Consider the following 139,361-nt stretch of genomic DNA (forward strand, 5'->3'; position numbering starts at 1 on the left):
AGGCACATAACTTGGCATATTCTATTCACCCAGGGTCCACCAAAATGTATTTGGATTTAAAACAAAAGTATTGGTGGAATGGAATGAAGTCGGACATTGCCCAGTTCGTGGCCCATTGCAACACATGTCAAAGGATCAAAGCTGAGCATCAGAAGCCAGCAGGATTACTACAACTCCTACCTATCCCAGTTTGGAAATGGGACGAGATAGGAATGGATTTTGTGGTAGGATTGCCCAAGACCCAGAAAAGTTATGATTCCATTTGGGTAATAGTGGACCGGCTCACCAAAGTCGCTCACTTCCTACCCTTACGGACCAACTATGGAGGAGAAAAGTTAGCCCAGCTCTATGTGAATAGCATAGTAAAGTTGCATGGCGTGCCCAGCAAAATCGTTTCAGATAGAAGGACCCAATTTACCTCTAAGTTTTAGAAAAACCTGCATAAAGCCATGGGCACAAAGTTAGATTTTAGTTCGGCCTATCACCCGCAGACTGATGGACAGACTGAAAGGGTAAACCAAATTATGGAGGATATGTTAAGGGCATGTGTCCTTACCTATGGTAAAGATTGGGAGCAGAGTTTGCCCTATGCGGAGTTCTCATACAACAACAGTTATCAGGCAAGCCTAGGTGGCTGAGAAAGTGTTGGGCCCCTTCGATGTGGTCAGAAGTAGGGGAACATACTTTAACCAGACCAGCTCTCATAAAAGAGGCAGAAGACCGTGTGGCTGAGATTAGAGAGAAGCTAAAAGCAGCTCAATCATGGCAGAAGAGTTATCCAGACAAGCAAAGAAGAGAATTATGTTTTGAGGGTGGAGATTTTGTATACCTTAAGGTCTCTCCGATTCGAGGAACTCGAAGGTTTCAAGTCCAAGGAAAATTAGCCCCTCAGTATATTGGACCTTACCAAGTAGTTAAAAGAGTTGGAGCGGTAGCCTACCGTATTCAACTGCCCGAGGAAATGTCAGATATACATCCGGTATTTCATGTGTCTCAGCTCAGAAAGTGCTTGAGGGTACCTGAAGAAGAAATAGTATCAGTGGAAATAATCGACCTGCAAAAGGATCTTCGGTATCAAGAAGTGCCTGTCAAAATCTTAGACACTGTCACAAAAAGAACAAGGAACTCAGAGGTACGGATTTGCAGAGTGCAATGGAGCAGACACGGAGTAGAAGAAGCTACATGGGAACGCGAAGATGCTCTGAAAAAGAAGTTTCCCCATCTCTTTAAGAACTAGCCGAATCTCGAGGACGAGATTCATTTTAAGTGGGGTAAGATTGTAACATCCCAAAAATCACCAAAATAAATCACTCGCTAAAAATAATTTTCAAAACCATTTTCGTCGTTGAGCTCAAATCATCTCTAAAAATCTTTTTTTCGTCTAAGCACCCAGTGTCCCGACATCTTTTCCGGCGATCCCGCCGTCCCGACACCAGTACCAATCACTGTCCCGTCTTTCCTCTTCCCCGGTCCCCGCACAGCACAACGCCCGAATCAATTAGCGTCCCCCCTAGTTCCCGCATCCTCTCGTTCCGCGTGCACGTCGTCGACCACCCGACCGCCGCGCGTGGCCGACCGCCGCCGCGTCTCTCTCTTTATCCCTCTCCCCTCTTTTTCTTTTCCCCTTACTCTTTTTCTTTTCTCTCCCTTCTCCTTCTCCTTTTTCCTTCCCTGCCCACGCGCAGCACGCCAGCCACCGCCCTCAACCGCCCTCGTTCACGCACACATCACCACCAGCGACACGCCGACCCCACGATGCGACCTCGCTGCAGCCTTGCTCGCCGGCCTGCCCGCCCTCGTCCTCGTGCTACGGCAAGTGGGCACGGCCACAGCACAGCCATTGAAGGTGAGCGTTGGCACAGCACGCCACCAAGCAACACACTCGCCGGCCATTCCCACTTGCGCTGCCCTGCTTGTCGCCCCGCCCCGTCCTGCTGCGCGACCGTACCCCCTTGGCCACCTCGTCGCTCGTGCCACGCCAGCTAGCCACGGCGGACCCGAGCCCGCGCCCCGCCATTAGTCGCCGCACCTCCCCTAGCCGCGCCTCCCCCACTACGCGCAACCGCCCACCCATCACATCGCCTGCGCGCCGTCACCTCTGTGCGCCACTGCGCCGCTCCGCGACGCCGGAGCCGCCCCCACCGCCATTAATCACCTGCCAAGCTTGCCGGCCACCGGTCACCGCGCGCGCCCCTCCCCGTGCTCGCTCGGCCTATAAATACGGCCTCCGCGATGCCCTCAAGCTCAGCAACCACGGCCGCCACCGCGCGCCCCTCTCCCCTGCCCCCTAGCGCCGCCACCATGGCCACCAGGGCCGGCCGCCGCCCACTGCAGTGGCGCCGCCGCCTCAGGCTGCCTCCGCCCGAGGTGAGAGCACAGGTAGGACCCCCTCCACCTCCTCGAGCTTGTCAGCCGCCATTAGCCCGCCTCCCTAGCGCCACAGCGCCGCCGTCACGCACGCCAGAGCCGCCCACCGCCGGCCCCCGTGGGCGCGCCTCCTCACTCCACCCCAGCCCGAGGTAGTAGGGGCAAACGACTCCCCTCATCCCCCTCTCTCTTTTGCCCCATCCCCCGGCCGCCGCCGTGCCCTAGACCCCTGTCCATTTTTAGAGTGGCCCAAACATTTTCCAAAATTATAATCAAGTCCTTCCACCCTCAGAACTATTTACAAATAGGCCCTCGGATTCCTATATAGCCCCTAAACCCCTCTTCGGCCTATCATTTCATGCGCCAAAAAACCTCTGTTTGCCCCGAAACTTTACCATGCCATTTCTAACATAATTCTGGTCATACCATCAGAAAACCACCCAAAAATATTGCTCCCATCCCCATATCTTAATTTCTTCCGATTCGAGCTCAACGATAAAACCTTTATTTCTTTTTCTTTATTGTGTTTGTTTGTGTGCGCCGTAGATCACGATGTGAACGAGGGAGAACCCGTCGACGAGCAGTACCGCGAGCAAGAGTCTGAGGACCAGTACCGCGACCCCGAACCCGAAGGACAGTACCTCGATCAGGACTTCCCGGAAGGATTTGCGAACGACAAGTCCAATTCCATCCTTTGACCTGCATATTTACCCCAGTTTTTCAAACACAACCTATCAGCCTATTTTACAAAATTGCATATGATTTACTGATGAAACCCTTTGGATAGCCACCCCTTGATTGATATGACTATTCCTTTATGACCTAGGTTAATCTCTAAATATGATTCGTTCTATTTAGATATTAATCACTGCTAGAAATGCTTAGGACTTGGTTACTCTACTACACTTCAAAAATGATTACAATGAGTTTTTCAAAAGGAAAATATGTGAGTGTGTACAAAGGGAAAGATGGGATATTTGAGAAATTAAAGAAAAGAATGTTAAGATGGGATGGATGAATGGCATTCCCTGTGTGGATTGTCATATGTTGGAGGCTCGTACCGATGTGGTTGAGCAAGAAGGTTGGGAGATATCCATCTTGTCACAATTAAGGATCGAGTTGATGTGTCATCTTGCCTAACTCAACTATCGTGCATACCACTCGACCGTTGTGTGTGGCAACGACTTAGCATAAACCCCACTAGTTAGTCTGATATCCATCAGGAGAGCTGAGAGCAACGGGTGATCAAGGAGAAGGGATAAGGTCATGGTGACTTATGCCCCGGTTAAACCTTAGTGATAGGTCAATGGCCCCTTGGTGGAGTCCGTGCTGGCTATTCAAGTCTAGCTAAGGTGGGTAATGGCTTTGTTGGGATCTGCACCGACACTAAGGTGATCGTGCTGTGGTACCCCACTTGTGGGTTAAGTTGTACACCTCTGCAGAGTTTAAAATCTATTCGAATAGCCGCGCCCATGGTACTGAGCGAGTTACGGTTTGGTCACATGACTAGCTTCTGGGATGGATGGATTCCATGGTTTGAGTTGTTTTTGGAAGGTGTCCGGCAATTGTGCCGTGAGCTACTACGGATGAGGAGTCCTGTAGCATTTAAAATTTGGATCCTTTGTGTAGGATCAACCCCACTCATTACTCGGTTACTGAATAATTGCTTTGAGAAAACCTTTTTTCTAAAATAAACCCTTGCATGTGTAAAACTTGGCTTTATTACAAATTAAAACTTAGCCTTATCCTTGATTTATCCTGTGCATATCTGTGTTATCCCCCTCCATGGGTGGGGTTGGACTTGTTGAGTACTTTTGTACTCACCCGATATATATCTGTGGTTTTCTTCAGAGGAAGATCTGGACTTCGTTGTTGAAGACGTCGAGTAGAAGTTGCGTCCGCACCCAACTTTGCCTGTGGTGTTAGCCCTCTGCAAGATGCTTCTGCTAGCGTGTTACTCTGAGCCCGAGCTGGATCCCGTATGGGTTGTGCTTTGGTGTATCACCGTAGCTGTTTTATTACTGATTATCATTTGTATCGAGTGTCCGCCTCCTCGGAGGTTTGTACGGTGATGTACCATCTGATGTAATAAATGTGTATCAGTCTCCTAGGACTCATATTTGTATCACATTTAAGTCACCTCTTATGAGGGGACACTTAAGCATCCAACCCGTTCGTTTCTCTTTCGAACAGGGAATTTCATGTGGAATTCTAGCGTCGATCAAGGACACCTACCCTCCAGGAAGTTGAGACCCTTCTTAGACAAGGTGCGGGAAATGGAAAGCCTGATTTTATTTCTTGGTACAAACAAAAGGTAATGTCTATGTCGTGGCTCTTTCGTAGTATGAAATTACAAGTTGCTCGTACGTGTAAATAATTTGGCCTGCTTGAACTTGCAGACCCAAACTGATGCCTTAGTGAGTGCCAAGTTGCGTCAGGTTGCCAATGATTGTGCCTATAGGGTCAAGTCATTTGGAGCTTATGACGTGAATGGATATCGCTTTCACACAACAAGGCACGAGCAGAGTCGGCCGAACAGAAGGACCACAAATTCCGGAGCGTTTACGCCAGGAGACGATGGCCTCGAGTACTATGGAAGAATCAAAGAAATATACGAACTCACATTTCATGGGTCGAAACCTCTGAAACCTGTCATATTCAAATGCCATTGGTTTGATCCTCATGCTGTGAGACGGACTCCGAATCTTGGGCTAGCTAAAGTTCAACAAGCGTCCGTGTACCCAGGAGACGATGTCTATATTGTGGCTCAACAAGCCACGCAAGTTTATTATCTCTCATACCCGTGCCAAACCGACAATCGTCTCAAGAGTTGGGATGTTGTGTACAAGGTATCACCACACGGTAAATTACCTGTCTCGAACAATGAAGATTGCAACATAGACCCAAACACATATGCCGATGAGTTCTTTCAAGAAGATGGGCTAGAAGGGACTTTTCAGATAGACTTAACCGAAGCGATGGGAATGGAATTGGACAATGAAAGAATTGATAACGACGATACTGGAGATGAGGTTCACAATGTCAAGGACTTAGAATTACTAGAGCGATTACACTTAGGCTATGACAGTGATGATGATAGCGTTCCTCCTATGGAGATTGACGGTGATTATATCGACACACGTGATAGCGATGATGAGACATATGATCCGGCTAATCCGGATCATGATGACTATTTTTAATACATGTAAGAACTGTACTAATTAATTTTTTGTACTATTTTTGTTCATTTTAGTTATTGTACTTACTTTATATAATAGGCGTACTACTTTTTAATAACATCTACTGATTGAGTTACTCATTTTAATTTCAGGAGATTGATCGAAGATGGCGGGGCGCAGCGGAGGTCTGATGAGGTCACTCGCAGACCTAATGGGCGGCAGATCTACCGGGACAGGTGAGTCCTCCGAGAGGACTCGACGGACAGGCAGGAGAAGTCAGAGGAGTGGAGCGGGTTCGTCGACGCGCGAGGCCGCTGAGGGCTCCGGCACGGCTGCAGGGAGGAGGGCTGGGAGGAGGAGCAGGAGAGGGGCTCCTCCGGAGGAGGAGGAGGAGCAGCAGGAGGAAGAGGATGAGGAGGAGGAGCAGGAGGCGGGTGCTGAGGAGGAGGAGGCAGCCGAGGAGGAGGAGGATGTGGGCGTACCTGCCGTTTAGCAGCGAGGCCCCTCGAGGCTCCCGGATCGTCCGATACCTCTACAGCACCGACCGGTCCTCCGACCTGACGGAAAAAGATAAGTAAGTTTAGATGATTTCAATACGTTTCCTTTTGATATATTCAAAATCACAATTGACACTAATATTATCTCTCAATAACTTGCGCAGGAACTTTGTGATAGTTGTTCCAGGTGTTGCTCACAACCGCATGGCCAATGGCATCCTGGGACTGCTCTGCAAGCGACACTACCCAGGCGCCATGGATATTGCTGGGGTACGTCAGCCGGCCTCTTTGTGGGAGTACTACATCGCCGCACCGGATGCACCTGATACGGAAGGCGGAGCATTCGACAACAAGGCGCACCGGGTGTTGAGCGAACTATGGGTAAGTCTTCATGGCACTACATTTACGAATACATCATATTCATTGCACATTTTTGAAATAATGACTTTGTTCAGTTTTTGTGCAGAATTTCTACAGATGCGAGGAGGGAATGATGCCAGGGGGATGCAGGTGGCTACCAAAGCATGTTACAAGCTGGTGGCGGATATGCTTTACGAGGTGCGCATCCAGGCCGTCATCGACTACAAGGCTAAGATCGAAAAAGTGAGGATCTACAAAGGACCTGCGAGAGACATCAAACTCACCCGGGAACAGTACTTGCGGGTAAATACTCAACTATGCTCAATTTGTTCTTCTTACATGTCATAACTTGATGATGTGCAGGTGCCTCTGTGGTGGATTGCCAATGATTATCCGTGCTGGGAAATGATAGTGGACCGGTGGTACTCACAAGAATGGCTGGAGATGCACGAGGCTGCCCGGCAGTGGCGTTTGATGATGCCAGGTGCATCGTACCATCAGGGCAACCGTAACCTCAAGGCGTACGCGGCTAGATATGTATGTGAATTAATTTCTTTATTATAATGCTCAATTCTGCATAATTTCTAATCATCTTCCTTTTTTCGCAGTCGGCGACACATGGTGGTGTGCCTTGCACCTAAGTCCAGGCATACTGTTTGGCCCACAAAGGGAAGGCGACGTCCGATGTCACCTTCAACCCGCAGGATCCGCCCGAAGCGTACAGCAACGCAAGCATCCACAGCCGCCTCAGTGGGTACACCTCGATGGCACAAGAAGTTCATGGGCCCGAGTTTGATCCGATCATTGAGTCCATTGATGGAGAAGTCATCATGAGGGTGGGAGGAGGCAAGAAGCATGGACGGTACTGGTTTGGCGACAGATGAGTCGACACGGAGACTACTCCCACTCTCTCGCAGATTCGAGCTAGGAGTACCAGCTCAAGCCCGGCCATACACCCACGGCCAGACACTACACAAACTCAGATTGAGGCTGTCAAGGTTATTTCTGTTTCATCCGTCATTCCTCCATTTTTACATACGTTTGCTTTGAATTCTCACCCTGCGATCAAATCCTTTAGACCCAAATGGAAGCAGCCTTTCAAGCACGACAGGAGGCGGCAGAGGAGAGGTGGCGGGCCGAGCAGGACGAGATGCAGCAAAAATTGGATCAAGCTCTAACATTTATGCAAAGCCTGGGCTCGGCGATGGGTATTTCGCCTCCACAATTCCCTCTGGCCCCACTTGCTCCTCGGGCAGAAACTCCTCCTATTGTAAGTGGCTTTGACTCCTATCGAGTTTCATTCATCTTAGTGACTTAGCATTAATCTAGAATGACTTAGAAATAATGCCTTATGATACATCTACAATGACTTATAACTTAGGCTAATGCTTGTAGTTTGATTCTTATGTAACTCAATTCTTATGTCTAAGTTTGAATGCCAGTAACTCAATTCTTATGTATCATATGCAATATATATATTCGCTTATGTGCAGAATCAGTCGGCGGCATCCAATGATGGGCCAGTAAATCCAGACTTCTCGCCTCTGGTGCAACAGCCTTAGCAGCCTCAGCAATTTGTGTGGCCACTGCCTCAATGTGTGGCTTGGATTCAGCAGCAGCAGCAGCACCCACCACCACCACCGCAGCAAGGTTGGTCGCAGACGCCTACATGGCCGCCGCTGCCGATGTGGCCGCAACACCCGCCGCCGCCGCCGGCCCCGTGAGTTGTATGGACTTCATTTCGAGAGACATATATGCTACCTTTGCAGTTGAACTTGTATGGACTTTGCCATATCTATTTGTATGAACTTATATGGACAGACTTGACTAGAACTTGTGGTTGTTGATGAACGAAACAAGATTTTATTGTGATATATCAAATGCATGCGATGCTTCGTTGGATACATGAAATGCTTATTGTATATATATGAAATGCTTGTATGAAATGCTTGGAGTACCATATACATAATCAACAAACAAACAAAATTGAATCTGGAACCTTTGCCGTGTGCAAAAACTATGGCACACGGCAAAGGAACCAATCTTTGCCGTGTGCAAAAGCCAAGGCACACGGCAAAGTTCTGGCCACGTCATCATTCCTGGGCAGCGAATTTTTTTTGCCGTGGGCCGAGATTTGCACACGGCAAAGCCTTTGCCGTGTACCCGATATATAACACACGGCAAAGGCCGGCTTTGCCGACGCCTGGTTGACGTGTGGGCTTTGCCGTTGCGGCACACGGCAAAAAAATTGCCGTGTGTATACTGCCCTTTGCCGTGTGCTTTGGCACATGGCAAACGCCTGGTTTCCCGCAGTGAATCTTCCTATACTGCATAAAGTTGACCACAAACATCTGCTCTAAGCACATTGTTACCTCAATTCTATTGTCTTGATGAAACTTTTTTGGTGATATTAGTATGTATATTTGGTTTCCAGCCAAATTTCAAAATTTTCTGAGAAATGGAATGACACTTGAACTTGCTAGCTAGCAAGGAGATAGGAGAGAGATAACTCTTGGTACTTTTAAAATGAATGACACTGTTATCGGCACTTTAAAATCGATAAGCAAATGGGAATTTTATGTGCGTGTCCGAAAAAAATGGTTTCCAGTCCCTGTGTGTTTATTGGTGGATTAGGGACCTAATAAAGGGATAGGAATGTTTCCTCCATACGCAGGATCGGATGAGCTCGTCCCTCCAAAACGATCGAGCGACCGGGCCCTGCTAGTGCTAGCTGCTGCATGCTCTGCTTCAACCTCCAACAGGCGACTACCCGCTGTTGAGGCGAGGCGAGCAGGGGAGCCGCGTGCTGCCGCTTATTTCGGCGGCCGGGCTGAGCACATTTTCTAACGGTGTCAGAATCAGATCTGGCCTATGTGATCGAGAAGCATGCTGTGGAGTTCCTGGGAATAGAAAAAGAGGCAGTAGTAGTTCCTAATAAGCCGGTGCAGAGATGGAGGAAACCAATGAATGAAAAAATGAAAATTAACTCGGATGGAGCTTTCACAGCTGATACGGGCGAAGGTGGATGGGGATACGTGATCAGAGATGGGGATGGCATGGTTCTCTATGCTGGCGCGGGTAACCTGATGAGACTGACTGAAGCTACCCAAGCTGAAGTGAGAGCCTGTCTGGAAGGGGCGAAAGCGGCTGCTGCTCTTGGAATGGGAAATGTGATTCTGGAGACGGATTCCCTAGTGCTGGCGCAGGCAATGGAAAATAATGGGTACAGGCTATCCAGCTTTGGGAGCGATATTCTCGAGTTGAAGAACTTCATCAGGGAAAATTTTAATTCATGTGCTGTGGCCTATGTGCCAAGATCTTGTAATAAAGTGGCTCATTCTCTCGCTACTTTGGGTTGTATGTGTTCTCCGGAGGTCGACCTTGCATGGAATGGCTCTCCTAGTTGTATCGTCGATTTGGTGGCTAGCGACATCACTGAGCCGATAAGTTAATGGAAAGTTATTTTCCCTGCAAAAAAAAAGAATCATCCTCCATTCCATCCCTCTTAATTAATGCAAATATGTACGTACTCTCAACCAAACATAACATGAATCTGGAGCACCTAGCAATGCAAACAGGATATCGAAGCACTTGCATCTTTATATATGTATATTGTTGTTTTTTGCTAAATCAATTAATTAACGGATAATTGAACCCATGTCATTACAAGCTTGGAACTTTTGAGTTATTGCAATTCATGCATTCAGAACGAAGCCATTACAATTCGTTCAAATTCTGAAATATGTCATTTTCTACTTATTCGATGATCTCATACTCACGTGCAGGCATCTGTATTACTATATATATATATACCAAAATACCACTGCTATAATCCTTTCTCTTCACTCACTGACACCCAGCCTCACATGTTATCCCCTTCCTCCATCCTTTCTTCTCCTCTCCTCTGCTCTTCATTTGGAGACCATATCTGTGGGCGCTGATTGTTTCCATCCCCGAAGCACTGCTTGTTGGCCGCCACTCGCCGCAGCCGTCTCTGCTGTCTCTGTTGTGCATGCCTGTTGGGCGCATCGCACGAGGACCTCCGCCTCCACACGCAGCAACTGTCGCACGCTGGGTGGCACGTTCTTTGACCGCAACACTCACTACTACAGAATAGGCCTTTGTTCCAGGCCATTTGTCCCGGCAGCCTTTGGGCCCGGGACAATAGGTGGCTTTTGTCCCGGGTCCAACGGCTAGCCGGGCCAGCGGGGGGGACAGGGGCCTTTTGTCCCTGTTGGAGACACCAACCGGGACAAAAGGGGGGCCTTTTGTCCCGGTTGGTGGATCCAACCGGGACAAAAGGCCCGCGTACCCTTTTGTCCCGGTTGGAACCACCAACCGGAACAAAAGGCCCCCATTTTGTCCCGGTTGGTGTCTCCAACCGGGACAAAAGGCCTTGGCCCCCCTTATCCCCTTCCCTCTCCCCTTATCCCCTTCCCTCTCCCCTTATCTTGTTGTTCTCGGCTCGGGAGAGAGGAGTTCTTGCTCATTTATTCACCACATTTGTGAAGATCTTTGATTCCCCGTCCATCCATCGGCGCTAAAGGTTTGGGGCTTATTTTTCTCTTCTTCCTTGGCTTGTATAGCTCATTTCATGCTTTAAAAATAGAGAAAATGTGTAGCTAGCTCATTTCTTGGACATTTAGCTAGATTGCATATGTAGGTGTGATTTTCTTTTAGATTTAGATGAGTATGTAGATAGTAGAAATTTTTAGAATGAGTGTAGACACTTCATGTGATGTACTTGTATACATGACCATATTGTGGATAGTTGATTTTTGTATTCGTGAATGAATTAATGAAATGAGTATATTAGAATTTTTTGTATTATGACTGGATTATTCTGACACTCTAGTGATCGATGTATTTATTCAGGCTCACATTGAAACAATCTAGAAGCTAAAAAAATCATTATTTCGAAACAAGTATGCGTCGTTAATCTCCATCCAACGGTGATGGCACAACCTTTCGGGAATACACGATGCACTATAAGCACGTCGCGAATCGGTTGGTCGCATCACCAGCACTTCCGATTGATAAGAAGACAGCATTTGACGCAGTCAGCATGGCCGTTGTTGTACTGAGAGCATATCAACGAGCATGCTGCCTGTGCCAAGTGCTGTGCCTATTAATCGTAAATGTTGGTGCTGCGACTGGCCGATTGGTGACATCCTTGTACCGCACCGTGTCCCCCCGAAAGGCAGTGTCATCACCGCAGGGTTGAGGTTACTAACATATACATTTTCATAAATAAAGGTTTATTTTTCTTCTAGAGGGTTTCTGGATATTGAAAAGAGTGTACTCCTGGAACTGAAGGGTGTCAATATAATTAGAAGTTATAGAGAATTCTTTCAATTAATTAGAGATTTCTTGAGGATTAATGATATATTTCGTCTTTTTTATATGATTTCATTGTTATTTGCAAGAGTTATTAATCTGATCATTGTAATTGTAATAGTAAATAATTTTTGCATTGTAATGGTAAGAATTTATATTTTTGTGGAAAATAAAGGTATTTTTTAGTAAAATATGGCTTCAGCAGCTGGAGAGAGTGGCGCCGGTGGGGGTGATCGTTGTCCTTCTGGAGAGAAGGGCACAACTCGAGTAGGTCGTCGATCCAAAAAACCTAGTGTTTTTCATAGGGCAGCGCTCCGTTATTTGGAAAAAGAATATAGAGAATGCATGGCAAGGGGCGAGGAACCTCCGTTTGATTTTGAGGATTTATTGCGGTGTTACGGTTCATCACAACCAAACTCGGAGGTTTCAGCTCCGCCATCTTCTTCTGCACCAGCAAGAAATCAGTTAGAGCATTCTGCGTTCCAACGCAAGGACGGTTGAAAACCTATGTGTTGTTGACCGAATTTTTAAATTTCATGTATAGTACTCCTTTGTTAAGTTCTGTAATGGATTAAGTACTCCTTTTAATTAATCAAGATGTATGATGGATATTGCATATATTTTAATTATTCATGTTATGTTACATTTAGTTTAATTAAGGTTTGATATATTTTATTTATTCGATGCGTGTAAAGAATTCAAATCGATTTATTTAAAATGCAGATGGACCGGCAATGGATGTACAATGCTGACCGACGTTCGAAAGAATTCATTGATGGCCTGCATTATTTTTTGTCTGTGGCTGAGGCAAACAAGCAGAATGGTTTTATGTGCTGCCCGTGTGTTCATTGCAACAATAACAAGGATTACTCATCTTCAAGAATCCTACACAGCCACATTTTCGCAAATGGTTTCATGGAGAAGTATGTTTGTTGGACGAAGCACGGAGAACAGGGGTTACCATGGAAGACAATGAAGAAGAAGATTTTGACGACCACTTTCCCGGGAATGCTGGAATCAGTGCATTCAATGACGATATTCCCATGGAAGAGCCCGAAGTACAGAAAATGATCCCAGCGACGATCTGGGGCAGGCATTGCACAATGTGCAGGCAGACTGTGAGAGTGAAACGGAGAGGTTGAAGTTCCAGAAGTTGTTAGAGGACCACCGTAAGTTGTTGTACCCAGATTGTCAAAATGGATTGAAGAAACTTGGCACCACCTTGGAGTTGCTGCAATGGAAGGCGACAAATGGTGTATCCGACAAGGGGTTTGGTGAATTACTCAAACTTGTTAAAAAAATGCTTCCTAAGGACAATGAATTGCCTGCCACAACGTATGAAGCCAAACAACTTGTTTGCCCTTTAGGACTGGAAGTGCAAAAGATACATGCATGCCCCGACGACTGCATTCTCTACTGAGGCGAGTACGAGAATTTGGATGCATATCCCGTATGCAGTGCATTGCGTTACAAGATTAGAAAAGATGATCCTGGAGATGTCGAGGGGGAGCCTCCCCGGAAGAGAGTTCCTGCGAAGGTCATGTGGTATTCGCCTATAATACCACGTTTGAAGCGTCTGTTTAGAAATAAAGATAATGCTAAGTTGATGCGATGGCACAAAGAGGAACGCAAGAAAGACTCGATGTTGAGACACCCCACTGATGGGTCGCAGTGGAGAAAACTAGATAGAACGTACCCTGAATTTGATTTGGATACGAGAAACATAAGGTTCGGTTTGAGTACGGATGGCATGAATCCTTTTGGTGAGATAAACAGTGGTCATAGCACTTGGCCTGTGACTCTTTGTCTGTACAATCTTCCACCATGGCTCTGCATGAAACGAAAGTTCATCATGATGCCAATGCTTATCCCGGGTCCAAAGCAGCCCGGAAATGACATTGATGTGTACCTAAGACCATTGGTCGAAGAACTCTTATTACTCTGGGGCGATGAAGGTGTACGGATGTGGGATGAATACAAACAGGAAAACTTCAACCTACGAGCATTGCTGTTCGTAACGATCAATGACTGGCCTGCTCTTAGTAACTTGTCAGGACATTCGAACAAGGGATACAAAGCATGCACACACTGTTTAGATGATACCGATAATATATGGTTGACTCACTGTAAGAAGGTTGTATACATGGGTCATCGTCGGTTTCTTCCCATCAGGCATGCGGTACGAAAGAAGGGCAAGCATTTCAAAGGCCCAGCGGACCACCTAACAAAACCGATGCACCGTAGTGGTAAAGACGTCTTCAACATGGTAAAAGATCTAGAAGTTATTTTTGGAAAGGGATCTGGTAGCCAACCTGTTCCGAACGAAAACGGAATGGCACCCATGTGGAAGAAGAAATCTATATTTTGGGAGCTACCATATTGGGAAGTCTTAGATGTTCGTCATGCAATTGATGTGATGCACCTCACGAAGAATTTTTGCGTCAACCTGATAGCATTCTTGGGAGTGTACGGAAAGGCAAAAGATACAGTAGAAGCACGTCAAGAATTGCAACGTATGGAAGAACGAGATGCCTTACATCCACAACAGCGAGATAATTGACGACAATACTTAAGTCCTGCCAGCTATACTCTTAGCAAGGAAGAGAAAGAAACCATGTTTGACTGCTTGAGCAGTATAAAGGTTCCATCTGGATACTCATCCAATATAAAAGGAATCTTAAATTTGGCAGAGAAGAAATTTACAAATCTCAAGTCCCATGACTGCCATGTGCTTATGACCGAACTTCTTCCGGTTGTGCTGCGGGGGATTCTGTCTGATAACATCCGGTTAACCATCGTGAAGATATGTGCATTCCTCAACACAGTTTCTCAGAAGATAATTGACCCGGAGAATTTGATAAAGCTGCAAAACGATGTGGTGCAATGTCTTGTTGGCTTTGAGCTGATATTTCCACCATCTTTCTTCAACATCATGACACATCTTCTAGTGCACCTTGTCAAAGAGATTAATATCCTCGGACCAGTATTTCTACACAACATGTTCCCATTCGAAAGGTTCATGGGGGTAATCAAGAAATGTGTTCGTAATAGAGCTCGTCCAGAAGGAAGCATCGCCAGTGCCTACGGAACTGAGGAGGTCATTGACTTTTGTGTTGACTTTATTGATGACCTTAAACCGATTGGAGTCCCTGAATCGCGTTATGAGGGGAGACTAACTGGAAAGGGTACATTAGGAAAGAAATCTTATGTCTGCACAGATGATTTCTCATTCAAGAAAGCGCATTATACGGTTCTTCAACAATCATCCTTGGTTGACCCATATATCGAGGAACACAAGAAAATTTTTCTCTCCAATTTCCCGAAAAAGTCTGAGGCATGCATTACACATGAGCACATGAACACTTTCTGCAGCTGGTTGCGGAAGCATCTAATGCATAACATGGATATAAGTGAACAACTGTTCTTATTGGCTAGGGGATCATCTTGGAATATCTTAACATACCAAGGGTACGAGATAAATGGAAACACATTTTATACGATAGCCCAAGATAAAAAGAGTACCAACCAAAACAGCGGTGTTCGTATGGATGCCACGGACAATAATGGAAAAAAGACACATATTACGGCTACATTGAAGAGATATGGGAGCTGGATTACGGTCCCAATTTCAAGGTGCCTCTATTTCGTTGCCAATGGGTTAAGCTATCTGGAGGAGGGGTAACAAAAGATGAGTATGGGATGACAATAGTTGATCTCAACAATCTTGGGTATACAGACGAGCCATTTGTCTTAGCCCAGGATGTCGCTCAGGTTTTCTACATTAAGGACATGTCCAGCAAGCCAAAGAAGGGGATAAACAAGTAAAAGGATGAGCCTAAGCGACACATAATTCTATCAGGAAAGAGAAACATCGTTGGAGTGGAGGACAAGACAGACTTGTTAGAAGAATATAATAATTTTATTGTCATTCCACCTTTCGAAGTAAATGCTGATCCATGCATCCTGCTAGCCAATGATGATGCTCCATACTTGCGCCGTGATCATAATCAATGGACATTTGTGAAGAGAAAGTCTGTTACCGCTAATCCTTCATGTACTTTAATCATTTTATATTATTGTATAAAAACATAATCGCAATTCGAATACTTTTATTATATATGTACTGTACAATTATACTTTATGTGTTATATATATTATTTTATATATTTTTCACTTAATTACCAGACTCAATTATAATTTTCATTCAATAATGGATTACTCAACTACTTTTATTTATTTCATGAAATTACATTCACATTAACACACTATACTCTCTCACTAAAACACACAATCTCACTAACACAAACTATCTCTCAAACTCACACACTACTCATTAATATCATGAAATTGCTTAATTTTATCTAAAATTCACTTTTTAAACGTTAATATCGTGATAGAATCCACTTTCTGTCGAAAAGCAACAGTTTGAAAAATTTTGTTCACCTAATATATTTTTGCATGGTCAAAATAACAAATATGATTTTAAAAAAGTTAGATATTTCATTGACCCAATCACTTGAATGAAAATTAATTATTTTTGTTGCGTGTATCAAGTTTATATAGCGATAAGAAATTTTGTTCCATAATTTTCGGAATCATAATTTTATTAACTGAATTAACAAATGAAAGCCAATTTTAAAAGAGAAGTAAAAACAAACAAAAACAAACATAAGATTAGGCGGGAACGAGGGAAAACGGGCCCCTTTTGTCCCGGGTGGTAGATCCACCCGGGACTAAAGGTGGGCCGCGGGCTGGGAATTTCCCGGCCCGCCCAAAAACACCTTTTGTCCCGGTTGAAGCCACGACCCGGGACAAAATGGCATTTTAGTCCCGGGTGGTGGCTTCACCCGGGACAAAAAGGCCCCCCATATATTTCCTTCCTCCTTCGCCCTTCCCAAACACTTGGTCGTTTCATCTGCGCCTGGTGCCGCTGCCGTCCCCTGCTCCCCCCACCGCGCGAGCCCAACGTCCCCGAGCACCGCCGCCGTCGTCGTCGCCGCCCAGAGTGCCGTTGTACCTACGAGCGCCGCCGCCGTCGACGTCCGCCATCCCGGCCCGGACCCCGCCGCGCGAGCCCAACATCCCCGAGCGCCGCCGACCTCACGCCGCCGCCCAGAGCCCGGCCGCGTCCTCCGGCTCTCCCCGCCGTCGCCTGTGCGCGCCCTCGCCGTACGTGCGCCACGCGCCGCCCTGGCCCTGCCACTGCAGCGCCCAGCCGGCGCCGCCGGCCGGCGCCGCCGCCCTAACCCCCTTATGTGTTTAGAAATTAGTTTAAATATGGATTATTTGTTTAAATTTGAAAATATGGACTATTTGTTTAGAAATTATGTTGTAAAATATAGATTATTTGTTAATTTGTTTAATTTTGATGACAAATAGGGTGTTAATTACTTTTGAAATTATATTGTTTAGAGTTCATGTTATTTAGAGTGAAATCATAATTTGTTGTTTAGAGTGAAATCATAATTTGTTGTGTAAATAAAGGTATATTTACAAATTTTTAAATATATGAATGTGTATGTATGTATGTATGTATGTATGTATGTATGTATGTATGTATGTATGTATGTATGTATGTATGTATGTATGTATGTATGTATGTATGTATGTATGTATGTATGTGCAAAGTGAGTTTAAATTTCTTTTAAATATTTAATGTATATTTCTTGAATTACTTAGAGAATATTTCTTGACTTCATCCATCGATCGTTACTTAGTGAAAAAACCGTCTAGAATATTTCATATATAGATGATTTCAAGTTTATTTCTTGAATTACTTAGAGAATATTACTCGACCTCGTCCATCGATCGGTACTTAGTGAAAAAACCATCTAGAATATTTCACAGTCGATACTTAGTGAAATTATAGATAGAATATTTCGTGTATATTTTTTGAATTACTTAGAGAATATTTCTCGACCTCATCCATCGATCAGTACTTAGTGAAATTATCGATAGAATATTTCTTTTATATTTCTTGAATTACTTAGAGAATATTTCTCGACCTCATCCATCGATCGGTACTTAGTGAAAAAAAACGTCTAGAATATTTCATATATAGAATATTTCAAGTCTATTTCTTGAATTACTTAGAGAATATTACTCGACCTCGTCCATCGATCGGTACTTAGTCAAATGCTCGCAAATATGTGGATTATTTAGATAATTTTTTAAGGGTTTTATTTGTATTCATATTTTAGTTACGATGGACCCGCGACACACAGACGCGGAAGACGAACAGTTCCTATTGAATATGATTGGCGAAGGTCAAGGAGATGTCCCTGAACAAGCTGATGATGGCAGCAATACCGACATATATTTGAATATGTCCGATGATGGAATTGAGCCACCATCTATTCAGGATGACGCTGCTGCTGAACAAAGTGCTAATGTACATATCATAACTATACTTATTTGTAGTGACAATCATATTTTCATCTGAATCTATATGAATACTATGAATTTTTTTTATAGCCGTCTGGATCATCATCGCAGCAGAAAAAGACGAAGCGAGGCCCAACAAAAAAACTGGAAGGGCGGTTCATTATAACGGAAGTTGGTCCAGATGGCGAACCGATCGCTCCAGAAGCTGCCGCCAAAAAATTCATAAGACAATCCGGATGTATTGTCAGGGACCACATCCCGATCAGCTTCAGGCTCCGGAAAGCTTCCAATCCAAGCGAGGAACGGGATGCGGTACCCGAAAGAGAAAAAAAATGGTGCTGGCGGGAGCTTAAGAAAAACTTCACGGTTCCAGCTGAATCCGAAGAGATATGCAAGCGCTGGACCCTGAGTAAGATGGCCGAACAGCTGCGATCATTCAAGAAAATTTTGACGAAGAAATATATCAAGACCGGGACCACACCCGTATTTACCGGTGAGCTCGAAAAGCTCAGGGGTCATTGGGATGCATTTGTGGAATACAAGTCTTCAGAGCTTGGGCTTGAGAAGGTGCAGAAGGCCAAAGATAACGCCTCGAAGAAAGTGTACCATCACACTCTAGGCCAAGGAGGCTACAAGCTTGCAGTACCCAAATGGGAGAAGATGGAGCAGGATCTGCTTGACAGAGGCATCCAACCTGCGACCATGAACTGGCCTGAAAGGTTAAGGACCTGGTTTTATGGTCACGGGGGAAACTTAGACCCATTGACTGGTGACTGCATCTCTAGGCCAAACATCCAGCGAGCAGCCCAGAGACTACAGGAGGCCATACAAGCAGCGGCCGAGGGAACATTCCAGCCGGATAGAGAGAGGGACGAGCTGACTTACGCCCTTGGGAATCCAGAGCATCCGGGCCGCACAAGAGGCAAAGGCGTGATTCCGTGGAAGTATGGGTTCAGGGATTACATTGAATCATATAGAAGCCGGCAAAGAAGAAAGAATGATGAGCGGGAGCACATGAGAAGGCTAGAGGAAAGGCTCATGTCACACGATCAAACACTAGAGGAAGAGGTTCAACGCCAAGTGGCCATAGCAATGAGCCAGCAACAGCAAGCCCAAACGGTGCCTCCAGAGCCTAATGTCGCAGCCGATCACCTGTCTCAGCGGAAAAGCAGCTGCGCTTCCACAGACGTCGCCGTCGCCGAGCCAACGGGGATCCAGGCCGCAGTTGAAGCGTCGGCCCCGCAGCGATTTCCAGTGGATGAGATCACCCAGCGGACACCTTGTGACCTGCAGACTGCCGTTAAGAACTTAATGTTCACTGTTGCGTACGGTACCGCCATGCCAACCCAACCAGGCGATGTGTACCACGGGCAGCAAATTCCGCCTAGATACACAAGAGTTGGCGTGGAGCAGGTGTGCCAGGGTTGGGAGACGCTCGAGCTTGATATTCCTGGAGGCGATGGGGAGAGGACACTAGCAGAAGCCATTCATGGCTACATCCTATGGGATAAGCGCTACATTGTCCTAAAGTCGGATGATCAAACACCAAGACCGGCATCTCAGCATGCCTCTCCAAGACCGGCATCTTCGCAAAACTCCCCAAGGGCAGCACTGTCTCGGCAAGGTTCACCGGCACATTCTCCATCACCATCATCTCATGCGCCGATAAACACTCAAGCGTCACCGTCGCCTCCATGGTCACCCCCTCCGCCGCCGGCAAAGAAGCAGAAATGGCCGCCGGCAAAGAAGGTAGCTGCACCGGCTAAGGAGCCTCCAAAGAAGAAGGAAAAGGAGAAGAAAACCAAGGAGACTCCTATTAAACCCTGGGACGTGAGCCTTGAAGAATGCGATCGGATAACTCAAGAAAGAGTTAAATAGCACTTCAAGCCGAAGCCGGAGTCGGAGCCCGAGAAAGTAATAAATCTGATAGATTTGAATTTTTTTAAGGGAATGTGCGAAGCAAATAAGAGAAAATTCATTCCGAGAGACCCCCCTTCAGACTACGAACGCACAATTATCAAAACTACTGAGAAAAAGAAGAGACAATCAAAGTCGTCGTCGTCCGACGTTCCACAGCTCGGAGCCCAAAAGAAACAATCAATAGAGCCTCTCGTAGTGGGACAGACGACGCAAAAACAAGACTTTGTTACATTTTTGAAAGAATCAAACCTGACGGCGGCTCAGATTGCAGGGGGAGAAGATATTCCAAAGGCCGATGTGGTCGTCAAATGGACGTTTGAGATCGGCAAAACTCTTGTACCCCCGAAGTAGTGTCTGTGCTTCCAACGCAAATGTATAAGCTGCACCAGCACTACATGCGTGCGATGGCCGATTGCATCTTCATGCGGGGCGCAAAGATTAAAGATGACAATTTCTTACGGGGGGGCATTATATGGATAAACTAGGAAGAAATTTACCAACTATTCCATCAGGAGGCCCTCAACATCTCTATGGTCGGCTTGTTGGTTCTGTAAGTATTTTACTCTCCTTACGTATTGTTTTGCATGATCTCAACATACTGATCTCTTGATTTATTCGGTATCATGTAGAATGGAGATACATACTTGCAGAAGAAAGGGATACTCTCACCTCGGCTTCATCGACCCAATTACTTGTAATTGGAGGCTTCTACGTGACAATTCCGATGAGATATTCCAAAACTTGTTCAAGTACATAAGCGTTCATCACAACAAGCAAATGATATTGTTTCCTTACAACTTTGCGTGAGTGATTCCTTCCATCTAACTCTTTCTATTCTGTAATCGAATTGTTTAAACCTTAACTACCAAGAACTGCCTCCGTATAATCTTGCAGTGAACACTGGGTCCTAATTGTCATAATTCCCGAGAAGAGCCTACTCGTGGTTATGGACTCATTGAGGAGACCTCCAGAACAATACGAAAATCTTCTTAACATGATGAAAAAGTAATTCTACCACTACTCCGTCGATGACCGATAATTTGAATCACTTTGTTACTTGACTATAATTGTTCTAATCATGCACATGATTTGGAAAGAATTCGCTAAAAATCATCCAGGCAAATTTGACAAGGAATTGAAGATCAAGACAGATTTTCCGGTACGCACTTGGATGATTCGTTGCACGATTCATTAGTTTTATTATATATTCATGTAAATACCTGATAATTTCTTCTCTCTTAAAGTGTATGAGGCAGAAACAAGGCACTGTATTGTGCGCATACTATGTATGCGAGAACATCCATGGTCTGGTAGGTCCTCCAAAGGGCTGGACAGATTGGGAGGAGGAAGTAAGTAAAAAACTTGTTAATATTTGAACTCGTATTTTAATTAGTCGAAATTAATTATCCCCTTTTTCCATAGGTCGGGGAGATGCGCGATAAACTCATACCGGAGGAAAAGATTATGGCGATTCAAGAACAATTCTCCGGATTTATTGTTGAGCAAGTCCTCGATCCAAAAGGCGAATTCTACTATGATGGAATATCTAATATTGACAATCGCAGCAAATATGACAATATACGCGTATATATGTAATTAAGAACGAATATACCTATGTAAATATATATATGTGTGTATGTATTAAATTTCTATTTATGAGTATGTATGTATTAAATTTCCAAAAGGCGAATTCTACTATGTAATTAAGAACGAATATACCTATGCAAATACGATGGAGTATGTATGTATTATATATATAAGCACTCCAATAATATATATGTGTATATATATATATTTATTTATATAATATTGGTCCTAGACATTTTCATATGTAAAGGAATTCACATGTATAGATATGTGTATACATATATATATAAGTGAATTAATTTATATATGAAAACTATCAAGGACAAATATTATATAAGTAACTATATATATATGTATATATTAGTGGAGATCGTACACACTGAATTCCAATACATAAGTTTAATTGAAATGCAAAAGTATAATTGAAATATAAAAAGAATTGTGAAAAGGAAAACATGAAAAAAAAAATCTTTTATCCCGGTTGGTAACACCAACCGGGACAAAAGGGTGCGCCAGCCATGTGGGCGCTGGCAGCACCTTTTGTCCCGGTCGCCAGATCCGGGACAAAAGAGCACCCCTTTTTGTCCCGGACTGGCGTTCCCGGTTGGAAAACCGGGACAACAAGGGTTTTCCAACCGGGACAAATCAATGTTTTTGTAGTAGTGACTGCGGCTACAACAACGAGTCCCTTTGGAAACGGCCGCCGACGGCGGTGCGCGCGCGCGGTTCCCAAAGGCCGGCTGTGCGTCTACTCCGACCTTCCGCTTCTCGGCCAGTGCTTCAGGCCGTGCGGTGGGTATGGATGCAGGTCATCATGAAGGAAACCAGCCGGCCTGTGTGAGTGGTACTACGCCACCGCCAGCGAGGTGATGCAACTGGGTGTCGTGTGCTCGGCAAAGGGCGGAGGAGAGGGTTTGGTGATGCCGGCGCTGCTAGGTGCTTAGGTATCCAGCATGCCGCAATGGCAATGGAGGGATGAGGCGCGGCGGCGCTATGCCTGCTGCTCTTGGGCGCCTCGCTGTGCGCCAGCGCGGGCGCTCTCAACGTCGTTGGGACGCTGCTCATGTCCTTCAAGGCTGCAGTCACAGCAGACTCGCTGGGCACGCTTCCCGGGTGCGGCTACAACGCCGCGGATCCCTGCGCCTTTCAAGGGCTACCCGCAGCCCAATGCCGCGGCGACCTCGACCTCTCCAGAAATGCCTTCAATGGGAGCCTTCCAGCAACGCTGCTCAACGCGATCGATCTCCAACGGGGCTCCTGGATGCCACAACGGCCACACGCGCGGCCTCTAGGAGCTCAACCTCTGGGGCAACATGCTCGTGGGGGTCTCCCCACAGCACTGTGGAGGCTGCCGAACCTGGTTGCCTCGCTGTGCTAGGGTATGTGTTGACCCAATGCACCACTGGTTCCCATCCTCGACACCCCGCTCCTCCACGACACGGCGACTAAGGCTGGTTCCAACGGGGGTCGGTACCGACCCCCGCCGGTCGGTACCGACCCGGCTACCGACTCGCGCCGGTCGGTAAGCGCGGGAACCGAGAGCGCGGGGCGGTAGCGCTACCGACCGGCGTTGGAGCCGCGCGCGGTCGGTACCGGCCGGTCGATACCGACCCGGCCGGTCGGTACCAACCCGGCGTCCGGTCGGCTGCCACATGGCGCTCTGTGATTGGCCAACGGCTACCACGTCAGCTAGCCGTTGCAATTAGCCATTTTTGACCGTTTGAACTCCAAAAAATTCGAAAAAAAAATCCAAAAAATCACAAATTTCGTCCCCAATTTTTATTTCGAATTTTTATGTAATTTCCGAATTTTTAAATTTAATAAAATGAGGTTATTGTGTCCATTTAAATTATAAAAGAATGCGTTCTGAAATGGTTAAGTCTGGAATGGAAAAGCTGACGTGGCTATGGGCTGAGGCTGCAGGCTCACTGATGGAGCGCTGGGGTCGAGTGGGCTGGCGAGAGCTGACGTGGCGCTGATGTGGCTGTGGCTGCGGGCTGGGGCTGCAGACCCACTGTTGGAACCAGCCTAAATGGTCCTTTAGTACGGGGCGTTTTAGTTGGTATTAAATGGTGTGGCATTTGGTACTGACCAAGCTTGATGACCGGTACTAGAGGCGTTCTCTAGCTATGATGAGTCCTCTAAATAAAAGAATAAAAAAGAATAGATTATAGATAAAAGTGTGGACATGCAAGCATGGAGAGGTACTATACACTGATAGATATGCATCTGCACTTGGATCCGAGGGAAGCTTGTCGGTGTGCGAGCCCGTCGTGGTCATGGGCATGGACAACGATGCCTACCCAGCCGTCCACTAGCTTGCAATTTGCATCATCATCATCATCTCCTAATAATTATAGATCTAGTATATATGTGTTGCATTAGAGAGATAGTAATTAATATTACTACGTACATGCATGTATATATATAGTAGATAAGGATTATTAATCTAATTAAGTTACTCAGACACGGTCGCGAAAAAATTAAGTTGCTGCGGAGCACGCATATACGTGTATATATATAATCCGTCGTGATCGATGTGTCCGAGTTTTCTCCATCTCCGTGGTCCTCAATATATAATAATCTGCATCTGCTTGCTAGCCTAGCCAGCCACCATGCCATATATATAGCCATACTAGCTACTAGCTGCTGCATCTCCATCTCCATCTCCATCTCCATCTCCATCTCCATGGATGGGTGTGGATCTCATCATCTGCTACCTCATCTCCATCAACTGCCTGTCTCCCGCGCCCCCCAGTTGCCACTGAAGAAAGCCGCTGATCGGTCGAGCAGCTAGCTAGCTATCTTCGCTTGCTTGCTTCTTGCTTGGATAATTATTAGACACCATCGTCAGTCAGTTCGATCATCGAGATGGCTTTCAAAGGTATTCTCCGATCCGATCCATCCATGGATTAATTAATTGCTAGCTTGCTTGTTCGATCTTGTAGTTCTTATTTATCTAAGCTAGTTATTATCCCTATAGACTATAGTGGACGACGGAGTGATGATGAGAAAAAAAAACGATAGATATGCTCAATCAATATAACTGCTGCTTTAATTTCTGCGTGCTATGTTCTTTTAATTTCCCACCCAGCAGAGTATGCAAGTAATTAAGTAAATAAAAATAAATGCATGGACACTTAGCTTTTTTCTGATTAGTCCAGCAAATTCTTCCTTATCCGATATGTGTGTGTGTGATCGATGTGGACAGCGGTCCCATCCCCATCCCCATCCCCATCTCGGCGCTTGCTCGCTTTGCATCTCTTGTCCTTTTTTGGCAGCTAATATAATATTTACATACCTCTCTCTATATACATAATAAACAATTTGGTCGTCATATTAAATAAATGATAATATTCATCCAGACTAAAAATCTATCTGAAATTCTTTAAACAAATAGTTGATATATATCGCAGGCGGTCAACCTCATGTACTTTCATGGCCCCTATCTGTCGATCCCCTCCAAGTCAACAAGTTAGTGCTCCTATGAAATGGACAAAATATAAACATTAGAATATTTAATTCATGCGGGAATGTTAATTTATTTCTCATGTACTAATTAAGCTTCGTTTTTCTTAATACAAATAACCAGGTATAAATGCCTAAGCCTTTTCTATATATAAAAAAAGATTCCAACGATCTAGTAGACCCTTTGGATCAAACAAATATTTGCCAACAATTCCTTTGAAATTGCTTGGAAACCAGCTATTACAAAGAAATTTAGGAGAAAACATAATATGATATATACGACTTTTCTGTCATGTACGATTCCTTTTCATGTTTAAAGGAGGCCAAAAGTAAAAGTAGCTATATATGACAAAATTAAAAAAAAATGCACACACTACTGAAAGCTGGCCGAATCCAATTCCATGTATTTAATTTTTTCTGATATTGATGTATACACATGATCATTTATCACCATCGTCCCACATGCATGCATCCATTTTCATCTTTATTTACAAGTATATATACCTACTATCCACTCCACCTTTACTTTGTTCTATTTTCTCTGTCACGCTAGTCCAGTGGGTTCACACTGTCAGAGAAATGATTTTGTATTTCTTTTTCTGTCAGCTTCATTTCTAGAAGTTTATGATCCTCCCATCCCATTCTTAGCTTTGAGGTGGAGATAATAGACGGTGCTTTTGTCAAATGCTTCATTGTGTGTATTGTTAAAGTCAATACGATATATATATAAATAAAAATGCAAGCAGCAAGTTACTCCTACTAGTTATGCTGTGAGTGGAGTGATCGAAGTGAGTGATGAAGTGCAGGACTTCCACGCGACTCCCGGGGATCTTTGGAAGTCTTCAATCCAGACGCCGCCCCCACCTCGCGGGAGCCCGTCACCTCCCCGTTCCTCATCGCCGATGAGGAGGTGCAGGAGGACGACAAGGATGCTGCCGTGGGGCGGGCCGCGCAAAGGGCCGCCGAGTGGGGCCTCATCCTCCAGACCGACAAGCACACCGGCCGGCCGCAGGGCGTCACCGCCCGCCCCTCCGGCTCCGGCCACACCAGCGAGAGTGGAAACTCCCTCGACGACAAGGCCGCCGCCGGCATACCTCGGGTGTCGGAGGAGCTCCGCGCCGCGCTCTCCGCGTTCCAGCAGACCTTCGTGGTGTCCGACGCCACCCGCCCCGATCACCCCATCCTCTACGCCAGCGCCGGATTCTTCAATATGACCGGCTACTCCTCCAACGAGGTCGTCGGAAGGAACTGGTGGGTCGCTCCCTGCACTTGTTCGCCTAATTAATATAATATATATGTATATTATTAATTAATTGATTAATATCTGTGCAGCCGCTTCCTCCAGGGCTCCGGCACGGACCCTGCCGAGATCGCCAAGATCAGGCAGGCGCTCTCAGCTGGCTCAAACTACTGCGGCCGTCTTCTCAACTACAAGAAGGACGGCACACCGTTCTGGAATCTCTTGACCATTGCCCCCATCAAGGATGAGGATGGCAGGGTCCTCAAGTTCATTGGGATGCAAGTAGAAGTGAGCAAGTACACGGAAGGGACCAAGGATACGGCTGTGCGCCCCAATGGATTGCCAGAATCACTTATCAAATATGATGGTATGTACTAATTAATTAATACTGCTAGTTAATTTGGCTGTCATTTATTTTCCAAACCAAAGATCAGCAATACAAAGTTACTATCAAACTGAATAATGCAGCAAGACAGAAGGATCAGGCCCGTAGCTCAGTCTCTGAGCTTCTGCTTGCCCTCAAGAATCCTAGATCATTGTCTGAATCAAGAAACAGCACCTTAAAAAGAAAATCACAGGAAGCAGAATGTGTCTTTTCGACTCAAGTTCCTGGCAAGAGAACCTCCGAAAGTGGATCTCGTCGAAGCTCTCTGCAGAAAATCAGTGAAGTACCCGAAGGAGGGAATAAAAGTGGAAAATCTGGCTTGCGTTCATTTATAGGGTACGGTAACAAATAAATCATATATATCATGTAGTCACAGCATTTGCTTTCATATATAATTTCCTTGCTGAGTCCCTGTTCCTTTCATTTAATTTACTGCCACATTTAATTCTTCTATGCAGTTTTCTTGGTATGGGCCATGGAAATGTAGAGAAGAACATGCTGAAACCAAGAAAAGATCTGCTAATTGACAGTGCCGATGAAAGACCCGAAAGCTTTGATGATGATTTCAGGAAGAAAGAAATGAGAAGGGGTATGGACTTGGCTACTACACTTGAACGTATTGAAAAGAATTTTGTCATCACCGATCCAAGGTTACCTGATAATCCAATTGTAAGACAACAAAGAATTAACTCAGATCTCTTCTACCTCTAGCATCTATCCTTTCTTCTTTCTGTTGACATGGATACCAAATTTCCCTCAAACTGCATCCATTGTTTGGTCCTTGTAACAGATATTTGCATCGGATAGCTTTTTGCGATTGACAGAGTATAGCCGTGAAGAAATATTAGGAAGAAACTGCAGGTAAATGATAACCTTTCAACTGCTCTTAAACTAGATATTAGAAAAGAAAATGGAGGCATGTATGCTACCTGCCTGCCCCTTGCAATTTTCATGCACCGTTTAATCATATATAGTTAGGTACAGTGACAAAATCTTCAAACTGAACCGATTTGTTCTTTATGTTGTAGTGGCTAATGAATCGCTTGGCATTTACTTCTCTTGCAGGTTTCTTCAAGGACCTGAAACTGACCGTGGAACAGTAAAGAAAATAAGAGATGCCATAGATAACCAAATAGAGGTCACTGTTCAGCTGATAAATTACACAAAAAGTGGTATGTAAGATCATGATGCAATTTTTTATGACCCAGATATATCGAATGTAGTTAGATCCACTGCTTTACTAATACATGATTAGTAAACTACAAATTTCTGGCATATAGAGGTTGATAATGTGCAAATATCTATTTTCTATGATTGCGAGCTTAATAAAGTTGCATATGGTTGTTTAACACTTGACCAGGTAAAAAATTCTGGAACCTCTTTCACTTGCAACCAATGCGTGATCAAAAGGTACTATAATATGGGTCATGGTAATTATATTGTACTCCAGATATTTGGTTTGCAATGTTTTGCATGTGAATTGAGATGTATCTTACTTGACTGTTGATCAGGGTGATGTTCAGTACTTCATTGGGGTTCAGTTAGATGGAACTGAACGTGTTCGAGATGCTGCTGCAAAAGATGGTGCCATGCTGGTTTGTGCCTACTTTACTAAAAACTAGCATATCTGTGCTCGCTATCTCATCAAGTACCAGGAAAGAAAAGAAGAAGAAAATACCAGATATATGTGTGGCAGCTAATATGTTATCAAAGGAAGCTTTCTGTAGTGCGTGCTTACACTATTTATTAGCATTTAGCAACATCAAACTTTTATTGAATATTTAGCTTTCTTAAACCCTGGTGGTCAACATTGGTAATAGTAGACTCGTGGTATTATGACATCCTAATATAAAATCTCCATAGTTGGCATCCTTTAGGTTAATTCATGTTCTGGTGGCTTCCATCCTTAATTGGCTTGCCTTTTGTTTTAGTTTGAATAAAATAATTTTCACCACTAAATTTTGGGTACCTTAATTTCTAAATTTCATAGATGAAAAATGTCGTACACGTTAACATTCAATTGTTCATTTACCAGGTTAAGAAAACTGCAGACAACATTGATGAGGCTGCAAAGGAACTTCCTGATGCTAATTTGGTCAGATAAATAAATACTCATTTTGTTAATACAACTAAGTATGGTTGGGTACTTCTAACAGAAATTTATGGTCATATTAGAGTCCGGAGGATCTATGGGCTAATCACTCAAAACCAGTCCTACCAAAGCCACATATGAAGGATACTGCATCATGGAGAGCCATCCAAAAAGTATGTTATACGCCTATATGAAATTTCACCAAATAGCTACTACTAGCATGCCATTTGCGAGGCTACTGGATGAAGGGAACAATCATGGAGACACTTGAGAGAGCAACTCGCATATATTCTGCAGTAGAATTTACTAGTCTCTGCAGTATATATAGCTAATCAGGAGGTTATTTGAGACAAGTGCTTATAACATTTTTTAAATCTCCCTGATTGAACATGCAATTTTTTGTAGGTTCTTGAGAATGGTGAAAGCATTGATTTAAAACATTTCAGGCCAGTAAAACCTTTAGGATCTGGTGACACTGGCAGGTAAGTACTTCTTTATTTTGAATGGAAATAGTACTGGATTAATTTACCAATTATAGTTTTAGACAATAAAAATGTGCATTATTTTTGAATCGCAGTGTCCATTTGGTCGAGTTGCTTGGTACAGGTGAATACTTTGCCATGAAAGCTATGGATAAAAGCGTCATGCTTAACCGAAACAAGGTAGGACTTACAAACTTCATGACATATGAAATTTTAGCTATTACCATCTTCAATTGTCTCTTTATATATCTTTATAATACCTCTAGGTCCATAGAGCGACCGTTGAACGACAAATCCTTGATATGTTGGACCACCCATTCCTTCCCACATTATACGCATCATTTCAGGTTTGTTACATAAATAAATATTATTCTAACATGCTATGATGATACTTGACTGGTTAATATTTATTCTCCTTATTTTTATTCTTCTTTTGTTGATGATATTTTGATTAATTTCTAGCATCTCAGTATTGCCATACATATGTCACAGACCAAGACACATATATGTCTTATTACTGACTACTGCTCTGGTGGGGAACTTTTTATGCTCCTTGATAGGCAACCTATGAAGGTTCTAAAGGAAGATGCAGTAAGGTATACATTGACTTGAAACTGTTTCTTTTGCTTAGATGTCATGCATTATTCTCCATTGTTTTATGTGGCTTAAGAAGCTGTTAACCATATAAGCTGTTTGGAGACATGACTTTTAGAACTTGTAAGAAGAAAATATTGAATAAATATATTCTTAATTGTCATAGACATGTTGATCTGGTCCATAATTTGGTGCTTGTTATAGTAGGAGACAAGAAACATTGCTTGATATATTGCTTCACGATTGTTTCAGGTTTTATGCTGCAGAAGTGGTCACAGCACTTGAATACTTGCATTGCCAAGGTAGCCATGCACACCATATTACTTATTCTATACATGACATTCTCTTGGAGTGGTGGTGGATAATAGCATATCTATCAGTATATAGATCAATATTAAATAGCATACTTGAATCCATTTATATCTTGCTTGACCAATATTAATCATTTGGCCACCTCAAATGCATATTTTGGATAAGAATTTAACCATTCGTGAAAGTGGTGGTCTTCCTTAGCCGACAAAAGGGGGAAAAGGAAGTTCCTTGCACTTGTTCATCACACATGTACTAGATTTACCATTTCTAAGTGTCTGTGGCCCCCTCTTCTAATCTATTCCCCCAACAGGTATAATCTACCGGGACTTAAAGCCGGAAAATATTTTACTTCATAGAGATGGGCACATTTCCTTGACGGACTTTGATTTGTCTTGTTTGACATCCTGTCTACCACAGGTAAAATAACTTGAGAGTTGAGGGCTATTATTTCAACTTCTTAATCTTGTTTTTCTTAGTAGAAATTGATAACTAGTCCTGTCGTTTGATATGATAGGTGTTTCTTCCGGAAGATAATGATAGGAAGAAAGGGAGGAAGAAGAGCAGGGGTTCTCCCATATTCTTTGCTGAACCAATGCGAGCATCAAATTCGTTTGTTGGTACAGAGGAGTACATTGCGCCTGTATGTGTATTTCTTTAATTTATCCAACAATTTCTTGTCTATATTTTTCGTGCATGATAGTCAGTCAGCATGGTTTGTTGAATGGATCCTGGTATACATGTTGCAGGAGATCATTACCGGAGCTGGGCATACAAGTGCTGTCGATTGGTGGGCTCTAGGTAGCTAATGTTGTGCCAAACAAAAAAAAACAAAAAAATATGCATTACATGCTATACAATAATGAGTGAGGATTCATGTTTGTTTGTTGGATCAGGAATTCTTCTATACGAGATGTTGTATGGTTACACCCCATTTAGAGGAAAAACAAGACAGAGGACCTTTGCAAATATTCTGCACAAGGACATCAGATTTCCTACGAGTATAGAGGTGAGTATTCAGTAATAAATATTTGATTCCCTTAATTTTTTTTATGGATGGTGTGAGGATGGAATGCAGGTGAGCCTGGCGGCGAGGCAGCTGATGTACCGGCTGCTGCACCGAGACCCTGCAAACAGACTGGGGTCCTACGAGGGCGCTTCGGAGATCAAGCATCACGCCTTCTTCCGCGGCATCAATTGGGCTCTTGTTCGGACCGCCGCACCGCCTAAGCTAGAGGTGGCTGATACAACTGTTGCTGCTAGTCACACGGATATCTTCTAAATTTTAGAAGAAAAATGGTATGATAAAGTTGGCAAAAAGAAATCAATTGATGGTCAACATGGTAATGATTGTTTCAAAAGTGTTGGCATGTCGTCAGAATGTGTGATGCAAATGTAATGTAATGCTAATACTCCAACACCATATGCTAATTTACCATAGTCATCGTAATTAAACGAAATAAACATGCCTTCTCTCTATCTTTTTTTGGTTATTATTCTTTTAGAGGATTTTCATTTTCTTTGGTTAATTAAGATCCACAGGGGAAAACACGGGGGGCTGGGGGCAGCGCGCGTGACTGGGAGCAGTCACGTCGCACAAGCCCCCTCCCACTCCAGATTTTTTTTTGCCTAAATAAGCTCAACAAACAGGCCTACATGTAATCCAATTAAATTTATTTTAGAATAAAATATTTTTTTGTTTTGGAACAATTTTTAATTGTTCCATCAATAAAAAATTTTATTCGGAAAAAAGAAAATTGTTCGGGAACAAAAACTAGTTATTAGGCGTTGTGTGATGGTTTGACTGCCAGTCGCCTGAGCGAGGAGCGCTACTGGGGTCACATTGGTGACCCCCAACAGATTTGTTACCCACTTGTCACATCCGGTTTTAAGGACAAAACCGAATGCATAGCTATATATATGCCAGGATCAAGTTTCATACATATAGAGACATCATAAGTGAATAATCAGTAACAGTATCACGAAAAAGAGAATAAAAACAAATAAAAGACTATCAGAGTTTACAGCTTATCCTGAAAACGAAGACTCCAACTTCACAGGCAATCGACTGGGGGCTGCGTACGCCTAGAACTCAGCAACATCTTCAATAGACTCCACCATAACTTTCTCCTTCTGAGCAGCAGTAAGCAAGGGTGAGTACACTTATGGTTGGTACTCAGCAAGGCCACAAGAAATAACCAGAATGTGATTTATATCCATCTTTAAGTTTATTAATCATGTGAGGGTCCAAGCCGCTCCTGACCGTGACCACGGCTAACCGGTTAGTTTTAACTCTGCAGAGGTTGTACACTTTCACCACAATTCGCGTAAAAGTTCCGAAGAACTTTGAACCCAACCACGCAATGTGCTAGCTAGGCACAATATCACACTTCCGAGGTGTGATTGCATAGGGACGCTACGAGGCATTTACAAAGATTTCCTAACCTATGACAATCCGCTAAGGATTCAAGTCAAAGCGGTCATAACACTGTCCTAATGAGGTGGTACCTTGCCAAAGGACCATTAAACAATACCAATTGCCCCAAGAGGACCGAGCTATATCCCGTCGATGCATCCCCTCTTGCCCTTTCGGTAAGACTGTCACAAGCTAGAGTCTCTAATTAATCAGCCAAGACCAGAGCCATATAGTATTGTGGTTGTACTGTTTTCTTGGGTGGTTCTCCATGTTCCAATTAAATCATCATAATACTCTTGTAAATAAGCATAGACAGAAAGATGGTTAGGGTCACTTGCCTTTCTCCAACAAAAAGTTACTCTTACTGCTCTTCAGCTTTTGCTCACTTGGAAATCTTGATCTTCAATACTTGAAACAGCGATCCTTCTACTCGGAGCAATCACCGGGCAAACATACAAAGCAAACAAGAAGATACATCTAAGAACAATACACCAAAACAAAGAAAGTCTTTAAAAGAACGCACTAAAGGATAGGGTTCGTTGCTATGGTTACGGAGGCGCAAGAAACACAGAAAACGGAGCTAAAACGGCGATTCTATGGGTTAAACGGGGAGTTAAGGATTTAGTCGCGATTAGCCAAAGGGTTAAGGACTAATGGAAAAGATTTGTAAGACACAACAAAGTGTGCTCACAAAGGATAAAAAGGTTATAAAGCTATCGCACACGTCACAAGGATCACGTGAGCGCGAGAATCGCTGAAAACGGAGTTGAAACGTGAAAGATATGGCTAAAACAAGGTTCTAGAGGCTTATTTGTGAAGAAACAGGGCTTCCAGGGGCTAGATCTGAAGAAACCAGGGACTAAAACGAAATTAAACCTAAACTACAGGGGCTAGCTTGAAAAACTACAGGCTAAGGACGGCGGGTTCTATTTTGGAAAAGCTCAGGGGTTAAACCATAAAATAAAGGACTGGTTTGTAAATACTTTTCAACTGCATAGGACGGCGGGTTGATTTTCTAAACCAGGGGCTCTTTTGCAAAACTTCCTCGATTGACCGGTACTGGTTGGGTTGACTTGGGTCGAAACGGATCTAGACCGTTGGATCTAGATCCAAGGGCTGGGGCAAAAGGGGGCGTCAACCGGTGGCTCATAAGTCCGGCGGACGGCGGCGCTTGGCCGGGGGCTCAACGGAGTAGGCGTTCTAGACGCCTCGGGCTCGACTTGGCTCGGTACTTGGATGGGGAGGGAGAGAGCGATGCAGCGAACTCATCTGGGTGCTCGGGGCAGCGAGAAAACACGGCGGAGGGAGCTACGGCGGCGAGGGGCGGAACGGTTGCGCCGGCGAGCAATATTATGCGAGTGAGAGCGGGATAGGGGTGGAGGAAAGGGGGCACGGCGTTGCTCACCCTGCTTCAGAGCTCTGGGGATGCTCAGGCGCCGAGAGAAGGCGGCGGAGCGGCGGATCCGCGTCGAGCCCGAGCTCGGCGGCTCCAATGGCGACGGCGCGGCTAGGGTTTCGCGCAGGCGAGGGCGGCGGCTTGCTAGGGTTGGGGCTCCAGGGGGTGCGGCAGCGCTATTTAAAGGGCCGCGAGGCCGCCTCGGCGTGCGGGTCCGTGGCCGCGGGAGGCGTGCCCAGCACGGATTCGGTTGCCGAATCCCGGTCGAAAATCGAATTGGAGTCCGGTGCGGTTGCGGCTCGCGTGGGATCCGAGTCGGCGCGTGCGAGCGAAGCGGAGCTGCTGGGGGCCTCGGGACCAGCTCGGCACGGGCGGAGGCCCACGGCAGCGGCGGAGCACAGCGCGGGGCCAGGAGCACAGAGCAGAGGCGGGCAAGAGGGGGAGGACGGATCCGACGAGCGGGACCCGCCTGTCGGCCGGGAGAGAGGGGGCGCCGATCTAGGCCGAGAGAGAAAAGTGGGCCGGCGGGAGGGGGAGTTTGGGCCGCGGGAGAAGAAAGAGAAAAGGAGGTGGGCTGGGCCGGCTGGGCTGAAAATGCTTTTCTCTTTTTTTTCTCAAAACCAAACAAACAAATTCAATTCAAATTCAAACACAAAGATTTGAATTCAAATTGAACTTCAAACATTAAAACAAAGCAAGGAGGCTTGAAAGCAACACACAAACAACTTCATTTTATTTTTTTTAGAAATTCAAACAAGTTTTATTTATTTCCTCTAAATTCCCTGCGAACAAAAGAAAATGTTGCAAAATTTTAAAACTATGAGAAAATCGTTGCTTTATTATTTTCTTTTAATCACATCCTGAAATTTGAAAATTTCAGGGTGTGACACCACTACAGATTTTCACTACAGATTTTATGTTGCTGGGCCTAAATTGACCCATAGTCAAATTTGTTGTAAAAACAAATTTATTTTATTTCGGAACAATTTTTAATTGTTCTAGCAATACAAAAAATTTGTTCGGGAAATTTTTTTGTTCTGGAACAAAAAGTAATTATTGGGCCTTGTGTGATGGTTTGACTGCCAGTAGGCCGAGTGACTCCTAATATTTGCGGAAAACACATCTGCATAATTTTTGTGGGCCGTACCGTACTTGCATACTATTATCTTGGGCTGGGCTGGGCTGGCCTTCCCCCATCGTTTTCTTTTCTTTTCTCTTCTCTTTTGGAGGAAGGAAGAGAGAAGCCACGCGAAGCCAAGTTCCAGCGACGTCCCTCCGAGCGAGGAGATAATGGCGCCGCCGTCCCAGTTGCTGCCGCCGACGTTGCAGATTCTCCGGCACCGCTGCCACTTGTCCACTGTTGTCTCGCCGCCGTCCAAGGCCGTGCTCTACGACGAGCACGGTGCCCCCGAGCAGGTGCTGAGGGTGGCGGATGCGCCGCCCGTCCATCTCGGGGACCGCGACGTCTGCGTCCGGATGCTGGCCGCCCCCATCAACCCCTCCGACATCAACCGCATCGAGGGCGTCTACCCCGTGAGGCCCCCGCTCCCCGGCGCCGTCGGGGGGTCCGAGGGGGTGGGCCAGGTCCACGCCCTCGGCCCCGCCGTCACCGCCCCGCTCTCCCCCGGCGATTGGGTCATACCGTCCCCGCCCTCTTTCGGTAATGCTTCGCTTGCTGTGAGTTCCAATCAGCAAGCCACTGAATTTAATTTGGCCGCCTGCCTGCAGGGACATGGCAGACCTACATCGTCAAGCACCAGAGTGTCTGGCAAAGGTCCGCAGCGATGTGCCCATGGAATACGCCGCCACCGCCACCGTCAACCCCTTGACCGCGCTCAGGATGCTCCAAGAATTTGTAAAACTCAATCCTGGTGCTCTTCTCACTCGCTTCATCCATGCTTGCTACTCCAAGCAAGCAGAATACTTACTCGTCATGGCCTTCAATCTCCACTCTCAGGTGATGCCATTGTCCAGAATGGTGCTACCAGCATTGTCGGCCAGTGCGTGATTCAGCTCGCCAAGCTACATGGAATTCACACAATCAACATTATAAGGGACAGGTAACTCGTCTTCTCAAAACATTAGATATCAGGGATTTTGTTGCTGTCTTGGCTTTCTACATGATTGTGGCAGTTTTCTCATGCTTGCCCTCTGAAATTATTAAGTAATCTGTACCTGTATTGATTTAGGCCGGGCTCAGAGGAAGCAAAAGATAAACTCAAACAACTTGGTGCGGATGAGGTGTTCATGGAATCTCAGCTAGACATGAAGAATGTCAAGAGCTTGCTGGTACTGCTTCACTACCTGCTTTATCAAATTACTGATCATCATTGACCTTGTCAGCTAATATAATATTTTGTTTACTTGCCAATTCTTCACAAAAGCCATGCATTGTCTGGTAAAAGTTGAAATTCTTTGCTTGAGACAACTGAGAAGGGACTTTTTGCTCAACTTAGGAAGGTTACAATCTGAGGTTGGCAAATACAGTTTAGATTAGTTCTACTAATGCAGTAATGAACCATGAACTCATTGTTTTTTTTTTCTGCTTGTGCTATTATTGCTTTATACTGGCATACAGCTTCCAGTTTGTTTATCTATAAGAAGTAAGCTTTTTTCAAGTGAACCAATCCATTATCTATTTAACGTTTTATTTTGTGTCATGTTAGGGTGCTTTACCAGAACCTGCATTGGGATTTAACTGCGTTGGAGGAAATGCCGCTTCTCTGCTACTCAAGTTTCTGAGGTAGTGAGGTTGCGTGTTGAATTTGACAAAGTTAGAATGTTTATTTCATGCATAACCATAACCCTTGTTCTTTAGGCAAGGAGGCACCATGGTGACTTATGGTGGAATGTCCAAGCGACCTGTCACTGTTCCTACTTCATATTTCATTTTTAAGGTCAGTACACCAGACCCTGCTTGTGAAATTGTGCTTCCCAGTTTTGCACTATATGATACCGTTATGCCATCTTAAATTTTTTAATGCTAATAGTAAAGCGCCTAGAGTTCATGCAAGCAATGTTTCTGCATCAAAATTGTCACATTTGGATTATGCCCCTATCTCTCATTAGATGAGAATGAAAAGAAACTAGTACTGAATTTTTAGCATGCTAAGACAATGAAACTATTTGATAGATGATTTCCTCCAGGATAGTTGTATTGATTTCCCATTGGTTATATGTAAGCCGCTAAGTTACTTAACATTGTGCAACACTTTGAAAGGATATTTCCCTGCGAGGGTTCTGGCTACAGAGGTGGATGAACTCAGATAAGGCAGAGGATTGCAGAACAATGATAGACTACCTCTTGGGCCTGGTGCACGAAGGCAAACTCAAATATGAGTATGCGATGTGATGTCATTCTACTCTTATTGGATTGCAGTTGATCTTTTTGGCATGCTCTCTCATCTGGAGGATATTGTTGTATGAGGCATGAAGACAGAAATGATGGATCACATTAATTTGCATGCAGGATGGAGCTGATTCCGTTCGGTGAGTTCAGCTTGGCTCTGGAGAAGGCCCTGGGAAAACATGGAAGCCAGCCAAAGCAAGTTATGAGGTTCTGAGACGAAAGATAAGAGGGGCTATAGGGATTATCAAAGTATCCCTCCCATTGATGTGTACATTCTTACAGTTGGTTATGTCCAATGTTTGGCAGAGCGACTTGGGAGTTTTGTGAAGGAAAAAAGGCCGCGCAGTCTTGATGCTAGATTCCTGTCCGAGCGAGTTCATCGATCTTTCATTGCAATGAACTAATGAAGGGGCTAAGTGAGTGAATTACCACGAGATAGCAGTTGTACACATGGGTTGTGCGTTAAGTATTTTTGTTTCTGGAATACGCTATCTGCGTCATTAGTTTGTTTAGGCGGATGGTTAATACGAATTTAATAGAGATTTGTTTCTAATAGTATATCAATCGTTTTTGTGAAACCCATAGTTTGGATAGTGAGGAGAACTAGTTGTTCCCCTATTTGCTAAGGAATCAAGCAGAAGCTCTAGGTGTATGGGCCATTATAGTAGTAATCATATGAAATAAAAATGTTCAGTGTCTAAATCTGCTAAATACTCTCTGTATACATCAGGTAAAAAGTGTCGGTGTCCCGACCTGGGGGCCTGGATCCCAACTAGTAAATGCTGCGTGTTTCCTCGTCCCAGATGATGATGCAAGAGGCAATCACAAGAACGCACGGTTTATTCTGGTTCTGGCCGCGGGGCCGTACATCCAGCAAAAGGGGTGTGCGAGGGCACTGTATTATCTTACACCCGGAGTGCTTGTAGTAGGGGATACAAGCGAGGTGAGAGAGGAAGGGAAGCTCCCAAGTCTCTGCTAGGAGTGGAGTCGGTTGAGATGAGTGCTCGGTAGTGCTGAGAGTTCTCTTGGGAGATAGAAACCAGAGAGAGAGACTAACTAGCCAGCAGCCTAGAGTCCAGTTAGAGCCCAGAGAGGCTTAAAGGGTGTCCGCCTCCTCCTTTTATAGTCACAAGGAGGGGGCGGCGTACATGAGTGTAGGGGCGCGGAAGTCGTCGTTTTCCCCCGAATCGCGGGTACAGTGGTCGAACACTGTAGGAAGTACATTGTGGGAAGGCGGCGCGCGTCGCAGTCGTCCTGGACATTGTCCTTGGTCCTGTGAAGATCGCGCCGGTCGTCCTGCAATGTCCCGCAGGCGGCGTGGTGGTGGTGTGTAGTGGGCCCTGTGGATTAGCGGTAGTAATGGCGCGTGACGGTCCCGGACCCCCTGGTGGGAGTGCGGGCGTGCACACTAGAAGGTCCGGGGGACACGTGGAAGTCCCGGACCCCTTCCCCAGTGGGAGGCGAGTCCGGATGGTCGGCGTCGGTAGAACAGTGATGGGAGCAGTGCCGAGCCCATCTTGTTCCGCGTGCAGGTCCCAAGGCACTGCTACAGCATCCGGGATGGCGGAATGGTGACCGGAGTCAGCGGATGGGGACCCCGGTCACATCCACTGTGGGAGTGGCAGTCTGACGCCGCCCGTCCTTTGAGCCGTGGCGGAGTGGCTGGCCTTTAATGCCTTCGTACGGCGGTCGGTTGGGCGGCGGGGCCGTTTGTCCCTTGTGCCGAGAGACGGCCTCGAGCGAGGCGGAGATAAGTCACCCGCTCGAGGGCGGATCCGCTACCCTCGACCGAGGCGGAGATAAGTCACCTGCTCGAGGGCGGATCCGCTACCCTCGAGCGAGGCGGAGATAAGTCACCTGCTCGAGGGCGGATCCGCTACCCTCGAGCGAGGCGGAGATAAGTCACCTGCTCGAGGGCGGATCCGCTACCCTCGAGCGAGGCGGAGATAAGTCACCTGCTCGAGGGCAGATCCGCTACCCTCGAGCGAGGTGGAGGTGAGTCACCTGCTCGAGGGCGGATCCGCTACCCTCGAGCGAGGCGGAGGTTGTCCGGCGGGCCCGAGAGGGACCCTCGAGCAAGGCGGAGATCGTTCCGCGGGTTCGAGGGGGATGCGAATGGGCCGCACGCTGGGCTTCTTTGAGTCCCTTCCTTTCTTCCGAATGGGAGGCAGGTCGTGGGCCTTTGTGGGCCCAGTTATTTTAACAGGTGTTCTGTGTTTTTGGAGCGATCTTAGTACCCCGATTAGGGTGTCCCTAATTGTGATACCCGACAGTAGCCCCCGAGGCTTTGGTTGAATCAGTGGGTTCGGCCAAAGGGTAATTCGGGGATTTCCCTTTTGACGTGATCAGTCAATGTCGCGCACCCGCCAGACGCGCCTGAGCGCCAGCCCGGCGGATGTGACAACTCACCGGTCGGGGTGGTACGCCCGTGGGAGGAGTGCTTCGAGGCGCGCGCCTCTTTGTTTGTTTGTTTGTTTGTTTGAAGGACAAGACGTGTCCGCGCGCTGAGGGGGGCCAGGGTGATGGTTGCGCCCGCTGCTGGTACTCCCATCGCGCTGTCCCGCACGTAGGGCCTTGGCCCCGGCGTTCCTGGTCGCTTTACGGTGCGCCGTTCGAGGGCATCCGGCCAGAGCCGATGCTGCACCGCTTAGCGTCCAGAGGATCAGCTCCGCTTTATTTTGCTTGGTCATGTCTCGGCGCGGGGACCGAGGACATCCTTTGCTCGTGGAGCGCCGCTTCGTCACGGGCGATACAAGCCTCCGCTTTTTGACAAGCTTGAAGCTTTGTGTTCGGCGCAGCTATAAATAGGGGTCGCGGGGTTCCCCTTCTTCTCCAGCCTCCCATCTCTTTCTTCCAGCATTGCCTAAATCTTGTAATGTTTCCTTTGCCTTTTTGTGACCGGCCCCCAGATGGGGTGGCCTGGCTTTTTTAGGCTTTTGGCGCTAGAAGAATGCTTGCGAGCGGTAGGGGAAGACCGGAGTGGGCGTGCGCTCCATCCCCCAGGCTCAGTGGGATCAGCAGAAGAGCATTGGGCCCGTGGGGTCATGCTTTTGCGATGTCCCCTAGCCTGAAGGGGGATCGAGACGCCTGACTGGGGCGCTGGCGCCAGGTCCGGCGGCTGTTTTTCGCATCATCCCCCCCCCCCCCCGGCGACAAGGTTGCTCTCGGGGAGATGGTGCGGAGGGCGCTGTCCGCCAGCTCAACCCTCCGCGTGGTCTTCGGTGGAGGAGACGCTAGAAGAAGGCTTGCGAGGAGAGCATCCCGCTGGACCCGTGAGGTCTGGGGGCCGCTTCTCGCATCCCTAGCAGCCTCGCTGTTGCGTCAGCTAGGGGCTCGGTGCCTTTCTTCGTCGCGTGCTCCTCCCCAAGACAGGGAAAATTGCCACGTAGGTGGCAACGTGTTTGTATCTTTCGACGGCTTCGCGCCGGTGACCCTTTGTAATCTCTATTTGCATTGAGCAATAAAGTTCCCTTCCTCCTCTGCGGGGAGGATCACTGAGGGTATAGGGGTGTACATAGAGTCACGACCCTCGAATATGTGTGAAGTCACCTTCGCGGGGGCGCGTCAGCGCACCCGCGGGTGTAGCCCCCGAGGCCTTGGAGGAGAGTTTGTGCTCGTCCAAGGGCTATAAACGTTGTCCCGCTGGGTAGCTTTACCGGGATGGCCGTCCATCATCTTTTTCAGCCGGCATCGGCACTTTTTCAGCCGGCATCGGCACTCTCAGTGCTGGTACAGCGACCCGGCATTCAGCTTAGCCGTTAGGGGAATGTACGCTAATAGCAGTGGGTTCGGTTTACACGTGGAGCTTCATAAGTGACGGTTGTCGATTTATTCGAGGGTGTGGTTTTGAACCATGGTGTGCGAGGAGCCCCCGAGCCTAGGCCCGTGTGAAGGCGTTCAGGGGAAACCCTCGACTTCGACTACGACCCTCGTCGCCCTTCCGCAGGGAGGAGGGGTGAAGCGCACCATGCTACCCATGCCCGGGCCGCGAGCTATGGCTGCTTCAGTGAGCTATTAGCGTGTTGTTCAAGCGGACGTCCGTGCCCCGTTCGATAGGGGTCGGCTCGTGGTCCATAGACACGTCCTATAAAGCGCTCGCGAGGGTTCGTTAGGCGGGGCTCGGACCCATTCGATAGGGTCCGAGGGCTCGATGCTCTCCCTCGATGGGATCCCCCTTCTAGGCACCCTCGACTGGCCTTGAACACTGCGTAGGATGTCTCGAACTTCGCGTTCGAGGGTAGCTTGTACGGCACATCCCTACAGTCCCTGACTCTGGTGATCTGGGGCGCCTGTCGAACCCTCTGAAGGGCCAGGCTTCGACCCCCTGATCAGTAAGGCCTCGAAATGTGATTCCTTCGAGGGTGAAGAGACCCTACGAAGGAATATTCCGTCATGATCTGAAAACGTCGCAGAGCCGTGAGCCACACGCGTGCGGGTCTTCCGCCGGTAGCGGGCGACGTGGGCGCGCCTTTTCAGGCGTCCGCCTCGGGCAGACGAAGCGGCGTGGGCGGCGGCTGACGGATGGGATAGCACAACAGTCGCGCCGCGCCCGCCGGTTACCGTGCCGCATTTATTGTTGCGTGCGCGCGTGGGAGACTCCGCGGTCGTGGGGCCCATCCGTCAGCGATAGCAAAATTTACCGCATTCAATGCGGTAGATTTGGGACATGGCTGCGGATGCGCCCGTCATGGTGAATAAATATGAAGAGAAAGGGGAGGTTCCGGGTTCACCTGGCCATTTGCCTTCATTCTGCTTCGCCTTCTCCGCCTCCCCTGCATCCTGAGCCCGCAGCCAAGAGCGGAAGGAAGAAGAGAAAGGAGAAAGAGAGAGAGAGAGAGAGAGAGAGAGATATAGAGAGAGAGAGAGAAGGGAGAAAAAAGCACCTTAGCCATCCAGAGCTTTCGCTCCCACATTCCCCTTCGAATTGAAGACATGTCGGACATCCAGGAGCCCTTTCCGTGGGGGAAGTCCTCCGCCACCGTGGCGGTCCTGGAGCAACTGGTCGCCGACCGGCTGCTGCCACGGAACCCAGACTTGGGGGCGCCGGCATGGATTTCCCCGCACCCGGACGAGACCGAGCCGAAGCCCCCGCAAGGCTACGTCGTGAGCTTCGTGCGCCTCCACGAGCGAGGCTTCGGCGTTCCCGTCAGCAGGTTCATGCGGGCCTTATGCGACTACTACGAGGTGGAGCTGCACAATTTCAGCCCCAATTCCATCTCGCAGGCGGCGGTCTTCGTCGCCGTCTGCGAGGGGTACCTCGGCATCGAGGCCCACTGGGACCTCTGGGTCCATCTGTTCCGCGGTGAACTCTTCGTCGAGAACGCGCGGAACCAGCCGAGGCGGTACGCGCGCGCCGGTGGCCTGACGCTCCACGTCCGCCCGACCCGGAGGAACCTTTACATCTCGAGCAAGATGACGACGAACAACGCCGGGTGGAGCCGAGGGTGGTTCTACCTTCGGAACCACAAGGACGTGCTTCCGGCGTTCACTAACAAAGTTCTCCGGGAGCGACCGCCGAAGTGGGACTGGGGGGTGTCGCCCCCAGCGCAACAGGCCAAGCTCGAGGGCCTCACCGACGCGCTGGTACGTCTGGCGAAGAAGGGGCTGACGGCAGCGGCCGTCATCGTGAACTTCCACTGGCAGATGGTTATCCCTCTCATGGAAAGGGCCCTGCCGATTTTCGAGCTCACCCCCGGGAGCAAGGTTGAAGGCTCGAGGATGTCGAGCAAGCTTCTCTCCCACACCAACGCCACCCGGAGGGCGAAGTACGCGGTGGCAGAGTTCCCCCAAAATCCTGCAGATCTTTGGAGGATCAAGATGCGCCCCGAGCCGGGGTATATTTCCCTGGTAAGTTTTGGCTTCGAACTCGTCGTGCGTCGTGTAGTTCCCCTTTCCTGACCCTATCTCCGGTGTGTTTTACAGGGGTTGAGGTGCGGCACCTCAAGGCCCCCGGTCCCAGAACAGTGCCTGATCAATCGCCTCCACGCGGAGAAGATGAAGGGGCGGAAGGACGCGGCGGAGACAAAGGCCGAGAGAAAAAGGAAGAGGAAGGCGAGGCACGACAAGGCGTGCAAGCTCGCTCGCGCGGAGGGGAAGCCGCAACCCGCCACACCCGAGTCCTCGGAGGAGGACGAGGAGGAGGCCTCGGACGCCGAGGACCACGCTCCGAGGAGGGACGGGGAGGGCGCGAGCCCCCCACCGTTCTACCTGTGGGACGAAGAAGAGGGAGCGACCGTGGCGCCAGAGGAGCCGGGGACTGTAACGGGATCATCGGCGAATCCCTCCCTCGAGGGTGCGGCGCGGGAGTCATCCCCGCCGGCGGCCGTCGAGGAGACGCCCGCGCCCCAGGTGCTGATCTGTGGCGACGAGGCTGCGGCGGGAGAGGAGTCGTCCGTGCTGGCAGCCTCGAGCCACTGGGCCGACACGAGGGGGGCGCCTTCGGGGCAGTCTTCGAGGGACAGCTCGATGCCCCGGGCTTGAAGGAGCGCCACGAGGAAGCGGAGCATGAGTGCTCGATCTGGGTAAGTATTTTGGATTTCGTTTTTTGTTACGTATTTGGTGGATTTCTCGATCCTGCTCAACTTGCGTCTCTTGATTTCCAGCCCCGGGGCCGTTCCCAAGGATGCAGTGCGGCTTGCCCCGGCCAAGGCTCTCAAGACCGGGGCACGCAGCACTCCGCACACGGCGCCGCAGCCCCAGCCCGCCGTGGATCTCGAGGCGGCGGCAGCTAGGCTACGGGAGGCCATGGCGCGAGGGGCCCAGGCGGCGCAGCAAGCTCGGGCACAGGAGGAGGAGGGTGACGCCGGCCAGAGCGACGCCGGCCATTGTGGTGCCGAAGCGGCTGCTCAGGCGGCCGATGCCGGCGAAGAGGCCGGCCAGGGCAGTGTCGGTAGCGCTGCCCAGGCGGCCATCGAAGTTGAGGCCGGTCAGGGCGACACGGACAGCGCCGCCCGACCAGATATGGAAGGAGAGACCGGTGGTTGCGCGCAGGAGCGCCTGCCGACCGTGTGGAGGAGACCCTCGTCTTCGAGCCCTCGAGGGCCGAGGGCGGGGGCGTCGCGGAGGAGGGTATGGCGCAAGAGGTGCCGGCGGTGGAAGGAGCCCCTGCGCCGGGGCCCGTGGAGGCCCTGGACGAGGGTACCGTTGCGGTAGTGCCTCAGCCAACGGCGCAAGGGGGTGTGACAGCGGTGGTGGAGCTGCCGGACAGCAGCGAGGAGTACGGGGATTCGATGGACATCGACCTCGCTGCTGCGGCAAGCGCTGCCGCACACATTGCCGAGTTCGCGTCGGCCAGCGCGGGGCGTGCTCGAAGCGGGGGCGTCCGAGGGGAGCCACCTCGGGGCGATCGTCCCGTCCGGGGTCCCCTCGGAGTTCCTCCGCAAGGAGCAGGAGGAGGAGGCTTGGGACAAGCAGATGGGCGTCGGTCGCGAGATCTTGCAGGCCCTCGACCGCGCCTATCAGCTCCATCAGAATGCGTATTACCAGGTCAGCCAGGTAAGTATTTCCCCCCGGAAATTGCTCGGATTCGGTTTTAGCTTTTACGCGTCTTCACCCACGCCCTCCCCCTTTGCAGCAGCTGAGGAAAATCTCGCGCGAAAAGAGCGTCGAGATGAACCGGCTGTACTCCCAGCTGAGCCAGCTCGGGCAGCACAACGCCGAGCTGGTACTCAAGAACATTGACGCCAACGCGAAGATGGCGGATCTGGGAGCGCGTCAGCAGGCGCTGGAGGAGGAGCTGGCGCGGGTTGCTGGTGAGCGGGACGTCCAGAGGGCGGCAGCGGAGGAGAAGGCCCAGGAGGCCGAGGCACAAGCTGCCGAGCTGCAACGCCTTCAGACGGCGCTCGAGGAGAGGGCTCGCGAGGCGGAGGTGCAGAGCACTGAGCTGCAGCGCCTCAGCACGACGCTCGAGCAGCAGAAGGCCGAGCTCCTCCATAAAGAGGTGGCCGTGGTCGCGCTCACCGGGACCCTCCGGGAAAAGGGCGAGGCCCTCGAGGGGAAGGAGGTGGCCCTCCAGAACATGGGGGCCGCCCTTAGAGAAAAGGAAGCCTCCTTGTCCTCGCTCGAAGAGGCCGCCCGTACCCAGAGGGAGGAAGCGCAGAAGAACATGACGGGTGAGTACCTTCGATTTTTCGTCGATTTGCTTTCTTTCGTGGCTAATGTCGATTTCGTTTGCTCAAAGCTGAGGCAAAAGGTGGCGGACGAGACCGCGGCGAAGGAAGCGGTCCACACCGCGCTCACGGCGGCACAGATGGAGTTTGCTGAGCTGGAGCAGACCGCCGTGAGCGTGTGTCAAGAGCTCGAGGGGGAGGGTGTCGTCTCGAGTAGTTCGGTGATCAGCCGCCTGCGCGCGCTGGGCAGTCGGATTGCCGAACATGCCAAGAGCACCTTCCGCCTCGGTGTCCTGTGGGCTCTCGCCGTGGCCTCGACGCATTACCTCATGGATCTCCAGAGGGTGTCGTCGGGGTACGTCGTTCCCGATGATGCGGATGCGGACGCCGCGTCGGTCATTATGGACGAAGCCGATGCAGCCGCGGATGAGTTCGCCACCGTCCTTGCCGAGAAGCTAGAAGCAGACATCCCTCCCATTGCCAAATTCAACGCCCCTGAAGACCCGCAAGGGGGGATGGTAGCCTGTAGGAAAGTTGGGGCTCGAAGCCCATTGTAAACAGATTAGTGTTTATATCATAGTCGCGCTTTGTAATCGCATTCTATGAATATAAAAGATTTTGTTTCGTAATTTGAATGTGTGGCCCGTCGAGGCCTTGCGTGTTCGAGCCTGTGTTCCTTTACTTTATTCCCGTGTTCTTGTATGTGACTTGGACGAACGTCTGCGAGGGGGTTCGCGTTCATAAGCAACGTAGGCGTAGGGTGGTGAGGGGGGTGCCGTATCCCGGAGGCGTAGGCGGCCCCACGACTCGGCCGGCCCTGTACCGTAGTTGCTTACGCCTCGCGTCCGTTTTTTCCAAGGATACGAGAAATTTAGGGTCGAGACGGAAATATTTCGAAAAACATTGGCGACTTTTTGGGGACGTTCGGGGGTTCCCCCCGTAGTAGCCCCCGAGGGAGGCTCGGGTTTGCCGAGGGTAAAGCCGAGCGTACCTCAGAGTTAGCACGCATCCTAGCCTTCGAGGGCCCGGATGGTTCCCAAAAATAAACCAGTAAAGCGTACTTTATTACTTCGGGAAATTGAAAATACGAGTACGAGCAAATGTACAAAAAACTTGAAGTTCTAGGGATAGAAGCGACGTAGCTGTTGTATATTCCAAGCGTTGGTGAGGACTTCGTCTTTTTCGTTTGCCAGCTTGTAAGTGCCGGGCTTGAGCACCTCGGCGATTATGTACGGTCCTTCCCATGGTGGTGAGAGCTTGTGGCGGCCCCTGTTGTCCTGTCGAAGCCTCAGCACCAAGTCCCCTTCGTTGAGGTCTCGGCGCCGGACCCTCTGCGCCTGATACCTTCGCAAGGATTGCTGGTAGCGCGCAGAGTGTAGGAGTGCCACATCTCGAGCCTCTTCCACTTGATCCAGCGAGTTTTCGCGAGCTCGCTGGTTTTGTTGCTCTTTGTATGCCTTGAGCCTTGGCGACCCGTACTCCAAGTCAGTGGGGAGAATGGCCTCGGCGCCATAAACGAGGAAGAACGGGGAAAAGCCCGTGGCTCTGCTCGGGGTCGTCCTTAGGCTCCAAATGACCGAGGGTAGCTCTGTGAGCAACCTCCAGCCGAACTTGTTCAGCTTGTTGAAGATCCTTGGCTTTAGTCCTTGGAGGATCATGCCATTGGCACGCTCCACTTGCCCGTTCGTCTGTGGGTGTGCCACAGCCGACCAGTCCACACGTATGTGGAAGCTGTCGCAGAACGCCAAGAATTTCTTGCCTGTGAACTGGGTGCCGTTGTCGGTGATGATCGAGTTCGGGACCCCGAACCTGAAGACGATGTCGGCGAAGAATAGAACTGCTTGCTCGGATTTGATCTTGCCGATGGGTCGAGCCTCGATCCACTTGCAGAATTTGTCGACCGCCACCAGCAAGTGGGTGAAGCCCCCGGGCGCCTTCTTCAGCGGGCCGACGAGGTCTAGTCCCCACACGGCGAATGGCTATGTGATGGGGATGGTCTGCAGAGCATGGGCCGGGAGGTGTATTTTTCGAGCATAGAACTGGTAACCCTCGCAGGTTCGCACGACGTCGGTGGCGTCGGCGACCGCGGTGGGCCAGTAGAAACCTTGCCGAAACGCGTTACCCACGAGGGTGCGCGGCGCGGCGTGATGGCCGTAGATGCCAGCATGGATGTCGCGGATCAGCTCCTGGCCCTCGGGGATGGGAATGCATCGCTGCAGGACACCCGAAGAGCTGCGCTTGTGTAGCTCGTTGTCAATCAGAACGAAGGACTTGGCCCGCCTGGCGAGGCGCCGCGCCTGAGCGCGGTTCGAGGGTAGGTCCCCTCGAATCATCCAGTCTAGATACTGGACGCACCAGTCTCGCGAAGCGGGGGCCTCGTCGACTTCCATTGCTTCGGCCTCATCCGCGGAGGTGGTCTCGAAGTCAATGTCCATGGGCTCGACCTCGTCCGCCGGAGGGTTCCCGCTGGAGGGCCCAGCAGACGAGGGGCCTGACTCCGTCGGGTTCGTGAACTCGACGGAGGGATTAATGATGTCTTGAGCGAAGATATTCAGGGGGACGGTAGTCCGCCCCGACGCGATCTTCGCTAGTTCGTCGGCGTCCTCGTTGTACTTATGTGGGACATGATTGAGCTCTAGGCCATCGAATTTGTCTTCGAGGCGGCGCACTGCATTGCAGTACGCCTCCATCTTCGGGTCGCGACAGCTAGACTCCTTCATTACTTGGTCGACGACAAGCTAAGAGTCACCGCGTACGTCGAGGCGTTTGACGCCGAGCTCGATGGCGATGCGAAGGCCACTGAGAAGGGCCTCGTACTCCGCCATGTTGTTAGAGGCGGGGAAATGCAAACGCATCACGTACCGCATGTGTTCTCCGAGGGGTGAGATGAAGAGTAGGCCGGCTCCAGCGCCGGTTTTCGTCACCGACCCGTCGAAGTACACTGTCCAGCATTCGCCCTGGATTTGCGATGGAGGTAGCTGAGTGTCCGTCCACTCAGCCACGAAGTCGGCCAAGATTTGGGACTTGATCGCCTTGCGGGGGGCGTAGGTGAGTGTTTCTCCCATCAGCTCCACAGACCATTTGGCGATTCTACCCTCGGCTTCCCGGTTGCGGGCTATCTCTCCCAAGGGGAAAGATGAGACCACGGTGATGGGGTGAGCCTCGAAGTAGTGGCGCAGCTTGCGCCGAGCCAAAACCACTGCGTAGAGCAGCTTTTGAATCTGCGGATAGCGTGTCTTAGTTTCAGACAACACCTCGCTAATGTAGTACACCGGCCGCTGGACGGGCAATGCATGGCCCTCCTCTTGTCTTTCGACCACGATCACCGCGCTGACCACTTGGGTCGTCGCGACTACATACAGGTAGAGGGGCTCGCCGTCCGTGGGTGGTGTGAGAATGGGAGCGCAAGTGAGCGATGCCTTCAGCCTTTCGAGGGCTTCTTGAGCTTTGGGGGTCCACGCGTAGTGCTCGGTTTTCCTCAAGAGTCGATACAGGGGTAAGCCTTTCTCGCCGAGACGCGAGATGAACCGACTAAGGGACGCCAGGCATCCCATGACCCTCTATACCCCCTTTAGGTCTCGGATCGGTCCCATCCGAGTGATGGCCGAGACTTTGTCAGGGTTGGGTTCGATGCCCCGCTGGGAGACGATGAAGCCCAAGAGCATGCCTCGAGGCACCCCGAACATGCACTTCTCGGGGTTAAGTTTTACCCCTTTGGCTCGTAGGCAATCGAATGCGATCCTGAGATCAGCAACCAGGTCGTCCGTCTTCCTGAATTTCACAACGATGTCATCGACGTATGCCTCTACGCTGCGCCCTAGATGGTCTCCGAAAACGTGGAGCATACACCTCTGGTATGTGGCTCCGGCGTTTATGAGGCCAAAGGGCATCGTGACGTAGCAGTACATGCCGAAGGTTGTGATAAAAGAAGTCGCGAGCTGGTCGGACTCTTTCATCTTGATTTGGTGGTAACCGGAATAAGCTTCAAGAAAGGATAAGAGTTCGCATCCCGCGGTAGTGTCTACAATCTGATCGATTCGTGGCAAAGGAAAGGGAACCTTCGGACATATCTTATTTAAACTAGTGTAGTCTACACACATCCTCCAGTTTTCACTCTTTTTCTTCACTAATACTGGATTAGCTAGCCACTCGGGATGGAATATCTCTTTGATGAATCCAGCCGCTAGAAGTTTCTGCAACTCCTCGCCGATCGCCCGGCGCTTGAGCTCGTCGAAGCGTCTTAGGCGCTGCTTCACCGGCTTGGAGTTGGGTCGGACATCAAGAGAGTGCTCGGCGACCTCCCTCGGTATGCCAGGCATGTCCGAGGGACCCCACGCAAAGATATCTGCGTTGGGGCGGAGGAAATCGACAAGCACCACTTCCTATTTGTCGTCGAGGGTGGCGCTGACCTGCAACGCCTTGTCGTCGGAGTGGCTCGGGTCGAGGGGCACCTTCTTGATACCCTCGGCGGGTTCGAAGCTCCCGGCGTGTCGGTGCGTGGAGTCCAAGGCCTCGCTCGCCATTTTGTCGAGGGTGGCTGCGAGGGCCTCGTCCTCCGCTTGAGCTTCCGCGCGCTCAACACACTCGACGTCGCACTCGTAGGCGTGCTCGAACGAAGAGCCGATGGTGATGACGCCCTTCGGACCCGGCATTTTGAGCTTGAGGTAGGTGTAGTTGGGGACGGCCATAAACTTGGCGTAGCAAGGACGACCAAGGATGGCATGATAGGACCCTCGAAATCCCACCACCTCGAAAGTGAGTACCTCCTTGCGGAAGTTGGCTGCTGTGCCGAAGCACACAGGCAGATCGATCTGGCCGAGGGGTTGGACCCACTTCCCTGGCGCGACGCCGTGGAATGGTGACTTGCTGGGGCGGAGCTTGTCCAGCCCGATCCCCATGAGCTCCAAGGTAGGGGCGTACATGATGTTGAGGCTGCTGCCTCCGTCCATGAGCACCTTGGAGAAGCGAGTGTTGCCGATGATGGGGTCGACAACGAGCGGATACCGTCCCGGATGCGGGACGTAGTCGGGGTGGTCCTCGCGGCCAAAGGCGATGGTATCCTTCGACCAGTCGAGGTAGGATGGCGTGGCTTTGGTGACAGAAAAGACTTCGCGGCGCTCACGCTTGCGCTGCCGAGAAGTCATATTCGTCATTGCTCCTCCAAAGATGAACAAGGCATTCTCCACTGGGGGGAACTCGTCATCTCCACCTTTGTCGCTCGCGTCCTTCTTCTTGTCTTCGTCGCGATGCGCGATGCGGTTGTAATACTTCTTGAGCATTTCACACTGCTCGAGGGTATGGTTGACCGGGCCCTTGTGGTAAGGGCACGGCTTCTTGAGCATGTCATCGAATTGGCCACCACCACCTCGTGGGGGGCCTCGAGGCCCTTTGCGGTCTGGGGCGGCAGCGAAGGCCTCCTCGGAGTCCTCTGCCCGCCCCGGCTCACGCTGGTTTGGTGGGACCGGCTTCTTTCCCTTCCTCCCCCGCTTCTGTTTCTTGGCGGGGGCGTTGGGCTTGGCGTTGCTGCCCTCCGCGGGCGCATCGTCCTTGCGCTTGCTCGATTTGTCATCGAAGATGGCGCCAACGGCCTCCTCACCGGCAGTGTAGTTGGTGGCAGCGTCGAACAGCTCATTAGTGTTGACGGGTCGGCTTCTCGCGAGCTCATGCACCAGGTTCCTGCAGGTCGTACCCTCGAGGAAAGCGTTGATGACCTCGACGTGGGTGACACTAGGGAGCTCGGTGCACTGCTTGGAGAAGCGTAGCACGTAGTCACGCAGGGACTCGCGGGGCTTCTGGCGACACCCTTTGAGATCCCAGGAGTTCCCAGGGCGCACGTACGTGCCCTGGAAATTGCCCACGAAGATATGGACCAAGTCGGCCCAGTTGTGGATCTGATCCGCAGGCAGGTGCTCGAGCCACGTTCGTGTGGCGTCGGCAAGATGAAGAGGGAGGTTGCGGATGATGACCGCGTCCTCCGTCGCACCGCCTAGCTGGCACGCTAGGCAGTAGTCATTGAGCCAGACTGCAGGATTAGTCTCGCCCGAGTATTTGACGAGGGTGTTGGGTTGTCGAAAGCGCGGGGGGAAAGATGCTGTTCGAATCTCCCGGCTGAACACCCGGGTGCCCGGAGGCTCCGGTGACTCACCCCTGTCGTGCTCAGGGTCGAAGCGTCCACCCCGTCGAGGGGTGTACCTCCTGCCGTCGATGACGTTGCGGGCATCGCCGTCACCAGCGTGCCCGCGAGTATCACAGGTTCGCTCCCTTACGGGAACTCTTCCGATGCACTCGTGCACCGAGGGTGCCCTCGCGCCAGGCGCTACAGCTGCCTTGCCCTTCCCCGCTGGGGGTGTGTGCACAGAAACCTCGCGGTCCTGATGCGCAGTCCCATCACGCTGCTCCGGGGTCTTCAAGCGCATACGAGACGCAGAACTCTCGGCCTGCTGCACGGCAGCTTGCTCGATGAGCTCCTGTGCCTCGCGGCGCAGGTTGTGGCCCGAAGGTGTCGATGGCTCGGGCATAGCTTGGAGTAGGTAAGCCACAGCGACGAGCTTCTCGCCCGCCGTCTTCAGTTCCGGGGATTTGTCGACGTTGTCATCGGCCAGGATGCGCTCCCGGGCAACACGTCCCGCCGCCTGGGCGTGTGCACCACGCACGGTACGCTGCTGCTCGAGTGCGGCGCGTAACTCCTGGGTTTGTTGACGCTGCTCGTCGAGCTTGGCTTGAAGCTCGTTGAGCTGCGCCAGTTGAGCTTGTCGCGCCGCTGAACTTGACGAGGAAGGGGCTGCAGGCGGGACCACCGGTTGCTTTGCCCGCACGTCCGCCCCGCCGTCCTCATCGTTGGCTGGAGCATTGTCGTCTTGCTCGTCCGCGAGGTCCGCCATGAAGCATTCCCTGGAAGGATCGAAATCCCCCTCGCTGGAGTCTTCGGAGCAGGTGAGGCAATAAGCCGTCGCCAGCTGGAACGTGCGGAGAGCGTCGGGGTCGCGGACCCCGGAGTAGTCCTCGGCCTCCTCGGCTACGAAGTTGTTCATGAAGAAGTCGATGTCGTCGGCGATCGAGCTCGCCGTCTCGGGGTAGGATTCGTCAGGGGACGACGCGATGGGGCTGCGAATCGACCGAAGATGATGACCCGGCAGATCCTCATGCTCGATGAAGCTAGCGCTGGTTAACGAGGCGTGGGCGGCAGCGTTGCGCATCCCGAAGGGGAAGGGCGACGCCGAAGTCAAGCCCCCCCTGGGAGGCACTAGTGCCGCAGCAGGTGACGATGTCGGTGCAGATGACGCCGAGGCACGTGATGACGAGGCGGTGGCCCCGCTAGTCGTGATGCTGAGCAGCGACATGCCAGCCTCGACCCACGTGGGCGAGTTGTGGCGTGCCGCGCGACGCCGCTCCGCCCGTGCCTGTCGCGAACGTTGGCCCGAGCACCTGTTGCGTCGGGCTGATGAAGTCGGGGTGACGGGGTTGCGTCCGGGCGAGAGGAGCTGCATGAGGTAACCGTTGCCGGTTGCCCTGAACTCGAGACTCCCGAACGAGATCACGCGTCCCGCTGGGAATGGATCCGAAACACCCATAGGGTATGGGTTGGATTTGCCCGCCATCCCTGAAGATCAAATGGGAAAACGAGAGAAAAAAGTCACGCAGCTTCCCCTACCTGGCGCGCCAACTGTCGGTGTCCCGACCTGGGGGCCTGGATCCCAACTAGTAAATGCTGCGTGTTTCCTCGTCCCAGATGATGATGCAAGAGGCAATCACAGTAATGCACGGTTTATCCTGGTTCCGGCCGCGGGGCCGTACATCCAGCAAAGGCGGTGTGCGAGGGCACTGTATTATCTTGCACCCGGAGTGCTTGTAGTAGGGGATACAAGCGAGGCGAGAGAGGGAGGGAAGCTCCCAAGTCTCTGCTAGGAGTGGAGTCGGTTGAGATGAGTGCTCGGTAGTGCTGAGAGTTCTCTTGGAAGATAGAAACCAGAGAGAGAGACTAACTAGCCAGCAACATAGAGTCCAGTTAGAGCCCAGAGAGGCTTAAAGGGGGTCCGCCTCCTCCTTTTATAGTCACAAGGAGGGGGCGGCGTACACGAGTGTAGGGGCGCGAAAGTCGTCGTTTTCCCCCGAATCGCGAGTATAGTGGTCGAACACTGTAGGAAGTACACTGTGGGAAGGCGGCGCGCGTCACAGTCGTCCTGGACATTGTCCTTGGTCCTGTGAAGATCGCGCCGGTCGTCTTGCAGTGTCCCGCAGGCGGCGTGGTGGTGGTGTGTAGTGGGCCCTGTGGACTAGTGATAGTAATGGCGCGTGACGGTCCCGGACCCCCTGGTGGGAGTGCGGGCGTTTACACTAGAAGGTCCGGGGGATACGTGGAAGTCCCGGACCCCTTCCCCAGTGGGAGGCGAGTCCGGATGGTCGGCGTCGGCAGAACAGTGATGGGAGCAGTGCCAAGCCCATCTTGTTCCGCGTGCAGGTCCCAAGGCACTGCTACAGCATCCGGGATGGCGGAATGGTGACCGGAGTCAGTAGATGGGGACCCCGATCACATCCACTGTGGGAGTGGCAGTCTGACGCCGCCCGTCCTTTGAGCCGTGGCGGAGTGGCTGGCCTTTAATGCCTTCGTACGGCGGTCGGTTGGGCGGCGGGGCCGTTTATCCCTTGTGCCGAGAGACGGCCTCGAGCGAGGCGGAGATCGTTCCGCGGGTTCGAGGGGGATGCGAATGGGCCACACGCTGGGCTTCTTTGAGTCCCTTCCTTTCTTCCGAATGAGAGGCAGGTCGTGGGTCTTTGTGGGCCCAATTATTTTAACAGGTGTTTTGTGTTTTTGCAGCGATCTTAGTACCCCGATTAGGGTGTCCCTAATTGTGATACCCGACAAAAAGTTTGCTTATTACTTTTCCCGTTTTCTTATTATTTTTATAAATCCTGTATAGAAAAAAAAAGGGGGGGACAAAGGTCGTCTTAAAAAACGAGGGCCCACATGTCATCCTTTGGCCTGTATCTTCGATCTCCCGTTCCCTTGCTTCCATTGTTGGCCTGGCCTGAATCCCCAACATCTGGAAGTGCTCCAGCTCCGCCGCCGCCAGACCCCGCAGTGATGGACGACTACGCCCGGGAGATGATGGAGCTCAAGACGCTCGTCACCCGCACCCTCGAGAAGAAGGGCGTCCTCGCCAAGATTAGGGTTCGTACCTCCCCATTTCTCCCGTCCCTTCCTTGATCCGCTGCGCCACGGATCTATCTTTCCTGTCCCTCTGCTTTAGGGATCTACGCCTCCGCTTCCGCGATTTCCATCCGCATATCCTTTTTTCCCCAAAATTTTAACGTGCACATTTTGAGTGCCTGGCGCCGTTGGTTGCCACTTACTTAGGATATGAGAATGCTCACGCATTGCTGAAGAGGGAAAAAAACAACTTGTATGATTTTGTTTGTCTAGTTGCCATCACGAACTGGTGTACTCATTCTTGACGAACTCGTTAGTTTGCTGCTCTACTTTTCAATCGAAAATGCTGTGTTCATCCTTGGCAAGCTCAGTTAGAAGGAAATGTGCCAGCCATGGTACATGGAAACTTGTTTTTTCTGGGTCCTCTGTCGTGACTACTGGGCCTACATTTCTCCACGGTGGGTTTGATCCTAATGGTGTGATGTCAGCAAATCATGGTTTTGACTGTAGTCAACAACAGTTTCTCATGAAGTTTGGAAAGAAAAATGTTGTCTGGTTTTCTCGTGGAAACTTAATTGTTTGGTGTTTATTCAGTTAAATGTGTGTCATGCATAGAGAAATATAGTTGCTGATGAAAACAGTGGCTATCCATCTTTTTCCTGTAGTTTTCTGTTGACAGTCAATTGTTATATTTTCACTAGTTTCCTCATGGTGTTTCTTCGCTGCATGACTAGGCTGAGCTGAGAGCAAGTGTGTTTGAGGCCATAGAAGAGGAGGATCGGGTGGTAGAGAATGAAGATGGTGGGAATCCTGCTTTGCTTGGTAGCTGCAATGACCGGGCTAAGCAACTGCATGCTTCACCTTCAGGTTTGCACTTCAAATGCGCCGCGGTTACATTAGTTGTTTCAAAATTTTCTGTTATCCACAAGTTACAGCTTATCTCTGATGCTCCTATGCGTATGCAACCTTTTTTTTCCCCTATCATACACATGCCTCTAGAAATATGTACTACTCATTCTCAATATTCCACAAGGATAAAGGGTTGCATGATAATCTTTCCCCTCTGGAAGTTGTGACCTTTTTTACATATTATATTTTTAGCTAAAAAGTTAGGACTATACCTGAAAGATACATATTCTCTTGGTTGATGGTTTGTGTGAGTCTCTGGTTTTGAATGTGTCGGTACCCCAGGACTGGGGTACCCCCTCTTGCTGTGACTAGGCAAGAGCCTTAGTAGTCATCCTTGACTACAACCAAACAGCCGGACCCCTGCAGTCCGAAGTCCTGTCCTCCCGACAAAGGTCCGGACCTGTTCCACGGGCGGGGAAGGTCTGGGAACGCCACGTGTCCCAGGAAAAACAGGCGCTCAAGCGCAAGCAGCCGGGGCTCCGGACCTCCCAAGGAATCCAGACCCCCGCGGGGTCCCGGACCCCCTCATAGGGTCCTGGATAGCAACCGGACCCCTCTCAAAGGGAAAGTTTGGACGCCCCGCCTCAGGGTGGTCCGGGGCCGACACGTGTATGAGGCCTTTGGTCTCATATTGAGGTCCACCTACCTTCGCATTCATTGCAGTAGGTGGACGTCCACTTTGATATAGTGGAAGCCGAGGCGTTTGACTGACCAGGGGGCACTATTGATCGCGTATTACCAAGGCAGTGGAGCCGATGGCGCCGCCCATGCCGCGTCTGCCAGTCTGCCGTAACAGTCGGATACGACGGCTCGGCTTCACCCATTATGACGCTACATAATAGCCTCAGCAGGCCACGCCGCAAGCTACGCTACTCCAACGGGCACCTAGCTGACGGAACAAGAGAAGACCCCCTGTGTCAGAAGTGCAGCAGTACGCATATCGAAGGAAAGATTCGCTACCACTGTAGCCACAGTCACGTTGGGCCCACCTGTCGGGGAGTCAACGTTCTGTGTATCCGCCCCCCCTTGATCTATAAAAGGGGGAAGCGCCGTTAGAAAACCTCAGGCTGGGCAAAGGCCAAGGCCAGCAGAGGATAGGTTCATACACACCACCAAGAACAATACATCTCCCAGTGGACGTAGGGTATTACGCTCCGGCGGCCCGAACCACTCTAAATCGTGTGTTCTTGAGTCCTTGTCTCAGCGTAGATTCAGCCCCATCGCCTAGTACTTCCCGAGTACTCCCTCACTGGGAATAGGCGGGTGCGCTCCGCCACCCGGCTGTGGGTACCCCTAGAAACCCCACGACATTTTGGCGCCGTCCGTGGGGATGACAGGCGTTGGCTGGATCTTCAGGCCTCTGGGCTGCGTTCTCCCTCTGCAACGGCAAACTTGAAGATGAAGGAAGGCACACTCACTCCGCATGCTATGGCACCGGCGCTCCGGCGACCTCGGAGCGGCGGCGCACGGCAGCGGCGTCTGCTGTGTGTCGCCACCGCGACACCTCAGAGCCGGCGTAGCAGCATACAGCGGAGGCGCCGCTGCGCGCCGCCGCTCCTACGTCGACTCAAGGTTTTCTCTCAAGCAACGGCCACGCCCCCTCTGCGATGGCATGACGTCGGCTCAAGGCTTTCTCTCAACTTGGAGCCTAGAGCCGACTGCCATCCCGGAGGAAGTTGACCGAGACCTCCTGCCGCAGCAGCACCGGAGATCCACCTCAGCGTTGCTCGGTGCTGCTGCAGGCAGGACCCCGCCACCTCGCGCGGGGGCCCTTGGCGCTAGCACCAAGGACAAGCCGGCGAACGACCGCACTTCTCCACGCGTCGCACCGGTCCATCTGCTGCGCAAGGGCTCTGGTTTCCATCGGCAACGGCGACGGCAGGGGAAGGGGGCCTCTTCCATTCAAGGCCAAAGAATTTGTCTCATGCCATGTAAGCATGTGACAGCTCTTAGGCAAGGAGGGGCCCCCCGAGCTCCCGAGGTGATCCTGGATGATGCGGTTCAGGCACGTCCAAGGCGCCTTCACCTCCGAAGAACACGCTGTATAGCATGCAGCCGTAGGTTACTCCTAAGAAAGGAATGAGAGAATTTCTCCTTTGTAATAGCGTGGTGTCTATGTGTGTGTCCAGAGCGGTCAAGGTCCGACCTTGTAAACCCGGCCTCTGGCCCTATCACACAAACAGGCAAAAGCGGTCCGGAGCGGTGGAGGTCCGACCTCGTAATCCCGACCTCTGATGTATACCGTGATAACCACAATGATAAAGGAGATTTTCTTTCTTGACCTTATCTAGGCTCCACCCCGGTTACATTCATTCATTCTGGATGGCTGTTTTTTCGGTTGACCATTTCTTCCTCCCAAACAGAGTCCTTACCTTTGTTGCTAACAATCCAAGTTGAGTTGCTGGCTTGTGGTCAGGTGAAGACACCCCTTCTAGCTGGAAGGCAGTCCGGACCCCTAGGGACCTGCTCTGGAGAAGTGGTATTTGTATCCTGGGGTAGAGAAGCTCCGCGTGGCTTAGCCTGGTAATGTACCCTAAGTTTACGTACTTCACTACCCTGTTACAAGTACTCTAGTATCCAGGACTGCTGACTTTAGAGGTCCCGGGCTCTCTTCTAGTATAAGGCTTGGTTTCTTTGCACCTTACTATGAGGTCCGGTAACATGCTTCATCGGATTGTCAGCAACGGTCGCTCCAAGTCCACTCCGGTGGCCCGCTCCGGCGGAGACCGCTCGCCACGGTCGCTCCAAGTCCACTCCGGTGGCCCGCTCCGGCGGAGACCGCTCGCCCCGGTCGCTCCAAGTCCACTCCGGTGGCCCGCTCCGGCGGAGACCGCTCGCCCCGGTCGCTCCAAGTCCACTCCGGTGGCCCGCTCCGGCGGAGACCGCTCGCCCCGGTCGCTCCAAGTCCACTCCGGTGGCCCGCTCCGGCGGAGACCGCTCGCCCCGGTCGCTCCAAGTCCACTCCGGTGGCCCGCTCCGGCGGAGACCGCTCGCCCCGGTCGCTCCAAGTCCACTCCGGTGGCCCGCTCCGGCGGAGACCGCTCGCCCCGGTCGCTCCAAGTCCACTCCGGTGGCCCGCTCCGGCGGAGACCGCTCGCCCCGGTCGCTCCAAGTCCACTCCGGTGGCCCGCTCCGGCGGAGACTGCTCGCCCCGGTCGCTCCAAGTCCACTCCGGTGGCCCGCTCCGGCGGAGACCGCTCGCCACGGTCGACAAAAGCCGGGTCCGGGAAGTAGTGCTACCCCCTGAGCGATCCGAAGTCCGTGTAGTCGCTTAGCTTGGTTCCGTACCCTAAGCCTACACCTTCGTCGCCCTGTGGAGAGCACTCTAGTACCTAACCAGGCAACAAGCATACCGGCCTCAGGGGTCCGGGATGCCCACTCTCTCCAAGAGCACACCAACGCAATCAAGTTGCGTAGGAACACATCACGGTGGTGGCCCCACCCGCGGGTTCGTACCTCTCCCAAGGTGGGCCCGGGGGCCACTGTCGGTACCCCAGGACTGGGGTACCCCCTCTTGCTGTGACTAGGCAAGAGCCTTAGTAGTCATCCTTGACTACAACCAAACAGCCGGACCCCTGCAGTCCGAAGTCCTGTCCTCCCGACAAAGGTCCGGACCTGTTCCACGGGCGGGGAAGGTCTGGGAACGCCACGTGTCCCAGGAAAAACAGGCGCTCAAGCGCAAGCAGCCGGGGCTCCGGACCTCCCAAGGAATCCAGACCCCCGCGGGGTCCCGGACCCCCTCATAGGGTCCTGGATAGCAACCGGACCCCTCTCAAAGGGAAAGTTTGGACGCCCCGCCTCAGGGTGGTCCGGGGCCGACACGTGTATGAGGCCTTTGGTCTCATATTGAGGTCCACCTACCTTCGCATTCATTGCAGTAGGTGGACGTCCACTTTGATATAGTGGAAGCCGAGGCGTTTGACTGACCAGGGGGCACTATTGATCGCGTATTACCAAGGCAGTGGAGCCGATGGCGCCGCCCATGCCGCGTCTGCCAGTCTGCCGTAACAGTCGGATACGACGGCTCGGCTTCACCCATTATGACGCTACATAATAGCCTCAGCAGGCCACGCCGCAAGCTACGCTACTCCAACGGGCACCTAGCTGACGGAACAAGAGAAGACCCCCTGTGTCAGAAGTGCAGCAGTACGCATATCGAAGGAAAGATTCGCTACCACTGTAGCCACAGTCACGTTGGGCCCACCTGTCGGGGAGTCAACGTTCTGTGTATCCGCCCCCCCTTGATCTATAAAAGGGGGAAGCGCCGTTAGAAAACCTCAGGCTGGGCAAAGGCCAAGGCCAGCAGAGGATAGGTTCATACACACCACCAAGAACAATACATCTCCCAGTGGACGTAGGGTATTACGCTCCGGCGGCCCGAACCACTCTAAATCGTGTGTTCTTGAGTCCTTGTCTCAGCGTAGATTCAGCCCCATCGCCTAGTACTTCCCGAGTACTCCCTCACTGGGAATAGGCGGGTGCGCTCCGCCACCCGGCTGTGGGTACCCCTAGAAACCCCACGACAGAATGATTCTGCATTGGTGTTAGTTCAAAGAAGCAATGTCCATGATGTATTTTACTGTCAATATTTATATTATTTTAAGTTTCATCACAGGATGATGTTCAGTACTTGATGGATAAAGTATAGCCATGTGTTTTGCAAGCTGCCCATATGATGGAATGGTTTACATTCTATAATTTCTGTGACTTTCAGGTAGGTTGTTAACAGCACTTGTATGTGAATACCTGGAGTGGGCACAACTAAGTCATACAATGAAAGTTTACTTGCCAGAGTGTAACCTGGTAAGTGGTGGTCATTCTTGTCATATTTTGTTTGTGCATTTTGGAAATCAAAATCCACTAATGTTTCCTGTTTCATTTGCAAATCAGCCCAAGGACTTCTGGAAGAATGAACTGAAGGATTTTTCTAACAAAAGTGGAGCTGAAGGGAGCAGGAGTGCTGAAAGTGGTCCCATGCTTTTAGATGTTCTCGAAGGTTATCTGAAATACGAGGTTCATCTCTTGCATGATCATTAACATAAGCAAGAATCATCTTTTTATTACTTTAAGTTTCCCAGTAAATAAAAAAGGGAAAAGATTTTGGGCAACCTACCCAGTATTTGTTTCTTCCTGAAAAACCATATGGTTCTTTATGGATCCTCTTATGCATTATGTTTGGTACCAAGGAAAGTTTTGAGACAGTTATGATACCCATGAAAGTGTTGCCTTAAACAAAAGAGAGGTGTTGTAATTCTGGATTCTCAGCTTAATGAGATGGATATAATCAAGATCAAGCACATCTTCACTGTTTTTAAGTTTGCTAGAAAGATTAAACATTGGGGGAATGCAGACGATGATTCTAAGCATAATCAGAATTGATGGAAATTGATATACGGTTCTTGAGTTTGGTCAGTTGTCTTACAATGCATGGCATTTGTTTATGTTTACAATACCTTATTACTATCATCATACTGAGATCTGTTTACATATGATTTGTTGATCTCAACGTATTGATATAAAGATCTGTGGTCAAGATCTCCTTTTGATGATCTGTGTTGCTTGGGGTGTGAGCTGCATTTATTCTGCTTTCTGTCTATGAACTTCAGTTCATTGCATATAAGAATTTTGAGAAAATTCAGCATGGTTTTCGCTGTCCCTGAGCAAGCAAAGGTGCTTTACATACTTTAACTCTTATTGACAAGGTTTTTGCCATTGATCTCCAAATATAGTCGACAAAACTTTAGCTTAAAATTTATGGTTTTCCACAGTGTGCTTTGGTTGTCTAACTATGTTGTGTTGGTCAGAATTTATCTCAAACAAGGATGGGTGGTAGGAGGATGATGAGTTCAGAATCTGAACCATCACTAAATGCTGAAAATCGGAACATGAGGAGGCCACCATCATCATCAATTGGGAGCCTGCCTCCTATGGGAAGGTAAGCATGATGCCATACTTTTTGCCACTGTACTTATGCGTCAGCTATTTGTTTTTAGCATTAGGTGTGAGGGTAACATATTTTACTTTGGTTTTGCCAGGTCAATCTCATCATCGCATACATCAGGTGTGTGTCCTGATGTGAAATTCGTTCAGTTCTTCATATGTAGTGCTGTTGTAAAGTCTGAAACAAGTGCCCTCTGTACTTATGTTCAGATCGCAGAGGGGGATCCTCAGTTTCCAACACAAGGAAAGATGAGTACAACTGGAGATATGATGCCGATGATATATCTGAAGAGGTGCTGCGGGCATCAACTGCTCTAGAGAACATCCAGTTAGACCGGAAATCTCGGAATCTGCCGACATCTTGGAGGTAGGTGCAATTGATTGATCATCCCTCGTAATGTGTTTAGGTGCGACCTCTTGGAGGTAGGTGCGATTGATTGATCACTCCCTCATAATGTGTTTAGTTGCGACATCTCGGAGGCAATGCAATTAACCAATTACTTTTGATCGAGAATGCCAAGTGATGATTGTACTGTGTGCTTTTGCAGGCATTCAGGGGATGGTGCCGAGTAACAAACAACAAAGGCTTCGTTCGGAGTTGTTTGGCTGACCCTGTATTGTGTAATTTGTACCATTCATTTGCAGTGCTATGATGCTTTGAGTGAGTGGGATTGCTACTATTAGAGAGATGATGATTGCTTGACTGGTTATGACTTTCTTGTAACAAACAACAAATGTTGCTGCTTAATCAAGGTTAAGTGATTAGATTATTATTTCTTGAGGCCTGCCTTTAATGTGGAGATGGTGATGAAGCTTTGAACTTTGGAGGGTACAGTATTATTTGATATGACAGATGAAGGAGGCTTGCGCCTCCCTGCTGATCACCTTGCATCGCCATCTCTACTAGATTGTTATAGATAGATAGTACGCCTGGCTGCACACCACAGATTGCATCTCCTTCAGTTCAAAACACCATCAAAATTAATGCACTCATGGTTTCCCACACTTTTCAATACATGTACTGAAATGTGTACTGTGTGAGAGACAACAAACACAGGCAGCACATCTGTGAAAACTGTCATTGTGGTAATCAAGATGGAAGTTGCAGCTTGTGTCCTTGTGTGTTACCATTTCGAGTTGCAGCTTATATCCTTGGGTGTCCATTTCTTGTGCTGCTTTTTTAGACTTATGAGAACCCAGAATTGAACCTTCAAGTACAATTTATGTGGTTTTACACTTCTTTGCCTATTTGCCTATGGATTTCGATCATGTGTTTTCTCCTGTCTAGCCGCAGCAGTGCTAAGGTGATTTATTGCTTCAAATTATTTGTTGAGAAGGTAGTAAGGCAGAGCGGGCAATAAGAGTAAATTGCACCTCAGGTCTCCAAACTTGTCCCGATATTTCGCTTGGGTCCCTAGACTCTCAAATCGTGCATCTAGGTCCCTAAGTGTTTCGTCTGAGGTCTCAAATGCGTCATGCAAGCGTCCGAAGCCAACGAGGCATGCCACGTGTTCTCACACTAGCAAATATTTGCAAAAACACCTCTCCAGAGTTTCATCTTCTCCCATTTGACCCTTCCTCCCTCCCCTCCTCTCTCTCTCTCTCTCTCCTCTACTCCGGTGGGAGGCGCCCCTCCTCCTCCCACACCGGCGCCGGCCCTGGCTCCCTCCCTCCCTGCGCCGCCGCCGACCCTAGCGCCATCCCTCCTCCCAACCCGTGAGGGGCCATGGCGCCGCCGCACACGGAGGCTGGCAGGGAGGAGCGGCTCCTTCGCCGCACCCGGCCGTCCGCGCACACCTCAGCTCCTCCGCCGCAGCTGCGTGGGGCGAGGCGCGATGGAGGCCATCGGGCGACGGCACCTCCCCTTCGTCTCCCTCTCCGGCGGGCGTCACCGAGCGGATCCTCGACGGACCCGACGCGCGGCGCTGCTCTAGCCTCCCTCGCCTCCATCCCCCTCCTCCTCCCTCGAGCCCCAGCGGGCGGCGGCCTCCACGGCCCCGGCGGGCGGCGAGCTCGGCTCGGCTCTAGTGCGCCCGCCCCGCACCTCCATCCTCCATCCTCCATCCTCCCTCCCCCTCCGCGGCGGCCCTGGAGCTCGCGCCGCCAAGGCCCGTGGGCGACCGAGCTCCGCGCCGCCGCGCCCGGGCCATGGCTGCGGCGGGCTCACAGCCGGGCGGAGCACCCCTCCCGGGGCAGGAGCAGCTCGAGACCATGGCGCCGAGGTGGAGGCACCGTCCGGTGAGGGGCCTCGAGCTCCCCTCTGCTCTGTGCTCTGTCCCAAGCCATGGAGGCCGCAGCGGTGGGCGAGGTCGGGCCCTGCGCGCGCGGCCGGTATCCTTCCCCCTCACCGGTGCGCGCGGCGGCTGTGTCCGGCGTCCCTCGTGGCAACGGCGGCTCCTCGTCGGCGGGACCAAGTGGTGGGCGACCGGGACGCGGTCCCCGGCGAGCAGGCGAGCAGGCGGTGACGCGCGAAGGCCGGCCTCGGGCAGAGCAGACCATGGCGGAGGTGCTCGACGAACGGAGATGGAAGGGAGAGAGAGGGAGGGAGATTAGAGAGGAAGGAAGAAAAGGAGCATATGGGAGAAGATAAAAATATACAAGGGGATTTTTGCAAATATTTGCCACTGTGGCAACACGTGGCAGGCCACGTCGGATTCGGACGCTTGTGTGGCGCATTTGGGACCTCAGACGAAACACTTAACAGAGTTTAGGGACCCAGATGCACGATTTGAGAGTTTAGTGACCCAAGTGAAATCTCAGGACAAGTTTGGGGACCTGGGGTGCAATTTACTCGGGCAATAATAAGGACCTTGATCAAGTGAGCATGCAATTACTTTGGTAATTCTATGGTTCCATTCAACAGCTTTAAGTCACCAGGGTTGTGATATCGACTTCTTTCGATGTGTATGTGGTTTGATTCATTACAAACTTTTATTTAAAAAAATAATGGTTTGATTCATTGTCATATCTGTGAGTTCGGATAATGATTTTGATATGTTGGTTCCCAACTATCTCCATAGTTTCGCTATTCTTTCAGTGGCAGAAAACATGTTTGTCGACAGAGCCGCTTGCGGTTATTTCTTTAATTTCAAGATCTGTCAACCCTCGTGATATAAATGTTGGTGCATGCATATGAATGTCTTGTGCGTTTATATGCGTGTATATGAGTGATTGTGCGTGTATCTGTTGGTCCTCATCAGGTCTCGTGATATTCATCACCCTGATGAAGATGTAAGCTTTGGCCAAACTAGCTAGCTAATCATTCTCGCTGTGGCCACTACAAAATTAAATGTGCTTGCACAATGACAATATATATAATGTTGGAGGAATCAAATTAAATATGGATTGCTTGGTCTACTGACACGATGCTGATGTAATGTAAGACAAGTACAAGAGGAGGAGCGGTTTTGCTGGCTATGGGTTGCCGTGGAAGAAGACGAAGATGATGGAGAGCATGCAGTGCTCCGGTCCGTGGACGACGCTTGTCTGGATTCTCAGTGTCTGCACTGTTTCCGTTTGCATTTTTATGCGAACGGAAGAGGAGACCCGGAAGGCATCTGGACGGGCGATCATGCCTCGCATGCATCATCAGCTAGCCGCCGCGCCGCGCGGTTGCTGTCACGGAAAACCGGCCTGCCGTTTCCACTTACACCTCACCGCGCGCCGGCTGCAGCCCACAGCCCGCCCGTCCTCACACCATCCGCCCGCCCGTTCCTCTCTCTCTCTCTCTCTCTCTCTCTCTCTCTCTCTCTCTCTCTCTCTCTCTCTCTCTCTCTCTCTCTCTCTCTCTCTCTCTACAAGTAGTAGTGAAGCCATCCCTCTCTCGCTCAGTCTGCATCTCTCTCCCATCCTCTTCTTCATTCCTCTCTCCCATCAACGAGAGGGATCGGATCAGATTGGGTGCTTCTTCCTAGTACTTGTTGAGGTTTGATTCATCCACAATCGCGCTGATGATATGGGTGTCTTTGCTTTGCTTTGATCGATCGATCGATCGATCCTAGCTTTCTTTACTTGGTAGCGGGGCTCATCAAAATCTGATCCTTTCTTTGCTATATACAGCTTGGTACGGTGTGAGGATCGGAAGAAAGGATGGAAGGATCCATGGACATGATCTCCAACACCACCACCAGCAACGCTACTGCGCCATCTGCTCTCCAGAACAAGCAGCAGGTAGATACTCCATCGATAATCAGCTACCGCTTTCCATATACACATCCACCAATCCATGTTTATTGTTACATGTTTATTGTTTGTCTTGCATCAGTTCCTTGCTCTTTTTGATTGCAGCTAGTAAGGGTAAACATGCAGCATACTACCTAAGAAGTAGTGCCCTAGCTAGTAGCTGCAAGGTACATTAGCATTTGTACAAATACTCACTCATATCGATCGATAATTCACGCATGCGTATTCTCCATATATATGGACCGGATCAATTGGGCCACCTACCAATGCAAATGCAATCCGGTTCTCATCAAAGGTGCAGGGATGGATGAGTGGATTCATGTATCTGTTTTCCTTATATATAGCTACCTATTATGCAAATTAAAGGCCGAGGGAAGATTCGTCAGGCCAGTTTTGGAGGAGATGTCCACCCCATTTTGGGGTCTCATATATAGAATCTTCGCACTCTATAGTCAGCGCCTTCTTCTTTGATAGATTCCGGCGACATGCCGACTTGGTGAGCGAGGGCTCAGGGTAGGGACCTCGCTCATTGGAGTCTAGCGAGGATAAAAGGAAAGCAGCCCCTAGTGGAAGAGACAATGCCGGTCGTCATCCTTGGGAAGCCAGTTGGGTATGTGCCACGGCGAATATCATCACGAGGGGCCACACCGGAGAGAAGGCGAATGAGGACGCAATAGAGAAGGTCGTGAATAGCTAAGGAATTAGCGGGAAATCTATTCCCCGCATACGCGGGGCGGACGCAACGTGTCGCATAGGGGGGCTTCTTCCTCCACTCGACCCTACCGCCGGCGAGCTGGGGAAGAGGACAGGGGAGGACCTGATGCCAAAGAGCGGCGGTTGGTGGGGGAGCAGCGTCGGACTTTAGGTTTCGGGTTGCCGAGTTCCAATGGGCACCGGACCTATAATAGAGGGCGGGGCGGGGCAGGGAGGGTGGCCGGCGGACGGCAAGGTGGTGTTCCCGGGTTGTCGGGGTTCCAATGAACACCTAGAAGAGGAGGCCGAGGGCGGGGGCGGCCTGGTGATGGAGGCGGGTTGGGGGGGGGGCGGTGGCCCGGTGGTGGAGGCGGGTTGGCCGGCAGACGGCGAGGCGGCGCAGGAGCGCCGGCGGCCGGGCGGGGCTAGATCCTCGATGGGTGATGACTGGCGGCGAGAGTGTGTGATGTGTCGGTGCCGCCCTGCATATGGGGTGAATAGACGCCCCCGGAATTAGGCAAATGGAGGCTTTTTGAAGTGGCTTGTTGGAGTTGGATGACGGTGGGCCATGGCTAGTGGCGGCGGCAGAACAAGAAATTTGGGGGTCGATTTGGAGAAAAGTTAGGTCAAAGTATTATGGAGATGGACCGTTGGATCACATGGACTGACGGCCTAAAATGTAGAACCCAAATATGCTATAGTTGGGTCTTGCAGGAGATCGATCCAGAGAAACGAAGTAGGTGGAGAACTGGGCTACGAATCGACAGCCCAAAATTCAAGACATGCCCAAATAGGCTATGGTCGAATCCTACGTGAGAATCATGATCACGATAGATTAGAGAAAAGAAGTTGGGTGAAGAAATTGGCTCTTGGATCACATGTGTGGCAGACTGGCAGCCCAAGATTTTGGATATGCCCAAACAATATATCTATATAGCAAAATCCATGAATATATCGAGAAATGGGCCGTTGAACCACATGAATTGATGGCCCAAAATTTAGAACATGCCCAAACAGGATATAGCCAAATACCGAGATAGGGCCGTTATAGTGATGGATTGAGAGAAAAGAACCGGGATAGAGAAATGGGTTGTTGGATTGGATCAGCCTAAAAGTTTGGACATGCTCCAATAAGCTATAGCACTATCCCGTGGATTAATCGAGATAAAATGAGTTAGATGGAAAAAAAATATATAGGTTGTTGGATCACACGATCAAATTGATGATCCAAATTTCAACATGCATCCACCATAGGCTATACCCGGATCCTATAGATTGATCATGATCGAACAAGGCATGAAAAAATAAGTTGTTGGATCACATGAAACTGAAGCTCGAAATTTAGATATGCTCAAAAAGGCTACAGTCGGATCTTATGGGAGAGTTGTGATCGTGATTGATCCAAAGAAAAGAAGTGGGATGCTTATTTAGGACTGGCTATAGCTAGCTATAGCTAGATCCTTTTCGAGGATAATGATCGATCATGATCAATCAAGAAAAAAACAACTTGGTAGAAAAATAGCTTGAGATAAAAGAAGTAGGGTGCAGCAATGGGCCATTTAATGGCAGGAATTGACAGCCCAAAATTCAGGACACTCCATTAATAGTCTATTGTCCCATACCTTCAGGGAGGCTCCGAGTCGTGATCGATCAAGAGCAAAAGTTTGGAAGATAGTGGGTGTAGGAAAATGAGCCGTTGGATAAGATGGATAGAAACCAAAAATTCAGATGTATATTGGTGGACGAAAAGGCTCAAGTTAACCCGCGGACAGTAAACCCGGCGGGCACAGATACGGGTCTTAGTATGTACCCGTGGGCATAGGTGACGGACAACTTTAAACCCAACAAATATATACTAACGGGTACGAATTTATTATACCCGAACCTGCAGACCCGTCAGACCTGCTGACATGTGGGCCCAAGTACTCATATATATAAAAACTCTAGGGTTTCACCCTCATTTTTCCTCTCAACCCCCTCCCAGCCAACACCAGCCGTAGAAGCGCATGCGTCGCTGCCCTCATCCCCTTCGGGTCTCGGCGCCTCCCCCTCCTCCCTATGCAAAGCTCGGCGCCGACGGTCCCCTCCTCTTCAGCTCCTCCCCCAAGCCCCTATGCGCCGCTGCACCTTCCTCTGTTCCTCCCGCCAGCCATCCTCCCCCCCTTCCTCTATTTGTCCCGCTGGTCGTCCGCCCCCTCCTCCCTCCGCCGAGGCGTCGTGACTGCAACCCGCGCTCCTATCCGGTCGGCGCCGAGTACGGCGCCATGACAAGCCACGGGGATGCGCACCGCGCTGCCGCAATATGGCCCTCAAATCCGACACCACGGGGACGGGACTGACTGCTCCCTCCTCTCTCCACCTAGGCGCCAAACCACAGCCCGTGCTCCCGGTCAGCGGAGCCGAGTGCAGCCGCGCAATAGGGGCACGCGCTAGGGCGTAGGCGTATAGCCATCCGACGTAGGCCTGCCGCTGCTTGAGCTAAGGATAAGGACACCGACGCCCCAACCATGGGTACACGGGCATGCGGGTATCCGCGGAAAGTGGGTTCATGCGTCATTTCCTACCCATGGCAGGTTGCGGGCGCGGATGCGGGTACGAATTTTTGCTTGCGGATACGGATCTACGAAGTGCATATCCATGCGGATTTTACCCGTTGCTATCTTTAGCTCAAGTACATTATGGGCAAGCTTAATTAAGTTTATACTACATGGTAAGTATTGGTTTAGACCTGGTTATAAGTTTGCAGGCATTTCCTTCTAATTCATAGATTACACATGACATGCCATTGAGCTATTTTTGTTGACAGCTATCATCATTAGCTACTAGATGATTGAGATAGATGTCAACATTCTTCAACATCTGGCGATGGATTTGTTTGTTTTTACTTATGCACGTGTTTTATGTCATAAAACCTACTTAGCCAGCTAAAAATGGGTAACAATTGATCTTTATTTGAGTAATGTGTTTGTAACGAGTAATTGTTCCCCATGCATGTTTTTCTAATAATTTGGTGAAGGAGGTGGCGATGGTGGCATCACCGGCTAGGGAGGAAGCTACTGCAGCTAGGAACGTCAAGGCCAAGCAGGCGTCAGGTGGGGAACGTAAGCCGCGGCCGCAGCATGAGCAGGCACTCAATTGCCCACGCTGCGACTCCACCAACACTAAGTTCTGCTACTACAACAACTACAGCACAACACAGCCACGCTACTTCTGCAAGGCCTGCCGCCGCTACTGGACACAAGGCGGCACCCTTCGCAATGTCCCCGTCGGCGGCGGCTGCCGCAAGAACAAGCATAACCGCACCGGGGGCTCCGGCAGATCCTCCACCTCGGCACCATCTACATCGTCCTCCAGTTCCGGCGACCCCAAGAAGGTGAACATCACGCAACAACTGATGGCGATGATGCCTGTTGCTGCTGCTGTGACAACCGACTTCCCCAACGTGCTCCCGACGCTCATGTCTACAAGCGGAAGCTTCGAGCTCCCCAACTGTGACCATCAGCTGCCTTTTGCGCCCCTGTCTTTATCGCCCAACCCTAGCATGACGACGTCATTCCTAGACATGCTGAGAGTAGGGTTTCTTGACGGCACCAGCAGCAACTATGGCGTCAGAAGCAATATTAATAATGGGATGGTGCTGCCATTTCTTCCGCCATCACCATTTGGTGCGATGCAGCATGGGCATGGGGTGATTGGTGACCAGCAGCTGGTGGGGAGCCTGCAAGATGCAGAGGAAGTGAAGCCCATAGCAACTGAGCATGGGAACATCAACGGTGATGGTGGTTTGTTTGGTGGTGGATCGTCAAGTGGAGGAGCAACGCAGCAGGGGCAGCAAATTGTTGGTGGTGATGGTGGCAGCAACAACAACAACAACAACAACAACAACAACAACAACAACAACAACAACAACAACAACAACAACAACATGGCCGCGGAGTACTACTGGCAAGGAGACCTCATCAATAACAACTCCCTGATCAGATAATGTGGGTGCAACAATCACCATGCAGTGCTGCTCATCGTGAAAAAAGAATCAAATAAGGAAGGGGAACATCCAATGCAATTCAGTACTCCTAGTGTAGTTAATAATCAGAGTGCACAATGAATTTGTGGTCATGATGTCAAGTCATCATGCTTCACATTTTTCTTCATCATATCCATGTATGTGTTAGTTCATATATGAAAGACTTTAGTTTTCATAATCAATCCATCATATCGTTGGACCATTAGCTATCATGCATTTATAGGATCATCTCATTTTCAGTGGATATTTCTTCATTTCTCCGCTTCTTTATTTATTACTTTAAATATTTTGTGATTTTATTGTATACCATTTAATTAGTCTCTGGTATTAGCTCTCCATCCCTCCCCCCACCCAAATGTTTAATTAGTCAAGGCCATGAACCCATAGTTCATGGTTCAAATCTAATTAAGGAGTACCAGATGTTCGGACGCTTTTAGAGTATTTTGTACAGTTAAATGGTCCAACATCCTGCACTTTCCATTTGACCTAAAGGATAAATGACATGCATTTCTATTAGCTAAGAGCTCTACATTCGGTCTTGTTAGGGACAACCATGCCTTTTTCATCTATGCAAATCCAATTATTTTCTCGGGATTTCAAATAGTAAGTATACTTAAAGAATGAAATATTTAGGGGTAAATTTCTTGCTTGCGCAATATCTTGGCTTACTAACCAATAGAGTACTACTAAATGCATCTTGACCACAGGAGCAGTTTCGTTGGGAGGAGAATTTTGCACAGCACCATTCTTTTGTTCCAATATTTTCTAAGAAGAATATATCCACCATTTCAGACTTAGATGCAAAACTTAGTCAAATATTTTGGAATACATGTTGCATTGTTAAATGGGTTCCTAGTTATATTCTGTCCTCAGGTGTTTGGGCAAAATACAAAGACCAAAAAATTATTGGTGAACTAGGTTTTATCCTGTTCTAGTATTCACTAGTTATTTGTTTGTAACTCATGCTAATTGACCTGGTTCTATACAGTAATTATATTATATGTACAACATACCATGAGAGGTATATATGGATCTGGGCAAAAAAAAACATACACCTAGATATCAAGACTACAATCTGGAAAGTTGGCATTTGCTCTATACTAAAGAATTATATTGACATGAACATGAACATGGTAGCAACTTATGAAAATATTTAGTCTGACAACTAGTAGATATAGGAGTGCCAAAAACTAAAACTAATAAACACATGTCATCATTGGGAACAAGTAAAATAAAACGCATGAATTCAGAGAAAACTCGGTTTCTTTAGAAAGATTGAAAAGTCATACACATAAAGATTATCTAGACATAGTTTTGTGTTTTATTTCAGAATAGTTGTCAAAGATGTGGTACTTTGCGGGACTGTAGCAACAGAAGGTTGGGACTTTTTCAGCACTCCTGGCATCTAATCTGTAGGGGATGAGTTTGGTACTTTCTTCTATGTATAACTAAGTTAAGATAAACAACATTTGTAGTTATGAAGAGAAAGTTGTAACAACAGTTTGGATCGAGAAGGTGGCCCAGCCCTACTGTTGTTAAGGAAAGAAAAACTAAATCCTGCCCAATCTTGCACAAGACATTGTAAGGATATGTAGATCCTCAAGGTACTTGTGTTATGCATCTTCAGATTGAAGAGGTTTTGTTTTGGATTTCGTGTAATTGGTATCGTAGAGAACTAGCAACTTTGTTGGATGATCCTTGGTACTACAACCATAATAACAAGAATGTGGTTAGTGTGAACTGACCATGGATTCTCTCCTTCAGTTCCTTTTAGGAGTTTTCACGAAGAAAACAATTCCCTTCCCTACTTTTCAGTGCTGGAATTTTTTCACATGCAATTTTCCGCGAGAGTTCTCTGCATCTTAATTGAGTACACACACAATAGCAGATCTCCTAGAGCGGTAGAATGGGGATATTCACTACAATAAAACATGTATGTAGTGGCACTATTTTTAGTTTCTAGAGACATTTTAGGTTGTCTCTACGTAATCGTAGAGTCATTTTTTACTATGTCGTAGAGGTGCCACTACATCCGGTGTCTTTTTGATAGAAGAGACACTTTGTTAATTATCTCTATATTCTATAAGACAAATTAACTTGTAATGACACACTATTATGTCTCTACCCTCTAGGTGCACTAGAAAATATTGAAAAATATGATACTACTTGAATGATGCAGCTTTGAAGCTTCAAACTCCAGGCCTTACATCATATGGCACAATCCTCAGCCTGGTAACCATCTCACATTTACAACAATTGTTACTCATATACTAAGTATAATTCTTATGATCAGTATTCTATAGTGCACCTCAATGATCTAAATAGTGTCTCAAGATATTAAAAGGAATGACTCAAACTATGCCCCTATGGGGCTAAGGTCAAAAATTAAAGTGTCTCAAACTTGCCCCCAAGAATCTGTATTGACATTTTACAAAATGACTTGAAAAAATATCTCTATGATTTAAAATGCCTCAAATAGTGTCTCAATACATGTGATGCTTTCGAAAGTGCCACAAAAAATGTCTCTACAATACATTGTGACATATATGTAAACGCAAATTATGAAATGTCTATGTAGAAGTGTCTTTATATTGGATTTGTGTTGTAGTGATTATACGACCGGCCCGAGGTAGGGCTCGTATTTGCCATGAGTTCAAAGCTGAGAATGCTCCGAGTTATCCAAAACCTCTACAAAACTAAGCAATGTTGCTGAGAAAACTCAAGCGGAATCCATTGTGCAACTAATTGGTGTACCTTCTTCGGTGAAGAAAGCAGAGTTACATGCAATACTTTTCCTCAAGTTGAAACTTGCAGGCTTCTTGTTTGTGTTTGGTGAGGATGCCCCTCCTGCCCCCTGCGCAACCCTGGGAAATCTAAGGCAATGTTTCTTCCAATAACATCAGCTAAGTTTTCCTTATTACCTGTATGTCAGGTGATTATTGCATCTGGAACGATAACAAGCATATGGAGCTGTAAATAACACCCAAGCAAAGTTAGAGTAGGAAGGGCAGGGGGCCAAGAGGAATAGATGTGAGAGACGAGGCCTCACCAGTTCTGGTGAGGAGGTGGCGCTGCGACGCCATGAGTAGTAGGATCTCAATTTAGTTCAGTTCAGGATGGGTGTGGGGTTTAAGGACGGAACTGCCTGTTTAAAACTCTTATCTCTATTGTCTGTTGCAGCTGAGCCAAGTGTATTGATGAAATAAACCCAGCCCACCATGAGATGTAGGCCCAGGCAGCCCAACCACTACGAGCAGTTCGCCCTCGCTTCCTCCACCCCGCCACCACCTCCACCTCGGATGGTCCTCGACTATGCACACCTCGAGCTCGCTGAGGCCATCCAAGCCTCCCTCATCCACTCCCCAAATGGGAGGTCGTGGCGTGGGTCTTCAAGGAGAGGTGCTGCTCAGGACGCTTATGTATCCAACATCCACCTATTTTATTTTATAGTGGTGCTATGGGATAAGAATCCTCTATATTACTTCTTCCTGCAGTTGGGTCACTGACGTGTGGATCCGATCCCCCACGTCGGTGAGAGAGTAGTACTGTAAGGAATATCATCCGGTGTGACGGTGATTCTCGGAAGGAGTTTCTGTACTTGGTGATTCGTTTTCTTAGTTTTACCGGTTTGAACTGAAATCATATTCTACTTTTTTTCTTTTGCTACTATACTACTAGACCTATTATAATTAGAAACATAAGAAAGTGTCAGAATTTGAGATGCCATTATGTAGTACGTATAACTGACAGTGAAGGGGGCACAGTGACCACCCTACTATCATCGTAGATTGATGCTACTGGTGCTCTTGCAGCTGGAGGGTGCAGAGCGTCGGCCGTGCGGACTTCCTGAGCCAGAGCGCACGGGTAGTAGCAGAGCCAGTGCAGGCAGTCGGTGAGGTCCGGCTTGCCGCAGCAGGCGTGGCTCACCGGCAGACGGAACCTCCGGCGCATCTGGATCCTCCAGAAGCCGCCGTAGAGGAGGCCTAGGACGCAGAGGAAGATGCCGGCGAGGCCCAGCGCGTCCCTGACGTCCTCGTTGTCGATGTTGATGGCGGCCAGGTCGAAGATGAAGAAGGGCGCCAGGCACAGGAGCAGGAAAGTAGCGATGTGCACGTACATGTTGCCGAAGCCGAGCCTGCTCATGTTCCACCCAAAGACGCAGCAGCTGCAGCACACGGAGAGGTAGGCCAGCGACATGTCGTCCCACACATCCAGCAGCGCTCCGGCCTACGGTACCCAAGGTTGAGGCCGCACAGCGCGTACTGCGCCAAGCAGTTGAGATGCAGCAGCAGGACCACCACCGTGATGTGCTTCCTCTCGCTGGGCTTGCAGGTGCCGTCCTTGCAGTAGACCTGCCGGAGCTGGAGCATGTCGCCGGCTCTCCACCGGCAGAGGAGCACCAGGTGGTAGAACCTCCTCGGGTGCTGGTACAGGCACAGAAGAGTGAAGAGAGCATTCAGGATCTGGTTGTTCACCTCGAACCATGCGTCCCTCTGCGGTTACGTCGGCAGCACGCGGTTGAGCATCCCGGTCATCACCATGAAGAGGATGGCCCCTGACACCCCGACGGCGATGATCCACACCAACAGAGCCATGTTCATGGGGTTTCTGATCCACTCTTTGGCCTTGTCCCACAGGGTGCCCCAGTCGATCTTCTTCACAAAGGCCACCGGTCTGGAAAGCATTTGGCGGGTGGACGATGGTGATGAGCTCGACTGCCACTCCTCAGATGGTGGTGAGTCATCATAATACTGCTTGTATGAATCTGAACCGTTTCTTCCCATCATTCCTGCTGCCTGCTGTTCGCCATGTTTCTGTATGGGACCACCAGCCGATGAACTGGCCATCTTATCTAGTATATCTTCTTCTAGTACCAACTAGCTAGCTGATGAGAATTGGCCTTGGTCTGCAAGTAAACTAGGAAGAAATGAGGCCTTGTTTGGTTCCCTCGTGCTATGAACAGTAGCGCGGGAATCTTTCATACATGGAGGCCTAAACGAAGTCTATTTGCAAAACCTTTTTATAGATAGGTGTAACTTTATGCGACGAATCTAATGAGCCAAAAAAATCTTCGATTAGCTACAGTGATGCTACAGTAACTATCGTCTAATCGTGCGGTCAAAGACCTTATTAGATTCGTCTTGCGAAGTAGCGCAGGGGTTGTGGAATTAGTTTTGCAAACTGACTTCATTTAATACTAGTAATTATTGGTCAAAGTTCCCTAGCACAATTTGTGCTAGGGAACCAAACAGGGAAGAAATGATTGAGTTCGATTGATGAACATATATATGCAGCATAATAATTACTTCTGCTACAAAGGATTACAAATTTTCACTGTAATATCTAGTGGTCAGGAACTGAAAATCTGCAACACTGCAGGATTATATGGTCTCTTGTTGGAACTTGCTCGATACTTACATATACATACATGGGTTGGTTTATCTCTTGAAACTGATGAAGGGGAGGGGAGGGAGGAGACGGAGAGGGATCATCTCACCTGATGGATGGAGCTGATGAATCGAATTCCAACCGATGACTCCAGCCGCCCTGGAGGAGAGCTCGATCGCCTCCATCCAATGGAATGGAAATCGTTTCGTGGAAGCTGGGCGGAGCTTTCCCGGAGAGAGAAAGAGACTTGCTTCTTGGACATGGTCATCTTCCATCGGTCGACAAGTTCAAGGTCAACAATTACAATGTTAAGTTGGGGTGCACAAACACAAGTCGCACTTGGCGCCTTATTAAGCTACCGCTTTTTAAACAAGACAAACCCGTGCCTTTTTAAACTTCAACGAGTTCCAAGCCAAATGGTCATCGGATCAGAGTAAGTACAACAGACAATTTACAGGACACTACTATAGATCATCTTCAAATAACAAACATGAAGCGAGCTGTACTGTCCAGCAAAACAACAACAGCTCCAGCATGTGCCTCTACCCTATAGCCCTTTTCTCGTCTATACTGTACTATAAAGCCATCCCAAGGCCTACTGAAATTGAAATTCAGCAAATTTTCATCAGAGGAGGGAGAGCAAAAAAAAAATAGCAACCTAGAACTGAATACATGTATTACGAAAGGAACCAGATGTTCTATTGCTTCTCTGTGACATGGGCAGAAAAACTTGTGTCGCATGGCTTCAGTTTCTTTGCGCGCACCACAATGTTAGCCAGGCGAACGGAAGGTCAATCTCTGGAACCCACCATGGCTTTCTTCTCCTGTGCAGACTCTCTGGACTCGCTCTCCTCTTTGATCATTGCCTTCTTTGCAAGCTCGTAGCCTGCAAAGTTCATTGCTCCGAGAGGAGCAATCCAGAAGAAGCGAGGGATCGCACCCTTGAACAGACCAAGGGGGCCCTCGCTTCCAAGGATGGAGAAGACTATCATCTGCATAGACACTGGTGTGCCTGGAGGGGCAGTCATCATCCGTGTTTTCATCACATCAAAGGGAGTGGTGACAACGGCTGCAAGTCCTCCAGATAATGCTCCAACTGCTACAATTTCCCATGGTTCCAAGTCCCTCTTCGCAACATGCTGTGCTGCCTACAAAAAAAAAGGTCGTCATCATTGAGACATGTGCCCAGATGTACTGTAACTACCATTCCGAAATTACGACAACCAAAATACATACTAGTGGCACTGATAAACATAAGGAACTGACTAATTAGTAACAGTGTCAAAAGTTCTACCCCTAACTCTCATCCATTTGGATCTACTCTAATGTGATAAAACAAATGAATAACTCTAGTCATTCAGATGTTTACATATTTGTACAAGAAAAAAAACCATTAAGCTGCCTTTTTGCAGTCAGAGGCATGGCATTTTTCAGATTGATAGAACAGATGGTAAGCATAAAAAAGGCCAAAGGCACTCAAATGTAAAATTTTTAAGTTAATAATATACGTCACTTCGAAGGTGTGGTGAAAATACAGAACCATTAACAAATTCAGGGTACCTTCTTAGCTTCTGCATAGAAGCACATTCCAGCAACATAGAAAGGAACCTCACGACAAAGTGTGGCCCCAGTGCCACGAAAAAATCCCATTGGGCCATCTTGTCGCATGGTGCCAACAATCGCCTCCCCTACATTGTTGAAGATTCCAGCCTGCAAACGCTGCTTGAGAACCTCACAAGGGATGCGGACTGCAGTACCCAGGACTGTGCTGCAGAAGGAAGCCAATGATTGCACCTACGGAAGAAAAGGCAGATCATCAAGTAAGTTCAGTAAGCACAGCAATTATCACAAAATTTTAATTTTTTGCCTCTATCCTTGTTCAGATGCCAAGTAAGAGCTTTTTACAGATGGACCAACTTCCCTTTTAAGCTACGCAGGCTTTTCTACCATGAATAGAAGTAAGCTAGCCTGAATTTTACAAGAACAGGTAGCTCACTTGACGAGCTTACATTGATCAAATTGCCATACAAGCATGCTGTAGTTGAGAGTTTGCGGAAGATCAATTTTCTGGATAGTATTTGAGGTAATAGATAACGAGAAAGTTTGCTACTATTAAGAGGTTTTAAAAAGTTGGGTCATGAGCTTTATAAGGTGACCTTGGGCCTGCACAGCAGATATAGAGGAGGCGAATTTTGCACAAGGTGGTAGTGGAGTACCAAAATGTACCTGAATCTCTGGAAGTGCTGGAGCTACATTAGTTAATACAAGCTTGCTTGCTTCGAAAATTCCTGTCCTCAAACCATGACTGCAAAAATGGCATGATTTGATTCCTACATCCTACAATGGATTGGGCATATAAACAATGGAATAGCACACACCTTGAAAACTGGCCGAGAATTGCTGGGATAGAACCTCGATACAATCCTCGAAGCCCAATTTGTGGAAGCTTTGAAATGAGCTCTGGAAATGAGAGCGTAGATGATTGGACACGAGTCTGATACAACACAGAAGATAACGCAAATGAATTTTGGATATTTTGGTCAGCAGACTGAAATTCTGTCATCCTGTACTTATCCACAAGATTACATTCTAACAGGTAATGCATTGGCATAAATATTGATCCGTGATGGGCAATCATAGTCATAAAGAAAGAGCTCAAAATGGGATACTACACACACAGAAAGCTCCAAACTGTGCTTTATTGAATCACTTGTTTGAATGAAAACAGTATAAGGAAGCATGCTACTGTACCTTCATCGAATCAATAGGATGCAGCAGAGAGGTAGAGAGTGCGCTAGCAAGGCCTCCAGCTAAAGCAGACTTCAAAACACTTCCAGTCGATATTTCAACAGGTGGGGGAACAGCAACAACAGTAGCAGCTTCAAACCAAATGCTCCTGAATGCATTTTTTAAGTGAAGAGGTAAGATGGCAAATCGAGCACCTGAAACCTATTAAGAATTGGTGAATATTTCCAATCACACAGCCACTATTCACTAAAGCCAACACAGAACATACGTTTATCCTAACAGGATGCCACAAACATACCGAGGATCATCCTCAAGGCGTTCTGAAGGAAGTAGAAGCATGAAGTTGCGGAAATGGCCATATGAGATTGATCCTTCTGAATCTGAATTAAGATACCGTAGCATGGCAGAAGCGTTATCTTCATTGGCCGGGAGGCCTGCACTTTTCAAGGAAGTCAAAATTTGATTCTTGTGAAGTGTTCCAGACTTGCTCAAACACAACGTGGTATATGCTCGGAGAATGGTTGGCTCCTTCTGTTCCATCAAGGATAGAAATTGCTTCCAGCCAATCGATTTTGAAAAAAAGTTGCTTCTGGTACGCCGTAACAAGTCCCGAGCATACCTCCTAGGTAACCGTCTCTTCCTCATTGCAATTTCGAGATCTTCTAGAGTGACTTGGCCATCACCATCTCTGTCTAACTCTTCAAAGAACCGCTTTCCTGCAGCGGCATAATATTATTGCAAATATCACCTCGTGCCACAACTAACACATGAAAAGAGTAACCTTTCATAAGTAACTTAGAATTCCAGTTTGAAAATTGTATGATGGATCACAAAGAATAGTCTGACAAACATTACAGTACCACCCTGTTCTTGCATGGGTTAATGACAATGTCTGATAGGCATATCTTTGATGGTAGCTCACCAACATTTTCTAGCTCATCAACATGGTTCTCTATTTTTAGTAATGGCTGGATATTTCACATTGTGATGCAGAGGCCGGAATATTGAAATGTTCCTTTATCTAAAAAATCAGAAGAGATTTATGAGGTAAACTGTAAACACAAATGGCATATACTGAATCTGCATATTTGAAGAAGCCCAGTGGTCAAACTATGTAAAATCAGCCTTCTACATTGTGGAATGATGGCCGTTATCTAATGATTTATTGATTGGTTAGTACCAAAGGGCAAAACACATGAAGGACTGACCATTGTAGACCATCAGCCTACATACTTAAAGAAGTATGATACAGTGGACACCTCACAATTGAAAAAAGAAAAATGATGTTACCTTCAACTTCTGCATATCTGAAGAAGTCTTGCACAGAGAAAAGTTTCTTCTTGTCTGGGTGTCCATCTGCTGATGTTGATGATCTGCTCACCAGCTGTGGGACCAACTCGATGAGCTCTGTCAGTGAAACTGCAGACAGTGTGGAGAGCAGCCGCTCCATATTCGACAATGGAATGCTAAGCAGCCGAGCAGGTAATTTCTGTACTGACTGTGGTGTAGCACTAGCATTGTCAACCTCCCCCCTGTCCTCAATTCCATCACCACCACCACCACCCTCCTGGTCGCTGACCGGTGCTGGGGCACCCATGATGGCTGCCGGGGGAGGAGGTGCCCCAACCTTTGCGAAACCGAGGTTGGAAAGGAACCCGTCGAAATCTGCCCTCTTTCCATCGATTACCTTCCTGAGAAGCTGAAATTGATGGACCTGCTGGGTAGCGATACCAAATTCGGCGCCTTTGTGCTTGCAGGCGTCCTCCAGTAGAAGCAGGTTGTGCGAGAAGGCGTCGAAAGCGATGCAGAGGAGGAGCTCCAGCTGCTGCTGCGGGCCGGCTGCAGCGCTCCGCTCCCGGTCCCGGAGCGGCCGTGAGTGTTTGCCTCCCCGACGCCTAGGCTTGGGGCGGCGCTTGGTGTCGTCGCCGCGGAAGCATCTGGCGAATGACCTGAGGGGCTTGTGGAGGAAGTTGGTGACGACGACGTGGAGGTGGAGGAGGCAGTCGGGCTGGGGCTCCTGCTGCGGCTGCTTGGGATTGGGATTGGATCCAGGGATGTGGATGATGGGAAGGTGAAAATGGGCGATGGCGCCGCGGGCGGCAGCGAGGAAGGCCTCGAAGGGGCGGTCGGACGCCATAGGCATCAGGGGCAGCCACTACTAGTACTAGGTGGTGCTTCCGGTGCGGTGGCGGTGGGTTCCGGCGTGCGGCGGGAAAGGCATAGCTGCAAGGTGAGAGAGACCTCACTCCGAGGAGGCTCCGTGGATTGCTGCAAAGGCTCTTCTGGCCAGAGAGAAGATAGTAGTGGTGGAAGTGGAAGCTTACAGCGAGCGGCGGGCGGTGGCGGAAGAAGCCGGCGGGCGAGGCGAAGGCGAGCAGATTCCGACAAACAGGGACACGGGAGGTGGAGAAGCGACCATGAGAAAAGGCATTAAGGAATTATTTCCTTAGAGAGATGAAATGAATTATGATTTTCCAGATGTGGCCTGCCTTTCTTCCTTTCCGGGAAAATCAAGAGTTCAAGACGCTTTGTTTTCTTCTGTTGTGGTCAAATTTTTTAGGGTACACAAAAAAATTTTAATAAAACGAATAATCAAATTAAAATTTTAAAGTAAAAAATGACAAACGAATTATAATTTGGAACAGACGGGGACGGGTAACAAAACCATTGGCACTAACTATATTCTAAGCTCACATTTGTGAACCACGCCGCATCCAAAAAGACATCCAAATAAATGTTTGGCAAAGTACACAACTGCATCGTAAGGATGAACTCATAACGTGCGGATGAATTCATAACAAGTGCTAACGAGATTTGTTAATATATAATATATCAGTTGTAAATCAACATCTCTGTACAAACAATGCAAACAATAAAAAGAATGGACCCACATCAACGAAATGGATAAGGATGTCGATCAGATCATGACATGCTTGAAGTTCCAGGACATGCATGTCAACAATTAGAACATCAAATTGGAGCAAATACAAATTTCTGAAAGAACATCAAATTCGAACAAAATACAGCAGCCGATGTGCTGCTTCCTTCCATTATTCCAACAAAATCAATAGTATATACGTACATTCATGATCGCAAGATGGAAGTAACACCCCCTACTCTAATCTACACTAATCACATGGAGATGGAAGTATACACTACTAGTAATAATAATTCCTATTTCATAACATTTACGTATAATACACAACACAATCACACTAGATGCACAAGAATTCTTTTAAAAAAAAACAAGAAGAAGAAAGAGAAACGCAATCTCTCACTGACTGGCTGACACAACTATGGACTGCTGCTGATGCCTAGACAAAATCGAAGCGCATGAGGAGCCTGACGGACTTGTACCTGACGCCCTTGCGATCGTGGAGGGGCACAGCACGAATGCCCTGCTTCAGCTCCCACACCGGCAGCACCGTCTGCCCGCCGAAGTCGTGCTTCTCCGACATGTCGTACTCCTGCACCTCTATCCTCAGCAGGGCTAGCTCCGGCACCGTCAGCGGGAACGTGAACTCCTCGTCCCACACCGGCACCCACTGGTCTTCCAGGACCCGCGTTTTCTTCATCACACTATCCGCCTTCACTCCAGCGATCCCTACCTGTTTATTCAGACAGCATGTATATTGGACCTTCTTAGCTACAACTTTCGTCCCACAATGTAACCCACTGTCTACCAAGAACCAATTCAACATCCTTGTTGCCTTACCCTGGTATAGAAATCTGGAGGCGAGAAGGAGTCGAAATGAGTTTTACTGAAATCCATGCGCCACCCATCTCCCATATATACTTTAACCTGCTTCCACATTGTACGATTTTACTGCTATGCTGGAGCATCTTCATTGATATTTTCAACAAGATCAGCTGTGACTGCCTTGGAAACATATACCTACCTTGAGAGTTGTCTTCACAGGCAAACTAGCTTTAGGGTCAAATACCTCGCCATTTGGACCTGTCGTTAGCAAGAAGTCAGGTTTTTTAACATACCCGCAGCCCCCATTGGCTCTGAAAAATCCTTGCATCAATCGGAGTGCTTTGTCATACCCCTGAAAAAATGAAAACACAAGACACTATGCTTTACTTCACATATATTGATTATAATTATAATACAGATTGACAGCTGTGCAAGAGACCTAGTTCAGCCAAACAACTTAATAGTAACCACTATGTGACTATGAAAGGCATGAAGAAAGGCAAACTACTGACAGTTACAAACTAAATCCCACCTGCATGTTAAATGCAACCATCTGAGCGCCATGAATCCAGGCATTCATTGGATCATAGTTAGAAGAGTTAACCCTTGTGCCCTTTGGATACACCCTCAGTATATTCTTCTGAGTGAACCTGAATAGATTTAAGTTCTTCAGCAAGTCTGCGGACTATGGTAAACACCTTGAAGATATGCAATTTGGGATTGGTTAATGGTGAAAACTTTGTATCAATTATCTTTTGTAGGCTACAATGGGAGCTTGACCTTTTACCGGATTACGAACTGTAGACTACAGTAGAAACATTGGTGAGCCCCTATGGTCTAAAACAGAGGAAAAAGATTTAAAGGCATAAGCTAAACACTGAGTTTATAAAACCCATAGAACTGATAGTATAACAATTTGATACGAAATCTTCTGGTGTTCTTGTGCATTGGACTTCAAATAGAATTAGATATTGGTACACACAAATTACCTTATGACTTCAGCGCCATGAGAAGCTGTCGCTTTAGCTACCTGTGTCTCGCTCAAAGAGAGTCGCCTGACTTTGTCTGGGTCTACCTTTAGAGCATCCCGTAAATGGCCTTTTGGTTTGCCAGCTTGGATGGTGATCAATTTCCTATACTCACAGGCAGTATCCTGCTGAAATTTGGGGTCGTCCTCATCAGAATCTTCCTCATCTTGCTCATCTAGTTCATCCTGTTCATGACAATAAGTTTACTTCATGCGTGTTAAACAATGGGTGCCTGTCTTGAAAAGGCAATGATATTGCAGACCTTTCCATCAGATTCATCGGCATTTGAATCTATTCTCCTCAGGCTTCCTTGGTCTGGTAAATCAGCTATGTTTCCACTACCATTCTGATTATCCTTAGCTTTCAGAAACTCCTTGTATTCTTGCGGGGGTTTAGTTGAGATTATTATCCTCTTCATTAGAGCTTCTGGAGAAGGAAACTCTTTCAATGGGTCTGAACTAGGGATGAAAAGAAGATCTCCAAACGTTTCAATGAGCATCTATAGTAATTTCCAAGTTAGAACTGATGTTTTAAACAGGTGGGAAATGCAAGGAAAAAATGATACAGTAAGTAAACTTCACCTCAGCTACTTTGGCTTGGAGGTCTGCTGTTAGGTGATCCTCAAGAGTAATAACAAGAGGATAATTGGACGCACAAAAGGCATATTCTTTAATTGATTTTAAACATCTGATCATTTCTACAGGGGCAGTCAATGTCCTTTCAAATGCCAAGAAAAATAAGAGTCAGGGAAACATTTTGCAGAGTAAAAGAGAAAAAGGTTGGTTACAAATTCAAGCAGTATGGGTTATTTATAACAAACTAGACTGTGTAAATATTGAGCAGGGGTTTGTAGTGGGGAAAATTCTTGTTCTTGCTACATTGTTGTGTAGTGAGAAAAAAATGCATTTTCCCTTCATTTTGGAGAAAGGGTGTCGTGGTATATCATGCAATAAACTGCGCACACTTCGGGTTTTTTATGTGTACCCAAAGTGTCATCCTCAAATGATATGAAGTTGTTTTAGAATGCAAAAATATGCTGTAATCATTCCATGAGCCGAAAAAAAAAATCAATATGGTTAAAGAATGGAATTCATACCCTCCATGAAGAATATCAACATTGTTCTTTGAAGAATTTGGCCACATATCAAGCTCAATGACTCTAACACCTCTCTGTAGTGATTTTATAATTGGGATGTCACTGGAGTCACTATTGAGCTGGTTCCCGGTAAGGTAGGAATTATGGCCAGTGAATATGAAATAATGAGAGAACGGGGCTGACATGTCCTGGTGAACCTGAGGGAAGAATGGAAGTAATGGTAAGCGATGAGGCAGAGTTTATGACGAAGAAGCAGAATAATTAACTGCATGCTATGCAAGGGAGCAATAGCAAGCACATCTTCTGTATAAGAGCCTAAATACCATTGCATTCAATATACAGAGCAACGGGTCTTAGACTCTTAGTTATGAGCTCTGAACCGAGATGACAGTTGGTAGTAAGTCAAGCACATCCATTGGATTTGGATCATCTATTATCTTATCTTATTATTTGGCCAACAAACGGAGCTTCCACGTTCGCTCTCAAGGTCTAGAAATTCCCACGTTAATCGGAGAAAAATGAAAAATTGAAATTACCCACCACTGCAACAACAACTGCAACAACAACAACAACAACAACAACAACAACAACATAGACTTTTTTCCCAAGCAAGTTGGGGTAGGTTAGAGATGAAACCCGAAATAAATAAGGTTCAGGCATATTGATAGCTAGTCTCCAATCGCTCATATTCAAAGGTATCTCTTTAGAGATATTCCAATCCTTAAGTTCTCTCTTAACCGACTCATCCCACGTCAGTTTAGGTTTACCTCTACCCCTCTTTACATTATCGACCCGCTCAAGAACCTCATTACGCACCGGCGCCTCAGGAGGCCTTCGTTGGACATGTCCAAACCATCTCAGTCGATGCTGGGTAAGTTTCTCCTCAATTGGTGCCACCCCGACCCTATCCCGAATAACTTCGTTCCGGACTCTATCCCTCTTTGTGTGCCCGCAAAACCACCGCAACATCCGCATCTCTGATACACTCAGTTGCTGGACATGTCGCCTTTTTGTAGGCCAACATTCAGCACCGTATAACATCGCCGGACGAATTGTTGTCCTATAGAATTTGCCTTTTAGCTTTTGTGGCACCCTCTTGTCATAAAGGATGCCAGAAGCTTGCCGCCATTTCAACCAGCCAGCTGAAATTCTATGCCTAACATCTTCATCAATGTCGCCATCCTTTTGTAGCACCGATCCTAAATACCGAAAAGTATCCTTCTGGACCACCACTTGCCCATCTAGACTAACGTCTCTCCCCTCATGCCTAGTAGCGCTGAAATCGCACATCATGTACTCGGTCTTGATCCTACTAAGTATGAACCCTTTCGACTCTAACGTGCGTCTCCACAGCTCTAACTTCCAATTAACCCATGCCCTACTCTCGTCAACTAGCACCACATCATCAGCAAAAAGCATACACCAAGGGATCTCACCTTGTATATCTCTTGTGACCTCATCCATCACTAAATCAAATAAATAAGAGCTCAATGCTGACCCCTAGTGTAGGCCTATGTTAATAGGAAATTACCCACCACTGTCATTACGAAAAAAAATAGTCCAAAATACTCATATACATATTTATAAATTACCCACCGGTGCCATTAAAATATATTTCTATTTATAAATAAAAATCTATCCATCGTTTTGCATATATATCAAACAATTATCATGTTTTACCACACATATCTTATTATATCACCAAAAATCCAAATGGACCTTCATGATTATATTATTATTAGTCAAAATAAACAAAATAATTCTAGGCTTTGCACTATATTAGACTACCACATGGCCTGCAGTGATCATGATGAGAGGGTGGCCAAAGTTGGGCCAGCGACGAGGATCACAGAGTTGGAGGCTAAGAGCAAGGGTAAGCGCCGCGCCGCAAGGTTCTTCATCCTCCGTGGAGTCTGGAGACTGTCCATCATCTACTGCCTACTGGTGATTTTTGACGTGCATATCCGCAGACCCAATGCAAGCACAAGGTCACTGCACGTCCAACCTAATCCTTTTTCACAATCCTCCTGCATCACTGTCCTTGCCGATGGAGAGTTCTTGACATTACTCCAAAAGTTTGTTGCCCACATTGCTACAAGACATTACCTCACCTTACAATTAACACCACAAGCTCAGAAAAAACTTAACACCACAAGCAGATCAGGAATTAGGACAATATCGATCAGACCATGATTGGTATAGTAAGCTCATTAGGCTTAAACATAAACATAGGTTGCTAAAATTCTAAATGGAATCTTGTGCTCTGCACTATGGAGATTTGTTGGCTTTCAAAAAGCAAGAAACTTGGATCAATTGTTCCACAACAGAAACTAGACTATGGAGGCATGACGCCATGCAACATATGACAAAATTAAATATAGTAGCAACAGACGACCAAGAAGATCATAAAGTAGAGAAGCTAGCAAAAGAACAACCGAGTCAGTTGAACTGAGCAGTGGGCAGCTGCAAGGGTTGGCAGATAAAAAACATGCCACTACTACTAGCGAATGGTAGTAGCTAAGATCGAGGAGATAGGCAGTCGTGACAGGGTTACCGTTGTGAGCTTGCTATACGGCCACATCACTGACAACGAAAGATGTAGGCAAAAGGAGGCACCACTGCACTAGCAGCAGAGAAGCACTCTTAATTACTGAAGTAAGTAGCATGTGATGAGAAAGATTTAAGTTTATAAATAATAATTAGATAAAAAGATATAAGATATATTTAGAATATCAATACTAGCCGCGCAAATGCACGGGTCACCTCACTAGTTTCTGAGTAGTCAAGCATAATAGTAAATTTCCTGAATTTGATGCAGATTTGCCTGTGTTGTGAAAAGAACTGGTACTGCTACTTGTAACCTGATGTGTGTAATGATTAGTTTGTTGATGACCTCATTTGTAGTCGGTTATGTAGTTGTGAGCTGCAATGTGAGAGCAGAGTGCAACAATACTACCAAATGGTAGCAAAAAGTGTCCAAAACTGAGCAGCACCCCCTGTACCTGTACTAGAAGGGAATGCGGACAGGCAAGCAGGTAGAGTTGGCCCAGAGAAGAGATGGATACATAGAGAAAGGAGAGAGAGCGAGAGGGACAGCGATTGAAATTGAATGAAGGTCATTCCCTCCGTCGCTATCCCATCCCATTGCCATCCATCATCCCAAGGAGGAGGAAGGTTGTGGAATAAATAAAAATGGAATCTTTGAGGAGGGAGGGATGGAGTTGACCTCACCACGCTCCATGGAAGCAGCAAGTCAACTATTGGTAGGAGAGAGCGAGTAGATGAAAAACCAAACCGGCGGATCAAGATGAACAATCATCATCTACTGTATGTAATGTAATTGAGCAGATACGTAAGTGATAGCAGAGGAGCATACCTGGTTAGTGATTGGCGGGTTGAGATCGGCGGAGAAGAGGAATCCGAAGAAGTCGTCGAGCGTGGGCGGCGCCGGCGCCGGCGGCCTGTGGACGAGGCGGGCGATTCCGTGAGCCGCGGAAGTGGGTGCGAGGATGGCGAGGATGCGGTCGACGTCGGCGGGTGACTCGGCCTGGACTTGGGAGAGGAAGCGGCGGAGGCCATGGGCATGCCCCTGCCCCTGCTGGTGCTGGGGATCAGAAGAAGAAGAAGGGGCGCAGCAGTAGGAGAGGTGGGCGGCGCGGACGTCGGGCGGCGGCTGCGCGTCGGGGGATCGGAACTTGCGGGTGAAGCACATACAGTACTTGTACGCGTAGCTCCCCATCTTGCTTTGTTTTGCTCTCTCTGAACTCTGGAATCTGGATGCGGTCGTCTCCTCTTCTCCTTCCACTCGACCCCTGGATGCTTCCTGCTTATGAGCAGCAGGTGGTGGTGCCCATTGAGACCGCGTTGAGGATGAGACGATTCCTCGACTCGACTCGAGTCACTCGACTCGACTCGATGCAGCGCTGCGACTAGGAGAGATGAGGTCAAGAAGAAAAGAAGAATGGAGCCTGGCCCTGGCGTTGGACAGGCAGGCAGTTGCTGACTTCTCCTGTCCCGTGCTGCCTGCAGGGATTAATTACTAATCCATTACTCCTTTCTGTGCTTGCTTGCTTGCTGTAATTAATTAATTAATCCAAGAAGTTTACTTCAAAAAAACAAATCAACCACGAGAGGCACTGCACTGCACCGGTGCACCCTTTCAAAAAGGCGGGCCCTTTATTTTCCACAAAACCCCCCTGCTTCTCTCACAAATCAACTATTCCTTTCGCAAAAAAATCTACTATTCCTTCCGTCTCATTTTGTACTTAGGCCAGCTAGAATCATGACACATATTAAGAGTAGACTTCGAGCTACAAGAGTTTAGTTTACAAATCAATTTCATCATCAACCAATATAAATATCCGTGCTTTGGTTTGCCATCATCATCGGTGCTAATGTGAACAAGCTTGACCTCACCAGCTAGACCGGACGCAGCCAAGTCATGTGAGCTCAGTCCAATGCAAGCAACCATCACAAGGACATGTATTGATGTTTATTCAGTCTTTAAGATGGACAACTATTAATGTTCCTCTCCAGGTAGGTAAGGGGGTGTTTTGGAACCAAACTTTTTTCAGAAGTCCCTATCACATCAAAAGGAATCTTACTATTTTATAGTATTAAATAAAATCTGTTTATAAATGTTTTTTGACAGCTGAGTGCTTTTTCGCGAGACGAATCTAATGAGACTAATTAATACATAATTTGCTACAGTAACCATTCACTAATCATAGATTAATATACCTCATTAGATTCGTCTCGCAGTTTAGCCCCAGGGTTCTGCAGTTAGTTTTATAATTAATATTTATTTAATACTTCTAAATACTAAAAAGTCCCAGGGACTTTTTTTAAGTCCCTGGAACCAAACAGGGCCTAAATGTTATACATCAAAAGAAATTATAAATGTAGAATGTAGTGTACTCCTCCACATAGAAAATAGAAGATATTAGAACAGCTACACAGTTCCAAAGTATAATTTTAACTGCTTTTTTTATTAAAAAATATTTGTTGGAAAGTGATATATGTATATTTTTATGAAGTGTTTTTTAAAACAAATCTATTCATATGGTTTTCACTTTTTCAAACTCAATAACTTAAAAGTTATTCATGATTTATATTCCCAATATTTGACCCAAACCTCCTATACGTACACTTTGAAAAATGTGATGAAAGATTAAAAACAAGAAGTTTGCCCACACCTCTTTTTGCTGCCGATATACCATTCTCTTTCCTTGTGAGATATAAATAATAATGCACATGTGGCACCACTTATGCACAACATTTTTTTTCATGTACGCATGCTTCACATGCTCCACCAACTTTAACTATATTTTCTGTAAATGTGCATCAAATTCAAACTGATAATACAAATTTTTTTGTTTATTTTTTTGTAGACCCAGCATAGAGGATAAGCATCATATCTTAATTAGCACATCATGTGCAAATTGACAAAAAAAATTATAAAGTGGCAGAATTTTCCTCTCAAAACGGTCACAATGGGGGGACTTATATTATTATTCTGCTAGCTAGTTGAGAATTTCCAAGTCAAGTAGAAGTAGCAACGTAACTCATCAGGTTCCTCCTCCACCAACGGAGCATCTAATCTACCTATATAGATAGATCCACACCACGAGTTAGCTAGCTATGTGCACTCGAGGCTTCTCTGTTACTCTACTTCAAGTGAAATATTTACCAAAAATAAACTATTTAGAAAGGAGTCGTTTCCGCTAAAAAGAGCAATATAATATATGCAGGTCGACAAGGATTTGTTTTTATTTATTTATTTGATCTTAATGGCAGCAGCTGTGTCAAGTGAAGCATCACAACTAACCGTGTTGTCTAGGCTGGCTCGACAAGCTTTACAGGATAGGATAGGATAGGTGTGTATATATGATTGATGATTGCTTGGTTCCAGCCGCAACGTTTTACCGTACATGCAAGTGTTGATACCCATATTATGCTCGTTCGTTAGTTCAAGACAAGATTCCCGTTTGGCCTCGGTTTCACACCTACTCCTTCGTTTCTCTCAGCTTGGATTTGCATTACATTACATTACATGACATGACTTACCATTTCTTTTCTTCATTCACTTCCTTAATTGTCCCAAAATCACGAGTTAATGTGTTTCACGAATTGAAATTTTTGCGGAGGCCAGGAAAGGTTTTCTGTTTCAGAAAAATGACGAGGGATCCCCCTGTAATGAGAATATATTTTATTGGGGGTTAGCACGGATATTTATCCTAGCTACCTAGTAGCAGCAGGATTAGATTGTTCCTTTCTCATTTCTTTTTTATAAAAAAAACAGAGCGAGAGAAGAAGATTTTTCCGTGATAGATTTATTCTAGTAGCATATCTCATCGCTTTCATATCTCTACGAATCAAAGCTGACATTTGCCTAGATAAGGGCATTCAATTCGTTCCATGCGACTACTGATGACTATCATCATCTCTTCCTTGTGCAAGCTCTGCCAATCTGCAGCCTAGCCAGAATGCATCGTTTCAATATCACTTTCGGCTGGCCGTGGCTGGGACCGATTTGCTGTGAGAGAAAAATACTTGCAGGCTCGTGGCTCGTTTGGTGCAAGGGAAAAACACTATTGGCTGATTGCAGCTGAACAAAGTGAATGGAGTACTATATATCTGCTCTCATCCGTAACTTCAACCATGAGCTAGTCACCTACCCTTTCCTTCCCTCAATTTGGTGGTATGCACAGATACAACATTAACCTGCTCCCAAGTTTTCACACACACTCATGGCATGGCAGACATCAAGACTACTCAAAGATCTCTCAGCCACAAATCAAGATAGCCGCAACAATAGGATATGACTACTCAAAGCTCTCTAAGCATTCATTGAAGGTTACAACAACTAACTTGAGATGTGGCAGATACCCTGCACCCTGAACAGACTTCACACGCTAGGGGCTGGAGTCCACTAACAGCTGGAGTAAGGCACTGCAGTTCAACATTGCAACTCACTCAATCTCATGAATGGAGAACAGAACACCACTACCATAGACAGCAATATAGTATGAAACAGCACTGTCAACCATATGGATCATTACACATTCATCATGTATATGTCAAAGAAACATACTGAGAAAGGCTTCCCATAACGAGAGAGACACCAGCTATACTATACTACATATGGCTTGCAACTGTCACAGAATCGATTCCTTAGTTGCCTGAAAATTGGCATAGCATTTATGCAAAATAGATAGAAGCCATTTCTTGATGGGAAAGGTTAGCTGCTATTATCATGGGAAACATTTTGCGTTCTTAAATAAATATAAGCATTGTGCATCCCTTCAAAACATACCTAAACCTTCATCAAGATTCTCCCGGGACAAACAAGTACCAGGTCATGTGTATTGCAATGAGGGGCACCTGGACTGCTCAGATACTTGTAAATTCTAACTCAATCATCCAAGCCTCAATTGGCATACTGATATCAACGCTTACAAATTCAGTAATATTTTGTCTTCCTTTCAGGAAGTTGGTCAAATGAAAGCTCTCGTATACAAATCCCTAAACTCAGCAACCAAGTTATATGTATACTAGGTTAAAAAGAGGCGGTCAATCTATGTTTTCTGAACAGAAGGTTGCATGGTAAATGATCAACAGCTGGGCAGCTCAGATACTTATATATTTGAGCTCAACCATCGACATACTGATGTACTCCCTCCGTTCCAAATTGTAAGTCGTTTTGACAAATCTAGATACATAATTTTTGCTATGTATCTTGACATAATGTTTATCTAGATGCATAGCAAAAACTAAGTATTTAAATTTGCCAAAAGGGCCTACAATTTGGAACGGAGGGAGTAACTAGTTATGTCAGGAAGTTTAGTTCTCAAGTACTTATTTGTAACTGAGACCAGTATGCAAGATACAGGTACTAAATGAAAGGTTAATCAGGCAAGCTACAGTTTCTGAACAAACGCTTGCACAAGATACAGAAGCACTGAAGTATAATTATAGTAATAGGTACTCTCCTGAAATTATAACAAGATGTAATCACCAGGGCGAAGGAGCCATCCAATCCAATTTTCTAATGCCAGCAAACAAAGATGGATGGTTAAGCAAGTAACAAATTCAGATGCAAGATGCACGATTCCTGGAGCACACGCTAAGTTACTGAGATGCAAAATTAATTGTAGCAATCCCCATGATTACAGTGACTAGGCACAACTCTTTGCATCTGGGAGTAAATAAAAAGACACTAAAAAAAGGAAAGGGGAAGAACAAGGCAAAAGAAAGGGCATCATTTAAGTTGTAGGGTTCCATTCATCTCTCTCCAGATCTAGCAGAGGAAGGAAAGCTAGGCAAGACAAGAGTAAGTAGACTGATGATGATATATTGAAAACCTTGTGATCTGATGATACTCGCGCCGGAGGGATGGGATGGGATGGATCACGCGGAGGCTGCTGCGGTGCGGGAGCGGTAGAGCTTGCCGAAGACGTGGAGGGCGGTGACGAATCCGATGAAGCACAGCGACATGACGAGTACCATGGTTGGCGAGAGGCGCAGGCCCGGGGCCTCGTCGGTGTAGAATCGAAGCATGTTGCTCCCGCCGCCGCCGGAGAAGCCCCCTCCCCCGGCGCTGGCGGTGGCGCGGCGGCGGCGCATGCCGGCGGCAGCTGCGGCCGTGCCGCGCGGGCCAACGGTGGCCGGGCGGGCTCCGGCGCCGGCGCCGCCGACGGAGGACTGGGACTGCGAGGAGGAGCGGGCCATGGCGGCTGATCGAATCGGGATCTGTGGAGGGAGAGACCGAGGGACAAAACTCTCTCGGCTGCCGACTGAGATGAGACGAGACGACTGGGGCAAGTGTAGGGTTCTCCGGCGATCAAGTGTAGGGCTCTGATGACAAGTATCTGGTTATTAGAGAGGACACTTACTATTCTTTTACAATAAATCTATGCATAGCTTCTTTTTGAGATTGAGTTAAATCATTAGTCTTTGTTTGTTTTTACGTTTTTTTGCTGTCGGAATCATATTTTCTAGATTCGTAGAAGTCATGACTTCAATCGGTCCTTCTAACACAAAAGATTAAAGGACAAAATTATAATTAATCTGTTAAGATTAAAAGGATACAAGTACATGTAGATCAATACAGTTGGCGATTGGAAATTAAAAAGAAAACTATTTACCTTCTCCTTCAGCTCTGATCGCCTGACGCCTGTGGGCTGTGGATTGCGGCTCCGCCGCTCCGATTCTGGCGCTCTGCCTACCGCGGCCCCGGTGGCGTCGGCGGCGGTGTTTGCAGGTAGATTGTGGCACGCCCTGGTCCTGCGGATTGCCGACTTGTTGTCTCCGTCTGTTTGGCCGGAGTCTCGGCCGGCGTCTCCGTCTCTTCTGTCGAGCGAAACTGGAATCGCCAAAGTCGGAGCCTCGGAGGGCACTGAACAAGCGGCCGCCGGCCGGCCGGACTTTTTTTTTGGGCTGCACGTCGATTGTGTTTGGGCTGGCCGGACCTTTCTTTTTTTTTTAGCTACGGGTCATTTGCGTTTGGGCTGCGCAGGTAGGACTAAAGCATGTCAGAAGCTCAGAACAAGTTACCTCAACCCATAACTAGTTAATGGGCCATTTCAGATTCTGGGGGCCCAGAAAATTGGGGGCCTGTGCGGGCGCACGGGCCGCACGCCCCATGAGCCCGGGCCTGCACCAACCACCAGCTACCAGCCAACCAGTAATATTATTTTTCATAACAAATTTGCACCGGCCACCCGTCACAAACAGCTGAACAAAGTGAGTTATGTTCAAAAGAAAGGTGGAAGGAACCTTTCCAAAATTCTGAACAAACACGGCCTAAGCATATATATATATATATATACATATATATATATAGGACCATATATAAAAGAAAACAAGCTCTGATATGAGGATTTGATGGAAGAGCCAAGCATTTGTTTGTCTTTGCTTTTCCCTTAGATTGTAGTACGTAATCCCTAGACAGCTAGCTAGCGTGGACTTTTTACATATGGCATCCGATCCATGCATAACGATTGTCGTGAGATTTCTAGGGTACCCACAGCCGGGTGGCGGAGCGCACCCGCCTATTCCCAGAGAGGGAGTACTCGGGGAGGTACTAGGCGATTGGGCTGATCTAGCTCTGAGGCGTGCACATAAGAACACACGATCTAAAGTGGTTCGGGCCGCCGGAGCGTAATACCCTACGTCCACTGGGAGAAGTTTTAATCTCTGTTCACCCTGTTCGGCTGGTGGATTGAGCCTCCAGCCCTACAGTAACTCTCTCTCACGTTACTCCAGCTCCAGCCTCCAGCCACCAGCCAGGTAACAGTGTTTTTCTCTCACACTACTCCAACTCCAGCCTCCAGCTCCAGCCTGCCGAACACGGTGGTTGTGTATGAATCTATCCTCTGCCGGGCCTTGGCTCTCACCCAGCCTGAGTCTTCCTTCTAGCGGGCGCCCCCTTTTATAGACCAAGGGGGCGGATACATAGGACGTTGGGGCCCCGACAGGTGGGCCCAACGTGATTGCGCAGCATACTATGCAGAGTATTCAGATGGGTACAGTGGTTACGGATCTTTCCTCCGATACGCTCTGCTAGCGCTACAGTGGTCTTCTCTTGTCCCGTCACCAAGGTGTCCGTTGGGGGAGCGTAGCTTGCGGCGTAGCCTGTGGAGGCTATTATGTAGGTGTCATAATGGGTGAAGCCGAGCCGTCGTATCCATCTGTTATGGCAGACTTGGCAGGCGCGGCGTGGGCGGCGCCTGCGGCTCCACTATCTTGGTAACACGCGATCAATAGTGCCTCCTGGTCAAAGAATCGCCTTGGCTTCCACCGCATCAATGCGGGTGTCCACCTACCACAATAAATGCAGTGGTGGGTGAGGCTTAGTATGGAGACCAAGCGGCCTTGAAATGTCGTACTTGTAGACACGTGTCGCTCCGGACCACCCCGAGGCAGGGCGTCGACTTCTTCCCTTAGCGAGTGGTCCGGTTACCATACAAGGGGTCCGGACCCCTCGGGAGGTCCGGAGCCCCGGCGGTTCGGGCTGCCCGCCTCTTCCGGGATACGCGTCGTTCCCGGACCTTTCCCAGTCGTGAGGCAGGTCCGGAACCGTCGCCGAGAGATCAGGACTCCGGACCACAGGGGTCCGGCTGTTTGGACGTAGTCAAGGATAACTACAAGGCTCTTGCCTAGATACAGCAAGAAGGGGTACCCCAGTCCTGGGGTACCGACAACGATGGATGGAATGCATGTCTATATGCAGGGGCAAAGCCACGTTGGGTTTCCCTGGTGCCCGTGCACCAGGGTAAACTTCTTTTTACCACTAACTAAATTTTGTTTCACCATATTATCATAGGAAAGTTTGTCAGTTCTGTAGGGTGTGCACCACGGTCGATCTCGCCGTGGCTTCGCCCCTGTCTATATGCATGCATCAGATCACCATTCTAGCTAGCATTAGGCATTAGCAGCATGATGGAGGAGAGAACCAGCCGAAGAGGCAGCGAGGAAGGAGAGTGCGACGACGACGTCGGTCATGACGGCGCGTAGGGTGTGGTTGTCCTGCAAGCACATGGCGGCCAACCCCACGGCCTGCTTCAGCTCCGACGACGGAGGCCCCTGCATGGCCATCACCAGCCGCGGGTCCACCAGCTCGTGGAACCTGGTGGGGTTGCCGAACATGGTGGCCGCCCATCCCACCAGGCTCTGCTCGCCGTCGGGACGGTTGGCGTCGATGGCCCGGCGGCCGGTGATGAGCCCGAGCAGCAGCACCCCGAAGCTGTAGACGTCGGACTTGGCGCTGAGCTTGCCGGTGCGGAGGTACTCGGGGGCGCAGTAGCCGTAGGTGCCCATGACTCGGCTCGAGTCTCTGCCGCCTGAGGACGAGGACGACGACGACGAGGTACTTGGCAGCGGGAGCAGCCTTGCGAGGCCGAAGTCGGAGAGCTTTGGGCTGTAGTGGTCGGCGAGATAGCTCTGACTTCACCAGGTTCACTAATCCAACAGTAGATCATCTCTAGTACATTAACTGATACAGAATAGATTAGATTCGATCTTATACCAGCAGTAGTGGTGTCCATGGCGTCACTAGAAGTAGGTGTAGACGTGACGACGTCGCCGATGTTGACGGCGTCGGGGATGTAGCGCAGACGCTCCTTGAGAGTCCTGGCGGTGTAGCGGCGACCTTCAAGACGCCACCGCCACGGCCCCGGAGGTAGTGCTCGCGCTTCTGAGCCTTCCACTGCTCTGATTGATCGGTGGGTGGTGAAAATAATAGGTTATACAACCCTGTGGTCAACCACATCTTATTTATAAGCACTGTAGGCCCAGGGCCGAGCCCAATGGGCTAAGGATTACCTCCCGATCAAAGCAATCGCAGATTGGTTCCCTAAACTCAAGGGATAAGATATCCCTATTTTTCTGCTAACTTTGTTGTTGACAGAAGTCAAACAAAAACAAAACCAACATTCTCCCCCTTGACCGAAGGTCAACAACTTTTTCTTAACTTAAACTTAATTTTATTATGTCACTAACTCATATTTAACTTAAACTAAAATTCATCCTCCGTAAATCAGGAAGTATCAGACCAATGCATCGTCAGCAGCACAACGGCATACTGGGACAACATTACCCATAGTCTTACTGAAAAACTTTGTCAGGATTCTTATTCTTATTTGGGGAAATATTAATGGCCCTAAACCAGGACCTGATCAAAAGTATCAACCAAACCCATACCTAGGACATGTTTCTGAAAGAGGGTTGGTGATAAATCTTTTGTGAGCGGACCCGTAATATTTGTTGTAGTACTTATATGCTCAATCTTAATTGTGTGGTCCCGGTTTCTATCTTTCACGACACGATACTTGAGGTCAATGTGCTTGGAACCACCAGACAACTTATCGTTTGCGCAAAAGAATACTGCAGATTGATTATCGCAGTGCATTGTGATAGGTCTCGAGATACTATCCACAACTCTTAATGCCGGAATAAAATTCTTAAGCCACACTGCCTGTCCCGTTGCATCATAACATGCCACAAATTCAGCTTGCATCGTAGATGCAGCCGTTACACCTTGCTTACCACTTCTCCATGAAATTGCTCCCCTTGCCAGAGTGAAGATATACCCAGAAGTGGATTTTCTATCATCTTCACCACCAGCAAGATCAGCATCAGTGTAACATACAACCTCAAGATTGTATGTCCTCTTATATGTGAGCATGTAATCTTTGGTGCCTTGGCAATATCTTAACGCCTTCTTGACACCTACCTAGTGAGCCCATCCTGGATTTGACTGATATCTACTAAAAACTCCAGTTGCAAATGCCAAGTCTGGACGCGTACAGACTTGTGCATACATCAGACTTCCGACAGCTGATGCATAAGGAACATTGTTCATTCTTTTTCTTTCTAAGTCATTCTTAGGGCATTGCGCTTGACTAAACTTATCGCCCTTTTGAATAGGAACAAGTGAAGTGTTGCACTTATGCATCTTATATCTCTTAAGCATTTTCTCAATATAAGCTTTCTGAGATAATCCTAGTACTCCTTGGGCTCTATCTCGGTGTATCTCAATGCCAAGGACATATGAGGCATCACCAAGATCCTCCGTATCAAAGTTGGATGAGAGAAAATTCTTAGTCTCATACAACATGTTCTTATCATTACACGCTAACAGTATGTCATCCACATACAATACTAGAATTATTAATTTTCCACCTTTAACTTTGGCGTAGATACAACTATCCACATCATTCTCCTTAAATCTGAATTTCTTAATGATTTCATCGAATTTAAGGTTCCACTGCCTGGACGCTTGCTTAAGTCCATAAATGGACTTCTTTAATTTGCATCACATATATTCTTTACCCTTTACGGCAAAACCTTCTGGCTGTGCCATAAAGATTGTCTCATTTAAGTCTCCATTAGGAATGCAGTCTTAACATCCATCTGATGCAGCTCCATATCAAAATGGGCAACTAATGCCATGACAACTCTAAAAGAATCTTTGGTAGACACAGGAGAAAACGTCTCATTATAATCAATTCCTTCCTTCTGTGTGAACCCTTTTGTTACGAGTCTAGCTTTGAATCGTTCGACCTTCTCTTTGGAATCACGTTTGGTTTTGTAGACCCACTTACAGCCTACTAGTTTGACTCCAATAGGAATTTCTAGTAAATCCCATACTTTATTAGTACTCATAGACTTTAATTCATCTTCCATGGCTTTAATTCATTTAGTAGAATTCTCACTTGACACTGCCTGTCTGAATGTGGCAGGGGTCACTTATATTCCCGATATCATATACATCTTCACTTAAGTATGTCTCATAATAAGTAGGAATAGCTGATTTCTTTGCCCGTTGCGACCTTCTTACTGGTTCAATCGCAACTGGTTGAGGATTTGGTTGAGGAATCTGATCTTGTGGCGCAGGTTGCGCCTGGTTCCCAACCATTTGCTCCATGTTCTGATGTTGCTGAACAGCAGTAGATGGCATGGCGCCACTTACCTGAACAGGAGGAATGACTGGTGGTACAAACTGATATACCTCTGTGGGCTCTTGAACTACTGGATCAGGAAGCTCAACCCATAGTTCTTCGAGACTCACTTCCCTCCTTGGAAAACTCCCACTAATTCCTGAGTCCTCTAGGAACACAGCCTGCCTGGTTTCTACGAACTTAGTGTGACGACCAGGACAGTAGAATATGTACCCCTTAGACTTTTCTGGGTATCCAATGAAGTGGTAGCTTATCATCTTAGAATCTAATTTCTTTTGCTGTGGATCAAATAATTTAGTCTCAGCAGGACAGCCCCACACTTTTAAATAATTAAGTGATGGTTTCCTCCCATTCCACAGCTCAAAAGGTGTCTTCGGAACTGACTTAGACGGAACCCAATTAAGTATGTGAGCAGCTATTTTTAATGTTTCCATCCACAGCTCCACAGGCAAACTAGAATAACTGAGCATGCTCCGCACCATGTCAAGCAGTGTACGGTTGCGACGCTCATCGACTCCATTTTGCTGTGGTTCGCCTGGCATAGAGTATTGCGCTCTAATGCCATTTTCTTCTAAGTACTTAGCGAATGGTCCTTTAATCTGACCATATTGAGCGTGTTTCACATAATATTCACCTCTCCGGTCTGATCTTACAATTTTAATGGAAGTGTTGTGCTGCTTCTCAACTTCTGCCTTATAAATCTTAAATATTTCTAAAGTGTCTGAACGCTTTTGAATGGGGTAAATATGTCCATAACGGGAATAATCATCAGTAAATGTTATAAAAGAGTCATAATCGTCTACTGATGTGACTGAGAGAGGGCCACAGATATCTGTGTGAATTATTTCTAATACGCCCGTACTCCTAGTCGCTCCTTTCTTAATAGTCTTAGCATATTTTCTCTTAATGCAGTCGATGCACTGCTATGAATCTAAGAAGTCTAACTCCTGAAGTATCTCATATTTAATGAGACACTCCATTCTCCCCCTCGAAATGTGGCCAAGGCGACAGTGCCACAATTTCGAAAAAGTCTCATTCTCACGCTTACGCTTATGCATCGCATCACAGACATTCATTGCAGAATAATTATCATCAAGAGAGAGCAAAAAAAGATCGCCTTGCAAATGGCCAAGGCCAACACTAATATTATGAAATTTAATGTTGCAAACCGAGTTGCCAAACTCACACACATGTCCTGACTTATCTAAACGCGAAACTGAAATAATGTTTCTCTTTAAACTAGGAACATAAAGGACATCATCTAAATTAAGCTGGAAGCCGCCTGGCAACTCTAAGGTGAAGCTTCCAACGCCTTCGACTTCAATCATGTTCACATCAGCCACTCTTAGGCTTCGCTCCCCCCTTCTTATAGTTCGGATCGAACTGAATACCTGTAATGAATTAGAAATGTGCACAGTGGCACCTGAGTCAATTAACCAAGCATTAGGGGATAAATATGCTAAGAATAACTCATCAATAAAAGAAACAACATCAATCTTAATATTACCTTGCTGTTCCAGCCATTCCTTAAAGCCTGGGCAGCCCTTTCTGAAGATGCTTGGGTGAAGCACAGAATGAACACATCATCTTTCCACCTTGGGACTGCTTGCCCTTGAACTTGTTGTTGTTCCTTGGACCAAAGTTCTGGTTCCCTTTCTTCTTAAAGTTCTTCTGGCCTTACTTGCTGCTACCTGACTCATGCTTATTCTTGGGAGTGCCTGAAATGCTGAGATTGTCAACCATGTTGACAACATCCTTCATCTTCTTAGTCTTAAGCCTTTCTTCTTCTTCAACACAGTAGTTGATCAAATCACTGATAGACCAGACAGTCTTGTTGGTGTTGTAATTGATCTTAAATGCAGCATACTATGAAGGCAATGATGTCATGATGAAGTGCACAAGAAAACCTTCAGAGATCTCCATCTGCATCTCCTTAAGCTTGTTGGCCATGTCACACATATTGAGAATGTGCTGCCTGATGCCAGTCTTCCCATCATACTGAGAGGCCACTAACTTCATGATGAGAGTGCTTGCATAAGTCTTGGACGAGCTCTTGAAGTTCTCCTCAATCTTTGCCAGAAAGGCCTTAGCACTCAGATTTGCTCCCTGCGCATCCTTGGTGGGGATGGCGCCCTTAATGCCAGCACTGATGGTCTGAGACATGACCATAAACGCCTTGCAGTCTGATCTTGCCCACTTTTCCAGAGCAACTAAAGTCTGTCCTGCAGCAATAGCAGGCTTATCCTCCCTTAATGTCAGATCCAGATCATTCCAAGCCAAGCATGTCATGACCTTGCACTTCCAGTCAGGAAAATTCGCTCCATTGAGTGGCTCGATGTTGTTCAGGTAGGAGGCCACAACATTGACATTTGTCACTGAAAATCAAGGGAAAAACTTATCTTAGTAATCATATACAATGAAATGCAAATAAAAGCATGATAATAACCCTACGGTGGTCTGATTAAAATCATGCAATTAAAATTTCAATTTGCATCACCGGTGGGGAAAACAAACCAAATTTCGTCTTAATACTCATGATTAAACAACGGTGGTTAGAAATAATCACAAGTTTACTCTAAACAAAATCCTCGGTGGTTCCATTTATTTAGAGTCATCTCAAAGTATAGTGGTGGAATAAACTTATGAACATGAAATAAACACCAACTACTTAAAAAATTACTCATGCAAGCTTAACTTAAATGGATGCAGAAATAAACTAAGCTTAATACTGAAAAGAGACTGAAAACTGAAATAAAAGAAAACTTAAAATTCAGCCCGAAACATGAAACGGCCTGCTGGCGGCCTGCTTGCGCGCGCAGCGCACCCTCAATGCGCGGCCCAGAAGGCGTGCGCGCAGCGCACCCTCAATGCGCGGCCCAGAAGGCGCGCGCAGCCCAGCAAGCGGCGCAGCCCGGCAAGGGCGCGGCCCAGCAAGAGAGATGAGCGGCTCAGGCTGATGGCGGCTCGGCTTAGCTTAGCGCTCGCGGCTCGGCTAATGTGCGCGGCTCAGGCTCGGCTTAATGCAGCGGCTCAGGCGCGCGCGGCTCAGGGGGCGGCTCAAGGTAGCGCGCGGCTTAGGCGGCCCGTTAGCGATCTGGCCCGGCAGCGGACGAGTAGGCCGGCCATTCGGCCCGCTCGGCGCGCGCACCGCCCCCTCCCAGTGATCGATCTGAGCCGTTGGCTCTCATCCGACGGCGGACGATAGTTGGGGCGAGATATAAAAGGCTGAAAAATTGGGAGATGGTGAAACCCTAGTTCATTCTCTCCCTTTCCTCTCCCCCGCGCGCTCTGCTGCTCAGAGCGGCGGCGACAGCGCCGCCGGCCGCCGGCCGACGCGCGGCTTAGGTCCGCCCCTCCTCAGAGCTCTCCCCGCGCACCCTCTCTGATGGGATCTAAGGGCCGGAGCACCGCGGGCCCTCTCTGCGGCGCGTGTGCATCTCGCGCGCGCACCGCCGAGGGGCTCCGCCGGAGCTCCATGGCCGGCGATGGGAGCTACTGATGGCCGGCGAGGGCTCAAGTTGAAGGTGCGGAGGCGGCGCTACTGATGCGCGAGCTGATGGCGCGGCTCGGGGCGCGTCCTGATGCACTGGCGAGGCAAGCACCGCCACGCCGAGCTGGTCGGCGGGGCTACAGCTCCCTGAGGGACGCCGGCATCCACGCGCAGCAGCGACTAATGCCACGCGCGAACACCGGAGGTAGAGTCCCCTTTCTTATCTTAATCTTACTTAAACTGATCTAGGGTTAGGGTTTGGGATGGGGATTTGCGGGATTAATCTTTGATTCGATCTGAAATTTGCATCCCCTCCTTCTAATCTCACTTCGTACCGACTTATGCATGAAATTTGACCCAAAACCGAGATGGTTTAGGCCACTGACTTAACAGAAAAACTTAATTTCGTGAACTAAAACATGATAAACGCCTAGATAAACTTAGCAGATCTAAAGTTCTAGGCATGGAGGCATTTCTGACTAACTAGACTCAAGGGATAAGATATCCCTATTTTTCTACTGACTTTGTTGTTGACAGAGGTCAAACAAAAACAAAACCAACAGTTGGAGGACTTGAGGTCGCGGTAGATGACGGCCCTGTCGTGCAGGTACTGGAGCCCCCTGGCGCGCGGCGCCGTGCGCGACCCTCAACCTGGTGCGCCATGGCAGCATTGGACGCATGGGCATAGGCAGCAGCAGCGGTCCTCCAGGGATCCCAGCGCCATGTACTCGTACACCAGCAGCCGCTGCTCGCCCTCGGCGCAGTAGCCCGCCGCTGCTGTATATATGTTCTTCTTGCTCATAGAATTAATAATGGAAAGAAAGAACAATGCAAGACGACGGCGGCGGCCGGCGATCTATGCCGTGGGATCGATCGGAACGAGTTGAAGCAAGGTGAGGAAGGATGGAGAGAGAGAGAGAGAGAGAGAGAGAGAGAGAGAGAGAGAGAGAGAGAGAGAGAGAGACGGCCAGCCAGCCCCAGGCCCCAGGCCCCAGCTGGATGGGACGAGATAGATAGATGGAGGCTTTGCTTTTTCAGGGAAGGAAGGAATTAATAATGGTACAGTTTTCCATTTATTATGTACTTGTAGGAGGAATCAATTAGAGCATGATTTATTATAAAATAAAATATGACTAGCAAAGACATTATTATTTGCCTCTTATAATTTGTATAAAAATCTACATGTAAAATAAATATTATTATACCTATACACATAATTAAGTTTGGTTACATATTATATTCATATAATAAACTAGGTCCTGTGAGTATGAAAATTTTATGGTGGATCACTCATGTTTAAAGTAAGTTACTGCAAAAATTTCATAATTTTTAGATTAACAAATCTATAGAAACTAATTAAGCAAGACTAAACACAATCTAAATTCTTGCAGGGGTAAAAAGGTCATTTTGCCACTGTGGATTTTTTTCCTCTATAGATCTTACTCTAACAAATCCAACAAAATTTATTTCATATTTTTTGCATTTTTTCTTGAATTTATATGGAATTTACAAATTACAGCCGAAATAAAACACAAAATAAAGAAATCCCTTTAACCCCTGACCCGTGGGCCCCTTTGGTCAGTGGAACAAAACAGAGAGAGGGGGCGATCCGGCCAGGCGCGCACGCCATGGCGCGGCTCGCCGGCGCAGGGGGGCGAGGCCCGCGGCGGCGGCCGACGGCAGCCTGCGAGGTAGGGCAGCAGCAGCTGCGCGGTGGGGCCCGCGCGCGCAGCCCCAGGCGGCGGGGCGGCCGGCTCGGCGAGCCCTAGCGGCGGCGCTAAGCAGAGGAGCGGCGGCGCGCTTGCGCCGGCGGCGGTGGGGCCAGGCGGCGGCGAAGCGGCGCGGTGCGAGCATCAACGGGTCAGGCGGCACTGGTGCGCGCGCAAGCGGGGCGGGGGGGGGGGGGGGCGGCGCGAGCATGGCGCTCAGCGTGCGGCGGCGGCGAGCACGGTGGCCGGCGGCATGGCGCGGAACGAGCGCGGAAACCTCGCGAACGCGACGGATGTTCGCGACGGAACGTGGAGAGCATGAGCATCAGTGACTCACCTAGGGACGATTTGAGCCGTCAAGCGAAGAAAACGGTGGTCGGAGGTGGATTGTCGGCGTTGAGGCGGAGCTCGAGCTCACTGGTGACCGGCGGCCGCGAAACCAAGGATTTCCGGTGCTCTGGTCGAGGGGGCTCGCGAAGGAGAGTTCGAGGAGGAGGCTAGGAAGGTAGACGAGCTTCGGGTGAAGTGGATTTGGGATTCATGGAGAAGAACTCGCGAATCGGGCCGGCGAGCGCGAGCTGCTCCAAGAGCCGTTCATGGCGAGCCGAGGAAGAAGAAAGAGAGCAAGGCGAGGCGCAGGAGGGAGCGAGGCAGGTGGCGGCGAGCTCGGGAAAGGGGGCGTGAACGACTTGACGACGACACCGGCCGGAAAAACGGGATCGGCTTCCACAACGGCAACGCGCAGCGGGGAGGCTTCGGGAGCGTCGGCGCCATTACTGCGACGTGCAGCACAGGGAGAACAGGGAGAAGAGAGGGAGAGAGAATGACACGTGGGGGCCACGTGTAAGAAAATTTCTTTATTTGAATCCAAATTTTTGGATTGTTACAGTGGACTTGCTATTTAGTAGGCCGGCGGGCTTGCTGCTGGGGCGACGAACAAGAAGGATGTATATGAATGAAATGGACCTCATCAGAAAATGTGCTCAAAATGCAAATGGAAAAGCTAGTCAGGACCTGGAAATGCCAAAGAGAAAGAAACAGACAACTTTCTTGCTGTGTATCTTGCCGTGGACGAGCCCCTGCAACACCGCCACCACCATCGGCCATAGAAGAGCGGCGCGGACCTGGGCATGGTTCACATCTCAGCGCGGGCGGCACCGGCTGCCGGAAACAGGAAATGGAGGATGGAGAACATGATGCTGTCGCTGCCTCCGCCTGGGTCCAATCCAGACCCCAACAATGATACAGATTTCAGAGTAGGCCTGTGCGTGGGTCCACACCCCAACAATAATCAACGAACAATACATGCATATATATGTGTGTGTGCGCTTGAATATAATTAGATCAGGATCCCATCCCTTGCTTGCTTGCTTTGCTGCTGAAATTATTTGACTAACTTTTCTATGCTACCTAAATCGATCTACCAGGATGTAATTATTAATTCCGTACGTATAAATCCTTGCCTTGTGCATGCTTAAACTTGAGGTCGTCGTAATATAATATTAATTTCCAGCTGCATGCAGATGGAACGAATCACTAGTTTTGCTTATGGTCGTTTTGGGTGTTGATCAAGCAAGGTGTGGTCAGTTTGGTAGTAGACGACATCCCCGTGGTCGCTGACAAAGTGATCCACTCTGAGACTCCTGAGGAGCACGCCAAAGAGGTGAAGTGGCAGCGGCCCTGCGGACTTCTGGGGCTCCCGGTAGTATCTGCCCAGCACCGGCCTCGCAGCCTTGGTCTGTTGATAAGTTGTTTTCAAATTTCCACAAATTTTATTTATATATATAAAAGTAGTAGTAGAAGAAGAAAGAAAAGGAAGAGTAGCTGCATGCATGCTTACTGCTTCTACGAGATGGTAGTGCGGGATCTGTGGGAAGAGGTGGTGGATGACATGGGTGCCGATGTCGTGGTGGATCTTGTTGATCCAGCCGTAGTCCCGGTCCACGGTGGTGAGCCCCCCACGCAGGTAGCTCCACTCCTCGCCGCGGTACCAGGGGAGCTGCTGCTCGGGGCTGCCGTGGTGGTGCAGGTACGTCACCAGGTCAAGCCACATCACAAATACAAGGTATGGGACGGTGTAGAGCTTGAGCAGGTGGAGTGGTCCGAAGGCGCACGCCATGGCGAGCAGCGATGCGAGCATGACGCAGCAGCAGGTGGTTGAGAGCATGACATCGGCCCGCTCCTTGGGGCTGAACAGGTCGCTGCTGGGAAGAAAGTGAGATCCATTCTTGCCGGGGCTCCTGTACCACTGCCAGCAGCAATATTGCATTGGGTTTCTTTCAATCAGTTACTAGCTAGTAATAACTTTATTTATTTCAGCACCCAGCAGACAGCAACATACTAGGTAGACGGGGAATGCGAGGAGCGGGAACGGGACGGTGAAGCGTAGCTTCTTGGTGCGTGGTTCAAGCTGCCGGTAAAGCTTCTCCGTGATCTGCAATGAAATGCATGCATTTGCATTTGCATTTGTCAAGACAAGGAATATATTTTGATGCCGGGCAATGCAAATGGAATCAAACTAAATGCCGGTTGCAGCTAGCTTGTACTATCAGCAGTAAGAATTGTTGATTTACAGAATTTGGCAGCAACTAATTAACTCGCTGGATGCATCCATGGGTTAATTAGATCTAGCTACCTACTGCATACATATATAGCTGGTGGCAGGCAGGCATCATGCATGCAGCATATGGACCACATACCAACTAATCGATCTCTGCCTGCCTGATATGCTAATAAGCCTTTTACTAATTAAGCTAGTGGAGAAAAATGCAATGCCATGTGCGGGCCTCCATATATAGCCCAGATCTGCAGTCTGAAAACTGGTCGCCCCAAGAAAGCAAAAGGACAATACTTACTCCTAGATAGATCACGACACATCCCGGACACTGACACAGCAAGGACGAATCCGACTAATTTAATTAATTATGGCAAAACCAACCTAATGGCTAACCATATATATATATGGAATTGCAATGGAGGTGGCCCATAAAATGAATTGAAGTAGATATGACTGACCGTTATTTCAACAAAAAAAAAGGAGAGATGCATGATGACTGACCGGGTGCCATGACTCGTCCCTTTCAATGTGGCCGTGGTTCTGATGGTGCGTTCTGTGGCTGATCCTCCTGCATGCATGCATTATATATACAATCACTTTTTCTTTGCTGCTGATGGTGTGCAGTGTAGTGACCGGATTTATTTAATTTGCAGGATTATTGTTAGTAGTAGTAGTAGTAGTATATTGTTACTGCTAGTTACGGCAAACGGAAATTGTTGTCAACTAGAGCTATTTTTTGTATATAATATGTTCCGATCGATGCTCTTAAAACGGCTACTACTGGAGCTTTACAGCTAGCTAGATGCGTGCATGCTGCTTGCTGCTTGCTGCTTGCTGCTTTACACACACATGCATATCAGCCAACAGAGATTCTCTGTGTAATGTCTTCTTCTTCTTCTTCTTCTTGAAAACTGTATCATGCATCTATGCAAGATATTTATCAACGACACGAATCGAATAACTTTGAAAAGAGAGAAAGATGACAGCAAAATATCTTCTTCTTCTTTTTGAAAATTGGACCATGCATCTATCCAAGATATATATCAAACTGACACGGATCGAATCTCTTTGAAAAGAACAAAATCAAGATCATGTGTGCTAGCTACTACCTTTCCTGCCTGTTGTCTACTTTTATCTTAGCGTATTTGCTTCCTTGGTTGGTAGAATGAAATGAAGATATATAGTAGCATACCATCCATGGTAGGGGACGAGGATGAAGGAGTGGAGGAGATGCCCCACCGCGCTGTTGAGAGTGCCGCTGTCAGAGAAGCTCCCGTGCCCACTGCATTAATTAATTTTATATATATATATAAGCAAATCAATATATATATATAATTATTCCACCATGCATATGCATGCATGGATCGATCGAAGAAATAATCAGATGTCACGTATACTATGTCTTGATAAATAAATAAATAAATTAATTAATAAACCAGCAGCAAGCAACCGCGCGTACCAGTCGTGTCCGAGGACGAAGAGCGCCCAGAACATTGTGCCCTGCGCCGCCCAGTAGATGGGCCAGAGCGCCCAGGTGTCGAGCGCCGCCGCCGCCACGGCCAGCCCCGCCACCACGGCCACGTCCCTTGCCACGTACGACAGCGACCGCAGGGGGCTCTTGCGCCAGCAGTGGGCCGGCACGGCGGCGCGGACGTCGCCGATGCGGAAGGGAGGCGGCTTGCCGGCGTCGAAGACCAAGCGGCTGTCTTCGGTGGCCTTGGCGGCCGCCTCCTCCTCCTGCCGCTGCTGCTGCTGATGCCTCATAATTTTATTTTGCGGGTACGGCGGCGTTGTTGTTTGCAGCTGCGTCGGCGTCGTCGTCTGCTGATGCATTATTCGATCGACGGCGGTGGCCGGAGAGCCTGCAGGAGGAGAATCGATGGACAGAGAAGAGAGAGTAATTGATTTGATTGGTAGAGAGAGAAGAACGAAGGAAGGAACAGGAGGAGAGGCCGCACCGGACGAGGAGAGAGAGAGAGACGGTGGTGGTGGTGTCGTGCGACTGCGCCCTCCCCTCCTCTCCTCCCGCCGCGCCGCCGTGTGTTGCGCTGCTCCTGCCAGCACCAGCACGCTTTATAGAAAGGAGGAGGACAGGCCCACATGAATACCTGCATGCAATGCAAGCCCGGCCTGGCCCACCTTGGGTGTTTAGTTCCCTCCCAAAACTTTTATGCTTTGTCACGTCAAAGCAAATAGCATTAAATAAAATTTATTAATAAATTTTTTTTACACAAATGAGTTATAAATCACGAGACGAATCTAATGAGCCTACTTAATTCATAATTTTCAACAGTGATGCTATAGTAACCATCTACTAATTATGAATTAATTAGGCTTATTAGATTCATCTCGCGATTTATCACCCATCCGTACAAAAGTTTTGTAAACAGATTTTACTTAATACTCCTAAATACTAGCAAGATTCTCTTTCTAAAAAATTTTAGGGGAATCAATCCAGAATCAAGTGGTTCTCAATTCTCATCATCATAAATAAAGTTGATTGGAAAACAAAAAAGGATCAAACAAATCAAAACGTACCTGCACATGCACCAGTAAAGTCCTGCAGTAGTACTAGCAAGAAAATTTATCACTCCACGCAACGTGTAATTTATTTGGGCTTATTTTCACGTTTATCCTACTGGGAGAAAAAAAATACAAACAAACACTCCGTGCATCCGTGCAATTTAATGGGGGCCAACAACTTGCGTAGTATGGCTGCACAAATTATTATTATTATTATTATTATTATTATTATTATTATTATTATTATTATTATTATTATATAGATTAAAAAATTATCCAATTTTGAACATTAATGACGAATGTCTACGACCATAAAAAAATAAATTCGGTTACATAGCCACAAGATACTTTGCAAAATCCTCTAAACTACTGAAGGGTGTATAGCCTATAATTATATGCATGTGCACAGTAATTATAAGCGGTCTCTAACCTTACTCAAGGGTGTCATTATTAGAGCATCTCCAGCCCAAGTCCCCAAACAGGTCCCCATCCTATTTTTTAGGAGTTTTGGGCTAAAACTCAACTCCAATTGAGACCCTATTTGGACTCCCATTTTACATGGGCCTCCAAATTGAAGGCCCAAGCCCCTGTAAACAGAGGCCTCCCATTTCCAATAAACGGATCGGCTTCTCCTTCTTCCAGCTCGCGACGCCCTCCCTGCGCAGCCGCCCTCCCTGCGCGCCGCCCCTCCTTGCGCGCGCCGCCCCGCCAGCCGACGCCCCCAGCACGAGGCGCCGCCCGCCACGCCGTCTCCGCCCGCCGCCTACCACCGTGTCGTCTCCCACCGCGCCGTCGCCGTCGCCCCTCCTTCTCCATGGACAGATCCACGCCGGCGTCCCGCGCCATCTCTGGCGGCGGGCGGCCTCCCCGTCCTACGACGGCTCCCCCGGAGAAGACGTGACGTCGTCCGTTCGTCGCACCGCATCCCCGTCCTACTGCAAATCCTCCCGCTGCCGGCCTTCCTCGTCGTCAAGATCTGCCATCTCCCGCCGACAGCCTACCTTGTAAGCTCCCCAACAATGCGCTCGTTCCTCCACGCAGTCGTCACACGTCCACCTTCACGGAGCCTCAAGGTGCTTCACCACCATTCTCCACCGCCGCCACCTTTGACGCCCGCAGCACGGCATCATCGCCAGTACTCATGTACGAGGCCGCAGACGACGACTTTAGCTCCACCCCAATAGTTGACTGGATGCCTGATTTCTCTGCAAATGTAAGTCAATGTTTACTCTGCGCCTTGCTTCTTGCACATCATCAAGTAGGCAGTGAATGTTTTCTGAATATTGCTTGTCAATGTTTTCTGAACCTTGCTTTTGGTCATGGACTGAAAATCATGTGGTGAGTGAAGCTCTGCACATGACTACATCAACTCACCTTTTCATGTAGGGAGTACTAAAAATTATGTCCAATCTAAATGCAACAGTGAACAGTGAATAAATCAGAGTTGATCTTTCTATTTTTCTGTTGCCATTGTATATTAGGTCTATTGCTGCTACTGTTTCAGTATCTATATTGCAGCACCCAAAATGTGTCACAAGAATTCCAGTGCTTGCCAAAGTTCTAATTGCATTCAGTAGACATGCTTATTTGTTTTCCTTTCACAGTGATGCTGTATTATTTCCATATGGACTATTGTTACGCCTGAAACTATCAACCTTGGAAACTGATTATTTACCTTTGTATTTGGATTTTCAGACTGCTAACTTTACGAGTGCCAACTTGAGAGGAGCTAATCTTGAAGCTGCCAATCTCAAGGTAAATTGAATTTTCTTTAACACGATTTCCTAATGTTCTTCCTGTAGAATTGAAGCAAGGGGTACAATGATAATCATTCAATTTACTTGGTCACTGAATGGACCATTCTGAGATGTTTCCATAGATAACTAGTTTACTTGGTCAGTTCAGCATTTTGCTTTACTAGGACAGTTACTAGACACCTGCTGTATCATTCAATTTCTCAATGTGAATTTCTCAATAGTTTCTGTCTGCTGCAGTCCTGAGATCTGCCATGGCCCAATTTCAAGGAAGAAATGCAGTTAGAATAAGAAGCTGTGAATTGTTGCCTGTCTTAAATTAGTGCTGCATTTTATGTCTAAGTTAGAACAATGTTTGGTTCTGACATTTTCTCTTATGCAGGACCCAAGGGCTTCTACCTCCCAATCTTTCAAAAACATGATGACACTGGACGACGATGCTGCAGTGGAATTACTGATGGCGTCGAATCCCACTCCAAGTAGTGGCAGGAAAGGAGTATCAAGGCGAGGCAGCGGCTACATTCAATGTGAAGATATCCATCTTTGCACATCTTGGATGAATATCAGCAATGACCCCATCATCGGTAATGAGCAGCCATCAAAAACTTATTGGAATAGGATTGCTGACGATTTCCACTAGAACAGAGACTTTGATTCCAATAGGTCTGCCAATTCTCTCGAGCATCGAATGGGGATCATACTGAAGGACTCCATGCTGTTCCAAGCATGCTATGAATAGATCGAGCGTCGTAATCCCAGCGGCGTCCCGTACCAAGAACATGTACTTGATCTCTGTTGCTGCTGCTATATCTTGTCATTGCTTTATATATATTCCTTCTATTGCCGTAACCCCAGCTGCTATATCTCGGTTATTGCAGATGATTGAAGCTCAAGCAAGGTATGCTAGAGCTTCAAGTGGAAAAAGTTTCCAACTCGTCCATTGTTGGCTCAAGGTGAGACATTGCGAGAAGTTCACATCACTGAGACAAAACAAGATGCCGAGTAGAAAGCAAGACGCTGCACCAGAGGGAGAAGAACAGCAAGAGGCCAGCCAATGCCCTCCTTCCAAGAAAGCCCGACCTCCGGGTAGAAAGCAATCCAAAGACAAGCTAAAAAAAAATGAAGGAGATGACGAGTACAAGGATATGATGCAAAATTTGATGGTAATGAAGGCCGAGGAACATAAGATGAAGAAAGAACGATGGGACAAAGATATGGCGCTCGAGCAGCGTAGGCTACAGATGGAGGAGCGGCGGCTGCAGTGGGAGCAGGAAAAGAAGATCATGTTCTGTGACATGACTACCATGGACGCTCATCAAAGGGCGTATGTCTTGGCGAAGAGAGCTCAAATAGCAAAGGAGACAAGTGCTGCTATAGTTGATAGCGCCGGTGCTAGTGTGGGCGACAGCGAGGAGAGCGTAGTGTAGCCGATGCTACTAGTGCTTGATAGCATGCCATCTGAATTATTTGTGCTGTAATGTACTATCAACTGAATAGCAGTATTGAATACTGCTCTAATGTTTATGGCCATCTGAGACTGAATTTTGTTGAAAAATTCTCTAGTGTATTATTATGAAGTCTGAACTGAATGTTATTCACTACTGAATGTTCAAATGGGTTCAAGCAATATTCAGTTGTGTGCTTTTCTGGAATGCATTTGTGCACAGTTCTACTGTGATGTTTCTTTTGTGTAAATTTAACCTCTGCATTGTTCAGAGCAATAGTCCTTGTGTAGCATGCTGATGCTGGTCATTCAGAGGGTTGGTTGTTGTACTTCTGTCAATTAACAGAATGGTCATTATTCTGAATTGGTTGATAGAATGGCAACACTTGGGCAAGAAACAGTGCTAGTTCAGATTGTTAACTGAACTGAGCATGGCTGGCTGATCTGTTGAACTGTTACAGTGTTGGTGCCCACATTGTTCTGTTAGTGATGTAAAGCATTGTAAGTATGAGAAGTAACATGACGAAAATAGTGAACCTGCCAATAATTTAGAGAACATTTAGTTTATTATGACTAACACTTACACTTACAGCAGAGAACATATATGACTAACTTATAAATAGGAAACAGATCACCAGATATAAATATCACAATTCACCAGGATTCTGTTTTCATATACTGTTAACAAATGGAACTTTTCAGTTGTCTGAACCATATTCTGTTTTTTTTCAGTTGGAACACTAACAGTTTGCACACTCCACAGGAATATAGAAGCCAATCCCTTTTGAGCGAGAGCTGCTGTAGCACTGCATCTGCACATGCAGATAGAAAAGGCCTGCACACTTCATTGAAGTATATTCTCTGCACTCAAGTCTCAAATAAACACTTGACAGAATGGAACAGAATGCTAATAGCATTGCAGTTCATTTGTGCCATTTCATTTTCCAGAATAACATAAACACTTCATTTGTTTTTCAGAATCAAACCACTGAAAGTTCAAATATTGTGCTATGCTTTACAATCTGTGAGCTATTTGATTCTTGATAGTTGAAATACAGTGTGCAAATAGAAATGAGCCCAGAAGGCTCACAATCCAAAATAAAACTCATAGCTGCTGAATGTTCTTTTTTCTCTCATTCTAAAGCAAAACTCACAATCCTGTACAGCCTTGGCAGCACACTAAAAAAACACTTTTTGATCCAAACAAATGGGCACTTAATGTTCTTGATTTCTCTATTCTACCCACAGCTGCAGAGTTCATCAAACAGGTGCTGGGAAGAGGAGACGAAGGTGGTGCCGCCACTGCCGCCGCCGCAGACCGGCAGCTCCACCCCTGCTCCTGCGTGCCGCCGTCGCCGCAGACTGGGCCAGTAGCACCGCTCCTGCTCCGGCGTGCCGCCGCTGCGGACCGAGGCCGTCGAGGACAGCGACTAGGCGAGGGAGCACTTGAGCTCACCCACGCTCGCGCCATGCTGCGGGCCTCCGCGCCAGAGAGAGCACCTCAACTCGGCCATGGAGCCTCGGCCTCGCCCAGGCAGCGCGTGCGAGCTCGAGAATGGAGCGCCGCAGGCCTGTCCCAAGGGCCACCTGAGCTCGCCCATGGAGCCTCGGGGGCCTCGCCCAGGCAGCGCGTCGAGCTCAAGCATGGAGCCAAGAGAGAGGAATCGAGGGGAGAGGGAGAGAGATGGAGAGAAAAATTGAGATCCTGATGTGTAGACCGAGAGAGATGCGAGAAGGAGAGGGATGCATCGGGAGGAAAAGGAATGGAGATGCGCAACAGCAAGATGGGCGGGCAAGGCGGTTGGGGGCGGGCCGATTCCGCGGAGGGCGGACGATGGCGACGAGCGGACGCGCGACGGCGGCGGTCGAGCGTGGCCGCGCGTGGGAGATGGGAGGGCGAACTGACAGATGAGTCCCACGTGAATAGGGGTTTGAGTTGCAGGCCCGGCTGGAGTTGGGCCTCAAATTGAGCTCTTATTTGTTGCAGGCCGGCTTGCAAAATGAAATTTGAGGACTCAATTTTGCAAGGCCCGGCTGGAGATGCTCTTATGTGATCAATTACTTTGCAAAATCCTCTAAACTACTACTAGCGGAGGCCGACCTATGTGAGCCCAGTTCGGAAGTTATAGGCCCGCACCAGCCATACACGGATGGGCTGTGGCCCTCTGCGTACTTTTTGTCGGGCTGTATTGTCTTTCCCCCACAAAATTATATGCGTGTATGTGCGTTGTGAGTGTCTGCGTTATATTATGTAATCTAAAAATATATATCATAAAAAAAAAGTACTCGTTCCACGTCGGGGAGTAAGCGTTCTGAATGGCGGTGTTTGAGGATGGGCTGCCAGACGTGTCGATTTGTGGTTGGTCCTAGTAGGTGGATGTAGCTTTTGCTTTTTAAACTTGTGATTTTCTCCTAAACTATAAATTCATTTTTGAATCCGTTTAAACCACCGCATTGCTGCGAATTAATCTGATAGAATGAGATCCAATATGAATATATTTTATTATTTTTTAAAATCAATAGTCTAAATGAACTCATTCAACATTTATATATACTACCTCAGCATTTTGATATCAAATGTTGAATTAACTTATCAAAATGTTGAACTTGATTTGATGAATTGTTGAATCTATAATTTTAAATGTTGACTGTATTAACATTTTCTATACAAGAATCACACAATCCCTGACAAAAAAAACAATGAACTAATTAGATAAAAGGAAGCGTAAGCATAAAACATTTCTACCTAGGCTGCTGACTTGCAGCGCTCTTGCATGTGCATCATTTGTGAATGTGCTGGTGTCCCTGCTTGCATGTTGCATAGGCCCAAGCTGATGATGCGGAATAGTGGGCCACGACACGTCGTGCGATGGATGGTTTATCCATCTTCCGGAATATAGACACCACTGACGCTACAGACTCACACCCTAAGGTATTCTTATCTTTTCCTTTTTAGGAAAAATTCGCTGTTTTTCATTTTTTTCTAAAATAAATTGTTTCTAAAAGTTAAAAAATGAGTAAGTAAGGATTAGGTACTCTTATAAATGACACTTAATTATGTACTGAGTTAAGGGTGGCAAAGTATTGAATCCTTCTTTATCTAAAATAAAAATAATCAAGTCGTTACAGCTACCATCCAACGAAGAGCGAAAAGGGAGATGGACATCTCCCACTCTGATCCCCGGTCCCAAAATTGTATTTGATGGAGATTTGAATTTGTAAAGGTTACGGTTGCGGCAACTACAAGCAAACGCGATATATATATATATATATATATATATATATATATATATATATATATATATATATATATATATATATATATATATATATATATATATATATATATATATATGGCCCATGCTTCTATCCACTCCTAACTTGTTGCAAGAAATTAAAGTTGTGGAAGATAAATTAAGTTAGGTGAGAGCAGACAACAGAAATTAGGAGCAGTATGTATGTAGCTAATTTCCTTCATTTTACACCAACAGCTCTGTAAATAAAGCGCACATGCTGATTAATATAATCATGGCTTGTTATGTAGGAGTAGTAGCAGCTACCACACACCAACTCAACTAGTATTTGAAGCAAAGCCAATATGCGACCTAGTTCTTGTATGAAATTGCCAATTGCCACGAGGGAGGTTGAGAAGCAAGGCAGCCGGGTCTGTATGAAATTTAACTGTCACCATTGCTTCATCAAAAATTAGAGGCCAATGTCAGGTATATAACAACTTTTAGCCTCATTTTGTTTTGCTCGCCCCTCCAAGCTAGTGCCCTAAAATGAAATGCAGCAAAATAAAAAGGAAGTAGCAAAAGTTGTATGTATCACAACATTTTGTTCCTCTTCTGCTCTACTAGTCCCCCCTCTTGTGGGGTTACGAGATACTCACTCTGTTTTCTATTTACATGTATTAGATTTGTCCTAAGGCCATGTTTAGTTCCCAAAAAAATTTTTACAGTACGCATCACATCGAATTTTTGGATATATGCATGAAGCACAAAATATAGTTGAAAAAATAATTAATTATACAATTTAACTGATTAGCACGAGATGAATCTTTTAAGCGCAATTAGTCCATGATTGGACATTATTTGTCAAATAACATCAAAATGCGCTACAGTGCCAAAATCAAAAACTTTTCACTAACTAATCAAGGCCTAAGTCAAATTTGACAACTTTGATTAAATTAATAGAAAAATAATAGCTTTCAAAACATCAAATTTATTTTATTGAATCCACCGTGGAATATATATTGATAGTGCATCCGTTGGGTAGTATAGTTGTTGTTATATTTTCTATAGAATTGGTCAAGTTAGCCAAGTTTGATTTAGGACAAATCTAGTATGACATGTAAAAAATGAAGTAGTAGATGTTGAGGCTGGTTGACCTAGAAGAAACGCCAGTTACTTCTTTGTTTTTATTTACATGTCGCATTAGGTTTATACTAAGTTGAACTATTCAACTTTGACCAAATTTATAGAAGAAAAAAAGATAACATTTTTTACACCACCAAATTTATTTCAGTGAATCACCGTGAAATAAATGTTGATAGTGCATATTTATTGGTAGTACATGTATTGCAATATTTTTCTACAGAGTTGATTAAAACTAGCTAAACTTAATTTAGAACGAATCTAGTACGATAGGTAAATAAAAGTGGAGGAAGTAGTTTTAGGCCGTGCGGTGAGGTGTGAGTGAGAAATTGAGAATGATGGCCACCAAACAGACCAGAGTAGCAGACCACCACCCTACCATACCACACGCCGGACCCCGACGCCGACACTTCGCCGCCTGCCGGCCCAACTGCTCAAGGAAGGAAGAACCGAAGAAGCCTGTACAAAATCTGAGGCCGCGTTCCCCGCCGCGGGATCGGCGGCCTTGCCCTTCTTGACTTGGGTGGCATCCCCTTCAAATTGAAGGCTTCAATTCCCCAGCAGCTCCAGCTCCAGCTCCTTCGCCATGGCCAAGCCACCGCCTCCCACCTCCCCCTCCGATCCCCCGCTTCCCACCGCCGCCGCCCCCAAGCCCCGCACTTTCGGCCTCTTCTCCTCCTCCGCGCGCTCCCTCCTCGCCGCGGCGCGCCGCTCCCCCGTCACCACGCTCGTCGTCGCCTTCTTCCTCCTCGCCCTCTTCATGTACGGCGAGGACGTCCGCACCATCGCCGAGCTCTCCATCGACGACTACCTCTACCCCGACGCCGACCTCTACAATGTCTCGGGGCTGCCCCCGCTGCTGCTCCACCCGCCCACCTGCGACCTCTCCGACGGCCGCTGGCTCTTCGACAACGTCTCGCTCCCGGCCTACAGGGAGAAGGACTGCACCTTCCTCACCAAGCAGGTCACCTGCCTCGCCAACGGCAGACCCGACGATACATGGCAGTACTGGAAATGGCAGCCCAACCAGTGCTCCCTCCCAACGTACGATTCTTCTTCCCTCCAGCTCCATTCTGCTCCCTCCGATCCAGATCTGCCACTTTAATTTGTTGCCTACTAAACTATATAGTAGTACTAATTGCGCTAAAGATTGCATCTTTGCTCTCCAATGCACTAGTATCGCTAATTTGGTTTGGGGATCCGATCAAATGCATAGGTTCGACGCTCGGAGATTCATGGAGACCATGCGCGGGAAGCGGCTCATGTTCGTGGGGGACTCGCTCAACCGCAACCAGTGGGAGTCGCTCGTGTGCCTGGTGCAGCCCATCCTGTCCAAGGGCAGGAAGAAGATCGTCAAGCGAGGCTCCCTCACCATCTTCCACGCCAAGGAGTACCGCGCCACGCTCGAGTTCTACTGGGCGCCCTTCCTCGTCGAGTCCAACTCCGACAACCCCAAGATCCACAGCATCGAGCACCGGATCATCAGGCCCGACCGGATCGAGGGACACGCCAAGTACTGGAAGGACGTCGACTACCTCATCTTCAACACCTACATCTGGTGGATGAACACTGCTGACATGAAAGTCAGGTCAGTACACTCCATCATCACCCATTCCTTTCTGCTCTGCTCGATTAATTCCCAACTCATTCCGGACTGGAAATGCATAGCTTCTCTGCATCTTTCTGCAATCAAGCATTGGAACCATGTTCTGAGTATGTTGAATTTTTGCAGGAGACCTGATTCAAGGTATTGGTCACAGCACGACGAGGTTCCCAGGATTGAGGCATATGGACGAGTGTTCAAGACGTGGTCTGAATGGTTGAATAACAACATTGACCCTGCCCACACCTCCGTCTTCTTCATGACAATTTCCCCTCTTCACATCAGGTGAACAAACTAAAAGCTGCATTTATATTTCCTCCTTTTTTTTCTTCTATGGTACAAACAATGGTGGTTCGCTGTGGACTTTGATTAGTTCCTTTATTTAGGAGTGACTTGCAATGCAACCTTGAGCTTTTTGGACCACTGTCGGACCAATTGGACTCCATACATACTAGGCTTGATTGAAGTGGTTTGTTAAGCCCAAATTGCCTTCTTCAGAAGCAATGTTCCACTTTCTAGTCTGCAGGGCACAACATCATTGTCCACTCTACCAAACTCTGCGGTCAATGTTTGGAATTCAGCTGTTTGGTTAGTCCATGACCCACTAAGGAAAATGATCAATGGCCTAACTTATTGGTCTTATAGTCCATGCTTTCATTTCAGTTTCCTGGACTTCATTCACTACTCTCAAGTAGATAGATATCTCTCAGATTTGTTGTAAATGCGATCAGAAAGGAGGGAGGGTACTGTAGACTTGGTACCATGAATCCATGATATATGCATGTTAATAATCTTGAGAATCGAGTGTTTGCAAAATTAAAGACTGATGGAATCTTAAGTTATATGCGTTTCGCTCACTATATTTCAGGCGTTGTGTGGTTCACATGATATACGGAATCTTAAGGTTCATAAGTATGTGTAGACTAAAGTACACCAAAATTAGTAGTGATGGCTGGGAGATCGTGTTAGGATCTCAACAAACTTCTATGTGGGCCTGGCTCACAATTAGGAAGGGAAAAGGCACCATTTTGTCCAACAGCAAAAACATGAAAGCTGGGATTTGACATGTAAACAACCTCTAGACAGAAAAAAAAATGGAGCCCCACTGTTTCCGAATTGGCTTCTCTATTTGTCCTGATTCCTGATAGAGACTTAGACTGTGACTCTGTGACTACTTTGTGGTGATGTGCTGGAGTGTTACCAAGGAAAAGATAGATACATGGATGATTACCAAGGAAAAAAAAAACTCCCCTGTTAAAATTATGTTTGTAAAGTCATGATCAAGGCTATTTTTTTTGTTATTTTGTAATCCCATGCCATGGCTATTAAAGTTGTCGTTCTGCTTGAGAAAGAAGGGGATTCTTATCCTAGTAAAACTGTTGGGCAGTTATGCCATTGTATGTTGAACCTGTGACCTTGGAGCATTTGAATTTAGTTTGATATACAGTACGGTGTTACAGAACTCCACTTTCACTAGGAGAATATCTACTTGAATGTTGCCTCCTAGTTGGGCTGAAAGAAAAATAAAATATAGTAATACATTTGGTGGAAATGAAATTATATTATTCACAGGACTCCTAATTCTCTATCATGCTCGCACTAAGGCTGAGACATAGTGGTTAGAGTAGTAAGTCAATAGAGGTGGCCTTTGACTTATCATCAATGCTGCCATCACCAGTTAGATAGGAATGCAATATTATATATGTGGCCCGCAGTGAGTTACATACGCATACCGATTTCTTTCTTATTGATACTCAATAATCCAGCCATTTAGCCAAATGCCTGAATGTTTAGTCTCTCTTAGAATCTTTTACTCTCCATGTTCGTTACATACTTGCTTCTCCCATGTGGGTGTCAACTACAATGAGGCTAATCAGTTGTTATCTTAATCAAGGATCAATGGCGTATTTAAAGTTGCATAGAAGTGCTCTATTAATGGTTGCAGTTAAATTGTGTTGGCCAGCTCTATCATCAGGTTTCAACTCTTGTGCATTGTTAGACTCAAACTAACTTATTGTTATAATAGTGAGCGTCTCTGGAGCAGAGTAAAATATAGGCATCATGTGAGCCTTGAGTGCCTTGTGACAAGTATTTTGCAATAAGTCATTGCTGGTGTCTGCAATACTAATGTTTCATAGGACTCTTACACCACCTGCTTCCACATGGGCATGTCCTGGACAGCATAATAGAAAGCAGGCACCATTTTGTTGCATGTTGTATGATGCACTTTGACTTTGTTTTTACACCTTGTATGACTATAGGATTCTTTGGTGCTGAATCATATTGATTTCTTGGCGTGTTGTTTGATTTTATTCTGATGTACTCGTGTACCAGTTGGAAAAAAATATAGAAAAGGAACAAGATAAAAGCAATTGTGGTTAGATGGTGTCAGCATAAAACTAGCTTCAAATTTCTGTTGTTTTTGAGTTGCGAATTGTCACGATATTTCAGACATCTCCTTACGTGTTGATCTTGCTAAAACTTACTTCCTTTTTGTGAAAACAGCCCAAATAACTGGGGGAACCCTGAGGGGATCAGATGCGTGAAGGAGACGCTTCCGTATCAGAACTACAGCCAACCCCTGGACCTGTACCATGACATGCGGATGTTTGATCTGGTAGTAAAGGTGGCTAGCTCCATGGAGAAGGTTCCAGTCACAGTGATTAACATCACGAGGATGTCAGATTATCGGAAGGACGCCCACACATCGTTGTATTCTATCCGGCAAGGTAAGCTGCTGACACCAAAGCAGAAGGCAGACCCGGAGAAGTTCGCAGACTGCATCCATTGGTGCCTTCCCGGCGTGCCGGATGTGTGGAACCAGATACTTTACACGAGGATCCTTTCGAAATCATCTTGGCACTCAAATTCTGCGGCTCCTCCCTTGCAGTCACTGCCTCCTCCTGCCCAATGAGAATCTTAGCAGGGGCTTGTGGTTTTTACCATGGCATAGGAAAAATGTATGATTATTCATTCTTTTGTCTTTCTTTTTGGGTAGATTGAGTAAAGGTTAGAGTAAAAAGGAAATGGATGGGCTGATCACTGACGGCATGGCATGGCATGGCATGTAAAGTGTAAATGAGTTTTGAGTTAGCCAATTGAGCGAACAGCAGCGATCATGTAGACAGTTGCCTTATGAATATATATATATATATATACTATACCAGTTTCCAGACAGAAATTAGCCATATGTAACCTGTTTCCTGTTGGATGACACACAAGGTGGATATGTATACGCAGTGCTTCTAATGCTTGAGAAGCATGTATACAGGAGAATCATGTAAAACAATGTTTGAGTTTTTTTTTTCTGAAGGAGTATACATGAGCTTGTTTTGGGCACATTTCTGCCTAGAGGCTTCGTCTTGGTTGTCCAATGACAACAGATGCTACAGAAATCTCATTCATTTTGCATTGCCAACGAGCTGTTACACAATCGCAACTTTAAATAAAATTATTATAAAGGCCTCATTACACACTAATCCATGGGCTACAGCCCAGATCAGGCCCGTTTCTTCAGTAGCCTAACTGTCCTCAGCAGGTAGTTGAGTCCACTATGGCCATGTTTTCTTGTTGTAGTTTTCCAAATACACCCTGTTTAAGTTAGGTATTCCAAATACACTTCTAATGGTTATTACAAAACAATTCAAAATCCAACCTGTCACTAAAATACTTCTCATCTGCAAAACAACAACAGACTAAAATTACGCATCAAATGAAAACAACAAAATAAAAAGAATAATTTGCATCCACCATACAACAACTTGGCAGGTACGTGCAAATTAGTCCAACAACTTGTAAGATGCTCAATTTAGTACAATAACTTGACAACTGGGTACAGATTGATCCAACAACTTAGAGAAAGCTTAATTTAGTGCAATAACTTGGTAAATTGGTGCATTCACAGTTCCAACGTTTCATGACAATGTATTTGCTAACATCAGGTCACAATAAAGAGTATATTCATGTCAGAACATATTATTTGACAATAGATTTTCATGTCGCAATGGACGCCAATAATTTTATTCTCAGAATAAATTAATCATGGTTTCATTAAAAGTAATATTATTTAACCACCATTACAACAACAACATATTAAGCACGGTAGATGAGCGTCAATAATTCTTAGTTCAAATTGCTGATGGTGATCCGGTTGTTGCTTTTCAACTATGTACAATTTTTTATTAGTACAAATTCAATAAAATTTTAGAATTACCATTAGCATCACTGTTTTTATTAGTTCAAATTCAATAAAATTTTAGAATTACACCATTAGCATTACTGAAACACTGAAGTCGATAAGAGAGACCCTAAAATCTTAGATTTCTTCTGCACTTCTGTCATGTATTCAACAATGCTCATGTTTGTTTCTGTTTATTATTTTATTTAGCTCATTTTCCTTTCTAACAAATATAGGAGGCTTTAAAAATATATGTATATGTACCAAGCTCCTAAAAAGTATCAAAAGTTTGTATCAACATATTGACTTTTTTTAGCTTAACAGTGCATATAATCAAACATATCGAAAATAGTGAGGGTGGATTTTTCAATATTGAATATAAAACTAAATAGTTTTAATCAAAATTAAATCACTATAAAAAATAATTAATATAAATACATAACATTAATTTCTAAACACTAAGGGTTTTCATCTTGGCCAAATACATTGCCACGCAGGCGCAACATGAAAAATCAAGGGTCAAATAATACTTAATAATTTATCCTAATGTGAATATACTCTTTATTGAGACCTTGCGTTAGTTATATTGCTGTGTAATGTTTGGACTGCGAATGCACCTATTTGCCAAGTTATTGCATTAGATTGGGCATTTTACAAGTTGTTGGACTAATCTGCACCCATATGTCAAGTTATTGCACTAGATTGAGCACTTTACAAGTTGTTGGACAAATTTGCACTCACCTAACAAGTTCTTGTATGGCGGGTGCAATTTACTCAAATAAAAATAATAATTAGCTAGTTTTTGAACTAGATTATATGGAACTATAAATCTCTTTTTTCTTCAAAATATTGATAACTATGTCAATAACAAATTATTGATAATTTTACAGATTAAAAAGGTATCGGTATACACTTATAAGTTTCTCATGAATATCTTTTAGTTTTCGCTAAAAGTGATATAGGTATTATGATGACTCATGTTTTAGAGAAAAAAAAAATTATTGTGTATTTCTTATCCTACATTCCTCCTATTCTTATGTAACCTATTGCGTCCTAACTATTAATGACTATCATACTCCTATTAGTGGAGAAGGTAATTACAATTATTTACTAATTTTTAACACCACAATTACATGGATTATACAATTAATTACAATAAAGATTAGAAAAACTAATAACCACAATCACAATCCACGTTTTCATGTCGTGTTGTTTTCCTTTGCCAATGCATGCATCAACATATAGTTACATCATATAATATAACTCTAAATACTACTGATTAAGAATCCAACAACCCAAGATGAAAAGAACAAATAAACATTATGTAGACATGGTATTTTCTTCTCTTATATGTGGACACGGTATTCACGTATAAGTGATGCCATCATTGTTCAACTTTCAGCATAATAATCTCAAGTAGTATGTGAATACTTACATGAACATTCTTCCTTTACCCGTGCCAAATTTAAATCTTGATGATGAGGAGGAATCTGCCTCTCTTAATCACAATATAGGAAGTTTTGATTGCGATAGGATATAGCCTGCCCTGCCTTGGTAGCGAAGGAAGGAGGGGTGGGTTGGTATAAAGGATGGAGGAATGATTATCCTTCCAACATAACTTAATCTTTTTTGAAAAGAACATGACCTAGATTAGCATGCAGATAATCACGTGTTATGATTCAAAGGAAGCTGCTTCCCTCAATTATAGGAAGTTTTATACGTGTGATAAAATTGAGCCTTGGTAGCAAAGGAAGAAGGGACTCATCACGACTATAAAGAGAGGAGGGAAATAGAGGAATGGTGAAGGTGTGATGAGCGAAAGTGCAGAGACCAGACCACATGGCAAGGGCAAAGCTAAAATTCCCCTCCCCTTGCTGTGGTTGGCCTCCTTTTCTGTAGCGGCCCCGCTGGTTCCACCCCCCGTCTTCCTTCCCGTCTTCGGGAAGCTCAGATCAGATCCGAGTGGAGGCTCCACCCGTCGCCGCCGCCGCCGCCCCCTTCCTCCCCCGACTCCAGAGAGATCTCGGCACCATGGCGGCGGCCAACGCCCCCATCGCCATGCGCGAGGCCCTCACGGTAACAAAACAGCCCATCCTCTCCCTCCCTCCTTCGCAGATCTCCCCGCTTCGTTGCCTTCACTGATCCACTGACAATGGCCTCGCAGCTCACCAGCCTGGGCATCGCCCCGCAGTTCGTCACCTTCACCCATGTCACCATGGAGTCGGAGAAGTACATCTGCGTCCGCGAGACCTCCCCGCAGAACAGCGTCGTCATCGTCGACATGGCCATGCCCATGCAGCCGCTCCGACGGCCCATCACCGCCGACTCGGCCCTCATGAACCCAAACACCAGAATCCTCGCGCTCAAAGGTTTGCTACCTCCTACCGCTCTCTTAGATCTGCCCATTCACCGCGCGGGATCTCATCTCATCATCCTAGTCAAGTCCTTGTTGAATACTCGCCTCCTGGGATCTCTAATAATTGGGCAGCGATCTCAGCTCCTACTACTTCCTTTTTAGCACAGCATCTGAATCTGCACTAGTGAGATCAAGTCTTCGCTTAGGATCTTGCAATTTAGTGTGATCTTCTGCATAATAACTACCTACAATGTTACCTTGCTGTTTATCCTGACCTTGTACAAGTCATGTAGAATGAACAAGGCCCTGTTAACATTGTGCTAGGCTGCTATAATTCTAGCTTGCCATATAAGCAATTCATATAAATATTATCACTGTGACGTCAAATTTCCTGTGGTTCAACATAGTGTACAAATAGGTTTGAGAAACTTTAGGGTTCTAACACCCAAGTCTGTTTGAGGTTTCGGAGTTGCTATCGATGACTTGTCTGCTGGCTTACTTGGCATTGCTTGTTTAAATTATCAGAGAATATTTTGTTAAATGAAGTGCTTGATTTGAAGTGTTGCTGTTGGTTCAGCTATTAGTTCCAACATGATGAATTTGGATTTTAGACATCTCGTATTTCAGTTGCTAGCTGTTTAGTTTGATTACTTTGTAGTTTGTAATAACAGCAAATATTTACTGAAATTTTCAGCCCAAATACCTGGGACAACACAGGATCACCTTCAAATATTCAATATTGAGGCTAAGACTAAGATAAAGTCTCATCAGATGCCGGAGCAGGTACATAAGTCTTTCTAATAAAATCCCCCCCCCCCTCCCCCCGATGCTCAAGGAGATGCCCTTGAGGTAATGCGTTAATGCACTGTTACTTTTGAATTGCAGGTTGTGTTTTGGAAATGGATCACTCCCAAGTTGTTGGGTTTAGTAACACAAACATCAGTTTATCACTGGTCAATTGAAGGTGATTCTGAGCCCACCAAGATGTTTGATAGGACAGCTAATCTGGCAAACAACCAGATCATCAACTATCGATGTGACCCGGCTGAGAAGTGGCTTGTGCTTATTGGGATTGCACCTGGTGCCCCGGAGGTAGGCTATTACAGAAATTTGTTGCTAGTGACATCATTATAGACAGTTCACATGCCAAATGAGGTTAAACAAACTAATACCAGTGTTGCCCTCTAGCCTGCTAATGTTTGTTCCAATCTTCTTATGATCCAAAACATTGTGTCTGTAAAACTCAGTCCTTTCGAACTATGAGAATTTTCTGGAGATAGTAATTAGTAATTACATAATACTTTTGTTGTCTGTGCTTCTCATATTGGCGTGCCTCCTTTTCATGCAATCAGAGGCCACAGCTGGTGAAGGGAAATATGCAACTTTTTTCTGTTGATCAGCAGCGTAGCCAGGCACTTGAAGCCCATGCAGCATCTTTTGCAACATTTAAGGTACCAGTCAGTTACCCTGTGGTGATTATGGTCTTCTATTTTTGTTTTATTTATTTCTAGTATTAGTAATTTACCAACCCCTATTTTATCTAACCTTTATAGGTTGTTGGTAATGAGAACCCATCAACCCTTATTTGTTTCGCCTCGAAGACAACTAATGCTGGACAGATCACTTCAAAGTTGCATGTTATTGAATTGGGCGCCCAGCCAGGTTTGTATTTTAAGAAAAAATCTCAGACTGATTTTTTTTTCGTTCTGTTTAGTGCTACATTAAAACATCTAGCAGTGTGAACACTTATAGAGTTGCCTAATTCTCGCTCTTGCATTGCTTATTTTTTCGTTTGAAAGACATTTGAGCCCTTGTCACTATTCTTATTGATTGTTTGGTTATAGGGAAACCTGGCTTTTCTAAGAAACAAGCCGACCTCTTCTTCCCACCAGATTTCCAGGATGATTTCCCTGTAGCTATGCAGGTGAGCATCTTCCCGTAACAATGTGCACTTTTAGAACATCCCATGATGCATCTAAAATGTTTTTATTCCATTTTTTTGCTGCAGGTTTCACAAAAGTATGGGCTTATCTATGTAGTTACGAAGCTTGGCCTTTTGTTTGTATATGATTTGGAAACTGCGGCAGCAGTTTACAGAAATAGAATTAGTCCAGACCCTATATTCTTGACAGCAGAATCTTCCTCGACTGGTGGATTTTATGCCATCAACAGAAGAGGGCAGGTTTTACATGCCACAGTTAATGATGCAACCGTTGTGCCTTTTGTCAGTGGTCAAGTATGTACATCAATACTTCCGGACTTGTTTTCTTTTCCTGATGCATATGTTATACAATTGTCTTGACACAATTTTGGCATGCAGTTAAACAACCTTGAGCTAGCTGTGAATCTTGCCAAGAGAGCCAATCTTCCTGGTGCAGAGAACTTGGTAACCTCGACCACCTCTATGATTGATATGGACGCTAGCAGTACTTTCTTGGCCGTTATCTGTGCTCATTTTTTTTATAACTTGTACCAGTTTTATACTGGCTAGTGAGTCAATATCTCTGTCTCCTGTAAACTACTGTTACTTGCTAGATCACAGACTATCTCACCCTAGTTTATTAACCTGGGGAATCTTGTCGAAATCGAAATGCTTACTTGATCACTTCTTAGCAGACCTTTCATTCACATGTTAATTCATACATAGAAATGGCACATACTTTACCGTAGGTTAATATGCATCGGCTGTTTTCCACAGCTTGTTTTGATATGGTGCCCTGCCACATCAATATCTATTGCTTGTACTTCAGACTTTTGCAATCAACTTGCTGTCATGCAAATATTGATGCTCTATACTGGTTGTTGAAGTTACAGACTCTGTAGTTAATTTTACATTTCCACATTTCATTTTATGTGTCAAAAGATTGCATGAATTTTATTGATGCTCCGAATTTGTATTTGCAGGTTGTGCAAAGATTCCAGGAACTGTTTGCACAGACGAAATACAAGGAAGCAGCTGAGCTGGCCGCAGAATCTCCTCAAGGCCTACTGAGAACACCTGAGACTGTTGCGAAGTTTCAGGTCGATTTCTAATTCTTTTGCCCCTAGAGCTATCATTGTTTAGTGCCTCTTTTTCTCTGGTCCCACCTTTGTACATTGTCAATGTGTGATAGTAGAATTTTCTCTCTTACATGAGGACTGCGCTAGAAAGTTGATAGGATCATGGGGATTTGTCTGTTAAAATTGTTTAGCCTTGTGTATTGCGAAAGAGAAACTGTGTTTGTTGCTCATCATCAGTATTATTTGATATAAAACCAAAAAGTACTACAATTAAGTTTATCTCATGTGCTTTCCTTCTGTCAGAACTAATTTACACATGTACAATTAATCAGCTTACAACGTAGGTTCCTTCGCTTAACTGCATTGCTGTTGACATGCTTTGCAGAGTGTTCCTGTGCAAGCTGGGCAAACACCCCCACTGTTGCAGTACTTTGGTACATTGCTAACTCGAGGGAAGCTCAACGCCTTTGAGTCTCTTGAGCTATCTCGACTTGTCGTCAATCAGAACAAAAAGAACCTTCTGGAAAATTGGTTGGCAGAAGACAAGCTAGAGTGCAGTGAAGAACTTGGAGATCTTGTCAAGGTAATACATGAGTTGTGCTGTTTTTATTGATTGCATGGATTTTACCTTGCCTCACCAAGTTGCGCCCACTGTCTTGTGTCTGGATTGTTTGCTAATTATTTCTTACCCTTTGATGCAGACTGTGGACAATGATCTTGCCCTAAAAATATACATAAAGGCTAGGGCAACCCCTAAAGTTGTTGCAGCTTTTGCTGAAAGGAGGGAGTTTGACAAGATTCTTATATACTCGAAGCAGGTTTGTTTTTTAGTTTTATTGAAGTCTTGTTTTCAGTTGTTACCTGCTATACGCCTATACCTGAGTTGAGCTTTGAATTTTGTTGTTGACCTACAATTTGGTTCCAGGTTGGGTACACTCCAGATTATCTCTTCCTTCTCCAGACCATTTTGCGTACAGATCCACAGGTGACTGATTTGTTTAAACTGAATTGGCCTTTTGTTAGACATTTGATATTTGGTTGTGGGCTTCATTAACCTTATGAATCTTTGTCTCACGGTCTGTGTTCGATTAACCAGGGAGCTGTGAACTTTGCTCTCATGATGTCACAAATGGAAGGTGGTTGCCCAGTAGATTATAATACTATTACTGATCTTTTCCTTCAGGTATCCACTGTATATCTGTTTTGTTGGTTAGTAATGTCCCTTTTGGCTTTTTAGTATTTGCTATGGAATTTGGTTGCATGCCTAAATCCTTCTGTTCACAGAGGAATATGATACGGGAGGCAACGGCTTTTTTGTTGGATGTTCTGAAACCAAACTTGCCAGAGCATGCTTTTCTTCAAACCAAGGTTAGCAGTTGTTTTTTCCCCTTTGGATATGAATGGTTACCCCTGGATGTGGACATTGTTTGTTACTTAGCAGCTTCTGTCTGAATGCACTGTAGGTTTTGGAGATAAACTTGGTGACATACCCAAATGTCGCTGATGCCATTCTTGCTAATGGCATGTTCAGTCATTACGACCGCCCTCGTATTGCTCAGCTGTGTGAAAAAGCAGGCTTGTACTTGCGTGCTCTCCAGGTCAGTTCCTCAGCATTGGTGCAGCTGATTTCTTCTCTTCTCTTCTCTTCTGTTTAACTAATCTTATATTTTTGTGATGCAGCATTACTCAGAGCTACCTGATATCAAGCGTGTCATCGTCAATACCCATGCCATTGAGCCACAGGTTTGTAGTGTTCAGTTATGTTTGATCATGTTCTTTTATTGTTTTGTCCACTTAACAAATTTCTTGCACAGGCACTTGTTGAGTTCTTTGGCACCCTGTCAAGAGAGTGGGCCTTGGAGTGCATGAAGGACCTTCTACTGGTTAATCTGAGGGGGAATCTTCAAATAGTTGTGCAGGTAATCCTGTTTAATTTCCTGTGACCTGTCCCCTTGCCCTACTGACATATCTTTTTCCTAACGATTCTAATTATTGTGAAATCTTTGGCACACCTGCAGGCTGCAAAAGAATATTCTGAGCAGCTAGGAGTTGATGCTTGCATAAAACTATTTGAGCAATTCAAATCTTACGAGGGCCTTTACTTTTTCTTGGGATCCTATTTGAGCTCCAGGTAGTTACTCGTGAATCCTGATATTTGACATGTGAACATCTTTCTCAAAACGCGACATGCCTGATATCTTTGCATGCAACAGTGAAGACCCAGATATCCATTTCAAATACATTGAAGCAGCTGCCAGGACTGGACAGATCAAAGAAGTGGAACGTGTAACCAGAGAGTCCAACTTCTATGATGCTGAGAAGACGAAGAACTTCTTGATGGAAGCAAAACTACCTGATGCCCGCCCACTGATTAATGTTTGTGACCGCTTTGGTTTTGTGCCAGATCTCACTCACTATCTGTACACGAACAACATGCTTCGGTATATTGAAGGCTATGTACAGAAAGTATGCACCGTTTTGAACTAAGTGTTATTTGGGTGTAATTCCTCACAATATGTTGAACATGAGAATGATTATTTCTTTTCTCTGGTTTCTAGGTGAATCCTGGGAATGCTCCCTTGGTAGTGGGCCAACTACTCGATGATGAGTGCCCTGAAGATTTTATTAAGGGTTTGATTCTCTCTGTTCGTTCCCTCCTTCCTGTTGAGCCACTGGTTGATGAATGCGAGAAGAGGTTTGTTTCTCATATTCCTCCATCTGCATATTCAAATAATACACACCCTCTCTCTTTACCCCACTTTATACTGTTCTTATTTGCTTGATAATATGTGAACCAGGAACCGCCTACGTTTGCTCACTCAATTCTTGGAGCACTTAGTGAGCGAAGGTAGCCAAGATGTGCATGTCCACAATGCTCTTGGGAAAATAATCATTGACAGCAACAATAATCCTGAGCATTTCCTTACTACCAACCCATTTTATGACTCGCACGTTGTGGGCAAATACTGTGAAAAGCGGGATCCTACACTTGCTGTTGTTGCTTACAGGCGTGGGCAGTGTGACGATGAACTTATTAACGTCACTAACAAAAACTCATTGTTCAAGCTGCAAGCCAGGTATGTAATTATCCTTGTTTTGATGGCTTGTGTTTGTTTGAAATCTTTATATCCATTACGCGTTGATTTTACATGTTCATTTATGTCACTTGAAATGTCAGATATGTGGTTGAGAGAATGGATGGTGATCTGTGGGATAAAGTTCTTCAGCCTGAGAATGAGTATAGAAGGCAGCTCATTGACCAGGTGGTTTCGACTGCATTACCTGAGAGCAAGAGCCCGGAGCAAGTGTCTGCTGCTGTTAAGGCTTTCATGACTGCTGACCTCCCTCATGAATTGATTGAGCTTCTTGAAAAGATTGTTCTTCAAAATTCCGCGTTCAGTGGAAATTTCAATCTGCAGAACCTGCTCATCTTGACTGCGATCAAGGCGGACCCATCAAGAGTCATGGACTATGTGAACAGACTTGACAACTTTGATGGGCCTGCTGTTGGAGAAGTTGCTGTTGAAGCACAGTTGTATGAAGAGGCTTTTGCTATATTCAAGAAGTTCAACTTAAATGTGCAGGCTGTCAATGTTCTCCTGGACAACATCCAAAGCATAGAAAGAGCTGAGGAGTTTGCTTTCCGTGTTGAAGAAGATGCTGTTTGGAGCCAGGTTGCCAAGGCCCAGTTACGTGAAGGTTTAGTCAGCGAAGCAATTGAGTCCTTCATCCGGGCAGATGATGCGACACATTTCCTTGATGTCATCCGTGCTGCTGAGGAAGCCAATGTGTACAATGATTTGGTTAAGTATCTTCTGATGGTAAGGCAAAAGGCAAGGGAGCCCAAAGTTGATGGAGAACTCATCTTTGCATATGCTAAGATTGATAGACTCAGTGATATTGAAGAGTTCATTCTTATGCCAAATGTTGCCAACCTCCAAAATGTTGGTGATCGTTTGTATGATGAAGAGCTATATGAAGCTGCAAAGATCATCTATGCCTTCATCTCAAACTGGGCTAAGCTGGCTGTTACCTTGGTTAAGCTGAAGCAGTTCCAAGGAGCCGTGGATGCTGCTCGTAAGGCTAACAGCGCGAAAACATGGAAGGAGGTCTGCTTTGCTTGTGTTGATGCAGAGGAGTTCCGTCTTGCACAGATATGTGGTCTAAATATTATTGTCCAGGTAAGGAGAACAGACTTCATATTATTTCTTCTCTATGACAGGTTATATTACAAATATTCTATAATCTATTCCTTTCTGTCATTCTTTTTAGGTTGATGACTTAGAAGAAGTGAGTGAATACTACCAGAATAGAGGATGCTTCAATGAACTTATTGCTCTCATGGAGAGCGGTCTTGGACTTGAACGTGCACACATGGGCATCTTCACAGAACTGGGAGTTCTGTATGCTAGATACCGATCTGAGAAGCTTATGGAGCACATCAAACTTTTCTCCACCCGTCTCAACATTCCTAAGCTTATCCGGGCTTGCGATGAACAGCAACACTGGAAAGAACTTACCTACCTGTACATACAGTACGATGAATTTGACAATGCTGCCACCACTATCATGAACCACTCTCCAGATGCATGGGATCATTTGCAGTTCAAGGATGTTTGTGTTAAAGTTGCAAATGTTGAACTGTATTACAAGGCAGTTCACTTCTATTTGCAAGAGCACCCTGATCTCATCAATGATATGCTAAATGTGCTTGCGCTCCGTTTGGATCATACCAGAGTTGTAGACATAATGCGCAAGGTTGGCATCTGAATGAATACTAGTTTCCTTTGTGCACATGGAAATTCTGTTTCAAATTCCATCCCAAAAATCTAACTTTTGTATTGTTATTTTGACAGGCTGGTCAGTTGCATCTTGTGAAACCTTATATGGTTGCAGTTCAGAGCAACAATGTCTCTGCTGTGAATGAAGCGTTGAATGAGCTTTATGTTGAAGAGGAAGACTATGAGAGACTCCGGGAATCAGTTGACATGCACGATAACTTTGATCAGATAGGTCTTGCTCAGAAGGTAAATAGGAACCAGATAAGTGTGCAATCCTTCTTGTTTTTGCTTTTAGTTTAATAACTTTGAGTTCATTTCGGGAGCAGCTTGAGAAGCATGAATTACTTGAGATGAGGAGGATTGCTGCCTACATCTACAAGAAGGCTGGCAGATGGAAGCAATCCATTGCTCTATCAAAGAAAGACAACATGTACAAGGATTGCATGGAGACATGCTCGCAGTCTGGTGACCGTGAACTATCAGAGGACTTGCTTGTCTATTTCATTGAGCAGGTTTGCTTTAAACATGTTCTATTAACTGCTGGATCTAGTGATAAGCCTACAGCAAAAAGCCTAGTCTTTTATCTGCTCGGCATAGCATTCTGATTAGTAAACATATCCAATTATCTAATGCAGGGAAAGAAAGAATGCTTTGCATCTTGCCTCTTCATTTGTTACGACTTGATCCGGCCTGATGTTGCCCTTGAGCTTGCATGGATGAACAACATGGTGGACTTTGCCTTCCCATATCTCTTGCAGGTACCTTATTTCTGCCCATATCTTTATTTATTTACGTACAGTTTTCTGTGAGTAACATCCCTGCTGTGCATGCAGTTCATTCGTGAATACACCAGCAAGGTTGATGATTTAGTCAAGGACAAAATTGAGTCACAAAATGAGGAAAGAGCCAAAGAGAAGGAGGAGAAAGATCTTGTTGCTCAGCAGGTAAATTAAAATGGCACTCTCCTCTTTTGTGTCTATAACAATCATTCATGCTGTGAGATAGTTGGCATGACAAGTTGCATTCCATTGTGCAGAACATGTATGCCCAGCTGCTTCCTCTTGCTTTGCCCGCTCCGCCGATGCCTGGCATGGGTGGTCCTCCACCTCCGCTGGGTGTAATGGGCATGCCTCCAATGGGCCCTGGTCCGATGCCAGCATTTGGGATGCCACCAATGGGAAGCTACTAGGTTGGTTTTGCAGAGAGAATAGATGATGGTTGGGATTTTTTCCAGTGTAAGCAGAAGTGGAACTTTTTTGGAGTTGTAGATGATGACAGTTTGGAATTGATATTCTTTATGGTACCAGGAAATTTTGGCGAGTGAAATCTCTAGCCAGAGTTTGAGAAATGCCACCTGTTGCTACACCTTGTAATCGGATAGGATGAGGATGATTAGGTTGATTCTGTTGAAAGCTGGTACCATTTTGTATAGTGTGATAAATATCGATCTGTAGACATTTTGGCTGTATACCTGATGGCCTCAGTGGCAGACAAACAATGTATGTTATTTACAACTTTAACGCCCTATCTACTAGTGCTACTGCTTGTAATTTTTTGTGAATAACCGAAACCTTTGACACCCTACATATTGGCTTGTTGTGGAACATTGATCGTCACAATGGAGCAGCGTTGCTGTTGTCTTGGTTAACCATTGGCCATCCAGCCCCACTGGAACAGCACAATGCTTGCCCAGCCTCATAACTGTTATGCTAGCAATTTCCCCTATATTTCACACAGCAAGCTGTTAGCTATCTGCTTCCGTGTGCTGGCATTATATTCAGTCTGCTGTGGCGACAAAATTTGATTGCCTGCATTTTTGTCAGGCGCCTATGATCACCTCACTAATGCATATTAACCAAATATCGAAATGTAATGTGAAAGAGAATCATGTCTACTCTTATCTGTTCCAAAATAAGTGCACTTAAGCCCTTTTGTCCTAAGTCAAACTATCGTAAAACGTACTACGTTTCCAGTGGAAGTAAGCAACGAGCCAGTGCAATCACTCAACAACACGCAAAAATGCACATGTTTCACGAGATCCCAAACGAACGAACGACAAGCTACCCCCAGCAACCGGATAAAGATTCAGCATTTTGCCATCGACCTACATTTAGCACAAAACCCAAGTCACAAACTGAACCAAACAAATGTGATCTTCAGAAATTGAAAGACTCGTTGATTCTCAAAAATGACTGCAGATCTGATCCACCCCTCAACCATCTTGTTCATATGATATACCAATCAGCTTACACCCTCCAACACTGCAGTAGATGGGACTGAAAGAAAGAAACACACAAGAAAATTTTCACCGCATCTTTCAAATTTCCAACACTCCGGGGTACATGGCCGCACACAATACCAAAAACTGTCCCAACACAAGACAGCAAGTGCGCCCTTACATAGGGGAACATAAGGATCTTAACAGGAATCATCATCAGCTCCTAGATGAGCCAAGCCTTCTTTGTACACTTCAAAGTCATCACAAGACCAGCGGCACACAAGGTATAGCCGGAATGTTGCCATCTGTATCCCAAGCAAGCGCTGCGAGAGGGGAAACAAAAAGGGTTCAGTGCAAACAGAGAGACAAGCATACAGAAAAGGGGGGCAAATGTTGGTTTCAGAGTAAAATGGACAGATGCACTTCCACAGTTACAATTGAGATGGTACGGGACTACTGGGGCACCCTAACAAAGAGCATTTCAGTAAGAACTGAGCTGCCAATGATGTCTTCATGGACACTCACCAGCCAAGGTATTCAATTTTGGGAAATGTGTGTAAAGTGTAATCATAATGAAATTAAAAGATTGTCCTCTTAGTTCGATCAGCTTTATATTTAAATAAATTATGCAGGAAAGACTGCATAGTGTGCTCTATGCTATTCTTACCAGAGTCTGTGCTGCTTCTGGTGAAAGGGGTTTTCCTTCCTCACACACTACATGATCTGCAACTAACTCTACAACACCTGCAGCAACAATGTTGAACTTTTTAATAATTTTGCTTCGCAAGTTTAAGCATGTTAAATGCAGGGGAGACTACGAACCTCTGTTCAGGCGAACTGGCAGTCCTTGCTTGCGTAGAAAAGGTTCCATTTCATGTGTAAACTGTTCCAGAGGGCCTTCCTTAAGCTCCACCTGAGGCATTGTAAATTTTGTTATACAAGAAACAAACAAACAAAAAGATAATGACACCAAGAAGAATAACTCCTAAGGCAGGCCAAGGAGCTATTGCAAATAAATTTCAGTATCAAAGTAATGTTATTCTGGGTGTGATTGATGCTACTTATTAATAACATATTAACACCAAGTGCCCAGACTCGCTATTTGTTAACTACAGGGGACTGTATGGTTAAACATTGTCTTCCTAGTCTGTCTCAAGCAATTAAAGATACATCAAAAGCAAAAACTAGAATACCGTTTCTGTGGCAGTGCTTCCTGTCCTTGCAAAATCATGCTCCTCAAATTCTCGAAACAGCCTGCAAGTATGATAAGGATCATAATCAAAGTTTATCTAAGCCACAACATGTGTATTACAAAAACGTAGGCAATGGTTAAGACTGAAGAGATATGGATTCTACCTCTCAACTTCATCCCTTGGAAGATTGGTAAAGAAGAGACCAGAGTCACCTTGAAGGAACTAAACACAGCGAAGTTAATTTGATTAAAACACCATACTAGTAGTATGAATACAGTGTCTAATGAATTCTGGAAAAGAGCAGCCCACCTTGGAAAGTTTGTGGAGGCCTGTTTTAGCTTCATCGGCAGGTGAACGCCCCAACGCTATCTGCATAACCTTCTTTCCAGCAAGAAATATCCTGGAACAGAAAATGCAGCAGCTATAAAACATGTGCTAGCTGAACCTTAGCGTTTTAAAGGGTTTAACTAGCATGTCACCCTTGTATCAGGAGCAATGTGTTTTAAAGGGTTTAACTAACAAGTGGTGGGTACCTGCTAGATGATTTGAGCTGCTCCCTGAGGTCCTTGAGCTTCTGATTCCTCATGTTATCGTAGGTAAAAACATAGGCGCTGCTGTATTGGTCGACGGCCTTTTTTATGTCATCTACTACTTTGCCCTTGCGCTCTGAACCTGGCTTCTTCTTGGTCTTTGATAAGGTCACTGCGTCGGTCGGGCCAGCATAGAATTAGCACATTTGACAACAACTGCTTGTGCTCTTGAAAAACAAGAGGCCATCCCTAGCAAATATCCTCACAGAAACTTGTATTGTGTTGGGTGGGTAAAAAAGAAAGAATTGGTGGGGCAAACAAGCAATTGCTGGAGATGGATGTGAGGGTATGAATACCCTGTCTACTCTAGTTGAATGGAAGCAGCACACGAGTACCAGGCAGACCAAGAATCGAGGAAGAGAGATGCCAACCTGGGCGGTTGCGCTTAGATTTCGGCATCCTTTGCTGCAGTGGCGGCGGCGGGAGACGGAAGCCGGCGGCTCTAGCCTCTAGGGTTACCCTTAACTTTATTAGTAGGAGTTGGCTTGTCCGACGAGAGGAGGAGAATGAGGTTGAAGGAAGAGGGAGCTGAAGTGGGCCTGGCCCATTATGTCCTCAAGAGTAGCCTATTATGTTCCATTAAGTGTTTGTTTTAAATATAACCAAACAGGCCTATTAGCTCAGTTGGTTAGAGCGTCGTGCTAATAACGCGAAGGTCGCAGGTTCGAGACCTGCATGGGCCAAATCATTTTTATTTTTGCATCTCCTCTGCTGTCTAGTTGAGCTCCTTACGCAGCATTTTCGCTGCACGTAGCAACAATCACCAAACTATATAGCATTCAGTTTTCCCAGCAAATCACAAACGAATTCCAGATTCCGCTGCAATTTCCACCAGCTTATGCTTATGATCGAGATTTGATCTTCAAAGAAATTAGAAATTATTCCCATCTCTTTTTTTTTCTTTATTGGGCAATAATTTTCAAGTCACAGGAATATGATGGAGGTTACAAAGAAGGTACCGACCGACACGCCAGGACCAGGACCAGGAGTGAATCAATCAAGTAGCACTCCAGTCCTCACGCATGCAGCAGCACAGGCTCCGTGAATTACTAGAAAACCAGAGCACCGACCAGCACAGATGCGAGAGGAACCGTGAGGTTGTCGTCAAGGCGTGTGCTGATCGGCAGCGACTCCACAACTGCTGCAGCGAGGGATATGACACCAACCATAGCCCAGCTCTTGTCAACAAATCCGAAAATGTTCAAGTACCACATGTACCTGCTTCCGTATATACTAGAAAGTGCAGCGCGGCTGTTGCCGCGCCTAATCGAGATGGCCAGTGTACAATGGTTGTTTTGGGCCTTTAATTTGCAAGTATGGTCGTATTAGTATATTAGTAGAGCGAGCCAGCGTGTGGATATATTTTTTCTTCATTTTGGTCACATTGGTGGCATATATGCATGGAACAGATAAAAATGTTGCAATCGAGAAATAGGTTTTCTTAATATTTTATGATCAATGTAATCGTGTACTCAAACATTGTGGCATGTGCATTTTCGTTGCATTTAGTCTATATCCTATTTCTGTCCATACAATTGTAAATATAAAAGTTAGGGAGTTGAAATGAGTCCGAAAAAGTAAGTGAAACTAAATTAATTATCTGTGTCTAGGCTAGGATCAGTTGTTTACTCTCAATGCTTCTCCATCAGTACTTATGGATTCATTTGAAATGAGCTTATGAAGTTTATTTGGGCTGTATATAAATCATACATAATGGGCCGGGCAAGCAGGGCAGGGCAGCCAGGCAACTTCTAGTAAGCTTCGCAAGCACGCTAGAAGGCTCCTGCTGGCTCAATCAATGCTCCTCGGAGAACACCATGTTCTCGTGCTCATCGCCTCTTGGACTGGACTGGTTCCAATTTCTATTTTCTTTCCCGTTCTTTCTTCTCTCCCGCATGGCGCAAGAAGAGGATGATGGGGGGTCATGGAGGTTCCGGAGGGAGCAAGGGTAGCACATCGCATGGCAGCTCGGTGGAGATAGATGCGCCGCCGGCTGCAGTTGCGCTTGAAACCGGACGGCCGGCGGCTCCGCCTAGAAGCATCGTGCGGGCGAGCCGGCGAGGGTGAGGAGATGAGCAGGGGCGAGGGTGAAGCAGTCTGGTGCAGCGCTGATGACAAGAGCACGGGGCAGATGCGAGAACAAGCTCCAGCAGACGATGGCAAGCTTAAGCGGTGTGGCCGATCGTCCACGATGGCCTTGCCCATGCTGTGGACGCCATCGGGGCTGAGCCTGCTGCGCATCCTCTTGCCGCGCCTGCCGTTCACCCGCTGCCCTCGGCCGCTGGCCGTGGGCCGTGGTGGAGGGTTGTTTATGAGACACGGAGCTTATCACCATGCTCGTCATCTACGTGTGCTGCCTCCGCTAGCCTTTGCTGCCGCGGCGGAGAGGCAGCGGTTGCTCCGACTGCAATTGAGAGGAGACTGTCGCTGGAGTGTTCTGGACACAATCAGTGACGTTAGGATTAATCTAGAAGAAGTGCTGCTGTCCATACGAGATCGGACGGCTGGAGTTGGACAAGAGCTTCAAGTTGGACAGTGATGATGTTATTATGACGTGGAGTAATGAGGAGGGAGAATTCCGTCCAAGTTTCGTTCTTTCGAGATTGCTGTCGCAGTTAGTCTCAGGTTTCAGTAAAAATATACTGTCAAATATGGACTGTTACTTACACCACTGACGCGATGAAACCAGACGTGAACATCGCGATGCTGCCAGCATACGATTTTCCAGGGTTGTGAGGGAGTTTCACTTGTCCGAATCGTCTCCCAGCTATGTCAGCAACACCTGATCAAAAGGACCAAACA

At 47.1% G+C, this 139,361-nt stretch overlaps 11 protein-coding genes, 1 non-coding gene and 2 pseudogenes across 18 annotated transcripts in view; 7 read left to right on the top strand and 7 right to left on the bottom strand.

The window, feature by feature from the left end:
• Positions 1-24,241: 24,241 nt before the first annotated feature.
• Positions 24,242-32,150, top strand: LOC120696487 (phototropin-1A-like). Of its 4 annotated transcripts, XM_039979413.1 has the most exons (23): positions 24,264-24,515; positions 25,048-25,105; positions 25,901-26,350; positions 26,432-26,706; positions 26,808-27,060; positions 27,183-27,393; positions 27,515-27,585; positions 27,790-27,896; positions 28,085-28,134; positions 28,236-28,319; positions 28,760-28,819; positions 28,900-28,989; positions 29,222-29,298; positions 29,394-29,478; positions 29,565-29,645; positions 29,791-29,894; positions 30,145-30,194; positions 30,515-30,621; positions 30,719-30,844; positions 30,951-31,002; positions 31,098-31,210; positions 31,280-31,397; positions 31,958-32,150. In XM_039979413.1, exons 1-23 carry the CDS (start codon positions 24,503-24,505, stop codon positions 31,984-31,986), a joined length of 2,664 nt encoding a protein of 887 aa, XP_039835347.1. In that variant the 5' UTR covers positions 24,264-24,502; the 3' UTR covers positions 31,987-32,150. The 4 variants fall into 4 exon arrangements, 3 of the variants coding, with proteins under 3 accessions (XP_039835349.1, XP_039835347.1, XP_039835346.1); XR_005684200.1 differs by lacking the exon at positions 31,958-32,150 and having other exon boundaries at positions 24,262-24,515; positions 30,499-30,621; positions 31,280-31,680; XM_039979412.1 differs by lacking the exon at positions 31,958-32,150 and having other exon boundaries at positions 31,280-31,680.
• Positions 32,151-35,227: 3,077 nt separating this feature from the next.
• Positions 35,228-37,926, top strand: LOC120696488 (annotated as a pseudogene).
• A 16,513-nt stretch (positions 37,927-54,439) lies between these two features.
• LOC120696489 (protein TONNEAU 1b-like) lies at positions 54,440-62,245 on the top strand. Its single transcript, XM_039979416.1, has 8 exons — positions 54,440-54,639; positions 55,353-55,485; positions 60,242-60,330; positions 60,418-60,540; positions 61,332-61,462; positions 61,563-61,588; positions 61,678-61,834; positions 62,016-62,245. Exons 1-8 carry the CDS (start codon positions 54,553-54,555, stop codon positions 62,038-62,040), a joined length of 771 nt encoding a protein of 256 aa, XP_039835350.1. The 5' UTR covers positions 54,440-54,552; the 3' UTR covers positions 62,041-62,245.
• Positions 62,246-69,367: 7,122 nt separating this feature from the next.
• Positions 69,368-73,564, top strand: LOC120696483 (dof zinc finger protein PBF-like). The gene is made up of 2 exons (XM_039979409.1): positions 69,368-70,180; positions 73,547-73,564. The coding sequence occupies exons 1-2, from the start codon at positions 69,368-69,370 to the stop codon at positions 73,562-73,564; spliced, it is 831 nt and encodes a 276-aa protein (XP_039835343.1).
• A 511-nt stretch (positions 73,565-74,075) lies between these two features.
• LOC120700501 lies at positions 74,076-75,260 on the bottom strand (annotated as a pseudogene).
• An 856-nt stretch (positions 75,261-76,116) lies between these two features.
• LOC120696490 (calcium-binding mitochondrial carrier protein SCaMC-1-A-like) lies at positions 76,117-80,979 on the bottom strand. The gene is made up of 7 exons (XM_039979417.1): positions 79,793-80,979; positions 78,801-79,218; positions 78,506-78,650; positions 78,133-78,248; positions 77,981-78,059; positions 77,315-77,548; positions 76,117-76,902 (listed from the first exon to the last, which is right to left on the bottom strand). Exons 1-7 carry the CDS (start codon positions 80,643-80,645, stop codon positions 76,546-76,548), a joined length of 2,202 nt encoding a protein of 733 aa, XP_039835351.1. The 5' UTR covers positions 80,646-80,979; the 3' UTR covers positions 76,117-76,545.
• Positions 80,980-81,512: 533 nt separating this feature from the next.
• On the bottom strand, positions 81,513-88,338 carry LOC120696491 (phosphoinositide phospholipase C 2-like). Of its 2 annotated transcripts, none has more exons than XM_039979418.1 (9): positions 87,703-88,338; positions 84,327-84,523; positions 83,812-83,947; positions 83,493-83,729; positions 83,192-83,415; positions 82,735-82,852; positions 82,402-82,554; positions 82,218-82,304; positions 81,513-82,110 (listed from the first exon to the last, which is right to left on the bottom strand). In XM_039979418.1, the coding sequence occupies exons 1-9, from the start codon at positions 88,063-88,065 to the stop codon at positions 81,817-81,819; spliced, it is 1,809 nt and encodes a 602-aa protein (XP_039835352.1). In that variant the 5' UTR covers positions 88,066-88,338; the 3' UTR covers positions 81,513-81,816. The 2 variants fall into 2 exon arrangements, with proteins under 2 accessions (XP_039835352.1, XP_039835353.1); XM_039979419.1 differs by lacking the exon at positions 87,703-88,338 and adding an exon at positions 86,881-86,922 and having other exon boundaries at positions 81,772-82,110.
• Positions 88,339-92,276: 3,938 nt separating this feature from the next.
• LOC120696492 (protein transport protein Sec61 subunit beta-like) lies at positions 92,277-93,156 on the bottom strand. The gene has a single exon (XM_039979420.1). The coding sequence runs from the start codon at positions 93,054-93,056 to the stop codon at positions 92,736-92,738; it is 321 nt and encodes a 106-aa protein (XP_039835354.1). The 5' UTR covers positions 93,057-93,156; the 3' UTR covers positions 92,277-92,735.
• Positions 93,157-104,933: 11,777 nt separating this feature from the next.
• Positions 104,934-108,586, bottom strand: LOC120696494 (fatty acid desaturase DES3-like). Of its 2 annotated transcripts, none has more exons than XM_039979422.1 (7): positions 108,503-108,586; positions 108,004-108,406; positions 107,737-107,826; positions 107,046-107,112; positions 106,329-106,421; positions 105,828-106,235; positions 104,934-105,725 (listed from the first exon to the last, which is right to left on the bottom strand). In XM_039979422.1, the coding sequence occupies exons 2-7, from the start codon at positions 108,375-108,377 to the stop codon at positions 105,534-105,536; spliced, it is 1,224 nt and encodes a 407-aa protein (XP_039835356.1). In that variant the 5' UTR covers positions 108,378-108,406; positions 108,503-108,586; the 3' UTR covers positions 104,934-105,533. The 2 variants fall into 2 exon arrangements, with proteins under 2 accessions (XP_039835356.1, XP_039835355.1); XM_039979421.1 differs by having other exon boundaries at positions 108,526-108,564.
• Positions 108,587-117,227: 8,641 nt separating this feature from the next.
• Positions 117,228-121,410, top strand: LOC120696495 (protein trichome birefringence-like 28). Its single transcript, XM_039979423.1, has 4 exons — positions 117,228-117,685; positions 117,858-118,229; positions 118,374-118,529; positions 120,750-121,410. The coding sequence occupies exons 1-4, from the start codon at positions 117,228-117,230 to the stop codon at positions 121,156-121,158; spliced, it is 1,395 nt and encodes a 464-aa protein (XP_039835357.1). The 3' UTR covers positions 121,159-121,410.
• Positions 121,411-124,221: 2,811 nt separating this feature from the next.
• On the top strand, positions 124,222-134,142 carry LOC120696496 (clathrin heavy chain 1-like). Its single transcript, XM_039979425.1, has 29 exons — positions 124,222-124,497; positions 124,586-124,790; positions 125,472-125,560; positions 125,663-125,869; positions 126,130-126,228; positions 126,331-126,439; positions 126,622-126,701; positions 126,786-127,013; positions 127,098-127,163; positions 127,682-127,798; positions 128,163-128,360; positions 128,479-128,595; positions 128,703-128,762; positions 128,874-128,960; positions 129,062-129,145; positions 129,241-129,375; positions 129,458-129,520; positions 129,592-129,696; positions 129,796-129,908; positions 129,991-130,243; positions 130,336-130,472; positions 130,576-130,854; positions 130,956-131,958; positions 132,050-132,535; positions 132,634-132,804; positions 132,885-133,070; positions 133,194-133,316; positions 133,392-133,502; positions 133,595-134,142. The coding sequence occupies exons 1-29, from the start codon at positions 124,453-124,455 to the stop codon at positions 133,745-133,747; spliced, it is 5,109 nt and encodes a 1,702-aa protein (XP_039835359.1). The 5' UTR covers positions 124,222-124,452; the 3' UTR covers positions 133,748-134,142.
• Positions 134,143-134,713: 571 nt separating this feature from the next.
• Positions 134,714-137,746, bottom strand: LOC120696497 (mRNA turnover protein 4 homolog). 2 transcript variants are annotated; one of them, XM_039979427.1, is made up of 8 exons: positions 137,630-137,746; positions 136,503-136,671; positions 136,279-136,369; positions 136,133-136,191; positions 135,970-136,030; positions 135,599-135,689; positions 135,444-135,520; positions 134,714-135,099 (listed from the first exon to the last, which is right to left on the bottom strand). In XM_039979427.1, the coding sequence occupies exons 2-8, from the start codon at positions 136,553-136,555 to the stop codon at positions 134,977-134,979; spliced, it is 555 nt and encodes a 184-aa protein (XP_039835361.1). In that variant the 5' UTR covers positions 136,556-136,671; positions 137,630-137,746; the 3' UTR covers positions 134,714-134,976. The 2 variants fall into 2 exon arrangements, with proteins under 2 accessions (XP_039835361.1, XP_039835360.1); XM_039979426.1 differs by lacking the exon at positions 137,630-137,746 and adding an exon at positions 136,931-137,095.
• TRNAI-AAU lies at positions 137,169-137,242 on the top strand. Its single transcript has one exon. It is a non-coding gene; the product is annotated as a tRNA-Ile (tRNA).
• Positions 137,421-139,361, bottom strand: part of LOC120696498 (probable phytol kinase 2, chloroplastic) — a 6,234-nt gene continuing 4,293 nt past the window's right edge. The window contains exons 5-6 of the mRNA XM_039979428.1: positions 139,227-139,341; positions 137,421-137,777 (exon numbers count right to left, since the gene is read on the bottom strand). Of these exons, the coding sequence (XP_039835362.1) occupies positions 137,609-137,777; positions 139,227-139,341 (284 nt within the window). The 3' untranslated portion in view covers positions 137,421-137,608. The remainder of the gene's footprint in view (positions 137,778-139,226; positions 139,342-139,361) is intronic.

This window comes from Panicum virgatum, chromosome 3K, assembly GCF_016808335.1.
Source record: "Panicum virgatum strain AP13 chromosome 3K, P.virgatum_v5, whole genome shotgun sequence".
NCBI classification, from domain to species: domain Eukaryota; kingdom Viridiplantae; phylum Streptophyta; class Magnoliopsida; order Poales; family Poaceae; genus Panicum; species Panicum virgatum.

Excerpts from the sequence above, each read along its gene's own strand:
- LOC120696490 (XM_039979417.1), bottom strand. The coding sequence starts at position 80,645 with ATGCCTATGGCGTCCGACCGCCCCTTCGAGGCCTTCCTCGCTGCCGCC. Across the intron at positions 78,651-78,800 it reads CGCCTTGAGGATGATCCTCG|GAGCATTTGGTTTGAAGCTG; the intron begins GTATGTTTGTGG and ends AAATGCATTCAG. Across the intron at positions 76,903-77,314 it reads TCTATGCAGAAGCTAAGAAG|GCAGCACAGCATGTTGCGAA; the intron begins GTACCCTGAATT and ends TTTTTTTTGTAG.
- LOC120696483 (XM_039979409.1), top strand. The coding sequence starts at position 69,368 with ATGGTGGCATCACCGGCTAGGGAGGAAGCTACTGCAGCTAGGAACGTC.
- LOC120696492 (XM_039979420.1), bottom strand. The coding sequence starts at position 93,056 with ATGGCCCGCTCCTCCTCGCAGTCCCAGTCCTCCGTCGGCGGCGCCGGC.
- LOC120696495 (XM_039979423.1), top strand. The coding sequence starts at position 117,228 with ATGGCCAAGCCACCGCCTCCCACCTCCCCCTCCGATCCCCCGCTTCCC. Across the intron at positions 117,686-117,857 it reads AACCAGTGCTCCCTCCCAAC|GTTCGACGCTCGGAGATTCA; the intron begins GTACGATTCTTC and ends TCAAATGCATAG. Across the intron at positions 118,230-118,373 it reads ACTGCTGACATGAAAGTCAG|GAGACCTGATTCAAGGTATT; the intron begins GTCAGTACACTC and ends GAATTTTTGCAG.
- LOC120696494 (XM_039979422.1), bottom strand. The coding sequence starts at position 108,377 with ATGCATCAGCAGACGACGACGCCGACGCAGCTGCAAACAACAACGCCG. Across the intron at positions 107,827-108,003 it reads TTCGTCCTCGGACACGACTG|TGGGCACGGGAGCTTCTCTG; the intron begins GTACGCGCGGTT and ends TAATTAATGCAG. Across the intron at positions 107,113-107,736 it reads CTCGTCCCCTACCATGGATG|GAGGATCAGCCACAGAACGC; the intron begins GTATGCTACTAT and ends GCATGCATGCAG.
- LOC120696491 (XM_039979418.1), bottom strand. The coding sequence starts at position 88,065 with ATGGGGAGCTACGCGTACAAGTACTGTATGTGCTTCACCCGCAAGTTC. Across the intron at positions 83,416-83,492 it reads CCGATGAATCTGATGGAAAG|GATGAACTAGATGAGCAAGA; the intron begins GTCTGCAATATC and ends TGTCATGAACAG. Across the intron at positions 82,111-82,217 it reads CTCCAGATTTCTATACCAGG|GTAGGGATCGCTGGAGTGAA; the intron begins GTAAGGCAACAA and ends CTGAATAAACAG.
- LOC120696496 (XM_039979425.1), top strand. The coding sequence starts at position 124,453 with ATGGCGGCGGCCAACGCCCCCATCGCCATGCGCGAGGCCCTCACG. Across the intron at positions 124,498-124,585 it reads CCATGCGCGAGGCCCTCACG|CTCACCAGCCTGGGCATCGC; the intron begins GTAACAAAACAG and ends ATGGCCTCGCAG. Across the intron at positions 125,561-125,662 it reads CTCATCAGATGCCGGAGCAG|GTTGTGTTTTGGAAATGGAT; the intron begins GTACATAAGTCT and ends TTTGAATTGCAG.
- LOC120696497 (XM_039979426.1), bottom strand. The coding sequence starts at position 136,958 with ATGCCGAAATCTAAGCGCAACCGCCCAG. Across the intron at positions 135,690-135,969 it reads GAAGCACTGCCACAGAAACG|GTGGAGCTTAAGGAAGGCCC; the intron begins GTATTCTAGTTT and ends ACAATGCCTCAG. Across the intron at positions 135,521-135,598 it reads GCCAGTTCGCCTGAACAGAG|GTGTTGTAGAGTTAGTTGCA; the intron begins GTTCGTAGTCTC and ends TTGTTGCTGCAG.
- LOC120696487 (XM_039979412.1), top strand. Across the intron at positions 27,394-27,514 it reads GGTTACCTGATAATCCAATT|ATATTTGCATCGGATAGCTT; the intron begins GTAAGACAACAA and ends TCCTTGTAACAG. Across the intron at positions 28,990-29,221 it reads CATGGAGAGCCATCCAAAAA|GTTCTTGAGAATGGTGAAAG; the intron begins GTATGTTATACG and ends AATTTTTTGTAG.
- LOC120696489 (XM_039979416.1), top strand. The coding sequence starts at position 54,553 with ATGGACGACTACGCCCGGGAGATGATGGAGCTCAAGACGCTCGTCACC. Across the intron at positions 55,486-60,241 it reads ACTGCATGCTTCACCTTCAG|GTAGGTTGTTAACAGCACTT; the intron begins GTTTGCACTTCA and ends TGTGACTTTCAG. Across the intron at positions 60,541-61,331 it reads AAGGTTATCTGAAATACGAG|AATTTATCTCAAACAAGGAT; the intron begins GTTCATCTCTTG and ends TGTGTTGGTCAG.